This window comes from Balearica regulorum, chromosome 3 (assembly GCF_011004875.1).
Source record: "Balearica regulorum gibbericeps isolate bBalReg1 chromosome 3, bBalReg1.pri, whole genome shotgun sequence".
NCBI lineage: Eukaryota > Metazoa > Chordata > Aves > Gruiformes > Gruidae > Balearica > Balearica regulorum.
The window spans coordinates 80,778,027-80,897,749 of NC_046186.1; the positions used below are offsets into that span (position 1 = coordinate 80,778,027).

Below are 119,723 nucleotides of genomic sequence, written 5' to 3' on the forward strand. Positions count from 1 at the left end.
AGAATGGATATTGCACATAAGGATACACTCACACACACAGAGTCCACCTAATAACACCACAAGAGAGGAAATAATGAAAAAGGGTCAGATAAGCCATTATTATATAAAACAGTTAAGAGAAAAAATACACATCTGAGGATTTTAATAAACGTACTTTAAGATGGCAAAGCATCTTCTGACCAACATCACCATATAGGTGCCACTACTGCTGTGCCTTTTGCACTGCAAGTCTCAAGAAGAGAACGTACCAAATGACTCAATGCTGCCATGATTTTTACATTAAATTAACAACCGCTAGAATACCTGCTACAGATGTAGTTAGGGGTTCCTGACTTCTGTTCAAGAAATCCTAGAGAGAAATTTCTATTTATGCAGCACATATGCCAGATATCAGGCATACCCCAGCTGCTTCAGATTTGCTGTGAATGTACAGATCAACTTTGCAGCCGCCATGCAGGGGATGGCTGGCTGCTGCAGCCCAGGCAGGTGTTTTGGTCAGATCCACTGGCCTCATGCATTTCCCTTGCCTGGAATGCCACAAATTTCCCGACATACCCAGTTGATCTGCTCGTGCACCACCAGTCATCTGCTGGGGGCTACCTGATTTCTAGAAAAGCCAGAAAAAAAACCAGATTCTGCTTTTTCATCTAGGACATAAACTGCAGGAAGGAAAAGGGGGCATGGCGGTCAAAAAATGAATCTAGAAGCAAGCATACAGAAAGCAGAAGTAAAGGTACACTATAAATACAGTATAACCACTGTAGTCTGGGGACTGTTCCATGTGTTAAGGCAAGTTGCCCTTATATTTGAACACATACTTGATCAAATTATCATTTCATTCTTTGTTCTTTTGATATCTCTGTTTTGAAATGTTATTTTTTGCTTTGTCCACTGTCAGTTCCTTCCATTTCCATTTCCATTTCCATCCCTGTTTCTAAGTTGTAGTCATGTTAACATTTGTGTGCTCATTATAGTCCAGGCACAACTGAAAGTGGTAGTTGCAGTGATATATGCAAGGTGTGAATTTTATGGTACGCGGTATAAAAAATTCCAGGCAGACTATAATGAGGCTCAATGTATTAATCACCTTGGTATAACTCTTATGAGTTCAGATGGATTATACCAATAAAAGAAAAAATTTACTTTCTTAATATGAACAAAAAGACATGCAACATCGGTCAATGGGAGCTGAATGTAAGGGAGACATCTGTGGTTTTAAGGGACTGATCATTCATAGACAGCGTACCTATAGCTCTCTTTTATCAGTGCTCAGGCCCAGGACAGATGCTTACAAGATGTGCTATCAGTTCCTTTGTGGCACTGCATCCTGGTCTAAAATCTTGGAGAGCTGAAACTTTAATCTCAGCTCTGACATTAAGTTCCTTTTTGATCATTGGCAATGTGCTTAACCTTTACTTGATTCCATTCCTCCACATTTTACAAAATGACTCTGTATGGCTAGAAACTTAGAGTGATATTATTTTTTTTAAAAAACCCTAAATTATATTTAAGTTAAGTTTACCCAAAGGTTCAGAAAAACCTGTCTTTTATGAGAAGAGCTATATTTGATTGGAATTAATTTTGCCCCTTCCTACCAGGACGCTGTCAGGCTGCATCGTTCTCTTCTGAGAAGAATTCTTAATCCTCCTGCAGATGGGAAGTAACAATAAACACCATCTGCTGCAAATGAGGTTACTCTCTTAGCAACGAGTGAGATCGGGCTCCGTCTCAGCCTCCCATTTTCTGTGCTGAAGTATGCACTGGCACTTCAGCCGTAACAGAGCAAGTGATCAGAAACAAAGTGGAAATGAGAAATGAAGAATCTTTTTTCCTTCCCTCCTGGCAAGATCTTTCCCGTCTCTGCCAACCCCGCAATTTTATTTCCATACGCCAAGAGGCTGAGCTCTGCTACTCACCCCACCTTCCTCTGGCTCCCAGCTCCTCCCGGGGGAGCGGGAGCAGCATCGCCAAACGCTGGCAACCTCTCACAGCTACTAGGTGCTGGGAGCCAGCCCAAAAAGTAAATAGGATCAGCAGGGGAGGGCTACGTACCAGTTGAGAGGTGATTTAAAGCTGTCTGCCACTGGCAGAGCTCACGGGGAAGAAGTCCAGCGAGGCACTCGATTGCTACCTGGCCTCCGTCAGCAGGACCTGTCCCCGACCCGTGGCTGCCCCGCGGGTGCCGTTTGCCTCCCCAGCCAGCCATCAGCCTTCTCCCCTGCTCCACCCCGGGACTGCTCAATGATTACAGCATGTCAAGTTGTTTAGGACAGCAGGTGTCTGAGCAGATGCTTGTCATTAACTTGGCATGGCATCTGTCCACGCAAAGCGCTCTCTCCTGTGCTGCGACAAGGTGATTTTAAAAGGGAGTGGTCTGTTTTTTCCATCATTGTATATGGTGCCCGATCGGCACTCTGTGTTGGTAATGTCCACGAGGTCTCGACCAGGTTCAGGCAGCCCTTAATTCAGGTGCTGTGCAGATCACAGATTCGTATGTACTCTGAGAAGACAGAAATTCACAGTCTTCAGAAGTCATTGAAAGCATCTTTCTGATGCAGCTATATACGGAAATATTATCTTTGCCCTGAAATCACCAAAAATACACTTGTAGATAAAGGACTTGAATTTGACTCACTGCCAGGGGAAAGATCTCTCTACTCTTTATTCAAATATTTGTGAAAAAATTTGCACAATTTGACAGTTTCAAGAACTCCTCATAAAAATACTGTATGTGTCATTCCTTTTTTGTATTCGTCATGCTACGGTTTCCAGTTAACACGTCGGTAGATGAGTGTTGGCATGATTAGTCACTGGGAACCAACCTTTTTAAACTGCTCAGAAAATTTTACGGGCTGTGTATTGGATTTGTTAAATTAACATAGGTGACGCTCCATAAATTGTGAGACTTAGCTAATTGCAATGAGCCGTATGGAGTATTCAATGCTTCTAGACTATGTCGCGCTCTACTGAGTGTGTACACATGTGCTAATCAGCTGATGCTCCCGAGAAGGGTAGGATTTATAGGCACATGGGCTAAACCATCCACATATTCATGTGTTGGCCCTGCAGGTCAAGCACCGTATTGATGCTCTGAGGAAATATCCCAGCTTTCCAGACATACAATAGCTTGGTTGGAGCTAGTGAGAAATGGTGCCAGCTGCCCAGAAATCATAGATGAATGTGAAAGAGCCTCTCATCATGCCCAGGCAGAATTTTTAAATGGAAAGAGACCATATCTGAGACATACAGTAACCTGAACTACACATAAGATGCAGTCTGTGAGTCAGTCGTTGTCTAATGCTGTACCGTTAGAGCTAGGAAAGAAACAAGACTATGATTTGCAATCCTCAGTCTGTCCTTATGCCAAGTTTGTCAGATTCTCACTTAGACTACCGATTAATTTACACACGGCAATAAATGATCAGACCTGAACTCATATTTTCTGTTGATTCCACTATTTTCTGCTTGTCCTCTGCCATCTAAACTTAACAAATGGCTCCTGTCAGAATACTTGTGCAGCCAAGTGCCTTTATTAAAAAAAGGTCCCTTTGACCTCAGCTACAGTATAGAAAGATATTGTAATTGCAGATGAAATTTTCAATCAACTAGTTTTACCGTGCTTTTGGTTTAGATAGCATGTAACACTTCAAAGGGACCACATATTTGAAAGCCATGCTTGAGGCTTCTTAGGAATCAGATCCCTACAAGATGGATTACATTCAGCTTCTGAAAAGCAAGGCAGGCAAAATCATGAGTCATTTATTAAAAAAGTAGAATGTATCTCTGCTTTACCAGTGGTGTAATTATGTGCACTAGGTTAAGGAAGTTCTTTTATTAAAAAGAATTTTTAGCATGCACCCTCCTGAGATATAAGCAAAGAAATTAGCAATAGAAATTACGTGTTTGGTCATTAAGTCCATCCCTTCACAGCAGGATAATTGCTGTGCAATAAAGAACACAAATAGCTCAAATAAGCTTATATTTCTCATGGAGAAGACTGAAGGCAAGATATGACTTCTTTATACAGATTAAAAGGACTTGCCTTCATGAAGTGGTCAGCACTTCTTATAAAAAAAGAGAATCATTGTGCCAAGATGACAATACCCAGCCTGACCCAGTTTCTGAAAAACCCGTCTTTTTTGTCTTTTCTGCTGTCTTTGAGTATATGGTTCCTGTGAGATGTGGGAAAGATGTGCTATGGAGACTGATTAGAAACGGGAGTGCTCGATACCATTTGCTGTGAAGAACTTCTCCCATTCCTCCCTTGCTGATCAGAGTTACTGGCCATTCTCCACTTTCTGAGCAAATATGCATGGTCTTATTCTGTAAATCTTGCATGAGCGGCATTGGATACACGGTGTACTCTGCTGGGGTTCCCCACACCCACGTTGAATGTAAAGGTGGAGGGCAGGGTGCTGGGGTGCACACGCATGACCAGTGGCCCTATCTGCTAAACAGAGCCAGCTACCCCTGAGTCACCCCACCGTGGGGGAGCTGCCAGTGTGAGGGAGGCATTTATGTCAGCTGCTCGCAGGGCTCCCACACATGCTGCTTGCTGGTAATTTTTATTATAAGACTCACAATACATCGCTTGTTTCCTTGAGTTCCTATTTCAGTTTTATTTGCCGTAGCCAAATGGCAGAATGGACAGCAGCTGTTTTTCAGTAGTTGGATGAATTCTTGGGGGCACATACAGGGGACAGACATTCAATGACCAATTAGAGAAATTAGGAGCACTTATCAGCCTGAGATCAGAGTTTTGCACCTCCCAGATATGGGGTGCAGCCCAGAGTTGGGCTGGCTGGTGTTTTTGAGAGTGCTTTCTGGGTTGCTCTCTTTAAAAGGTTGTGGCACTGAGGAAACCCCAGAGGATACTGAGCACTACGTTGCATTTTAGCATACTTGCTTCTCAGCCACGGAGAGCAAGAGAGCAAAAACAGAGGAAGAAAGACAATGAGGGACCCAGAGTGGTCTGAACTTACCCAGTGAACCTATATACAGGGGCTGCTAAGATGCCCGAGCGCTGTGTGAAGCATTTGAAGTAAAGAACCCAGAGGAAATGAACCTGGAAGAGTTCCAGGACATCTGGGAATGCTGAAGAAAGTGAATTGAACTCAAGGGAAGGGTTAGCTCCTGTCTGAATCATGGGAGAGGCTTGTGGGGAAAACAATGAGGCTGTAATACTCTTAAGCCTTTCTGAAGGCCACCTCTGAGTTGTTGCCTTGCTGAGTCATCTGGTGCTCTGCAATGACTATTTCCTGTGCTGTTCACAGCTTGATTCCACTTGACCAGGTACCTCTAAGACCCATCTCCATTGCCTAATTGTGTTTGTATCCGTCTGAAGTTTCATAAGCTGGATTTCACATGGCTGTAGTAAGTGATTCCCAACTGGGTATGTTGTCGTCCACGACAACGACTTTGTTTGAAAAAGAGAGAAAAGAGCCTACAAGAATTTTCAAGGTTGAGGTACATTTTGAGTAGATATAAATAGACTGAGCTATCATCACACCTGCTTTTCTAACAGTCCCACAGATCACAGGCTTGAAGCGTCACACTCAGCAAGGACAGGATACAGAAGAAAGAAAGGACTACTGCTGGCAGTGTAAAAAATACAAGGTTTAAATTTATTTCTGGCTCACAGGCCCTAAACCATAGCTATTTTGTGCAAGTTGTGAGTTCAACCGTGAAAGCACTTTGGGTCACCTTGCTACCAATATAACTCACTGCTATTTTCTCTCATTGTCTCATAAAGTGTAGCAGGAGAGGTTTCAGATCCGCTTTACTGTTCCAGCTCTCTCCCATTCTGCAACATCCCTCTCCTACTATGTTTTCTCTAGTCCCCTCTGTAAATTAAAAATGTTTCCAATTCAGCTTTCGGGTTCTTTTTTTTTTTTTTTTTTTTTTTAAGATGATAGCAGTTGCTACAGAAAGTCTGATTGACAGCTCAGCTGGCCCAACATTCTGTCTTTGATGGTGTCTAAAAACAACAAGGATATTTATTGAATCCCTGAAAGATACTCTACTGAAATCTCTTCCTAGCTAATAGTCAAAAGGATTCAGATATCTCAAAGCAAATTAACAACCTGAGATGTCAAAAAAATCTCTTCTCATCCCAGTGATTGTAATATCCCCATTAATGAAACAAAAGAAATAGGCTTATAGTTAAATCCAGCTTCAGGCATAAATGCTCCCGTGACTGCCACGACCATGTGCTTATAAGGACCTTGCCATGTGCCACCCTGCCCAGTCCTACGTCCTACCAAGGCACCCCTCTGCAGCAGCCGCTGATGTGCAGGCTGTATTTCAGGATAATTGAAGGCCTTTTTCCCTTTGAAGGAAAGAGACAGCTTCACGTGCACTGTGGCACAAGATAGTAGCGATGCTGGAGCAACAGATGCGTTCTTGTGGGAGGCGGTGGGTTTGCAGCTCCCAGATCTCTTCAGCAGCGCCCTCCGTAAAGACTGAGCCGGCGTTAGGACCAGCACTGCCCTGTAAAAGCACTGGTGAGGCTTGGGAAGCAGCCTGCAGGATGGGGTGAGGCACTGGAGATCAGCAGAGAACGTGGGAGAGGTGGAAAGGATGAAGACAGCCATGGGATGGGCTCTCACCACGTGGGGGAAGGTGAATGTGCTTATTTTAGAACAACTTAGAGCCCTGAATCCAAGTTTGGCGAGTGGCCCGGTTTTATTTCAAGCCAGTCTTTGCAGCACACCAGAGAAGGAGGAGAATTTTCTTCACATCTGAGCTGACAGGACCAGCTGGAAGCAGAGTGGAAAAGGGAAGGGGGACTTTGAACTGGTCTTCAACTGGCCTGGTTGATGGCAATAATTTAATTTGGTCCTTCACCTCAGAGGCTCTGCAGAGATCAGTGTCTCATCAGCATCCCAATTTGTCTTTGTGACCCTAGGACAGAAATCTGTGCTTGTATTTTTTGCATGGACCTCTCAGATTTTTTTTATTTTTTTTTTTAAGAGAGAGCACAGGAAATTCCACGTGCTCTGACAACATTTGCTGTTTGTTATCCTCCATTTCATTGAGATTGTGGCTTGCAGCTTCTGCACACTGGGGAAGTCTGCGTAATAGTTTCAGTTCACTTGTTAACAGTAATTATTTTTTCCAGCCTCTCTTTTGATGTAAGCTGAATAGCTTGGCCTCTAAGAGATGTAATTAGTGATTCCTGCAGTTTGCTATGGAATGGGGCAATTGCATCATTAAATTCAAGATAAGCCTTAACTTGGTGTTTCAGGCACTCACATAGCGTGTTATGCAAGAAGGGAATAAAAGCTACACAACCCTGCCCTTAAGAACTTTGGCCCAGTTATTTCTGCCTTTCCACAGCTTTAACGCAAAGAGGGAAAACACAGATTTACCATTGCAGATGAAGGGATATCAGCTGCCCAGACAGCATCAGCTGGCTTGTCGGTTGCTTGTGTGACACGGGATGAAGCAGTGCAGCTCCCCCCAGCTCTCCTCATCCTTTTGGCTGTGCAGTTAACACAGTCTGCATATAACATGTGCAGCAGCAAAGATGAGAAGCAATACTAACTCAAGAGAAACAATAAAACCAGTCTCAACTTCTTTGGAAGGAATTCTATCTGGGGATGTCAGGTTAATCATTCAAGAGTGTTATCTTTTACGTTTTTCTCTCAGCTTGTTTATTGTCTTCTGTGGAAACCCAGTTACTGTAATAACAAGACTTGAAATTCTTTTAGCATTTACTATGAGTGGATCTGAAAACTCCTAATGTTATTTCAGCCTCATTTCACTCCCGTAAAGTAATCATGTTATTAATAGGAATACCTATTTGTTACCTCATAGGGAAACCAAGGCACAGAAATTGTAATGATATCTGTGTATAGCTGTGCATAGAATAAGTGGTAGAGTGAAGAACCGATCCCTAGCATCATGCAGCTTTACCAGTTGCCTGCCTTCCTGTTTTATTCCAGTAACAAAATAACTCAGAAAAAAATCCAATGACAGGAAAAAAAAATCGAATTTTCTTCAGTAATATTGAAATCTGCTGTTTGAAATATTACTTACTATTTTCATTTTATTTACCTCCCTTCTTGGCAGATAACTAGCATTGATTTTAAAGTAATGATTCCTGAAGTTTATGTATAATCTCCTTAAAAACATCCCTGCTTTGGGACTGTCCTTTCCTCAAAGTCATACGGCAACCCTGTGACAAGGCAGTGTTGTACCTGCACACAGAAATCCTAACGCTGCCATGATGATTCATAGGACACTGCCACACAGGTGTCAGGAGCACATTTTTAACAAATTGCTGTCCTGTTTTAGGATCAGAACTGCATGACACCCAAAAGAAGTGGCAACTACACCAAAATTCATCACTTTTATTTCTGTCTCCCCTGCCCTGAAAGCTAATGCATAGCTGGATGAGTATCTCCAATATTTCTTACCAAACCATCAGTTGTTCAAAGCACGCAAAACACATATAGTCATTCTTTGACTATTCACTGAAGTACAACAACATAGTTCCATCCTACAACCATACGACAGTTTTGCGAGGGCTAATGCCTTGTCCCTTTGACATTATCAGAAAGCAGAGAGGTGAACAGAAATGTTGTCTTCTTTCATTATGTTGCCTTTTCCTACTTATTTTTGTGTACTCTCTTGCCTCCATACGTATTCTGAGATTCCCTAGTTGTCTTCCCCCCCACTCTTATCTGTTTTCCATCAGTTTTCACTCCCTTTTCTCTCCACTCTTCCATTCCAACTCTTCACTTTAACATTCCCAGAAGAATATCCCAGGTATCCCAATGGATCCCATGAATACTGAGCCAGATTTAAAATCCATTTTTACCAAGGGAAATTTCTCCATTTCAGCTATAGACAAAAATAGCATAACAAGAACTGGAGTTTGGCATATCTGGTGTCTTCTTCCAAAGCACAGATCGCGCATTGGAATTTCACAACTCTGTCCCATATGTTGGTTTTTTTAACTTTGCAGAGATACAGTCCATTAGTAGGCCGTGTGCATGTTTCCCCATTTCTGAATTAGCCAGAGCTCTTTTCATTTTAACACCTATAAACGTGTCTTATCACAGCACTATTTCCTTGAAGATAATGTTCATTGCATTTTTGGCTTTCTTGGACAAACTATGTCGTGCCTAAAACCTGGAATCAACTTTTGAAGATGTCCTTTTACACTCAATTAATTTGTCTATCATATCTCATGTATCAGACATTTAATTCCTCATTCTTGCTGTGGCCAATAGGCAAGAGAAACATATCATTCCTCTAAAACTTGCTACCACAGGGATCAAGCCCAGCTTCTTAGGATGATTTATGTAATACACATGGCTGTACTCAGGTGGCTGATCCTCTATTTCTCTTCCCCACCACTGCCTGTCCCATAGATGGATGCACATTCTTGGGATCTGTGATGTGAGAAGGACTGTGCAGTGTCTCTCTTCCCAACTTTGATTCACATGATCCTTCTATTCCATCAAGGTTTGCCAAAGAGAAAAAAACACCAGCTGGAAATCTCTGATTAAGCTGGGAGCAAAGACTGTCCTAGTGACATATGCGAAGAGCAGCTCCCATTGCATTACCAGCAAGCTCAGCTACCAGTAAATGTTAATTAGTTCATTAGCGTCCCCATTAGTGCCTGGCAGCACATGATTAAGCTGCATAGAGCACAATGGGGAAGCCAGTCAACAAGCTAGGAGGAGCTCAAGTCACTGTGAAGCAGCGACAGAGCATTGGAGGGTACTGCTCTACGGTGTCAATACAAGTCATGATGACTTCTGCAGGAGTGAAAGGGAATGGCGTTCCCACCATATGTGAGGGAACATGAGGCAAGCGTTGCTTGCTTTGGAAAGGTTGATTGGGTTGCTCTCTTCTTTCTCCATCTCTTCTTTCACCACATCCCTCAAAAACACAGATCTGTCATTGTTTCCCAACATGAGGCAGTTCCATGGAGAGCACTGTCCGTCTGTGGATGATAAAGGCCATGGCCCACCTCTGGCCTTTCCCTCTCTCCTCTTCTTAAGCTAAGGCTTAGGGACTTGCAGCTCTAAGCAGAGCAGTGAGGCACAAATGCAGGTAGACGTTCAGCAGAGCTGGCCCACAGCAGAGTTGGCACAAGAAGACTACCACAGAAAATGGAAGTGTGACTGCCTTGTTGTTCTGGTGTTTTTTGGTCCTGTGGCTGCCGTAAGCTGTCATACTTCCCTAGGATCAGTATATCACCCAGCACAGGTTTCTGTGTTCTTCTAAAGGCTTCTGTAAAATAACTGAATAGGGACTTTTTGAAAGCACGGCTGAGGGGATTATTCATCTACTCATTGCTAATACAGCACTTTCTTACACCTGTATCTTTCATTGCATTAGCATAATTTTTTTACTACAAGAAGTCACTACCCAGTTCTACTACTTCCATTTTTTGTTGTCTTTTATGCGATAAACTGTGTTGCTGATGGAAAACCCACATCTCCTTATCTATGATACAGATTCTGTGCATTAGCTATATTATCATCTTACAGGCCACATCCTTGACCACCAGACTAGAAAATAGTCTGGACTTCATTCTTTTTCACAGAGAGGCAAAGGCGTATGATTGTTTGCCCTATAGTTCCTCTGTGTCCTAGTACCTGCGAGGCTCCTCTCCTTGCATGGGAGGTGGGTAGGAGTATCGCTTTTGCATGTGCAGGCAGTTCTGCCTTGAATGGAGGCTCCCTACCCAGGACTCGGCAGTGAAGATGTGCTGAGGTTGCAGATGAGACCGGCAACTGGCTGCACAGAGCCCGCTTGCACGGGCACTTACACCAGCCGCGTTCTGCCCTGCCCAGTTCATTAATCCCTCGCAAAGCCACCAGGAAAAAGAGGTTAAGAAATACCTGAACCCTCGTTCTGGTTGTCACCATTTCCCACTCCTCAAAGGCAGAGGACATCACCTTCCGGGTCAATGCACGCACAAGCCCAAATCTGAAGGGTGGCATGCCAAAATCCAGAGCTGCAGCTCTTTGGTGTCCCTTTAGGACAGCTGCTAAAACCACCTCCTCCACAATAGCTACGGATTATTTTGTAGGAGTTATTTTACAGTCATCTAGGGAAATAACTTCTCCGTTCATTGACTATTGCAATGACTTTGCAGTTTGTGAGAAGCTTGGGCTTTACTGATTTGAATGATTCATTACAGTATCCTCACTTGTTAATTTTTAATGAAGTGGCTTAAGAAAGTTCTAGTAGCTATGTTACAGAGATTTTTTTTCCAGTGTGGCTTAGGCACTATTTTTCCTGCAGTTTCCTTACTCTGATGAGGAGCATAAATCATCAGTTGTGTAGTATTGTACTGGGGATACATCCTTCAAAAATGTGAGAAAGAAGCCAATTACTGTGGAAATTATTTTGGATAGCCACAGAAAGCTGCCCTCCTATGCCAAGCTTAGCTGTCTTGACAAGTCATTAATATTATGTTGGCAGACCCCCTCTTTTTCCTTTTAACCTGTATTTTTTTCAACTCAGAGTCTCCATTGATTTTACAGAAGACTAATACCAGATTAATACAACCAGTATAAAATCAGGGCACAAAGTTACGCAGCGGAAGCATAAAAAGGAGAAGAAACATGAAAGAGCGTATTGTGGAAGGGACTGAGTTCCTATCGCTGCCTGTAAGTAAGGCTGCCTGACACTTCCCAGATAAGACTGCTTTCTGTTGACTGCAATTATATAACTCTTTAGCTGTTTAGGATGAAACTTGCCTTGCTGGGTGTCTGCCACAGATAGATTTCTTCTTCTTCTTCTTCTTTTTTTTTTTTTTTGATGCCAACTAAATACTCAATGACAGAAGAGAAACCCTGGGGAAGCTTTCCCTGATGGTCACCATCTGGAACAGTAAATTCCAGAGTGGCATCCTATGAACTAGGACTGTCCAGAACAGCCTCCTTAATGGGTTATGATATATGTGGCTATCGGCATAAGCACATAGAAAAGCTGTCTGCTTCTTTAACCTACATAGCAATGCTCTGGCCTTGAAAACCTTAGTCTCATTCGGTCACCTACCCATTTTAAGTGACCACTCTTTCTATGATGGGATGTGACACTTTCTCAGTTTTGCAAGGCAGTGCCGTACATCAGATCTGTTTTTCTGAAACTGAGGAGAGCAAAGGTGAGCAGCTTTGCTCTATATGTATTTTCACCCTTGCAAGAGACAGCTGTAGTCAATGGCTGGAGCTGCAAATACAGTAGCGTATCTTTGGTTGAGGAGGCACGCTAGCTTTATAAGGTGATTGTTCCTTTGTGCTTCTGCAACAATTGGAAGTAAAAAAAATCAGGTTTGACCTTGTATGATGTAGAAAACATTTCCTTTTTGAGTTCTGATATCCTGGTCAAAGTTACATTTTTAATATGACATACATTGGCAAAACTTTGCTTGTATACATACCATTGCCAGTTCTACAAAATCAGCCTCGTAAAGCTGAAAAATCAGCCAGTCATAGCTGGATTCAGAATGCGGGTCTATAAATACACCCTGAGCTGAAATTTCTGTTACTGGTAGGAGTGGTAAGAGCTGCCAGATTTTGAATACTTTTGTAGCTCTTACTTTCAAGTCTTGATTTGATACTGAACTTTGGGAAATAAAATCTTTGAAATAGATGGCTTAAAAACATTCATCTGCTACTTTGACTATCTGATTTTACAAGTCACCTAATTTTGCATTTTCTTAGATTTTTTTTGTATTATTGGGCACTTAGAAACCTCATAAATTTCCAAGCTTCTGGCAGCATTGCTTCCAGAAAAAGTTGTGGCTTCTTAACTCTTTGAGTGGATGGAAGTGAATTGAATATTGTTTTCATAAGGAGGTAGTTGATGAAATTTCCAGACTTTGCAGTACTTCAGAGAGATTGTTCATCATGGTTCAGTAGTAAAGGGGAAGATTAACTTTTCCATCTGACATGACATGCCCCACCATTCAAAGTCTCATTTCACAACCTTTCACTGCACCCTGTGAAAGCACACTCTACCAGAAAGCTTTGGAAGGTAGAGCCAATGCCTTCACACAGACAGTTCCTCTTGTTAGATGAAAGATGTGCATGCCTGATGCTGTGACTAACACTTCCCACCTTATGTCCTGAAATGCAGCATCCTGTTTGGATCGTTTCTTCCTTCCTTTTTCTTCCCCCCATAGTTACGTAAACAGCTTTTGGCCTGTCCCTTAGGTTTTGGCTTGTCGCATTCAGAGCAAGCCCATGGCAACGAATACATGTAGCTCATATTTCCTTCTGTCGCTGTCTGCTTTCTACACGTGGTACAAAGCCTGGCCTATTAACAAAATCATCATTGTGTGTGCTCTATTTTTCCTCCAAATAAGTTGTTATTGTTCCTCATAATAGCTAATCTCAATCACATCCATCATGTGACTTGTTTATTTGATGTCCTTCAGTTTATTTATAGCTCATTTGAAATCATCAGTAGGTCCTCCCTCATGCAGCAGAGTTTTGGAAGCTGGTTCACAAAATTGCCCTGAGCAGGATGGCTCGCACAGGCGCTTACATTAACCCTGTGTCCAAAGATCTGGGCAGCACAAGATCTGAACAAGACTCTTCCTTGGTTAGAATTTTCTTTGGATGGTTCTCCATTGGAAATGCACTTTCTCCCCTTCCAAATACCACTGCCCTCTGTGTAATTTCTGGAGGCTGTATTGATTGCATATCAGAAGTACGTGAGCTGGAGATTGTGTTTACTTCTCTTCATTCAATGTATAAAGGCATTTTTGGTCCACAGTTTCTGTATAGCCTTTTCTCCTTAGTTGCAGGAGGATGCCCACGCGGAGTCAGAAGAAAGACTCCTCTAGCTCTGCATCGTGTCTCTGATACTGGCCAATAGCAGATGCTTAGAAAAAGAAAGTAAGAAAAAGGGCAAATATAAAACAATCTTTCTTCTATTTCTTGATGCCTCAGCTGTTGAGGCATCAACAGATGGAGGTTTTTGGACCAGGAGGTTTTCTTCACCTCGAAGACTTAACTGGAGCATATGTTAAATAACCCTTGGTAGACTTCTGTATTAATGAATATGTCTAGCAGGTTTTTTAACCCATTCATGCTTTAGTCTCCTCAATACCTGCGGCAAAGAGTTTTGTGGTTTAAGTACCTGCTGTGCAAAAAAGCACTTCTCTTTGTTTTATTTATATTTGCTGCCTGCTATTTTGTTTGGGTGCTCTTTCATTCTTTCATTAGGAGAAGCAGTGAAGATCTGTTGTCCTTTTCCAAACCATTATCATTTCACAAACCTTTATCATATTTTCCCTCAGTCATCTCTTTTTCAAGTTAAAAGGATCTAAGCTATTTCCATAGCTTTGAAGAGACTTATTTTCTTTGTCCATATCTTTTCTGAAAAAATAAAAATAAAAAAATTCTCTGAAAAAATGTGGGCACACAGTGTATTTAGCTAAATAATGGTGGTTTCTATTTTTGATTCCCATTTTTTTCCCTAATGTCAATAGCTAATTTAAACCCCATTCACTTTTATGTGTACTTAGAAGTGTTTTTCCTGTCTGTGATACTATGATCTTAACCTTATGTTTCATCTGCCATTTTATCTTGCAGCTATTCAGCATTGTGAAATCCCTCAGCCACTTTTTGCAGTGAGCTTTAGAACTGATTTTACTAAATCATTTTTTATCATCACAAAAAGTTTGTCAGCTAGGCATTCACCTCCTTTTCCTGTCACCTGTAACTGTTGCACAAGTCCCAGCACGTAACCTTTGGGATTCTTGGTGGTAATTTCCCTTCATTATGAAAAGTGCCCGTTTGTTCCTATCCTCTTTCCCCTATGTCGTAAGCAGTTTTTAATGACAAGAGCTCCTTCTTTCTCTTGTCATGATAACTATATTCCTTTAAAAGCTTTCTGTGAGAGCTTACTGAAAGCTTAGAAAGGAGCCATGGAGCAGGGGTGACCTCCGGAGAGGTGGAGATTCAGATTACAGCAGCAAAGCATCTGGGTCAGCCGGAGGGAGCTAGAGCTGCTGAAGGTCATGGCAAAACAGCTGGGGAAAATATTGAGAGCTAAAATTAAGTCTGGCTGAGAGAAAACAGGTTGAAGAGGCTAAATGATCAGCCCATATCAGGTCTCGCTCAGAAAGTTAATTCAGATTAAGCCATACTATGTGAATGCAAAGAATTACATTAAAATCATGTCACAGAGAAAGGATTAGGTGACTTGAGGGAGAGGCTGTATGTCTCATTCCTATTTGATTGTCAGTTTAAATCCAGATCAGGGCTGTGTTGCTCAAGACTTATTAGCATTTTGTGGCCCATCTGAGTACAGTATGAATCTCTTATTTGCAAGCGCTAGTCATTCAAATAGGGACAACACAGAATTTCCTCTGGATGTGTGCTCCATCCCTGGGCCAACTCTCACGACCAAGCCTGTTAGTGTGTACGGATGGCACTTTATCCTAAAAATGCCATATTAGAAACTGTTCCTCTTCGCGTGGCAACTAATTTTGAGGGGGAATTGCTCTTCGAAGAGATAGTGGAGGTGGGTATCTTAGTTTGTCCCACAGTAAATATTGAGGAGTCAGAACCCAAAGCTGGTTTTCTCATCAGTCTGTTAGTGATGAAGGGTGCCAGCAGAGGAGCCACAGAGTGACTGGGCAGGAGGAAAAACCTCATTCCTAGCCCACCAGCAAATCCGTTTCTGATGGGCTTGTACTGACCGAAGGCACACCATTTTTGGTTGGTAAGATATTTCACCCAGCCTGCTCTGTTTTCTCTTTATGCCACTGCTTACCTCTGACCCAGCTGATTTATAAATGTCATATGATTTTCAGAGAGAGGTTGAATTTTGGTTTTGGAAAATATTTGGAGGAGTTCCCTCTTCATTCCCCAGCCTTGGCTTTTTGGATGTGCTGCATGCCCAACCCATCTTTGTAAGGGTACATGGAGCCTGCTGCCACCAAATTGTCCTTCTCAGTAATAAAATTATGGTATTTAATTGAATGTATTGTTATTCTTCAGACTTCTATTCACTCAAACTGCTCCTTCTGCAGTGTTAATATATATTTTAAAAAGGCAAGGAAACAAAAATATCACATGATCAATTTGAAGCAAAGTAATGGCTGACAGGGAACTTGAGTTTATTAAAAAATATGTTTTAGTTGACTGAGACAGGGCTCTAATCACATATCAGAAAATTTCTTCCATGTGTGTCGTTATGTGACCAACAGAATTACAGGGAAAAGAGCTAGCGTTTCTTCGTAGAGTCTTCTCATGTTTCATCACAGAAATGCACCTGGTTCATCACCGAAGGCATGTTTCTGCTGCATGAAAAGACAGAGTTCATTATGATACGTTGCTGTGCTGTATAAGTGGTCACTTTTGTTATTGCCATACACAGAGCCAAAACCTCTTTCAGTCTGGATGACTTTAATTTAAATTTCAGATAACAAAGAAAAAAGAAAATTTCCATGTCAGAGATAGTACAGTGTGTGTGTGTGTGTGTGTGTCTTCCTTTCAGACTATTGTGAACTCCCAGAGGGTTATTAACTTGAAAAGTTAGACACACAGAGCCATGAATCTCAGCAGTTGTCTTTGCTGCCTGTGTCTAAATTAACATTTCAATTCAGAAAAGTAGTGAGGTCTTTAGGAGAATTCTGTGATTGTCTCCACATACCACCTGTTGGTTTGGTTCACCAAGTGGCATCTGTGCACAGGAACTGGATTTGCTTCAGATAAAACTAAACTGGAAGCTCTGTTCCAGCTGTGCACCAAATGCCCTCCCATCCTTCCTGGGAAACCTAAGGGTGTGGAACAGTTAGTGGTCCTTGGGACAGCTTTGAACCACAGACACAATAGGATCATCGGGTCCAAGAGTCCATTGAGTGAAGGGAGTTCAAAGCAAACCCTCTGACTCAGGTATAGCGTAGACAGAGGAGCCTCATCTGATCTGCTCCAGTCACCCCAAACTAGATGCTCATGCCGACAGCTGCTGGGTACCCCAGTCCACAATCAGCAGTACTGCAGAACGGACAAAACCAGACATCTTCCAAGGATAAATTACCTTTATCTAACTAAGACTTGGTGGCATGGACAGGAGGAGCAGCCTGTAGATGCCTCAGTGTCACAGAGCGCTGCTGTGCTTGCTGACTGGAGATCAAATAAATCATCCTCAAAGTTCAGGGAACAAGTTGTCCTCTGGTGCCATATAACGGCTTCCCATGTGGAGTCAGGTTGGTTGAAAATTGAAATTCCAGTGAAAAAAAAAAAATTCAATAATAAGACATGCTTTCAGCTGAAGGCAAAACTCAATTCAAGGCAAAACTTTTGTCTAGAACATCTTTGTCCCACACTTTCCAGTCTAGTAAAAAGACCTTCAAAATCCTCCTTGCCATCTTCTCTGCCTTTACCCCAACATGTTTGCTGATCAGTTTTCATTGAGAACTCGACTCCAAGATGGCTGAAGTTGAAGACGTCCATTCTGGAAATACCCTTTCACTCCCGCCCATTGCCCATTCACTGACACTTTCCAGGCAAAAAGAAAAAAAGCTTTGTGTTTGCGTGGGTGTGAGTTAGTGGAGTAGGTGGAAGGTGAGAGACACAAACTGACAGTGGAAAAAAGGATGTTTGAAACGGGGGGTAACCAAGGGACTATTTAAAGGAAAAAAATAAAAGTAAGTTTAAGTGTTTGAAAAAAAGGACAGAGAAAGGCAAAAATGCTAGAAATAAGGGAGAAAAGGAGGAAAGAAAAATCAATGTTCAGACAGAAGGAAAGAATAAAACTCTAGGGGAAAAATAATAAAAGGGATGAAAGCCTAGAACGGTATTAAAAAACCCTCAGTGTTCTCATGATGAGAAAGCAATTTGGTTTTATGCCATGCGTTAGTGCATGTAGTTGGCTGTGGTGCCAATTAGTTTCTGAGGGCTTACAACTTGTCCTCATTTTTCACCACACTTTTCCTCTCATGTCAGCTGCAGTTTCATTTCACGAGCATGGCTGTAAGTCTCTTTTCTCTTACTGGAGCTCCAGGAACCATGACCTGCCGTGCCACCGGCATCTCACCCGGCATGCATGGAAATCCGCAGGGGCCGTCGAAAGCAGGACAGTGGGTGGGTGCCTTTAGACAGAGCTTCTTCAGCACCCACGCATGTTCCTCAGCATAAAGACCAAACTGGTCAGGGTCCAGCTTCATCTTTGCAACTTCTGACAGATTCTCAAATGGCATTACTGCAATCCAGGGCTTCAGAAATTATTTGTTTGGGGGACTGTTTGTTCTTGCTGTCTAGCCCTTTAAGGTAAAAATGTGCTATTTTTCAGAGGAGTTGATGTGCTTTCTGTGGCGTTTTAAAATTCTGGGGAAGGCATCATTTTTCAGTGGAAGTTATGGGCATTTTAAGATTAATTTAAACTGAACCCCATTTAGACACTTCTGTATTCTCTTGTTCCTGGAAGTCACCCGGAGCAGAGGTCTTCCTAAGGCCACAAGATGTTGTGCAGAAGGACAACAGGAGCAGCAGTTCTGAAATAATTTTTTGGCATAAGGAATAAAAATTAAGTTATAACCAAAGAGAGGAGAAACCTCTCACATTTCCAGCTGCACAGAGCATAACAGCCCATTTCCAGAGCTCCCTGAAAGAAGTGGTGAGCTTCACTTTTACTCTGCATGTGCCACAGTGCTGTCTCTCAGCCTTCCTTTTAATCTGAAAGCAAGGTACCCTGTGACTAATTTGTTTAGCATCAAACAACTCCTTAATTCCTCATACACTGTAAAACATGAAAATTTGTGGTGGGACAACAGCGCAAAAACTATCCTTAAAAAAAATAATAATTGGATAAAAGTGTAGTAGTTTCCTTGTGCATGAATACTCCAACAAGAGACTTTCTGGAGAGCGTTTTCATTAACGATAATAATAATGATTGCAAAATAAAGATTTATAAAGATAAAGATAATAATAATGAATGCAAAAATGAAGAAATACATTTTGCATTTATATGTAGGAATAATTTCTCTAGAAATTTGCTTTCAAAAGTGATATACTTCCAGTCCAGGGATATGCACTTACCTTGTTACATATATATCTAATTAAATCTAGGCAACAATGCTCCAATTCGAGATATCTTATAATTTCAATAAACTGTAAAAGAATAAAATCCATCTGACGACAGCATGAAGATCTTTCAGTGGCAGGCTTTATTAATCTTTATTCCTGCTGATGAGCACTTAGTCACATGAGGAATCCTACTTAAATGAATGAGAGAATAGTGTGGAACTTCTGCACCTCCATAGATAATTATGCATAACTTTGGAAAGAAATTTTATCAATGCTATCTTTGTCCGTTCTCTACCTGAAAGGGATGGCTGACCAAGATATTTATAAGTCACATATCCAGATTTGTAAACAATGTCTGAAATGAAGATTTTTAAAGTCACCTTCTATTGGTTTTGATCCAATTTTGATGTGTGTATGGTAAACATGTCTGTTAATTTAGCCCTTGTGTTGACTCCAGCTACTAACATAGAATGCATTAAACTTATCAATAATGAAATGTTTTCCCTTACATTAGTGGGAAACTGCCATGTAGTATCAGATTTGCATGATATAATCCTGAGTCTACATTTTCCCTGTGACTTTGAGACACTCAGAGTTCTCTTAATCACTCAAATGGTCAATATATGTTATAGTTTCTGTGTTCTTTCATTTACATTATTATTATTACTACTACTACTACTACTGCTGCTACTACTACTACAACAACATACTGTGCTTCCTTCTTCAATGTGTTCCCCCATTGAGAAGGGATGTAGCAGGTGTAACAGAAAGTTTCTAAGTCCACATCCATACAATTATTTACATTTCTGTTCACTCCCTGTTACCATTGGTTTTTTTAGATTCAGGGAAGGCAAATGATTAATCATTACATTGATTGCTAAAAACAACACCACCACCAAAAACCTTTGATTATTTTTACCATGTAGTAAATTCTTATATTTTGATAGTTTTCCAGTGTAAGTCCAATTCTGCTCAAAACTAACTGTCAATTTCTTTTCAGATTGTAACCATGTAGATATTACGCTGGGGTTTTTTTCAGTTCTGGAGAAGTTTAGATACCTGCCTTTTCCTTCAATGATTTGCCTCTGGCATTTCAGGTACTTATCTCAGCGAATTATTGACTTAAGCTAAGTCAGCCACAACAAACACATGCAAAACTACACATCCACATAGCAATGTCTGCCTGGCATCATATACGAATGACAAATGCTCTTTTGCCTATTTATGCCAATCACCTAAACTCTTCTCACCAATTTGAAGACTATCATCATTTTTCCTTTCATCAGTTAACTCTAACAGTCTCTCCACTGCTGCAATAATTTCAATGAGCACACTTGCCCATCAGTGCTGAGACTCACTTTGAGTGGGCGCTTGTGCTCAGGTGGAGCACAACATATAGATACTACGTATAGGGCTACAGCCTGATATATCCTCAAGTCTCAAAGAGAATTTTTCTGGTCACAGTTCTCTTACGTGAGTCAGAGTCTACAAGGGCCTTGAGCACATAGATTGAAAGCCCCTCCTCTAACTTAATTCTCTACCTTTCCAGCCTACGATTGTAGACAGGCATCAGTAGCATCTGCAGAGGGTGTCATGACTCCATATGATGCAAAAGAAAGTAGTTGGGAAGGACATTTGAAAGTCAGTAAACTATCTTTAAAGAGAGGATTTAAATTTTGTGTCATACAGACTCATCAGCACCTACAAAGGACCTCCAAATGAATATTAGATATTAATTTAAAAAACTAGTTAAAAATTTGCCCAAAATATCTGTTCCTTAACCATGCTTACATGGTTTCTTTTGAAACATCCCTGGCAAGCAAAAGGAAACGGGCTGATGAAAATAATGATTTTGCCTTCTCATTTGACTAGCCCATTTCCTGCGTTCAGGCCTGGGGACTGTTCACCATCTGAATTTTGTTGCTTGAAGCCATCTTGATTTTGTGTTCAAAAAACATTTGCAGATGGAGTGAAGAAGCACTTTTCCTGCAGCGAACGCTCTTCTTGCTGTGCTATTTTCTTGTTTTCTTCACAGTGATTTTTCCTTTTTTTGGGGACAAATAGCATTTAGTGCTGAGCATTACCATAATGTTTTCTAAAAGCACTTTCCATGATTGAAGAGACCACTGCTGGATTCCTCACAGGCCCACTTGGTAGCCTTGCAACAAGCTAAAAAAAAAAATAGAAGTAGGGTAACGAGAGAAATCTGCAAACTGACATAATTCCCCACGTTAATAAATATTTCAAGTCATCCCACTAATGCTGCGATTTTCTAAGAATACCCAGAACCTTTCATTAATGACCTCTGCTAATGCCTTTTACTGGCTAGAGTCATTCCTCTCAGTCACACTAATAGCAACATGACAGACAGGCCAGTAATGGCATCCCAGGGGCCACAGCCACCGCAGCCCAGCCGGGGCCTTGCACCGGGGAAGGCGGGCTGGAGGAAGCCATGCCGTTCCCCTTGTGATGGCCAGGGGGTTGCCGTCAGCCGGGGACGCCTCTGGCGGGGTCGGTTGGCGGAGGAGTGGTGCCCATTGGAGAACGGGGATGATCCTCATAAGGGGAACGGTAGGGCAGCCCACGAGCTGCTCTGCATTATGCGGGGGGCTGAGCTTGCCCGTGGCTGCTTCAGCAACGGGGAAACAGTGGAAGAAGGTTGTAAAAGTCACTTTGTCCCCACCTTAGTTGCTGCACTCGGGAATATTGCCCAAAATTTTTACTGTAGTACTTTAATATTCTTCTGCAGCAACATCTCCTAAGAGTACAAGGAGCAAACATTGTATGCATAGCAAAGGTAAAAAAAGCATCCAGATTTTGGTAATTATCACTCATTTATAATATCAGTCTCTATATACAAATAACTGAATTCTGAACTCTTCCCATGGAATGTTTCTCATGCATTTTCCTGCTATGTGTTGAAAATATAAGTGTGTTCCTACCCCCACGGAGGCCACTGAGCAATGGAAACTGACTCCAGGGAGGAAAACGCTGCTGCTCTGTTGGATGCTCTGGGACACATTCATGCGGAGCAGAGCATGAGGAAAAGGCTGAGACCTACAGCAGCACCCTGAATAGGTCCGTGCCTGTCACCGAGGCAGGCAGAGGGCCCTTTGGGAGGGCCTTTTACTCTTTGGGAGCTCACTCTGCCACGGGCACAGAACTTGCTGCCGCACCCAGCCTTCTCTGTGCGCGCGGGAGCACAACTCGCCAACGTTTCTGTCTGAAGTGCCTTGCCCAATTTTCACGAGCAAGCTTGCCAGGGGAGACTTTGAGGTCACCACTGACATCGGGACTAACAGCTCCACCAACGAACACACATATTGTCAGCCATGCCCCAAACTACCGTTCCCCCAGGAGGGGCTGTGGGTTAGATTGTGAGCTGCATTGCCCGTGCACGGCCATTGCAGGAGGGTGCTATGCTTGACCTGATCCCAAGCATAAGTCATATTAGGTCAGCAGACTGATGGGGAGTGAATCCTCCAAATCCTTGCTTGCAGCCGAAATGCGTAACCTGCCTCTGTATGTAGGAGACAAACGTGACACTGCTCCGAACATTTTCCAGCACTATCATCTCTGTCATGCAGGAAATTATTGACAAATAGCTTCAAGTTATGCAATACAAATGCACCTGGTGTGCACCTTGTGCTGTAATGCCTTTCATCCACTAACCATATCGGTATCTTTTCAGACAGATGCCCAACTGTTGTTGCCGGGATGTTTTTTCAAAGAGGCTTCTGGTGTGAACATCTTTTAATGGTTCTCCAAATGAAAAAACACAGATCTGTAGCTCAATGTGATCAGTTTCTTTTCCCATCTTGCCGTCCTCAGAATACCTTAGAAGCAAAGAATTTAAAAATCCTAGTAAACTGAATTTTTCCTCCATGTTCTCCTTAAACATGCAGAGTTAAGAGTGAAGCTGAAGGGGCAAAGTTTAGTCAAAAGTAATGCAATACGACGGGTGCTTTTGACAGAGACGTCAGACATGCCTAGCATCAAACTGAGGTGAAGGCAGCTTTGCTCCCTTGCATCTCGAAGGGAGGAAAAGATTTCTAATCCTAAACTGACTTAAGGACTTGGGGTTTTGCTTACTCTATACTGAACGACTTTGGTGCTTTAGCATACACTCTAGGTATAGAGAGGGCAGTGACCCGTTACAGCAAACGATAAGGAACGTTAAGGGTGAACAACCAGAAATGCAGAGCTCACTGTCTTTACTAGCGTGTGATTCAAAAGAGTGGGCCACATCCGCACCTGTAAAATTAATGTCACTGTAACCCAAGGACAACACTGGTTTGTTTGCTTACAGGATATGGCCATCACTCTTTCCCACACATTCCTGAGCAATGCACTAGAGAGTATCACAGACTACCGCTTCCATTGCGGCTTTGACTTAATACTTTATCATACGGAACATGCGTACGTCTCAGGCAGATCAAGAAAAAAGCCAGTACGGGAAAAGTTCTGGTTAGTGAGTTTTAAATGTTTCACTTTCAGATATATAATCTGACCAAAAAAACTACCTGTAAAATCCTCTGAAGTGCTACATGGAAGTAATTTTCTTCTTGATTTTGAAATAAAAAATATTAATGAATTGTTTTTCTGTAAATCCTGCCCCTGATGAAGATGATGAAGGCAGTAGCCTTAATCTGGAGGGTTTTTATAAAACATTGACCTATAGCGTTGCCTCCACTGGGTGAACTCGAAATGTTTACTAAATGTTCATAAACTAACCTCACCACTTACTCAAGGAACAGAAAAATCATGCTGCTTTTCCCATTTACAGGCAAGGATGGGATCCTGGATGAGCTGGAGTCAGTGGAAGGACCGGCTCTGGTTGTGATTCCTGACTGTGATTCCTCCCTCCCCTCCCCTCCCCTCTGCTCCCCTCCCCAGGCCAAGTTCCTTACCATTCATCTTCCTCCATGCTGCTGTGAGCCGTGGGGCATTTTGCGTCAAGACAGGGGATCGCCTTCACGTCTAGCGTTTCACAGAGCCGCATGCATAACCAGTCCAAATTTGGATCGACCTAAAAATGTAAACAAATAGCTCTTCACAAATAGCAATGTTTCCACTGAAAACTACTGGTATTTTTTGAAAAGTTGATCTAATTCCCCTCCAAGTAGAGTTAGTGTTTTAGCTCTTAAAAGAGATATTTGGACTCAACCAAGTACAAAAAAAAGCAAGTTCTTTTCTATCGACTGCGGAGTAATTCATGCATCCAATTTCTAAATTGATTTATTTTCAATTACATATAGCTGAAGGACTCAGATGGCCAAAGAAATTATGTTTAAGCTTAAAAACAAAAAGTCAAATTGGGCTGAGACTGAGAAATCAGATTTCAAATCTCTTTGTTGATCAAAATTGTGATGCCTAAATTAAATAAGACAAATATCTTTCTAACATATAACAGACCTCTTTAGAGAATTTTTTAACAGTCAAAATTTATGCAAGGGACTATGTGGAAGTAAACTCTCCTGAAGAATTCTCAGGCCAAATTTGGTGAAGGACAGTACAACCCTTTTGCACCAGAGAGGTGCAATCCATACAATGGATGATGCCTGTGATGCATTTGGCCCTGCAAATGAAGCTTTGGACCATCAAGGTAGTTTTCAGCAAGTAAGTTTCCTATGGAATAATGCTGATTCATCCAAGTGGAAACTGTTTGCAGGAAAGTAAGAGTTCTGGCATTTTTTTTACCATCGAAAATTTTCAAAAGTGATTTTAAAAAGTTTAAGCATAACTGATTTTCTAATTTTAGCCTATTTTCATTGTGTTTAGAGAGCTTCCCTATGTTGAAACAAAATCTGTGGTTTAAGATATTTGTAAAAATTGAGTAGAAATATTTCAAAGTGTTTGAAATAAAAATTGACACAAATTAAGTTTCTTTATTTACTAAAAAACCCCCCACAAATCCCAGGATTTGACCTCTTGGCCTATAGAAAAATGAAATTTTTTGTTTCTTTTGGTTTTCCTAAGAAAAGTCTGGGAGAATCTATCTACATCTAGTACATAAGTTAGGCAGAAACAGCGGTTTCAAAACACTGACTAATATATTCATATATCCTTTTTTTTTTTTCCCTAAAAGATGCTGATTAAGTTGTGAAAGAAACTGATGTCTTAAAGTTCAGCACCATAAGGAAATTACAGATGGTGAATCAAGCCCATGAGAGACTCTCTACCAGAAGGGAATGGGCCTGTAGCTTATAAAAACATAATAAAGGTCTAAAAATTCCAGTGTGAATTCTATAGGCTGTTCTCAAGCCTTCAGCAAAAATTAGCACCATGGAAATTTCTGCAGTTGAAAGCTTTGACAGCAGTCTCAAGTTCCACTATCAAATATATGCATCTGTGGCCATGCTGTATAGTACCTCCAAAAGACCTCTCACTGACTAAACATAACCCATTAATAACAAGTTAGTTTTTTTATGACGACCCGCATCCTCATCTTTGCAATCAGAGGATCAGTTTGTGTCATTCAGCCGTCGTCTGTTCCAAGGCGGCATCAGGTCACTTCCACCCCCTCGCACGCATTGGCACATTAAACCCTTGAGAACTAGTTCTCATAGTTTGGCTTTATCTATCAACAGGCATCTGTCTTCTGGAGGGAAAAGGTGGCCTGAAGTGTGTTTTTCTGTCCTTGTTTATTGATTTAGTATCTCTAAAGCTAGTCCTGAGAAGACTAGCTTTAAAACACAGGCACATATATGACAGGCTTATGTTCCTGCTATGACCCACAAGGCTGTATTCATTTCTGCTCGGCTTAAAAGTTAATTTTAGTCACAACTGAGCAACTCCACCAGCATTGCAAGGGTAAGGAAGGCGTAACCAAGATGAAATTAATCTCCATTTGTAATTGCCCTTCTCACCCTGACACCTCACGCTACTATATTTTGTGTTACAAGTGTATTTGTGTATTTGTATTCTCAGCATCTTTAACAAACAATGCCTGCATTCAGCTGTTTGCCTTGTTAGAACCAGAAAGATGGCCAACAGACACAACACGAGACCATCCCTGCAGGTGAAACGGACCCGTCTCTTCCTGAAGGACCTCAGTCCAGCCCCACTCTGCTGTTAAACATACCGATCTGTGAGCTGCTGCCTGGGTTTCAATACGATCGGATATGATCCTTCCACGGTGGCCTTGTGCCAAGGCTGGATTTGGTTTCCTGAGAGTACAGGTATTTCCCCACCTCCCTGGACTGTCCTCAGCAAGACGGATGATCAGTGCTTGCGCGCTGACAACGCCGTGACAAAATGGCCTCTCGACTCCCTCACTTTCCTTTCTATAATTTGTTACTGTCCTTGTCTGTTTAGCAATGCATTTTATAGTGGAAGCTGATTCATCTGAGTTTAATAACGCAGCCAAGCTGCTTTCTGGCATTATCCCAGCATAATCACTATAATTCCTTCTGTTTCCAATATAGGTCAAGTTATGCCTGATGCAATAAAATATCATCTTTAAGTAAGCATCATTCATCTTAGGGTGCATTAGTCTGTTTCAGTTTGGCAATTGGTCTCTATCATTTTTGTTTGCTTTTTCAGATTTTCCTTGCTCTTTAATTCTCTAATCACACGACAGATTATTAAAAAGCTGAATCCCTGTTAAATAAGGTGACCATATACAGAAATTTCTTTGCAGTTCAATTTTCATTCTTTCAGGCTTCAGCATTCATGCTGTCTCGGGGTTGAGAAAAGAAGTGAGGAGTTCTGATTTTCAATTATAGGCATAGCAAAGAAGAGGAAAGAAGGGGTCTAGCTGTAGTCAAATCTGAAATTGAATAGAAGTGGAAGTCATTTTAAAAATAACTGGACTAGCTGGGAAGGTTATTTGGGTTCAGGGAGTGGAAATCTGATATTTTCTTGTGTGGTGTATGATAACTTTTGGAATGTGGAAAACATCACCGATGTCAAAGAGGAAGAGAGACAGCTGTAGGTGGATGAGGTTATACTTCTCTTTATTATGAGGTATGTCTGAGCCCAGACTTCAAAATGACAGACATGCAAGTCAAAGACATTGGTAATCAACAAATCAAAAAGAAATACTAACAGCTTTTGGTATTATAAGTGGCTTCAGCCTAAAAGGGGCCTCTCTGCCACAGGCAGAGGCTCCTCAGCAGATGAGGGTTCTAAATGTAAAGACTTACATTCAGAGGAAGCAGTTTTTCAGAAAGTTCCCAACATCCGTGGAGAGGATGCATGAGAAAAATTGGCCAGAACTTCCATTTCTTTTGGCAGGTAAGACAGAGTTGCAAAAAGAGGTTATATTTTATATCAAAATGAAATTTAATTAAAATAGTAAAAACTTGAATTCAGCATTTAAATGAATTTAAATAAATATTTTATTCTGATTCTACTGAAACAAATTATGTTGAAACATTATAAAATATAAATACATTTAGTACATGTACTGATAAATATAACATTCTATGTAGCATAGTGTTAATATTTTAATATGTGAACGAAAACAATGCAATCTGAATGAAATTATCAAGACAAGACAAAACCAAGCTATTTATGACTGTTCCCTCTTGAACATGTGAAAGAAATTGGCATATTTCTGTGAAATTTTTAGGTGGGAAATCACATTTTTAGGGGAAATGGGTATATAGATTTTTATTTTTTTTTCAACTAGCTGTGTTTCCAGCAGGCATTTTAAAATAATACTTTGCTCACTGTCTGAATGTCTGAACAAATGAATACCAAAAGTAATTGTGAGTAATTATTATATATTATTTATTCTTACTTGTATGCCTGGTGCTCTTGCAGCTCCATAGACCCGGCAGAAAGAGTGGTGCCTTCCCAAGAGAGCAGCTGGAAGATTTTGATCTACGACAACCTTCCTACTCCTTCCAATAAAATAAACATAGAACAGAGGTCTCCCCCCTTCTTACATTCTGCAGAGAAACAACGGTGCATCCCACCCACTTTAAACGTCTCAAACCAAGTTACCATTAAGAGGTGTGTGAAAAAAGAAGAAAGATGAACACGTCGTGCACTTTGCAGCTAAACCTTTATGCTCTTGAGAAGGCTGGATGTGCTGCAGCTGCGGGACCAAGGTGATCTGAGTGGCACCAAACCCACCACAAACACAGATGGAGAACTTAGATTAGGTGGTCTTTTATATATGTATATGCATATATATAGGACATTGCTATTTATGCTTGGGGAAGCAGACTGATAGTGGTTGGAATAATATTCTCAGCAGGCCAGTCACTCCATAATTATCTCTTGTACCTGCCCCTCATCCTGGGCACCATCTCTGGTTAGGTGGACCCCCAATGAGGAGGGAGTGTGCGTGCATGGTTTGTTCAGAGCCGTGAGCAGTGTGCTCCACAAGACATCGGCACCATGGCTCAGCATGCTTTTCACTGTAATAATACTTGCTGGGAAGGGAGCGATCCCCACTGTGCCCAGTGGCACGTTAGCTGGTGCTGCAGGACCATGGTCTTGGCTGAGCCAAGGAGGTGCTGCATAAAACTGGATGGTGTTGGTGAACATCATGTACCTGAGATGGCTAAATGGAGTACTGGATCCTGCCTGGTAGTGGCTGGATCTGCAGCCCAACTCTCAGGTAGCTTGCTGAGCTGCTGCTCTTATTCCATGGTAGCCAAAATACGGCTGCATGGCTAGCTGTAGCTTCACTTTGAGTGGCACAGCAAGGCAAGGTGAGAGTGCCCGTGACCAGACCAGCAAGCAGAGGGAAAGCAGAAATGAACGGTGGGGTGGTAAAAGGAATGCCCGATCCTGTGGCCGTACGCTGCGCTGCTGGTGTAATTGTGCCCACCGAGAGCAGGGTGGCTGCTCAGTACAGAGCCGTTTTAGCCAAGCGCTAATCACTGGCTCGTTGGCTCTCAGCATCTTTTCTTCAGATCAGCAGAAGGGACAGGGCTCATCTGGGAGAGCTGGGGGTCTCCAGGGCACTGCTGCGCCCCAAAGCCGTGTGCTCAGCTGAGGGAGGGTAGCACAGTTTGTCAGGGCTGCTTTCGGGGAGCAGTGAAGCCTTACAGCCATGCACACCAAAGTGTACAACAGAGGAGTGTGCGCTACCCTGGCTGGGAGGAAGCAAACAGGGGCTGGCACCTCATGTCCCCTTCCCTCTGTCCCCTTCCTCCTCCCTTTGCAAGCCAAGGCTGGTTATTGACATCTTACATGAGAGGAGCAGAGTCCTTCTCCTGTGCCCTAGCAATATCTAGGGCACTAGAAAGAGCTGCCAAGCATGATCGCTCTCCTGAGCTGCCACTTCTTCTTGCCCGTGTATCTCTGAAAAATAACTCAGCCTGTCAGCACAGCCAGCAAGCCTGAGGAACCAAGCTTTGCCTCCCTTCCCACGCTCCTCAGGCAGCTCCTGCCCGCTTGCTCTGCACTTCCACCAACAGCTAAGGAGGAAGGGCATGGGGTGGCAGTGAGAGGGACAAGAAGGAGTGGGGGCCACACTAAGGAAGTCATGTGAAGAAATGTTTCTGAGCATTAATGATCTGACCCAGGTCCTGCAGGAGTCTCCTCGTGGTATTCTGAACTTATTTACAGGTATTTCTGGCAGTTAGAAGGGGAAAGAAAGGGTAGATTGTGATTGTAGGGCTTTAAACTCTTACAATTATTTACAAAGAGCAAGGAGAATACACTTTCTCTTTAGGACAGAATGTGTAAAATCTCTGGGAGCGGTTCCGGTTCGGACTGCACACAGTGTACTAAATGCAGACTGTCTCAGCTGAGCTGCCTGTTTGAATCTTGCTCTAAGACAGTTCTGGCCATTTTTCAGGTAAGACTTAGCAGGTTAAGAAAGGGCTCTCTGTTTCTAGAGTGGATCACCTCTTCCTTTTTGGGTAGGGCAAGGAGACTAAGGTAGGACAAGTCCCACATTACGCAGCTGTCTGCGCTTGATCCTGTCCCTCTGAGTGCGTGGACACCTGGACAAAGAGCCTGTAGCTTTTCCTTCAAGTTGCAAACCTTGCCCTTTTGGCTTTGCTGTCGGGCAGCAGGCTGCCAGCATCCCTGGGCTGGTGCAGAATACGGAGGCTGCCTCGGAGCCTTTGGCACCTGTTCTCCAGGACTCACACCAGATGATAAACCTTAGGTAGCATTTGTAATTCCAGGGATTTATTGGTTAGTAATTATAATCCCAGGACAGACTGCTTCTCTAATTCTGTCCACGTTGCCCAGATCATAATTCTTGCCATGCTTTGATGCTCTTTTTGATCCTTCTGTTCGGCCAAATAAGCCTAATAAGAGTACTGGTTCAGAGACTAGAACCATTTGTGATCATTTCTACCCCATCACCTGGAATCACTGCTCAAGTTTCTCCAGACTTCATCCCGTACCCTAAAATCTAAAAAGACTGTCCACAGTATATTGATCATTGCAACAAAATGGATGAGAAAAAAAAAATAATGAATTCTGTTAGACTGTCACAGATGATTCACCCTGGTTTAATTCCATTTACTTCAGTGGACTAACATCGGTGATCATTTGGCCCATACCTTTTGGATCTGTGAAATAAATAGCTATTAAATTCCACACATTAAGTCAGAGCTGTCAGTGTGCCAAATAAATTTAATACAACTCTTGTCTGATCTGACATTTTTTCCTGTGTTGGTCTAGAAGAGACTTTTGCCACACTAAAGAGCAATTCAAGATGATGTGATTTCTTACACTGATTAAGTCTTTGACATGACTTCTTGAGAGATCTACTCTTTTGGAGTTAATAACTGTTTTACGTAAGTGTGCTGTGATTTCCAAGTGCATCCATGTGGGGAAAAAGGGCAAATTCCTCTCTATCAGGGACAGCAATTAGGGTTGTGAGTTCCTGAACCAGCAGCCACTAGCTTTTAGTTACCTTAGAGGATGACTGAAATCAGAATATAAGAAGAGGTTGCTGTGCAAGAGGTGATTTAAAAGGCAGTCAAGGCATGATTCAAATAACAAGTGAAGTGGAAACAGAGCTGTCTTGAGGAAAAGAAAGCCTTGAACTTTAGACTTTCCCTAGTGTTTTACGTTATGCACTCCAATTCATGAAGGCCCAAGAGACTTCGTAATTTCTCCAGGGTCTCTGCTCGTGTAGTGGAGCTTCTGTAAGTGGCAACAGCTTCTTGTTCTGGACATAGAGTCTGACCCCAGGCACTGGAGAAGATGGAAGCAGATTTTCTCTGCTGTTTCACTGCCATTCATAATAGTGTGCATGCTCCAAGGTATCAAAAAGTTTGTCTATGACATCTGTTAAACATGGAGGCTAGCCTGGTTTCCAGATCAGATTCATCCAGCATAGACATATATATATATATATATAGGCTTGAAGATGCCCCCTCTGCCAGGGTGACAGGGCATGCTGGACGGGAAGCAGAAACACCGAGGCTTGCTGGATGCTTTAGCCTGTACCCAACATCTCTTTTGGGTGGACCGCGTGGACTGCCTCATCACTGGCAGAGCTGAGCACACACCAGCCCGGTCCACCCATCCTGAGTGGAGCTCTGCTGAAGCCTGAGGAGAAGCTCCCAGCCATGGCCAGCCATGTGGACTGCCACAGTGGTGCAGTGCTAGTGTTTCTTCATTCTTAGGGACAACAAGATGCACCATGTTGTCTTTGTTGTTCGCACCGGAGGGAAAGAAGGAAAATGGCCAGCAAGGCACAATAGGTTTTCCTCTTCTAAGACGTTCTGTCTCTGGTGCCTGGGGGACACCAGCAGAGGACTAAAAGGGCCATTCATTATCTCTGTGCGAGACCTCTAGTGAAGTAGTGAGACAAGTCAGATACTCTCCAGACCCTGGGGAGACCTGCTGTAATTCTGCATCATTTCCAGATAACAGCGTGGTGTTTGCTTGTGTTTGGAAGAAGCTGCCTCTTTCCTTTCTGTTTATATAAAGAGACAGAATAAACCAGTTTCCAAAGATGCTATGACTACTTGGATTTCTTCAGTGCTGGCTTCTTTCCCCCATTTAAGTCTGCTTTTAATATGCTTTTTACGTCTGCTAATGAATACGTTCATCACTATTCCCAAATATTGTTTTTGTAATTTACTGCTTTGACCATTCTGGAAATTGCCATGTTATGCTAAACAACTCTTTTAAAGCAAAGCTGGCTGGAAAAAAAGACTTTTTTTTCCACAAGACTGTCCATTTTTCTTCAGGCTTTCCAGATTTATTTTTTTTCCTTAGACTTCAAAGTAGCCAAGAGTAACTAACTGAAGCCAAATCAATTAGTCAGTTAAAAATAATAAATGAGGAAAAATCAGATTTATAACTAAACAGGGAGAAACTGTCTGGTCTCCATCCTGTTCCTAGTCTAGGAACAATTTTTACTAGAGTAATCGGGAGAAAAACAGGTTAATTTAACCATCTAGACATTCATAGGGTCAACAGAGAAGTATAAAAATCACTTTGACTGATGGTCATCTCCTTGCAAGGGACTGAAATGATTAAACTATTCAGATAGTATAAAGCCAACATATGTGCGCAGTAGTCCCCTAGGTGCAATAAAGAGCAATAATGCTTGGAGCACATGAATTTTCACATGAAATATTCTAAGACAGAACTGCTGGAAGCCTCTTAAGGCAATAATGGCTGTAAATTCATATGTAATTCATTAACAGAGCCAATATATTACATGTAAAGAACCTTGCTGTCACTAAACACGTGGAAAATTTTAACCAAAATAATTCTTTTAATTGATTCATTTCATCTTTTTACAATTTAAAAAATAACAGAAAGGAAACTTGGGATGAGTCTTCTAGATTGGCATTTATCGTTAGTGGTACTGTGTGCTTAGTACAGGCAGCAGTGCAATAATCGAAATGAGGGTTTATCCTCCCAGCTGCTGACATTCACCCCTTGCCTCCCCTGCCTTCCTAGACTGCACCTGAGCCCCTCTGAGAAGTGGCCCTTGGTGCAGTTCCGTGCTGAATAGCTACATCATTTCTTCGTCTCATCTTTCCATCTCCTCCCGTCTCCACTGAAATGCCATCATTTTCACAATTGTAGCATTGTTGCTTATTTTCTGTCTTCATCAGGAATTACACTAAATGCTGTTATTCCTCATTGATAATGTCTACTCCATCAAAATGTGAGAAGCGAGGTTGTATGGTCCGCATCTTGGTCGTCTCTTACCTCTCACGCTACGACTTGCTTCTCTGTAGCTTCCTCTCATCCAGCTACCTGTTCTTTCTGAAGATGGGCTGAAGAAAAGAAAACTCTGTATCATTTATCTTCACATGAATTTATGCATCCTTGTTTCCTTTTCCACATTTTTGTCTCTATTTTTACATTAGATTAAAGCACCTCAGTTCTGAAGTTCTGCATCTCATTATGTTCCAATCAGCCACTATTATTCATGAAAGAGAAATTGGACTTTTTTCTGGATAATTCCTGAAAACATCAGTTGAATATTCAGCATCCATGAAAAAGGAAAATAGAAGGCTACAAACTAGTGAGAAAGGAGTAGAAAATAAAAAAGAAAACATCAATAGGTCATTGCCAAAGTCTGCAATGCACTCACACCTTGAAAACTTCATGCAGTTTTGACTAATCAATCTTTAAAAGGATATGGTAAAACTAGAAAAGGTACAAAAGAATAAAAAATAGTATAAAATTGAAATGTAAATAATATATATATAAAATCATGAACACCACAGAGAAAATTAATGGGAGATAATTATTGACTGTTTCTCACAATGCAAGAACTGAGGGAAATCAAATGAAATGATCAGGTGGCAGGTTAAAAACAAAGGAAATACTTTACAAGCTGTTCTTAAATTGTAGAATTCATTGCCTCAGCATGCTGCGAAGCATGTAGACAAAGCTGAAAGTACAAGTCTGCTCAAAAAGCAATTAGAAGAATTATTGGAAATAAAGCCTACCAAGGCTGTCAGACAGAGAGATGTAGTTACATCCGTCTCTGAAAGTTCCTAAGCAGATGAGAGCTCAAGGCTGGGGGGCTAACAGTGGTAGTGTGACAGCACTGTCCCGTTGTTAGGCTTTTCCTCTAAGCTTCTGCTACTAGCCCTTGACAGAGAGAGTATCTAGGCGAGAGAGACCTTTGATCTGCCCCAGCATTACCATTCTTATTTTCTTTCCTTCTCTCTTGCTGGGATCCTTTGTCTTTTGGTCTTCCCCTCCAGCTGGTGACCTTTCCTACTGTGAACATCCCATGTCCTCCACCTCTTTCACAGGAATTCTTGGGTATTTATTGAGTCATCCTGAAAATACATCATGATTAACCTTATACCTTTAGTGTGTATGTCATAACCTGAACTGAAACATCAAATGATTTTGGAAGGAGTCATCCTTTTTTAACATTTGCAGATTGCTGAGAATGCCTTCAGGGACAAAGAAATGTCACTGTATCTTCCAGCTTCATAATATCATGCCCACATCTCACAGACTTTTCTGTGGTAGCAGAGATCAATAGGAGAACAGAAATAGGAGAAAGAAAGAAAGAAAGAAAGAAGAGATGGATGGGTGTACTCTGCAGTCAGCATTGATCAAGGGAGTGAGTTTTTTTCTGAGTTAATGCAGAAAAAGTAACGACAGTGCTGGAGACATCTGAAATCCTGCCCAGCATGGAAAGTAAACTCCATGCTCATGCCAGAGAGGAATGCTTCTGATGGAGGGCCACAAGCGTGGCCCATCTCCTGTCTTGTGACAGAATGTTCACGTGGCATCTGGGCACGGCATCTGGCACTCTCTGTCAAGCAACCTGACACCTACCCATCATCCAGTGACAGCACTGATCTCTTAATTAATGTGACGGGCATACATCCAGTCACTTGGAGCTGGCTGTCACTGCTGGAACAACTCATCCAGTCAACAGTCGGCTCTCCGCTGTGTCTGAAGAGCCTTTCTGAAAGAACATGGCAGAGCCTTTGTGAAGGAAAATGCGGAGAGATAAGGTGGACCTTGTCAGTGGCTCACTGTTGTGGTTTAACCCCAGCCAACAACTAAGACCCATGCAGCCACTCGCTCGCTCCCCTCCCTCAGTGGGATGGTGGAGAGAATCAGAAGGGTAAAAGTGAGAAAACTTGTGGGCTGAGATAAAGACAGTTTAATAGGTAAAGCAAAAGCCACACACACAAGCAAAGCAAGACAAGGAATTCATTCACCACTTCCCATGGGCAGGCAGGTGTTCAGCCATCTCCAGGAAAGCAGGGCTCCATCATGCATAACGGTGACTTGGGGAGACAAATGCCATTACTCTCTATATCCCCCCCTTCCTTCTTCTTCCCCCAGCTTTATGTGCTGAGCATGATGTCATATGGTGTGGGATATCCCTTTGGTCAGTTGGGGTCAGCTCTCCCAGCTGTGTCCCCTCCCAACTCCTTGTGCAGCCCCAGCCTGCTCGCTGGTGGGGTGAGGTGAGAAGCAGAAAAGGCCTTGGGTCTGTGTAAGCACTGCTCAGCAGTAACTAAACCATCCCTGTGTTATCAGCACTGTTTTCAGCACAAATCTAAAATATAGCCCCATACCAGCTACTGTGAAGAAAATTATCCCAGCCAAAACCAGCACGCTCGCAGGATCCGGGCTGTGAGCCCAGTGAGCCGGCATTTCTGTGCTGCTCCCCATGCTGTGCATGAGGCAGAGGGGAAAAACTGCAGACACAAGCACTGACGAATAAGGAGCTTCCTCAACATGATCAGCATACAGCTTATGGCCAGATAAGGCTAACAGGGCTGAATATTGTTGAATCAGATAGTCACAGCCCCAGATTATCTGGTCTAACCTATTGACTGATCTCGCTTGGTACCTGCTGCAAACACATCCTCATCAACAAGCAACCATTCATTGACATGGCAAATGATGAATAAAGGATGTTTATGTGATGAAGGAATAGCCAGGCTTTCCTTAAAACATGAGTGCATTTTCCGCAATTATATAGATTCAGGTATATGCCCTTATTCCTGAAGAAGTGCAGACGTACGGTCAGCAGTAGCATTTACTTATTTTCTCACAGTGGAATCAATGTCTCTTTACTTGAACCACAAAACAAAAGATGCCCAGTACTGAACAGATCTGTTTAACAAGCTTTGCAAGATAAATCTTGCAGAATATCTACTTGAAAAGACATTTCCAAGACAGTTAAATGCTAAGGTTTTTCTTTTAGCTTTCAGTCTACTTTTGTGTATTTCAAGATCAAGGAGATTTATGGGATTTGAGCTCAGTGAACTAGCAGAAAGGGGACAGCGTTACGGCCAACAGCTGATGATTTGACCTCTGCTCATCTTTGGAGAGTGTCTGCTTGGAAAAAAGGAACTGAAATGAAACAAAGCTGACTTAGAAGTATAAAACCAGCTACATTCATCATACAGTACATTTAAGGCTGTGAAATGACTGAATATTCAAAAATAACCCTAGTAAGTGTCCTTGGAAAATAATTGTATCAAAGTATTAATCTTCACTAAATAAATTGGTTTGACTTGTACTGCAGCTGCCTGCAGCAAATGTCTATTTTACTAAGAAGTTCAAGGCTCCAGAGAAATGTAATTTACATATCAATCTTTAAGTACTCGTGAGACTAATTGTCTTTGGGAAGGGGATATAGTTTTGGCAATATGTTCCTGAGGTACCACCTTGCTAGGAGGTGTTGATGCTGTTGAAGATATTCAGGATGCAAAAGGGGTTGAGAAGTTTCCCTGAAGAAGACAGAAGTCAGAGGAGACACCTAGTAGCAGTAACTGAGGATAGGAATAAACCATGAACTAGATTTTGCCTTCTCTCTGAAAGGTAATGACATAGGTTATGTAGGAAAACATAGGAAAATAGAGCCCCAGGAAGGGCAGGTGCAAATTTACCGAGGGATGGAGAAAGGAGAGAAGCTACAAGGACTATAGCCATATCACTAGGTTATGCAGTCCTTACCTGTGGGAAGGGTAAGCTATTACACAGTATAGCTTGTGAAGGAAGGCTGTGTCTACAGAGCAGCATGATTTCCCCTCTTTAAAGGGGAAGGAATCATAGTCAGGTGAGAATGTTCCCTCTGTAATTGTAGCAATCCACTAATAAGGATGACCACAGTGAAAATCAAGCCACGCAACCTTTTTTCAAGAGTAATGACTATAAATCCAAAAAACCACAAGATATTTTTGTGTCAGGTAAGTCAGTTAAATGTAGTGTACTGATTCCTCATTGCTCCCCAAATAGATACCAGAAATTTGTCATTTCTTTGCTATATTTTGAACATGGAGGGGAAGAGAATTTGGAAAAACCAGTGAGCCACTGTGGGAAAAAGACTCCTAAACCCACAAATTCAACCAGGGGAACCTTACAAGGAAGATGAAGTCCACAAACCTATGCTCAGTTAAATCAGTGACAAAAACTCCTACTGGTCCTGATGAGTTGGGTGGGCTAACTGAGATTCAGGGCTGTGTGTAAGGGAAATGCAGGGAACCAGTGTGTCCTCAGCCTACAGACTGCGAAGGAGGCTCTCATCGGTGATGGCAGGCTTCCCAGAGGAACAAGCAATTGTTGTATACAGTTGGGAAGGTGAAGAAAGATGCAGATGTTATTTAAATCGAGAGAGTAATGCCCTATTTCCATATGTTATTTGTGTAATCTCCTCTGGGGGCTAATCTTACACATAAAGAGCTTTGAAAAGGCAGGTGACCCAAGTGAGGAAAAGTAAGTAAGTGGACACTGCAAGTGAACAAATGAGTGGTCTGATAGCAAGCAGCTAGAATATTTTGCATAATATCCATTTTAAGCTTCAAAAACTAAACTGTCATTCAGAAGTGTTTCTCTTCTTTCTCCTGTTTTTCTAGACTTTCTGTGTTACAGAGCAATTTTGAAGGACTAATAGTTAAGTATCCGACAAATATCAATGTTACTCCAGAATTTAGTGAAGACCCAATGCCTTTACCCACTGTGCTTTCTCATTTACTTCATGAAATTAAGCAAATCAGGACATGACACATGAAGCACTGTCAGATTTATAGTGGTAGCTGAATTGCAATGATGATTCTGCTGCTTTCCGCATACATAGCATTGCCAAAAACCCCAATCTCAGGAAAGCAGTGCTCACCTAGCAGGATTTTTTTTTTTTTTAAAGAATGTGAAAAAAGATGTGTTTTCTTTGCCCCTTTTTTGTGAAAGCAGACAACCGAGAAGGTTGATAACCTGATGTCAGAGAAGGTGTCTTTTCAAATCCAGGCCAATGTGCTGGTGCCTGATCTTTGTATAGTTCCGGCAGCTGGTCGGTGCTCTGACTGAAACACAGTTGTGATACTCCAGACAAACTACAACTCAAGTGCCTGACCAGTGACAGAATGATTACAAAGACTGAAGTGATCCCTACAAGCAGTCCCTGCTGATTTAAGAAGAGCAATTCCCAAGCAAAGCCACTAAGAAATGTTCCAAGGTCTGAGGACTGGACTGCTTGGCTGTCCCAATAAGTGGCAAGTAGCTCCATACAGGACAATGTGCTGCAATAAACTGAGGCACAAGAAGAAACTGTGGCTTTAGAACTCGTATGTTGGATTTAATCTGTAGGTTGGTACTGTGAGGAAGAAGACAATGCAATAGTTGGGGTGTTGCCGACAGCTCTCCGCAATGGTGACTCATTCAGTGATCCACCGTGTAGCAATGATACGGCATACATGAAGAGCCATGTTCTGGCTTGTGAGTTAGCTGCAGAATGTTTTCACATGTTTTCTTAAGACAGTGGGAACAGGCTTTTTAAAGAAAATTTTCAGCTTCTCTTGAAATGTAATCAACCCAACACACAACAAGGTCACCAAACTGTGAAAAAGTGAGGGAGTTTGTTAGGGCATGCCCATCTGAATGAAAGTAACAGCCATTAACCGAATTGTCTAAGCTACACAAAAGAGAAAAAAAAACAACCCAAAGGGAGAACATAAATCTGACATAAAAGCTGATTTTGTTTGGGTTTTTTTTTTTAATTTTTGTAAAATTATTTTCAGCATCACATAGAGGGAACTTCTAAAACTGCATTTCAGTTATTAGTTTTCTCCATCTTGCAGTACCAAGAAGTTTGATTTTTGTCTTGACAATGCTCTCCGGAAATGTTCCTCTTTCAAATCCTGACTGCATATGTGGAGAAAAACTGGCATGCAGATAAACCATTTCTGACAGAGGATCACAAACATTTTTTTTCCAGATGTATTTTAAATATCTTATTTCTAACAACATTACAAGCTATTTAGAGACTACAGCTTCTGGAACTGGAAGCTTCCAGTAGTGCATCTCAGAATAGAAATTCAGAGCGTGCCATTTGATGGGCCAAATCCTCAGAGCTGGGAAGTGTTTGTACGTGTCATTCACTGCTGCAGATGTTCAATTACCCTCAAGAGCAAAGCCCACTTATTTTGTGATGGTTGAACTTTCAGCCTTCGCTTGGAAAAAGAAATTATCTCCTATGGGGTAACAGATGTCAAACAGAAGGCTTTTTTGAGATTAACAATTATTTTTGTTAATGAAAATACTGTCTCTCACTTTCTTCTTCTCTGTTCCCTCGCACATTTTCAGTATTGCTCCCTTTTATGATCAGATTTTGACTTCTGAAAGACTTCTTTTGCAGGAGCTAATTGGGAACTGGTCTCTCTCATGGCTATATGAGTAGGTAAATTCTCCAAATTTAATGGTGACTAACAGCCATCTGCCATACTCTATGACTAACATTTTTCTGGTTTTTGTGGGAAGATGTGATTCCATTTCAGATCCTTAAGCAATTCAAATCACCCTATACAGAAGATATTTTGCCTTTTCAGCCTCTCTTTTTTTTTTTTTTTTTTTCTCCTCTGGAGAGAAGTTGAGTCCCCGAATAAATGTGATCAAGGGGGCTGCTTTTGACCAAAACATAAATTAATCTGTTTGGTGTTTGATGAAATGTGATAGAGTGTCAGTCTAAATTTGCTTTGCTAACATGTACTGCTTTGCAAGGACTACGCATTTCAATAGGATTGTAATTGTCTGACAAGTTACTAGCACAAAAAAAAACCCTCAAACAGGTAATCTCTTATGAAAAGGTTTAGCATAGGTTGCTGATGGATTGGAACCTGTTTAGATTACACTAATCAATGCATCTTGGCAACTGCCAGATGGGATACTGCATTTCCTGGTGGCTTCAAATGGCGTTTTAGAGAAAGCTGCTGAAAACCGGGATGCATTTCAGCATAGAAAAGGAAAGTGGTGGTAGGTGGCAAGGATAAACAACTTGAGGAACTGGTTTTGGGCATCGTGGCTCTTTTACCCACTTATGGGCTATGTTTTCTGTCTCCAAGAAGAGGTATTCAAAATGTTAGTGTATATTCGGGGACACTTTTCAATAGCATCTTATACTTATTTTATTATATTATTATTCTAAAGTTCAATGGTTTATTAGTAATATTGATGAGGTAGTATCGTAGTGCAACCCCAGACAGCAGCTAAGCGCCACACAGCCACTCGCACACTCCCCCGCATGGCGCGATGATGGAGAGAATCAGAAGGGTAAAAGTGAGAAAACTTGTGGGCCGAGATAAAGACAGTTTAACAGGTAAAGCAAAAGCCACACACACAAGCAAAGCAAGACAAGGAATTCATTCACCACTTCCCATGGGCAGGCAGGGGTTCAGCCATCTCCAGGAAAGCAGGGCTCCGTCACATGTAACAGTTACTTGGGAGACAAACACCATCACTCTGAATGTCCTCCCTCTTCCTTCCTCTTCCCCCAGCCCCTTATATGCTGAGCATGATGTCATATGGCGTGGGATATCCCTTTGGTCAGCTGGGGTCAGCTGTCCCGCCTGTGTCCCCTCCCAACTCCTTGTGCACCCCCAGCCTGCTCGCTGGTGGGGTGGGGTGAGAGGCAGAAAAGGCCTTGGCTCTGTGTAAGCACTGCTCAGCAGTAACGAAAATATCTCTATATTATCAACACTGTTTTCAAATCCAAAACACAGCCTCATACTAGCTACTACATAGTAAATTAACTCTATCCCAGCCAAAACCAGCACAGGTAGTTATTAACTAATCATTAATTATCAAATATTTATTATCAATGATTAATGTTTTTAATATTTAATGATATTACCACTCTACTTCTGTGTTGGAAAGATAAATTTACAAGCCAATACACAAAAAGAATGAGCAAATTCTGCAGCCGAAGAACACTCCAGTTTGAGCTGCAATGGGAAGAATTAGACGCTGGCATAGCCTGTAGGGCAAACAGACCGAATACGGCTGTACCCATTCAGTCAGCCAGGCAGGCAGGCACCTGACTTGGCAGCTGAAGCATCCTTCTAGGAAGGTCTAAAGAAGGTGAAGCTGGAAATCTGCAGGCCAGTGGTGATAAAGTGAGAACGGCCATGGCAAAGCAAATGGTACACAAGACAGCAAACAAGGAGCCAGCCTGGATGGGATCCTGTTCTCTAGTCACCTCCTCCATGTGTTGCCACAGCATGGCTTTCTCTGAAAAAGCCCTTATGTTTTTACTGAGCTAATGAACGAATAGGATAAGACCTGAAATTATCATTTACAGCAAACAGGGTTGTAGGTGGTAGAAATGCAGGTATGTTTTAATGTGTTATTCGCATAGTAAGGAGTGAACGTGTTATCACAGAGCTGACTGTGAGTTGTAGGTCCTGAAGTTTCTGTCACTAGCTGTGGGTGTCACACCCTACAAACTTAATGATCACATAGTGTGTTTTAATAGAATTAACTAGCTAAACAAAGCGCCTCCAGATGCTACCCCACTCCCAGTCCCAGGGGCTTTCTAGGTTCCACTCCCATGTTAATCAAAAGCTGAACATGATTTACAGTGTAGGGGACACAGGTTGCTGTAGAGCATTGGCTTAAAGACTGCAGCCTTTAAAAGCGCTCCCGTGAGGCTCTGCCTTATTGCATCAGGTCTTACTGTGAAGTGTGTGCATGGGGTCAGCCCTTCGAAAAGTGCATTTCAAAACTGTGTGGATTTCAATGGAAAAAAAGTGCAGCATTAGAGCACCCTGATTTTTAAGAGACGGCAGAGTTCTGTGCTTCTGGCCTACTGGATATAGCTTCTCCATGAACACACCAGAAAGCAAGATGGCTTTTGCAGACCATTGCAGCATACTCTATGCTGCACCCTCCATAAATTATTGATGAAACAACTAATCTTCCATGCATGCATGAGCAACACACCTCATCTTTCCCTTTGGAGCTTAGGTGAGAGTTGTTCATAATACAGCTTCTGCTAAAAATGTACCGTGCATGCACAGAACGTGGTTTTCAAAGGCTCCTGTGCCAAACAAATCAAAAGTGTTCACCACTGAAACACTCAAATTTCTCTGTTAAATTTTAAATTTCAGCCTGCACCTGTTTCAGTGTTAGACGTGTCAAAAATCACCTCTCCCTTTTATATTCTGAGAAAAATATGTTTGTTCCCTTTCTCTCACTTGAAAACAGCAACTTGCTTTTTTCCTTGAGCTTTGAGCTAACATCATAATTGGGGAATGTAAAATATCAATACAAGAAATACAAGGTTCAAACACCACTAAGAAGTTGAAAACCAGAAAGCAAAAAGGACACATCTAGACAAGCGTTGTTATTGTTGTCAAAATCCCATATGCTGTAAATACGTGATGAGTTTAAAAGAAAAACCTCACCTATTATCAATGTTACTTCCAACAGGGGAATTGTAGGGAGGAGGAGAAAGAGCTCCACAACTCCCTACGTGGAATAAGTACATTATGCAGGGTGGTGCAGCAGCAAATCAAGCCCTGCAGAGCTGCTTTTCCCTGAGCCATGCAGCCAGACACATAACAGAAGCCTTTATTGCAGAGCGTGGAGAGCGATGTAACGTGACTGGTTGTGGTTGTATAGATTTCTTCCCTGCGAAGTAGGGACATCACACGGTGGTGTGCTGAGAAACAGCCTGATCCGCAATCTCTCCCAGGGATGGGACACCTCCTCCCTGCCTCTTCGCAGGGGCTTGGGAGGAAACTGTACGCTGGCTCCAAGTCATCGCTGTTTTCAGTCTTGATGAAGCCTTTTTCCCAAGTTTTCCTGTTCACCCGGGGCAGTGCAATAATGGAAGAGGGAACTGAAGCCTACTGACCTCATGCTGGATGAACAAATCGACTCTGACTCGACAGACTCCTTTTAGGAGGGCATTAAGATGGAAGACAGTTTGACTGGGCTACGCTTGCAGAACAGGGGATTAGAAAAGCATAATTTTGTAACCTGATTAAATATTATTCCATCTCAATGTATTTGTGCTGTGAAAGGACGAGGCACACACCAGGACTTAGGTCTACAAACTCTGTGAAATCAACAGGAAGTGAAGAAGCTTACGTAGGAGATAGAAATGTCAACATTCTGTTGGATCTGGGCCAGGGTTTGGCAGTGTAAAGTGCTGTGAAAAAATGGCAAAGACCCTTCCCCAAAGAGCTTGATGTCTAAATATGAAGAGTAAGTTACTGAGAAGGGAGAAATTCAGGACTTCCCACTACAGGCACAAGGCCTTACTTTTCTTATCCTATTAAGTTTTAAACCCCATCACATTGCATATTGGTTTAACGGACCTGCTCAAACTAGCCCGCAATCCTTTTCTTGTAGCATGTGTGTCTTCAGCGAGAGATTACCACTTCCTGAAACACGTGGAATAGCAGTACAAGAAGAACTCTGACACCTTTCTAGCTATCTTTAAACACTGTAAAGGGAAGTGGTTAGAGGAGGAGAGTTAGAAGCCTATGATTTGCCATCTTTCAATGGTTCAGTTTCTCAGCAAGAGCTCTTCGGACAGCCCACAGTCAATTTACGGGAGCTACAGAACCACCAAAGAAGGCAAATGTGAAACTGAAGTCATCTTCCTCAGCAAGCCAACCAAGAAACTAAATCATGGCCCAATCCCACTCCCAGCAGAGACCACACTGATCAAGGCAATGGGATTATGGTACCTTTGGCTGCAGTGGAAGCAGGACAAGGTTTGAAACTGTGCAAAGTGAGTACAAAGGACCTTCTAGTGCTGACATTGCTCAGTGCACTCTGCTATGCATCGTGTCATCCAGCATGCATCTTCCTCAAAATATTTTATCACTTGGTTGAAAGATAATTTAAGGAATCGGCCACTGACAGCTGCAAGGGAAGACTTCAGTGACCTCTTGCGCAGGATGAGAGGCTCAGGCCTCTCTTAACCTTAAAGGTTGGCAGGGTCAGAAGGAGCGTGCAGAAGGCACCATTTTGCTATTGTGATAAAAACAGAAAACTTCAAGGAAAAAAGCCCCCAAACATTTTCTCTGTAGGCAAATTAAAAGTGGATCCACAGGTTGCCATGGATGCCAAAGTCCGTTTACTCTAGTAGTGTTTTCTAGCAGCTAAACACAAGTTTAAGTGATCAAGGAGAAAACACAGCTATGTTTATACTGTTGCATTAGGTTTATATAATTACTTCTTTCAACTGAAAACCACCACCGGTGACCTTTTCCTCAACTGTTCATAAAAACTCAGTGGGCTTCCAAAAATGAGACCATTTTTGGAACCACCTGTCCTATCTCTGCCTCTCCACAATCATTTGGGATCACATGACTACTAGCATGTCACACATGGCAATTTTCACAGTCCAGAACCCTCATTTCAGGTTATGGTAATCCAACTAGCAGTTTGTGTGGCTGGTCTGAGAGGAACACATGCACAGCTATGTCTTAGACCATTAGGCAAGCCAAAACCTGAGGCACACAGCCCAGTGTGGGAGTCTCTATAGTCCAGAAAAGTGACCTTATCTTCCCATACATGAGAGACTAAAGCAGTCTCTCTGCTTGTGGGGCAGGCAGAAGAGCTACTTGTCTTTGTACAGACTAGGCTGACAGAGGGGAAAGTTCTGCCAGCAAAAGGCTCATGAGTGCGCATGGCAGGAGACGCCATTTTTAAAACATGATGTTGGGTTGGTAACTGCAAGGGTCGGTCCTGCCTCTCTCTGTTGATGGAGTGGTCTCCTCCCAGAGCTTTTGTGTCCAGCATTCCCTTCAAAAAAAGGAAAGCTGAAGTTCTGACATCTGGCATGCCATTAGGTAGGAAGGTCCTGGCAGCATGCCTCAGCCAGCTGCAATGGGAGCCAGCTTTTGGACTGTGAAAGAGTTGGGAGAAATTGTCTTTGCTGCAAGCAGCAGCTAGAGAAGTCTGGGTGGGTTTCTTCAGTCTCTGGACTGTTTCCATTAGTATTTTTACTGGGATCCCATTCTGATTAACCTTCTTTTTCTGTCTCAGACTTCAGAGCAGTCCTTCCCACTGTTGTGTTTTATGGAAAATTAGCAAGTTTAAAGACATTTCAGCGTCCATGGACACTCTCATGGAACCCGGATGCTGAGGTCAATTCTACATCATCTGGATGGAGAGATCGATCCATCCCACATCAAAAGTTTATTACAATGGCTCTAGTACAAAGAACCTGTCAACATCTTTAAAGTATTATTTTCAGTCTTAAAACCTCTTGTGTGAGAAGGTTGACACAGGGTACCACTATTCTTTCTTTCATGAGGACTGCATATTTGTGAAGAGTAATCTGTGGTTTTCTACATGCCAACCCAGCAAACTGGATTCACAAGGTTCGAGCTGGTCACTCATCACTACCATCAAGAAAAATTCTGCAAGTCCAGTTATGCCTTCTCATCAGGGTATTCTGAAGACACAGGGTGGCATGGATGCGACTAAAAGCATAGTTTGGCCTACAGAGCTATGATTTCCGGTGAGCAGGGAGATGAAACAAACCCCGTGTGATATCCAAGTTACAGGCTAAGCTGGCAGAGCTTGCAGTAAAAAAAAAAAAAAAAAAAAAAAAAAAAAAATCCATTTGTATATATAAACTTAGTGATTTTTTAATATAATCAATAAGACACTTATGAGATTTTTCAAAGTAGAAATATGGCTTAAATCTCACCCCTCAAATTACCCTGGGCTTTTCTGTTTGCTTAAGGATGCAGAGGAGATGGATTCTTTTCTCTGTTTGGCTGTATGCACTATGTAGAACTTTAAAGTTTTAATGAAGTCATTGCAATTTAAAAATATCTGAATAGAACATAAGATTTGTATTTTAAATACCTACACAGTCCAGCTTTTTTCACATTCCATGTTGTGCTAGAGTCTTTGAGAATCATCAGAAGGGCATTAATCTTGATTTTTTACAGATAGAACCATTCAGTGTTATAAAATTTGTAAAATCTGTAGCACTAACAGATCCTCAGATCAACCTACATTCAAAGTTTGCATCAAAAAATATGCCCCCCACCTGCATATAATGAATCCATAGAATCCAATTACTGTTTATTCTGAAAGCACTTCTGTGAAAGGATAGGCTTGATACCTGCTATCACTGTCAGCGAGAAGGAAGGCAGGGACTGTCTTCTTAATGAGTGTTTGTACAGTAACCAGCACAGTGGGATGCCAATAGTAATAATAAGAAACCTTGATCAGAGATTTCAAACATTCCTTGTAACATCAGAAAGACCGTTCTGACTGCTGCACAACCAGGGGCTTCAGCTGTGGTATGAAATCCTTAGATTACTCCAGAGATACTTCTGAATCATGTTTAACCAACACAGTCAGGGCACAGGTATTTGCACTTCCCTCGTTTTTCTTGTGCGACCATATTGCTTTTAAATCAGAGGCGATTTTGGAGGAACGGTTACTTCACACCGTACTCGCCTGAGAAACCAACCCCCACACCGCAGGCGCTCAGCCCCACGACCTGCTGCATGCTCAGTGCTGGATCCAGCAACGGGCAGGAGCACGCGCATCACCCCAGGCCCATGCAAAGCCTCCCCGGAGCCCGAGCTGGGTGGCAGGCCCAGCAGCCGGCGAGCACCTGGCCGGTGGGGCCCAGGTGCCCCGCAAGCCTCTGTTCCAGCACCTTCCCTGCTTTGCTTCAAGCGCTGGAGCTCTGTGCCCTCTTCTGGGGCAGCGACATCAGGGCCCCTGCCTGCCAGAAAGCCACAACGAGTTGGTGTGGCCCTGGCCATGTCGCCGAGGCCCCGACCCACCCGGGTCTTACCTCAGCACCTTTCGCCTCCCTGGGGAGGCCCCGGCTACGTGGGGCCCCGCAACCAGCCCCCGCCGCCGGCCCCCTGCCCGCGGGAGCCCTTCACCCCCCTCCCCGCACACCGGGCGCTACTGACGGGCCTGCAGGCAGCGAGCCCAGAGCTCCTGCCTCTGCCCTGCCCGCTCCAGCACCGCGGGCGGGCGGACAGCTCCGGCCGGGGCCCCGGGGCCGACCACAGGGAACCCCCTTCCGGCGGCGGCGCGCAGCGGCGGCCCCGCTACAGCCGGCGCTGTGGTTTTAAATGGGCGGAGCGGCGGCGGGCGGCGGGGCGGGCGGTGGGCGGCCCACGCTGGCCCGCGGCGCCCATATAACCCCACCTCCCGGGCGCGGACTGCTGCGGTAATTGGCTGGATGTGGTACTTGGAGATGTTGAGCTGGCTCCTTCCCCCCATGTCCCTGCACACACACAGGGGCGGGTGGTGCGGGCGGGAGCGGGAGGCAGGGCTCAGCCCCGGCGGTGGCGGGGCTTCCCCCACACCCTGCCTGCCCGCCACCGTGCCCGAGCCGCTCCTGCTGCTGGGCTGCTGCCTGCGGCCGCAGGACCCGGCCGAGCCGGGCCGAGGGGAGCGCGGGCGGCTGCTGGCAGCGGCCGAGATGATGGCGGAGGGCGGCGGCGGGCCGGCGCGGAGGAAGGCGCTGTCGCTGCTGGAAGCGGCCCGCTCCCGCTACGAGAGCCTGCAGATCTCCGACGACGTCTTCGGGGAGTCGGGCCAGGATAGCAGCGGGAACCCCTTCTACAGCACCTCGGCTGACTCCCGCTCCGCCGCCTCTTCCCAGGACGAGGAGGACGACGAGGAGGACGAGGGGCGCCCGGAGGGGCCGGGCCCGCGGGGCAGGGCGGCCCGGCGCCGCGCCCCCAGAGCGGCGGCCACCCCGGCGGAGCGGCGGCGGCAGCGGCAGGTCGGCGGCGGCAGTAGTAGCGCCGTCCCGGGCGGCCCCGGCCCTATGGAGGAGGAAGAGGAGGAGGAAGCGGAGAAGGGGGGCTGGACTCGGTCGCTGCGAGACGTCCCACCCCCTCACTTCAAGGATGGCAGCGGTACGGCGGAGGGCGGGCTGCCGGGGCAGCGGGCGGCGGGGCCGGGCGTCTCCGGGCGGCCCCTTGGGAGCGGGGGTGCCCGCGGGATGTGCCCGGAGCGCGGCGCCGAGGCCTGGGTCGCGGCGCAGCCGTGCCCGGCAGCGCCGGGGTGGGAAGCCCTTGCGGGCCCGGCTGTCGGCCTGGGCTGGTGCCCGGCCCCTAGCCTCCAGGGCGGCGGGGGCGGCAGGTCCCTCCTGCCCGGTGCCCTCCCGGGAACGGCCCTGTCGTCAGGCCGCTGGTGCCCAGGGCCGGCCGCGCTGGTGCGGGGAGAGCCTGGCCGAGGCGGCGGGCGAGGGGAGGGGAGGCCGCGTGTGCTTAGTCACAGGCATCCCCTCCCCGCGCTGTAGCGGTGCCCCTGCGCCAGCAGCGCCGGGGTTCCCCGCGGGAAGCGGGCGGGCTCTGGCCGGAGCAGGGCGTGCTGTGCAGGCCCCCTGTGTGGCTGCGCTGTGGTGTGGCAGGTGGCTCCTCGTCCCTGCTTACAGGTGGGGAAAGCCGCGGGTCTGGGCGCTGCAGGTGACCTGCCCTGCGCTGTGCAGAAGGGCTCTGGGAATGGGGCTGGGATTCCCTCTGGCTGCAAGGCTTTCTGTGCAGCCGTCCCTAACCTTAACCTTTCTTGCATGGCTTTCGGTCAGAGCAAAATGAGTGGCGAAATGACATGACGTGACGTACAGCAGTAATGCACAGTACAGAGATCTCTGTGGATCTGGCTTGTGTAGCAAGTTGCACCACTGCTTTGCCTGGGGAGCCATTATAACATACCTGTCCGCAGGCCTCAGTGACCAAGTTGACTGTGTAGCAACGAGGCTTTGTAAAAAAAAAAAAAGTGAATGGTTATGAAGAGCTGGGATGTGAAATAAAACGTTTGCATCTTGGAACAGGTTGCGATGATTGCTGTCATCCTCAACCAAGCTGATAGTTTGCCTATCTTAATGTTGCTTGTCTTCACTGTTGTTTGGGGGTTTTTTTTGTAGTGTTTAATTCCTTCATTTTGCTATTAAAAGGTAAATGCAGAAGAACACTGCTACAGTTGGTGTAGTGTGCTGAAATTTGTGCAATGGGATAGGCAGAAACCTGTCTGAGGAAACAGCTTGGAAATGGGAGTAAGGTGGAGCTAGCACTGGAGCCCAGGGAAAGTTCCGTCATACTTCTGACGTACTTCTGACATATCTGCAAACAGAAGTTGTGTCTACCTCTAGAAATAGCTAGACCCTGTAAAATATTTAAATATCACGCTGATGTGCCTCTTTAAAGAACTCTGTAAGTTTTATTGGTGATTCTTATTCACAAGCATATCTAAAATCAGGTTCTGGACCATAGGCTTCATGGTATGATGCTATTTCAGCATCAATTATCACTTAATTTCTCTACCTTTTCTGGCTTATTTCTTCATATCATCACTTCATAGTAATATCCATTTTAACATAGGCAGAACTGCGATTAGCATTTTAATGCTGGTTTGGAAAATAATTAAGTTGATGACCTATTAACTCATGCAATCAGATTTCCTTTGAAATAGAGGAGTCTGATTTATGGTTGTCAGAAATAGATGCAGACGTCTCTTGAGGAAGGTGTGTGGGTTTTGCTGTGAATATTTTCTCCTAGTAATAGATGGAGAAGAGATTGCTGCTGCCCTTTCATTCTGTCGATCATGATGATGATAGATGCTGCTTGCTGTTCATAGCATGGTGATTTGGTTTGGCAGAAGTTCGGTTAGTGTCATGATTTGATACGTGTGAAATGTGTCCCCTCTGTGGTATTTTTATTTTGACTACTCAAATTCCAAGGTATGGAGACTACAGCATTGTATATAACTAAGCTCTTAGAATTCTAGTTTGTAGATGGACTGGTTTTAGGCCATGCATATATCATAATTGGAGTCACACTAAACATACTTGTACTGGCACCATTGTCACTTCATTGGACACTGTTCTGACTCTAGAGTTCAGATCCATACCCGTTGAGGAAAAGGTGAAGACAGCTGTCCCTTGCAGTGACAGCACATCTTTCAGTCGCTAATGGAGTACAAGCAAGAAACACAGGGTCAGACACAGAGCACTAACAAAACTGTATTCTCAGTTCAGATGTGTTGGATGTAAGAGTTCTTTCTTTCTAGGCTCTGAGCTTAAAAGAAAGAGGCTTTCATGAGGCTGAGAAAACTTAGATTAGCACCAAAACTTCCAAGTGCAGCATTCTGGTTGAGATCTCAGAAAAAGAATCCCAGTGGCATTACCTGACATCATCTGATGCCAGAAGACAAATATCCCTGTGGACTGAAGTCTCAAGACACTTCAGCTACATCAGTGCTGGAAATAAATCCTTGAATCAGACTAGGATCAAACCTAGTGTCAAAAAAAAACCATGAATAGCTTTAGATGACTGTCTTTGTGCAAATCCAAAATAGCTGTTAACTTTTAACACAGAGGTTAGAACAGATGGTTTGCTGGCGCTTTGTGTTATTTCTGGTTAAGCTACTCTGTGAAATCATTCTCTTTAGTTGCTGAGAAAAATCCCAACCACATTGTGATGCCCTGATTTTTAAACTGATACCTAGTGGCACTGTGTAGTTCTGATTAAAATAGGTTGAGGAAACAAGAGAGCTCAAGTGCCTGTCACAAATAGCAAAGCAGTGAGTTCTGAGGTACTGGGATATGGGAATGGATAGGTGGTCTTGGGCGCAGTTGCCGAAATACCTTCCCTTCACAAAGAGTGCCTGGCTACGGCAGGCCCTTGGGTAGGTCAACATGTGTGTTTAAAAGGATGATGGCATCTGTGATCAAATGTTGGATCCAGGCACGTTTTGGCATCTCCTTTCTTGTTCTCCCCAAAACTTGCTGTGAAGGGGAAGCAGAATTGATTTGTTGGGAAGTAAACCTACAAATAGATAGGCTTCTAGGAACGGAGCTGACCTCTGCCCAAACTATACTTTAATTCTGGAAGGGGGGATAGCTGGGGCTCCTCTGGCCTCCCTTCCTCTGAGGGCAGGACAGAGCTAGTTGTGGAAGTGCAGAAAGAGTAAGAGAACAAATTGCTGCTAGGATAGGGAAAGTATAATTGAAATGGAGAGAAAGCAAGCAACTATTATTACTTTAATGACAAGCTAGTAAGTGCCAGTAACTCAATGCAAACCCTTGATTTCTGGTTGCTCCTGCCTCAGATTTAATTGGTGTGCTCTTCCTTCTTCCAAGAGTGGAGTAGTTCTGGGTGTTGCCTTCCCTTGTTAGCTCAGTAATCTGGCCAGGAAATGTTCCGTAACAGAGGCCAGTATTGGTTCTGGTCTGTCTTTGTGGAGGGTCTTAGAAGGTGCAAATATCCTGGTATTGCTGCAGCTTGATGTTCCTGAATTGGGGTAGCTAGTGTTCTCTTAAGTCCAAAGCTTCCTGTTCATATAGTTCAGCAACCAGGAAATTGGACATCAGATCTAAAAGTGCTTCCTATTGTTAGGGATAATGTTTTAGGATGGCAGCAATAGCATGGAAGTCTGTGCAAAAGTTAATGCTGAACTCCTCAAAGTTACAGCCATTCTGTGCTACTGTTTTCCTTATTTTCTATGCCCTCCAAACCCTGTTCTTAAGCCTAGACTCAAGGACAAAATGTTAAGTATGTTCTTTGCTGAAAGAGCATAGCAGCTCCTCTTCAAGTTGCATTTGAAAAGTGTAACTAGCTTTGCATGGATTTCCAGAGTGTTTCTCTGAAACACTAATGTGCTGTAAGTTACCATCTTTGAAGAACATGCTCCAGTAGAACAGCATCCTCTCAGGGAGAAGTTGCAGAGACCATGTCCAGCAATTAGGCTCTCCTTGTCACTTTGAAGAGGTTTAAATGCATATTTAAAGAAGTTTTTAGTTTGTTGGTTTTTTTTAAATGAGATTGTTCTTTTCCAGAAAGACTAGGTTATGGGAAAGAGTCATTTATTCCATCATGGCTGCCACATAAGAGATGATCTGCACAAGGGAAGGTATGTTATCTGAGAGATGAAATGAGCCTGTGTGCAGGATGGTAGCATGTTCCAGCTAAAGTCAAGGAAGCAAGGCACAGCTTTGAATTCCAGGTTGTGACTACCCTCACAGTACAAAAGGTTTTTCTTATGTTTAATCACAAGTGCCTGTTTGCATATCAGCTGGTAAGACTTCATTTTTGATCAGATTTTTTCAGTAGTGTTGTTATTTTGTGAATGTTAAATAAGGAAAATTAATTTAGTTCCTTCAAGTTAATCTCCAGTGAATCATACAATACTATATATATTGGTATAGCCTAGAGTTGTTCATTTGACCTGTGTTCTAAATAGTTTTAGCAGAGCTGAACCATTCAGTAAAGTTAAATAACCAAAGGAGAGGAAAGTGATATAAGTAAGGGAAGAAAGGCTTTTAGCCTGTAATGGCTGTAATCGTAACTGGACAGAGGGTTGTGGAAAGTCTTTGCAGGATGAAGGTGGAGGTCCAATGCACATACTCTTCCCAAGAGTGTGGAAAGGCAGATTGGAAGGCAGCATTCCAGCAGCAGGGAAGCTGGAGGAAGAGCTTTTAGGTCAGGTAGGGCCATATACATGCCACAACCTAACAGTGGTGGTGAGCTTTGTTCAAGTCCTGAATTGAATCTGAAGGCTTTAGTCTTATTAGATTGAGGTCAATACTTAAAGATTCCAGATGTGGAAGAAAAGCTATGAAAGCTACTTAGTTGCTTATGGCAGATTCTGCTTCAGAAATATCTGGGACAGATTCTCTGACTGTAAGTGGATAAAGTGCTGCTGGTGTGACTTGTTCTTGCTTACTTAAGCCATCAGAGAAATTAGCTGCTTCTGGCTTGCATAACCACAGAAAATACTGGAAAAAAATCTGCGTTTCTATATAATCTGTTCTTGCATTCTAAGTAGAAATTACTTACGTCTTCCTAGAAGTGTTGTGATGCTGTCATTATGCTCAATACATGAAAGATGTGCACTACTACTTTGCAGGTCCTTTATAGGATGGCTTAAAGGTTTCAAGTTTTGTTAAATAAGTGAATTATGCAAAGGCTTAATATCTTGTATGTCTTAGGAAATGTAAATCTAAACCAGGTGGGTTTACTGGGTTTAGAGCATGTTTTCCTGCTTCCATCATCACTGAGGTGATGCAAGTGCATGACACGACAGCCTTATTGATTGTAAAATGTAGTGCAACTTAGCTGTCTGTATTTCCTTCCTTCTTTTGGCCATATCTCTGCTATTGAACATGCATTTGGGGAATAACCTGGTGTTGATAAACTTCATGGAAAAAACTATTCTTCTCTGCTTTTACACAGAGAACCAGTTTTGGTCAGTACTTGAGACATGAAAGTCTATAAGCACTGCAGATCAAGGTCTTCTCCATAGACACCATCTAGCCTTTTACAGAGAAAAAGCATATTTACTCTTAGATCTGTCACTGCATCAAATGAGTCTTTTCCCCTTGCAGCTATTGATGGGGTCATTTAAAAGAAGCAGATTAGTTCCTACAGCTACTCATGTCCTTTTGTCAACATCACAGAAACCGTACAGCAAACAATTTTCTTTTCTGCATACCTTTAAGTCAATCAGGAGAGGAAAACAGCTTCTCTGCTGAGTCTAATGAGGATGCTAATGGTGGAGTTGACTTGCTAAGTCTGTACAGACTGCTAGGTCACAGGAAGCTGTCCTGGATGCCATAGACTTAAAAGAAGCTGGACATTTCTTCTAGGTGTGCTTGCTCATGTAGGTGTTTTCCTTCCCATGCTCAAGCTTCAGATATGTTGGAGCAGATGGATTTAGCGGTTTGGAAATCCAAGGTTCTTCCCAAAGGGAAGGTAATCATGAATACAGCTACACATCTTATCTAAAGATCAGTGGAATATAATCCCTAAAATACCTCATCCTTCCAAATACTGCCAAAAATTGGGCATGTTATTAGAGAACAGAACAGATGGACTCAAAAGGAATGCATGGCTAAGACAAATGTATGGGACTACTAGCGTTTGACATCTCATTTCCTTGTGGCAAGACATCCTTTCTAGGAGCTTATCCAAGCTCCCACTTCGTATTCCTTAAAGAACAGGATGTTAATCAGTCACTGGCTCTATCTGAAAATGAACGGACGCATAACTGAGTGGGTCTCCTAAAAACAAAGCTGGAGCTTCTTGATTGAGGGACTGCAGGGAAATAGGCCTGGAAGGCTCCTTTGCTTATTTTGGCTCTGTATAAATTACTCCTGGATTATCTCCTGATTTTCTGTGAAGACAAATGGTATTAATGGTACGTGATAGAAAACATGCTTTCAATTCTGCTTTCTTGGATAGCATGAGGGATTCACATGACCAATATTGACAAACTATATTCGCCATTAAAAAGGACAAAGAATAAACCCAAGCAACTTCTATTCAGCAAGCAATGCAAAGCTGTAGCTTGCAGTTGAAAACTGGGCAAACCGAAGTGTAGTCAGTGAGGCACACTGTAAGGATGTGAAAAAACATGTCAGAGATACACAGCAGACATAGAAGCAAATAATATCACATATGTCTGTATGAATGGGGGGGAATTAGCTGTGAGTTGGACTGAAAGATTACTGGACTGAGATAAAAAATACAGTGAGCCCATCAGTGGGCACAAATCGAAGTGTTAGTTCTACTGAAGAAAAAGCAGAAAAATACTTAAAGCTGCTGCTGTTATAACTGTGATTCATTTCTGATTACATATGGCAGAGAGGTGGGTGTATATGAAAGATTAAATTGGAGCAAAAAAATAGACTATCTTTCTTTTTTAAGTTACTTAGAAAATCACTGTTGTGGAAACTCTGACTATCCAGTGTGTATAGTCATCTCTGCTTTTTTTTGAAAGGTAGGTGCTGGCTAACTTCCTGCTCACTTGTAGGTCTGCAGTCTGGGGTCAACGTGTAGCTGTGGGCGTGTGGCTGTTCCCATTGATGTCATGGTGCTGTCTGCTGCTGGATGCACCTTGCTGATACAGGGCTTGGGCAGCGGTAATCTTGTCAGTTTATGCCCTGAAAAACTACTTTGAATATGTTGTATATATTGAAACTCATGCATGTATGCACTTATGCTTATGGCATTAGGATTACTTATTCTGCCCCAGTGCAGGGAAAACAGTTCAACTGGACTGCAAAGGAAGAGGTGGCCAGCCTTCCCCAAAGGGCAGGGTGGTGGTTTGTAAACCTTCACTTGCTGCAGTAGCCTGGTGAAAATGAACTACCTTTGGTTTGGGGCAAGAAATTCCTGAGATGATATTGAAAAATGTAAGATGCTCTTACATCTGTCACTCTGGATATGTTGCATTATGGATATAAATACATGTATGGAGATAAATTCTTATTTAGTCTTTCAAAGGGCTTCTAGTTTGCTGGACTGTATTCCTGAACAGGATTGCTACATGACAAGACCTCTTTAAAATGAAGACTTTCCCCCCATCTCTTGGGCATCATAATTAATCCTTACTTATAAACTTGTCCTATTATGTAGTTATTGGTTGGTTAGAGATGAAGTAAAATACGACATCTGAAGGTTTATACTTGTGAGATCTGCATTAATTCCCTCTTGTCGTTGGCTTTGAGATTAAAAGAAATGAAGCAGTAAAACTTGGAGTGCATTTGAGTGATATGTAGCTACTTTCATGGTGCTAACATTGCTGCAAATAGTTCCAGTCCTCTCTTTTAAGGGTAAGGAAAGGAGGCGGCTTTAAGTGTTTAAGCCCCAGACCCCATGGGGCACAATGACAGGGAGTTGCTGCAGAGGTTTGACAAGCTGTTTTAGACCATCTCTGATGTCAGTTTAAGTGTGAGTCATTACCCAGTAGTACAGAAGCAGATGAAGAAAGGTCTTTTTTGAGAGGGTTGTTCCTTATTTATCAAGTACAACCCCGTCAAGTGGAAAGAGCAGGATGTCGTTTACTCTAAAACCCATCACTCTTTTCCCAATGAGGGACATTTGTGATAGTCTCCTTACTCTGTCCCTATGGCTCTGGCTGTTGGTAGCCAGCCCTCCTGCGGTCATGGAGAGCCTGGCTGCTGCCACAGAGCAACTGGGAGAGAGCACTGTCGTCTCGTTACCTTTCTGTTTCATAGGTGCCTTGCAAGTTCCTTCTGGTTCAAATTACCTCTGGTGTTTATTTCTCGTGTATGAAACAAGGTACCAGCTTGCGGTGGTTTTGGTGCCTGGAGTGGCTGTACATGCGTAGGAGCTATCTGAGCTTTCCGAGGCTCACTGCGTTCCTTGTCAGACTTATCTCCTTGTTTTCTATACTGAATCAGAGGCACCTTCTTGAGTTGCAACAAACCTTGCAGAGATTAAAATATAGGCGGGGGGGGGGGGGCGGGAAGAAGGAGGCAGATGCAGAAACATCTGACTGAATAAATACCATCTAGTCCCTGTCGGGTGTTCTCACTAAAATTGTCATTACTGCAAATGTCTGTTTCTGTCTCCATTTGAATTTGATAAGGTCTGGCCCAGCATCTCCAAAAATGTGTTGCATAAAGATCTGGCAAAAGCTTAAATGTTCTGACTGAAGAATTTTGGTGGGTTTTTTTTTTAATTTAATGAGAATTTGAAACCACCTTCCTGAATGGAGGAGGACTTACTGAATTTGTTTATTAAACGTTTAGATAACATGAAGTTGGGAGGGACTTCATGTACTCTGGAGGACAGGCTGAGAATTTGCAAGGTTTTTGACAGCCTGAAATAGCCCAGAGTGGGGAAAAGGGGATGGTGCAAGAGAAATGCTTTGTGTGAAGGCAGCAGTGACTAACAGCAGAAGTGGAAAATGAATGGGAAGGGGAAGAACTGTTTAGATGGAAAAAGAACTGGAGGTTGAAGCTGAACACCAGACAAATGTGACTCAATGTCATGTTGTTGTGAAAAGGCAAACATCCTCCCCAGATATTTAAACAAGACTTGCGATGAGACTGGCTTGCCATTTAGGAGAGGTAAGTATGGGTCACCGATCCAGGTGAGAAGCAAATAGTCAAACGTGAATGGAACAGACTGGGAAGCAGAAAATCTATGAACTGGACGACCTTTCAGTATTCTGTTTTTAAGCTAAGTGGCAATATGGATAAGTAAGGGCTATTATAGGAAAGGGAATTATCTGCTCTGAAAACAGAACATAAGGGATAACAGGTATAAATTGAATTGATGGATAATTAAATCAGACATGATAGAAACTCTCAAAAAGGCAGTGCAGTGCTGCAGCAGACATGAGGTATGTCACTGGAAACCTAAGAACCAGTGGCACTAACCTGTTGTAATGGACTGACAGCCAGTATGTGTGCTGAACAGGGATAGAGGCCTGGACTAAAGGACTTCCTGAGGTCCCTTCCAGCACTCTTCTCCTCTGTTTTGGATTGGTTAAGTTAAATGCAAACACTAGGGAAGCTGTTTAGTGGCAAGCTGCATGTTGGAGTGCTATGCAGAAGACTTGCTATTGCATCTCCTGCGTCAGCTTTGGGAGCAGGGAGAAAGCTATATAGCTTGTGAGAGGGAGCTGTGTGCTTGCAGAAGGCCTCCTGATCCGTCAAGGTGAAACTCCCTCTCTCTCTTTGCCTTGGTAAGGCACCTGACAGTTAATTTGGGTATTGTTCTCACCCACACTTCTATGGTAGTGAGTTGTGTGTCCATACATTTTCTAGCTCTAATCAAATGATTAATCATGAGACTCCTTCTTTGTGTTAAAAACACTAATCTTATGCCAGGAATGCCTGATGCAACACCACACAAATACTTGTGAGACTAGCAATGCTACACTTTGGAGGCACTTAGTGACTTCATCATCCAGTGGTGCCTGGGTTTGTACTTGCCTTAGTCCATGACTGAGGTATGAAGAGCCTCCTTGCAGCTGAATCCCAACACAAACATCTATGGACTATGAGGATGATACATGGAGGAAGATGAGCACAGATCTGGAATAAGCCCAGCTAAGTCATAGTCCAGATGCCTGCAATAACTGATGACCATGTAACAGATGTCTTGGGAAGAAAGGACAACAGAATGTCTACTCCATGTTTCTCCAGTTCATGGACTGGGTATCAGAAGGTTGTTTCTTTTACTTCTTTGTGAGCATTACAAAATTGTTTCATTTTGCAAAAAGTACTAGTGGCACTTAGGTCTTCTCTTTTCCTGGTATTTACCTGAAGTATATTTAAGAGTTTTGCTTTTTTCTTTTCTAGGCTAAAAATGAAAGTAACAGGTCAGCCAAGCATTGCCTGTTAGTGTCTTGATCATGCACTCAGTTCTAGTTCCATGTTGTAGTAAAAAATGAAACAATCTCTTTCCCAAAGTCACCTGCTTTGATCCGGAGAACTCCTCTCTCAGTCAGGGATCTGGGTAAAGAGGAGACATCAATACTGTTACTCATCCCTGTTGCTGCCAATTAAGAAGTACCTATCTAGAAACAGAACAGATAAATTCAACTATCCTGTAAGTAATATCTTAGAAGCTTACCCATTAAAAATGATTCTAAGGTGATCTGTCTGTGATACAAGTGCTCTGCATTTGTCTTGAAGTCCTTGATTAGTCTTTCCTCCAAAAATCTGTTCAGTCTTTGAGGAGTGTTGACATCAGAGTGACAAGTTTAAAATTGTCAAGTCTCTTATTTCTCTTTGAAAGTCTTTTGTTTTCTCAGCTTAAGGTGTTACCTTAAACTTGGATTCGCTTAAATTCTTGTTATGGGGCTCCTAGTATTTGAGGTTTAGAAACAAAAACATATACTAAACTGCAAGATTGGAATTTGTGTCTTTGTCTCTGCCACAGGTGTTGCAGCTTCTGGTCTCCTGTCCTCAGACTGATGAAACTTATTCTCTTATGAACCTCATTAGTCACTTTGAAAACAAAGGCAAAACCCTTGCCCTGACAGCTGAAGCGTGCCTAGGTTATCATGAATGTCTGTGTCCTGAAAATTGCACTGGCCTCACTTCCCCCTTCTTCCCCTTTGTCCCCATTTTATTTGGTTAGAGAGCATTTTTGATCTTTCTGTACAAGGCATAGCTGTTTCTGGTTAAGAGGGGTGGGAGTATAGCCAGAAGTACCTAATCCTACAATCCCACTAGACTGAGGTAAATACAAACCCTGCTGAGCTCTGTTAAGTGCAGATTATAGTGCAAGCACCTACTTGCTTTCTGGGACAGACAACGGTTGTAAAATATTCAGCTGTGGGTCTTTTTGAATCGGTACTGTCAAAGTGGGCACTGAATATGAAATTGTTCTAGAAATGTGAAACAGACTTGACACTGTTAATGCTGGTGTTGAGACTGTACCAGTTTTTAAGTCTCTTCTTTTTGGCTGTTGGCTATCACTCCCTGAATCAATGAAAAGAAACTAAGTGAGCATTAGTTTCTTTCTAAAAGCAGCCATTTGCATTGTATGCTGAAGCAGAAACATTTGATAGCATTTTATGGGCAGATAGTGCAGTTGAGTGAGTGGAATGTTAAAATACAAACCGAGCCTTTTCTTCAGGTCTTTTGCTGAAAGGTTGACTCAGAAGGGGTCTGAGTATTGACCTGGAGCGGCTTGACATCGAGCAGTGTGCTACCAATTGTTCTAATGTCAGCTTTCTTCCTAAGATAAAAGGGAGATGGAGTTCTTTCTTTTTAAGCTGAAATGGGCAGCTAAAGGGAGAATGCTTCAGCACAATACTTTAATCGGAAAAGGAGCAAGTATAACAAAAGCTGTTCAAAACTTTACTTTGAAGCTTTCCATTTCTACCGAATCTTTTTAATCTGTACTATAACCTTTTCCTAACCTGCTCTTCTCTGCCACAGCATTTAGTTTCTCTAATTGTATTTTGCTTCCTAGAATTCTTTGCTGTCATAAAAACGAACATTTCTCTTATGTCTTAATATAGATCCTACTGATACTTCACATAATGACTGAGAACATGATGTTAAAACTTTCTTTTTTTTTATTCTTCTGGGCTCTGCTGGACACCATGTCTCCACTGTTCCTGTTAAAATTGCAGGTAGTCTAGGGGAGGGATTCATTGTTCAAATTTTGCTGCTTAGTAAGCCAGACTTTTTGCAATTTTGCTCTGCCCCATGTGCCCAGGTCCACTCCTGTGGGCAGAGAAGGTAAAGGTCTTCCAGGTATTGAGTTCTCACCTACCTTATGCAAAAATAGCTGATGGGGGTTGCTAGCCTTTTGAATTGCCCTTGCTGAAAGATGGCTTGCTTGAGTTCAATCCTTATTAGACAGCACATCTTTAGTGAGAAGACCCTGTAGGCTCTAACAGGATCTCCTGCGATGAAAAAGCTAGTTGATGTCAAGAGATAAAGCCATGTGAAACCAGACTCTGCCTGTTCTTGTGTTCATAGAGTCACATCAAGATGACAGCTGGTACTTCTAACATACCAAAGTGATGGCCAGGTGCCCCTAACCACGCTGCTCACCCACACATGCTACAGCTGATGTTCCAGATCTGAGTGCGTAGGAGATGTGATATGTGAACAACTGTCACACCCACCTCAACATCAAACTTAGCAGTAAAAAGCTGGAAGGAATGCAGTGTGCAGCTCAACAAAATTTGAGTTTCGGATCTAACAGGAGTGGTGCTTATCCACGGGTTTGGTTATCCCATGATTAATCAACCTTCTGTTTGGATGAAGGTTACACTTTGGGGGGGGGGTCAGCTGCCCCTGCATAGAGTTTGGAGTGAGCGTTTTTTTGGGACTGAGGTGTGAATGTATCTGTGTTCCTGCTGCCTAGTAGAGGAGACCAGTGGAAGCTTAGAGGCTAATGCACAGAGGAATGGGTCCAATTCTTTGCAGCAAGCATTTAAAGAATATTCTCCCTTCTCCTCCCTCAGCTCTATTGGTGGGAGTCAGAATTGGGTCTACTATGTCTTCCCTTGCTTGCGTAGTGTATGCTGGAGCCCCTTATTCCCCAGACATTGGTTCCAGAGGCAGGAGGATGTGGCCAAAACCAAGTGATAATTTCTATAAAGAAAACAAAATATTATGTTTGTTTAAGCAGTTTTGGTGTGGTTATTGCTTTTCTTTTCCTCTTTGAGACTAGCTAAACTCACTGTTCTGGATACTGGTGGAGCTTGAATGCTTCCTAAAGAAAGAAGACACACAGATACATTTTTAAATTTTGCTTTCTGTGACCATTGGTGTAGAGAGCCATTGTAAGTTGCCTTGTCTGTAATTTATAAGGGGGAGGAGAAAGTAAGCAAGCTTTTAAACTCAAGTAAAAAAAGTTAGGTCTTCCAAGCAGAGTCTTTAAGTGCTGCTTTTGTTGTGTCTTTAAGGACTCTCTACTATACTTCTCACTACTTATTCTTTTATAGTTCTTGGTTTTGTACAGACTGCATCACCTGACATTATAGTACTTCTACCGCTCACTTGTTTGGAGCAACCCTGGGCTATAAGAAATCTGTAATCTCACTTCAAAAACAGGCACTTCAGTGTAGTGCTGCACTGGTGCCAAAGAATAATTTGATCACTGTAGCTTAAGGTTGAGTATCTGCCTCAAATATCCTCTGCTGTACTGGAGCCTGAGACCTCCTTAAGAGATCAGTGTTGTCAATTGACTCCCAAACTGTAGCCTTAAACTTCTTATGAGGTCCCTTTTGATGTTTGTTGAGAAGTACAACCTGTTTGCTTCGACTATACAAGGCACTTAAGTGCTGTTACATGCCTAAAACTCAATGGCAAGTTGTGTGACTGGATTGCTCCTGAAACATAGCTTTTAATTACTTTTGCAAGTATATAAAAAGTTTATAACTTTGGTATCAGATCTAAGTGGTAGAAACTAACATTAAGACCCATGATCAAAAGGAAAAACCCATGTTCCCTGAAGAACACAGCAGTTGCAATTTGCTTGCCAAGGTTTGAGAAGAAAGACTAGAGTCTATTGAGTGATAGTCGTAAGGCTCTGAATGGAGGACAACACAGCTAGAGGAGAGACTACGCAGAATTTTTATGATAAAAAAGACATTTCCCTCCTTTCCTACCACTATGCATATTACAGCCTCAGTCTTGCTTATAGGATTAATAATTTGCACAGCTGACTGCACAATGAGTGTGCGCTCTGGAAACTTATTTCCACTGGAGAAAAACACAAGACTGTTAAACATCCTTTTGAGTCATGAGTGACACAAATTAAAAAACCTCAAAGGTGAGTGTCAAGGAATGTTAATGTAGTACACTGTCCTTTGAATCCAGAGAAGCATATAAGCACATGCTTAAATAAATGTATATGTGGTACTACTTTTAATGATATGGTACAGTAACATGCTAATGGCAGACTGACATGAAAACTGTTATACCAATGCAGAAGTACCTGTGGCTGGTACTGCCACTCCCCTGTTCTTACATGAAGAACAGTTTTCTAGCGAGGGCAAAGGGAAATTGCTCCTTTTCAAAGCAAACTGATTATACTGGTATAAAACCCACAGGTAGATCAGCTGAAGCTTATAGGATTCAAGCACATACCCAGCCCTCTGTCTGCTAAAGTGAGAGTGAACCGTGTCTGCTAGGCAGCTTTAGTCCTGAATGCTATTGCTGAAGAACTCTAGGGCAATGTTCTCCAAATATTTTTGATCATGCACCCCTATCAGTAGAAGTTTTTTGAGCAGGTACCCCCAATCTATGTATATTTATAAATTATATACATGTACTACTTACTGTACTAATAGATTATGTACATTATAAAACATACACAAAAATAGAACTTTTAAAAGGAGGAGATAAAGATTAAATAAACACTATGTAAAAATTTTATTTATTAACAGTATAAAAAACCACTTTCTTCCAGCACCCCAATAGATTGTCGTCTTCACTCCCTGTGGTGGGTGACACCATGTTGGAGACCTCTGCACTAGGGACTATGAAAGGCTCTTAATATGAAGCTCATATGTGGGCAAGCAGACAGTGCCCAGCAAGCAGAACTGTGGTCATTTGTGTCCAGGCCCAGAGAGAGAATTTCTGTAAAGTGGCTTGCCTCTCTCTGCCAGGCATGTTACCAGACCCAGATCTAGTATTTAGCGGTGATGAAAAGCGGTATGTTCACCTGCTTCCTCTGTCTTCTCTCTCCCTTCTCCCTCCCCCCCCCCCCCCCAAATAAACAACATTCTAGCTTGCCTAGTGGGCTTGAGGTTTTGATGACAGTAGGTTATAAAAACCCCAGACCCAGGTTTGCTAATAAGCTGAAGGCTTTTTTTTCCCCCGCTAAAACATTGGTGGGGGTTATAGCACTTAGGACCTAGTTAATCTGGCCCTAAGGGAGGAATGTAATCAATTCTTGATGTGGAAGGGAAAATGCTGCCTATTCAGGGCCATTCATTGTTAGTGAGGAGGAAAGGAGCCGCATCAGAGATGATGGAAGAAACTGATGGGATTGAATGAGTTGCAGCAGGTCTCTTACTTTTCTTAATTTTATTTGATAAGGCGGTCAACATAAATAAAGACTGAATGGAGAGAAATGTTGCTTAAATGAGAAACCTTTGTGAAGGTAGCAACAAGCAGCTGAGGAAGTGGAAGAGTGATATAAAGGAGCAAATCTGTCTGTCATATAACACCAGCTTTAGCAGTTAAGTCTGGAAGGCTTAGGAAGCAGGAGGCTCCCTGTGGAGATGCATACTGTTCTTCTGTATTTGCCTTGTTATTCCTACACACAGAGCCGAGAGAGGAGGGAACGACTTAGCAATCAAAGCTTACGGTTTTCAGATACTCCTTTTCCTGGGGGATTCCATATTCAAAGAGTATATAAAACCAAATCAGAAAATGGAAGAAGGTTTGGAAGCAGGTGAGAATGTTTCTAATGCTGATGTTGCAATGCTGTTGTCTTGGCAAGAGCACCAGCAAAGGCTGGTCTCTCTAGGAGAGCGAGTTGACCTGGGGTTTCTGATAAATGAACACCTAGGCAGCATCTCAGTGAGGCCATGAAGGAAGGTCTCAGCTTTCTAGAAAACGCAGTGGTAAAGAGGTAGAGATGCTTTGACGTCAGTCACAATGAAGGGAAGAAGACCTTTGCTGTGTGAGAGCAATGACTTGCTTAAGTAACCCTCAATTGTTTGCATCTTTTTTTAAGTGGAGGATGTGAGGCATATAGAGGATTGAGTTTTCCTTGTAGAAAATGTTGTGGTGCTAGATAAACACTGATGTGGCACTAAAGAGGAGTCTTTACACAGATGTCAGAGATTTCCTTGCCAGCAAGGACTGGCCAAGGGAAGAAAGGGACTTGCAACAGCAGCTCTGTGAGTTGTTTCACATCTGCCATGGAATTAAATTTATTTTGATGGGCTGGATGGATAGACTATACAGAAGAGAATGTTTCTGCCTTTCTGCCTTTGCTTGCTTGCAGAAATATGTATGTAACCCTTTTAGATTTGGAATCCTTAGATTCACGCTTTAGATTTTGAATGCTTCTTTTACTACGTTGGGAACAATTGAAGAGGGTATAGATGTGGCTTGCTCCTACCTACGGTTTGTAGGGTAAGAGGCAGGGAATGCAACTTCAACACACTCATGTAACATTACGGTGTCCTCAAAATGAAAGAGATAAGTCTCCAGCGGCAGACCTCCTTCACCAGCAGTTATGGCATTTGATCTGTGCTTACCTGCTAATTAGGTATTCCTGTCCAGAAAGGGTTTAATGGAAAAATTATGTAGGACAGTATGACTGTAGACATCAGTCCTATGTTAATTTATGTGGGGCAGTGCTTGGGAGAAAGGGAGAGAAGTAGAACAGGAACCAGAGAGGGTTGGGCTGTCTATTTTTTTTTCTATTTTTTTTGAGCAGCCACAGGCTGGCCAGGTACAGGTGCATATCTTCATTCTGTGACTTAGTGAACAACATACAGTTGGACACAGACCTAACCAGCGGTGATCCAGCTGACCACCTGTTATATCTGACAGCTAATCCTTGTCTTAAAACCTGTATCCTTAGAAACAGCAGTTGTGGACTTGAAGAATTCATTCTAACATAAGCGTCATCTCATCACTCAAGCAAAGTGCCAGGAGAACAGGAAACTTTGAGGCATGGCAGTGTCTCAAAAATGGAGGAGGAAGGGTGGGGAAAGCAGCAGGGAAGTGGAGCCTGTGGAACGTCATGGTCAGACAACAGCAAGCAGCTGGGGAAGGCTGGGAATGTGCAGAATGGAGCAAAGGAAAACAGGACATAGGTCCCAGTGTGAACCTGAGACATGGATAAGCCCGAAGCACAGATGATATGATTACCCTAAGATAGCAGAGCATTATCAGTCACAGAGTAAAGCATTCAGGGAGGCTGACTCCCAGTTCCTGACCTCAGAAAACATTTATTTGCTCTGGCTTGGTGGGCAGGTGGTTTGGAAGGGAAGCACCACTTTTGTCTTTGAGCAGCAGTCAAAATTCACAGCACTTATTTAAATGGGAACTTTTCCAGTTACTTGTCACTGACTAAATATGCTCCTTCATTGTATCATGAAATCATAAACCAGCCTGATATGAAAATAGCAGCTTACAGCTTTTCCCTTTAAGAAAATCAATCTATAAGTAGATAACAGCATGCAGGACAGGACATTGGGCCAGGGTTTACAGAGCAAAAAACATACACTCAGAAACTTCCTTGTTACCATGTTAGTAAAATGATGCCTTAAGCATGCCATTGACTCTGCCTATGGCTCCTCATCAGTCTCAGGCTTTTGTTGCAGACTGAGATTTTTCCGAATTGTGGAGGATTTAGCTCTGGTATAGTAATCCAAAGATCTGTTCTGAATCCTAGTTTGAAGACTGTGCGCTTCTTCTGTAACAGGAAGAATATAGCTAGGAAATGTGAAGCTCCAGTGACTGATGTCTTGAGTTATAAATGTCCTACTCTGTGGTTACAGAATGGGAAGCTATTAGTTCTGTTGTGATAATGCCTAGAAGCCTCTGTAGGCCTTAATGTGTGCTTGGCACTTTGCAGACAGAAGGACATGTTTTGCAGTGGTTGTTCCCATGTTACTAATTTAAATTTACCTTGCAGGTGCATACTGTATAATTATACCTGCAGACTCAAGGAACTGATGTCTGGGCCTGGTTTTTATGCTGCAGAAAGATTTATTGCTCTGTCCTCCACCCCACTACTTAATATGACCCCATATTGAGTCATCACTGATTATTTATTTATTGTTTTATGTGAGCATATGATGAAGTTTGAAAATATCTGCTGTTACTAGGTCCAATATGAGAGATACAAGCTACTTCCTCTTCTTACAAGCTGTGGCATGTTGTTACAGTGATTAAATCCTACAGGGTCTTTCAGATTTTATTGATTCCTATGTTGGCAGCCCCCAGAAGAATGAAGATGTTCTCCAAGCGTAGTTGTGATCTGGTCTGATGGATGGCTACCAGTAAGCAATGTCTGTCTGGTGACCTCAAATCTTTTCCCTGCCTGATCAGGGTGCAGCCATACTAAGACTGTATTTAGGAGACAGACTTTGGCTCCAAAGTAACAAAGCATCTCTCCTGAAAAGCTGTGGGGGAAAACACTTGATGGTGGTCTTTGCAGATTCCGTTGTTCCTGGTTCCTGCCTGCTTGTGCTGTGGCAGCTGTGCAGTGTGGTGCGGGCCGTGGGGGAAGCCAGCTTGCCAGGCGCTGAGCAGTTAGGCTGGCTGCACACAGTAGCTGGGCAGAGGTTGCAGAAGCAGTGCTGTGTTGCTGAGGGACTGCTATTTCTAGATCCCGCTCTGACTTCATTGTTCAGCTCAGAGCTGTGCTTCTGGCTCACTCTCTGCAGATACAACTCCCTGACAGCCTTCCCTGGGGGTACAGGGGTTTGTAAACACACCTGCGTCACCCTGGAGTTAACACTGGCAGTACAAGTAGTAAATCCACCTTTTTGCAAACGATTGCACTTCAACTTTTTTTACACTTTGAAGAAATGCTCTGGTTTCTTAAAACTGGAAAGTTGTGGAGTTTTAAGAGTTATTAGGAAGCTTAAGCAGTTGGAGTGCTGTGGAGTGCGTCATATATCCTGCATGTGGTAAGAGGATTAGGGATGTTAATGTGCATGGTATATAGAAGTAATTTATTGAACTTTCCAGCTGCTTGGCTGTTCTGAGTACAGATGTTCATACAGCCTGTGGCACTGATCATGTCTAAGGGCAGGCAGGACAAGGATGGAAAAAGGCAGTCTAACAAGAGGGGCAGGAGTAAGAGAGCAAAAAGAAAACGGCACACAAAGTGATACTGTGCAGGCATAAAGGAGCCCTCGCCCTAGCAAGGGTTGCAAATACATGACCTCCACTTGCATCTTCTTAGCTGTCCTAAATAATATTTAGACTTCCTTCTGTCCCTAAGCCTAATGCACCAGCAAGGATCATGTGGTTTGAAACTGCTTGTCCCAGGGTTTTTGAGGGTGTTGGGGAGGAATATGGAGAATATAAAGTGGGAAAATTACAAGTTTAAAAGCAGTTGTGTAAATGCAGATGTGTTATGATCTTCTCTGATAGAAGTGGTGCAGCCCTCAAATGAGGATGTCAGTGACTGAAGTGTTGATTTATTTAATTATTATGATCTCTAAAGTGATGAGAGTTCTTTTGTCTCCCAGTCTGGGGTGAGCACAGCAGAGAAGCCTTGTCTTCCTGGGCAGTTTGTGAGGCTTACCTAGAAATGCATGGACATGCTTTACCACAGAGACCGGTAAAATCCAAGGGAGGCTAGAACAGCCCAAAGGAAGCAAGTTTGGAAAAATAGTCTGAATATCATCCACATAGAGCTCCTGGCACCAACCTCCTTGGGCAGATTCTGTTTTCTGATCTCTCTTAGCTGGGCTGCAGCAAGAGTGCCCTGCTGATCACCCTCTCCCAAGTGGGTGCAACAGTAGGTGCTTGGTTCTGTGCATAGGAAAGAGCATGGTATGTTTTGGGGACTATGTGCTTACCCTAACAACTATTCTCTGTCTTCTCCAGGAAGCAGCTGTAGCTGCCAGGAAGCAATTGCAGAGACCAGTAGTGTAGCTGTGACTACACTACAATTGCAGAGACCAGTAGTTAGCTCATGTGGGTTGGAGATGAATCATTAGGAGATTCTGTACTGAAATGAATGTTCTTGCATGAAGAGGTTGTCTCATGCTTTACTGAACTGTCTGGATTTCCAGCTCATATATTCTTTCTCTTTTTTTTGTTAATAATAAATTTTTGAACAAAGCAGAAAAACATTTCCTCATGAGACTTGGTCAAAAACAAGAGGTTCATTTTTCAGTGGAGTGTGTGTTGTATGTAAATGCAGGAGTTGATGTGAAAGCTTTCAGCATCTCATTAGTTGGGTCACTTGCTTATTGACTTTTATTTACAAAAGATAAATTAAATGTCCTGGTGATTTGCCTGGAAAACATACTAGGCTATTTTCCCTTCTTCAAACACAAATGCCTCCCTTTGAAGGCAGGGTCCTAACATCAAATATTGCTAATGCTTATACAGGTGGATTTTTATTTTAAATTGCTGGAAAGGAGCAAGTTGCATGTGGGTAATGGTATTTGTGAGCAATGTGCACTAGAACAGACCAGGAGCCCAGAAGAGAAAGATGTGAAGGTAGATTGCATCTGCAACAGTTGCTGGTGTGGGTACCCCACCATGGGACCATTCCAAAGTAACCTTCTGGGATCTAGCTGTTGGTAATGCAAGTTGTGCTGACATAAAACTATCCACGCTGCTTTGTAGACTTACTTCATAAATGTGCATAGCAGTGCCTACAGCCAGATGTGTAACTGCTCTGTGATCTACCCAAAGCTGTATTACAGATGATGTATGAAGTTGGCATATTGATGGTTTTCTCTAACCTGCTAGATATGCTCAGTGTCAGCTAGACTGCCAGGAGCAGACAATGTGCTCTGATGGTTGAGTGCAGTAAAATGTTAATATAAAACTGCAATGACAAAAGGAAGTGCAGTAGACTATTGCCATGGAAGCTGCTGCAGCAGGAATTCCCCTGACAGGGGACAAACACATTCAGTCCCACAGCCAAATGAATAATGTGCAAAGGATTGTGCCAGCTGACACTATATGGCACTGTTTCAGCATTGACTCTGCCACTTTTAAGGTGTTTGGCTTTTTTAGATTATTTTAACCAGAAGACCTTGTACCAGTGTTTGGGAAGTTTCATTGGATGTTGATAATGCTGATTAGTAGGTTGTAAGATCTCACCACAGAAATGAAGTGAGTGTATAATTAAAGGTGTCAACATTACCTGCAGTGGGCTTTTTATTCTTTCTACTTTGCTTGTCGCACCTTGAAGATTTTGTAGCTTTACAACGTGGTGGTAAACACAAAGAAGTGCTCTCTTAATTAAATGTTTTTTGACATTTAAATCTACAACAAGCTATACTTCCATGGAAGACTGCCACAACATCTCTCTCTCTCTCTCTCTCTCATTCTCAGACTAGTGCTGTTGGTGACACAGCATACATCTAGTCCATGGGAAGGGCATAAGACCTGCCTGCTTGGTCCCCTGAAGATGCCCAGAAATTTAACTATTTTCAGACAGTGTCTTATCACATGTGGTAACCTGTTGAGTGACAGCCAAAATCCTTTACCCTTGGCATCCCAGTGTTGTTCTTGGTGCCCCATGTTTCTGGAGGAAGATGACCTAGTAAAAACTTACCCCAAAGCATGTGCTGCTGAGAGGGCCCTTACAGTCTTAGAAGAGAACCATCTTTGGAAGGACTATGTCCAGTTTCTTCTTTTTCATGTAAGAAAGCTAATATAGTGCCTGTTTGGGAGGTGTTGGTTTTTCTTATTGCATCCTTGTAGGTTGGCTCTGAGCTCCCAGTAACTCCACAGTATGGGTCATGTTTTGATCATTTGTATAGAATTCTTGTGCTAGGCAATCCTAAAGGAAAGTAAGATTAATTTACCAAAATAGCAAATGCAAACATCTACTTGCTCTAAAATATTAGTCTGAACCATACCTAGTATAAATTAGGATGACTCCTTTGACTTGACAAAGTAGACTTGTCACTGAAGCTTTGGTTGCTTTCTTTAATGAAGATGAACGAAATACATGCAGCATAATATCCTACGTTAAAGACCTGGATGCTTGTTGCCCAGTTCCTACAGGAGAGCACAGTGTCTGAAATAAACTGGAATAAAATGCAGAAAAGAACTGTTACATGCACTTACTTCAAGCTGTCTTGACAGGCTTGTCATAATGCTGTCAAACTGGCTATGGTTTGAGAATGGTCTGATGTACGCTTCTTCCAGTCCATTTAGAATACAGCTGATATGAAACCTGATTTTCTGGCAAGCCAGATAATAAGCTCCAGTGCTTCCAAAGCTTACGTGAGAGAACTTAGTGTGAAACCAAAATTTTGAAAAATCTCACTTGGGAAATATTCAAACATTGGTTTTGTTGATATTTTTTCAGCTCTCTGTATTGGTTTCTACTCATTGAGAAAGATGAAAATTTGTTTAAACTGTCTGTCATATTTCATCAATTGACACTTTCTATGAAAACATCATGATTTTTTTGATGAATGTGTATTTTCTGACAGAAAATTTCTGTCAGCATTTTTTTATGTCTTCTAAAGAAGACTCAAAAATCATGTATACTTTTGGAAAGGTAACTTCTCAGGAATATAAACCAGTCTCTAATTGCTTAGACTTAGGAAGAAGGAATTATTTGGCTTTTCAAACCCTGGTCTTTGAAAGCTGTGCCATATGTCAGAGGAGAAAATACTTCCCAATTGCCAAAAAGTAACAGGTTTTGGATGGATTTTTCTTAGGTATGTATCTGTATATAATATACCTAACTGTGCTATCCTCATGTGTGACTATAAATTGTTAGATTTTTGCTCAAAGAGGACAATAAAATGACTTCTAAATTCTTAAACTGATGCTTCTGCCACTCCTGCGCCTGATTCAGGAGTATTGGAGTCTGTGCAGTTGCTAATGAAGTTAAATTAATTTCACTGTCAACCCTGGATTAGCTCTGTACAAAGCTTGTTTCCAACTATGCAATTTGGATTGGCATACATATGATAATACCTGGGCCTGTCAAGGTAACGGGATATTTTATCATGAACCTTGGTTGCACTTTGAGAGCACTAAGTCTTTCGTACAGCAGAGCAAAAGGAGAGTTTTCTTCCACTGCGTTTTCTTACACATCTGATTTATCTTGCCCAAAATGACAATGCTTTTGACCTCCTGAAGATTTGTATGTTATGTTGTAAGTGCTGATAGATTACAGTAGGTGTTGAAACCTTCCATCTTTTATTCTGAGTCTGTGAACTCTTGAGCTACTAAACAACAGGCTGATAATCAGAACAGGAAAAATGGAAAAGGATAAATTGACCTATAAAAATGTGCTCAAATTACTTATTCCTGCAAACCAGTTAAGTAAGGAAAAAACCGTTAATTCACTTGGAGTTCTTTTTTTTTTTTTTTTTTCTTCTTCTCCTAATGTGCTGCTCAGTAAGGAAGGCTAGAAACACTGGTGGGATCAGAGCAGTAGGAGGAATGTGACTGATGGGGACCCATCTGAGAGAGAAGACCAGAGATGTAGGAGGACGCGCAGGGGCTGCCTGAGGGGTGGTCTCACAGAAGTTTCATGTGAACTTTTTCTTAAAACTTTCTGGTTTTTTCTGCAGTGTGTATGTTTGCTGAGAAGTTGAGCATGCAGCCTGCTCTCTCGCTAGGCATCGGACCCAGCAAGGCTGGTGCAGTTTGCCCTGAGCAGAGTTGAGCCAAAATGGGCTCTGCAATGCACACAGTCTGAGGGCGAGGTGCCAGCCACTGCTCCACAAATGTATCTCAGTACGGAAACACAAATGGCTTTCCCTGCTTAGCTTCTTCATTTATTTTGAGTCTATTATTACAGTTTAAATAGCTATGGCTCTGGGGGAGACATTCCTTCTGAGTGCAAAAGAGAAAATGCAATGAACTTGGCCAAAATAGGTTCTAGTAGCAGTGGTGACTTGCAAGGTAGTTGCTGCTGATTGCACAGGTAAGTTTTTTGCTGGTAGACAGGGTGAGAAGGAAGAAGGAGAGTTTGTGTGTGCACATTGTATTAAAACAAAGGAAGTTTATGTTATTTTCCATGTTCTACAAAGTCACTTAAGCAAGCCCAAAGTGCTAGTGCTGGTGTGCGTGCTGCTCAGCCAGAGGTTATTCAGTAGACCCCTACCCTGGGTGCGCACACACCGCTGGGTCTACCTGCATGTTTGGAAACTCCAAGAGTGCTATTGTGCTCTGACTCTATAACTTGCATTGGAAATCCTGATTGGTTTTTAAAGAAAAAAAAAAAAAGCCCTACGTAAACACATGTATTCTTCATGCACACACGTTAGGGTGAAGGAGGGAGGAAAAATCTGAATTTTACAGGCATAATTGTATATTTGTTCTGGGGATGGAAGACTAGGCAAAGCCACTATTTTATTTGACTGAGTAAAGCTTTGAAAGGTAAACGGTGCATGTATCAAACACTGAATCTTTTGATATTGGTATTTTCTGGGTAAATGCCATTTCAGTCAATGTAAAAATCCTTAAAAAGTGCAAATTCACTATTTAGGTTTCTTTTGCAGTTGGCTCTATACGTGGGATATATTTGTGTACTTAGATAGAAAGTCATATTTAAATAGTTTATTTTAGACTAGTCATTAACTGTGCAAAACCCAATTCATGTTAAAAATTCAGTTATCTTCCTACAGAAATTCAATGTCACTCTTGTTTTATTGCATACCAGTAAATTATGAATCAACTGTGCTCACTTTGGCAATAAAGGCTGGTTTTCAAGACAATGAGATTATGCAGGGGCTTTCAGAATTATCTTTAGTCAACAATTAGGTTGATGTTTGAGTCAGAAAGTGATTCAGCTCACTTTTTTAGAGCTGTGTGGGTTCTGCATGGCAAATGGGATACAGGTCTTGCATATTTATTTCAAGAAGGAGAGCAGATAGGAGGTTCTGTGCAGCTGGAGCAGGACTGCTGGCTATCCAGTATACCTGGGAGTCTTCCATAATTACTTTTCAAGGTAAACAAGTAAAAGTATACGTACAAAAGTACCTTTTTGTACTTCTGACTGCTCTTGACTTCCTAAAGATGGAGTCTGGCACATACCTATTGTCCCTATCTACCTGTCTCAAGATCAACGTATTTCACTTCATAAGACTTGATGCTTTACGGATGCATTTAGGTTGTTGTAGGCAAGATTTAAAATGTTACCCCCACTCCTAGCTTCTGCTTCTAAAGGCAAGAATTTAAAAACTACCTCTGTGCTCTACCTGGAAGGTTGTCTGGGCACTGGAGTTGAATTCAGTAGCTGCTTGAGGCTTCCTGTATAACTATGTGTTGTTATCAGAAAGCCGTATCTACTGTAGAATGTCAAAACTTGATTAAGTTGCAGGGAAGAAAGAAGTGATATACTATAAGTCATTCATACAGAATCATTTGTAGAGCATTTTATGTCAGCTCTAACAGTCTAGCAGGTGCTAGCAGAATATAAATCTCCTGATCAAAAGAAGAGAACTCTTTGTTAAGAGGCTTTGTTATTGCAATAGCAGTTAAGGTTAAGTAGGTATAGCTATTCTAGCCCCACAGTTTTCACTTGATAATTAAGACATTTTATCATTTAAGCTGAAATTTTCTGCTCTGTCTTTACCAGAACATGGTTTGTGTGGGGCTCTTTACTCTGGTCTTGCTATATAGAGGAATGTGCTTTCAACTGAACTGTTTCAGTTCCAGTTTCTCAATCTCACAAATTAAAATTGGAAAGTAATCTTTAAATATATGTTTCTTTCCCCACTGGGCTTGGGGGGGAAAAAAAAAATCCACTTTTGTTTGCTTTCTTGGCATTCTTTGCAATCTGGAGGTTCACTGTTTCGATGTCTTGGTGCTATTCTGCTGTCCTTCTAATAGCTTGAGTTCACCAGAGTGCACCCGAACATTAAGGCTTAAGAGCAAGTCCAATCACAGTGTTTGTATAGTTCCTCGTAGTACTGTTTCATGCAAAATTTCTGCAAGCTATGGTTGTTGGTGCAACCAAAGATGTGAGCTGAGATACAGGGGTAATGGAGAATGTGACCTGACCAACATGTTAGTGGATCTTCGCAGAGCCAGATCACAGAATAGCAAATCTCATGCTCTGATTCAGCTGGGAGAGCTGATGCTGAGATCCCAGCAGCCACGTAGTGTGAGGAAGACTCACTCTTGTTAGGTAGAACTTCAAATGACCAGCTGTGTGCCTCCTGCTTTTCATCAGGAAGAGTGTTGTTCAGACAGTCCCAAGGCCAAAGGGAGGTTGTTAAAACTAAGATGCAGTATTTATTGGATCCAGCTCCTAGTTTAGGGTTGCGAACATGACACCATCTTTTGCACAGGGATGTAGAACTGCTCTTAAGTGCTGCCCCATCCACTGGGTTTGTCCGTGCTGCCCCTCTCGGGTATATTGATTTTCACTGGTTCTCTAGGAGAAGTGAGAATATCTCTGGCTCCATTGCCTTTCCCTGGTGACTAAAACACTGCCACAGGGTGGGAGCATGAAAAACTCTCTTTTAAAATGGAGCTTAATTAGCTTATGGAAGAGAATAGGAGAGAGAGGGCTGTAAGGACTGGTGTCTGCGTCCCTGGTATTGCAGGCTTGATATTCCTAATTCGGCTTAATGTAATCTGGTGTCTGACCAGATAACCTTGTTACACTGATACAGTGCTGCCAACCCTTACAGCCTCCTTTTATTTTCTCCCCCCCGCCCCCCCCCTCCATGGAAGAGTTGAATGTGGCAGAGAAGGTACAAGATCAGTGAAAAGCTAGAGTAATGACAGCATGGGACTGCAAGGCTTATTACATTATGGGAAGAAGAGGACCAGCGTGTGCATTGTAATGCTAAAAATATTCCCTGTGACGTGGGACAGCGACACAAGCCACGTGGTGTCTTTCACTTGTTCTGGTTAATGTGCTCTCTTGGGGATGTCAGAGTGCAGGCTAAGGCTCCAACGTGGTGGCAGAGACACAGAACTCAAAAGCCCATAGGCACGATCTGCACAGCTCTGTGTGTGGAACAGAAGCAGATTTGAAAGGCACAGGATTAATAACAAGGAACTGGGCAGGAATAGGAGGTGCAAAAGAAAAGGTGGGATCAGGTTCTAGTGCCCAGGAATCGTGTCAGCTGTGATGGAGGCAGCATGCCCTCTCTGGAGGGCTCAGACACCTTCTTTCTGGGTGTTTTGAGAAAAGCATGGCTTTGACATGCATATGGACAAATAAAAGACTGTGCAGAAAAAGGCCAAAACAGCTGCTGAGGGTAAAAGGTACAGATAGTGTATAAGTGGAAAAATTAAATGCATGCTGCCTCAGACCTGCACGCTACAAAGTAGTGAGCGTGCAGAGCGGAGGAAGAAACTACTCAGTATGTTATATTTGTATCGTATAGGAGGAAGACAGAGAATATAGGAGGGGAGGTTTCCTGATGAGATCTGTCAGACAGTGGGTGTGCTTTCAAAGGAATTAGCTGACATGCCATCGCTTTGGCCTTGTTTTCCTGCTTTAAGGAAGTTAATCCTGCTTTAAATTGCTGGTGTTGGACGTGCCTTGTGATGATCAGAGGGAGTTTATCTTCCCTTTTGGCTTTTGTCCTAGGTCCAACACGAAAAATGCCTCTGACTGCCAGTGCCATGGACTTTTTTCAACTTTTTGTCCCTGACAACGTACTAAAGAATATGGTGGTCCAAACCAACATGTATGCCAAGAAATACCAGGAGAGGTTTGGTAGTGACGATGCCTGGATTGACGTCACCTTGACAGAAATGAAGGCCTTCTTAGGCTACATGATATCAACCAGCATCCACCACTGTGAGTCTGTTCTCAGCATCTGGAGCAGCGGCTTCTACAGCAACAAGAGCATTGCACTTATCATGACACAATCACGGTTTGAGAAGATCCTGAAATACTTCCACATTGTGGCCTTCCGCTCGAGCCAGACAACGCATGGCCTCTACAAAATCCAGCCTTTTCTGGACTCTCTGCAGAACGGCTTTGACTCTGCTTTCAGACCTTCGCAAGCCCAGGTAAGAGTTAACCTTTGGCAGATACAATCTAACCTACATGCTCTAGGTTGTCTCGCTATGACTGAAAGCGCAGAGCACAGCTGCCTGAAGAAAGAGCTGGGGCTTCACAGTGTGAAGCCATGCTGCAGTGCCTCCATGAAACGTGAGAGGAAGCAGCACTGTCCTATGCAAGTGCTCAGCAACGTCTGATTTACAGCTCTGCAGCGCGGGTAGCTGACATGTTTCAATAGGAATGACGCTCTCTGAGCTGGGGTTGCTTGCTTTAGTGATCTGAACAAGCCTGGAGACTTCTCAGTGAGGTTGGCACCGCTAGGTTTGGCTGTCCTGAGAGTAGGAGGTTGTGGGCTGCTCCTTTGAGGGGGAGTGGAAAGGGCAGAGCTGGTGCAGCTGGGCCGGAGGGAAAACCTGTACCTGCTCCTGCGACAGGCACAGGGTTTGGATGCAGGAGCGGAGTTTGCTAGGGATGACCAGCCCTGACCTTAGCAGTTGGTGCTTGTCATATGGTCCAGCAGCACAGCTACCTCCTCATGACTGGGCAAAGGGAAAATAAGCGGCAGGGGGGTAGGGGGGTGCAGGCGCACGCCTTTACTCACTGTGGTTGTCAGCTGCCCTCAGCAGCACTGCCTGTGCCTTTTGCCAGCCCTGTTTTTTAATGATGGGTGATGCTCCTATGGAAAAACTTATTGATAAGTGGATTTGCAACCAAAGTGCCACTGAACTGAAAATATTTCTAGACTACCAGGAATAAAAGTAAACAGGACTTTGGCATTCATTCCAGAATGAAATCTGGAATTTTAATTTCTAGATACAATTAGGGGTACAGCAGAATGCCATTCTGTAGGGACACTGCTTTGTAGACTGGGCAGACAATTTAAGGAACTAAATATTAGAAACTTGTGTAGCTGATGGTTGTCTGACTACAGCTGTACAGTTGAACAATTTATTTTTTTTAAGTGCAAAGAAATATTTTCATAATATTCATCATATGCTATTTAAACTTTGTTCTGGTATAAATTATCTCCTTTTGGAGCTGTTGGTACTAGTCATGTTTAGAAGTCTGGAAATTAAAAGGAATAAGCATGAAATATGTTATTGCTTGAAATAACTTTTCAATCAACTCTCCGTTTACAGAATATAAAGACTTCACCTAGACATTTAGAAAGGGTGTTGTGACCATCGTTCTCTTTTTCTTCCTGTTTCCCCTCTGAAGCATCACACTTTTACCCACTGCACAAAATTAATGAACACATAGATGCATCACATCCATCGAAGTGTGCCTAGAATAAATTGAGAGTGATTACAGGTGTTTTTTTCAATTTATAGACAATAAAAATCATACCTGTATAATTCAGGACAACACAGCTGTATTAAAAGCTGTTACGGTAGAGAAAGGAGGAGTGGTCTCGCTAAGCCATGCCAGCAAGTTGCATTTCCATCAAGATAAAACAGGCAGCGAGAGACACGGCATTGTTGGGCCTGAGCTCTCATTAAGATATGAAATCTAATCCTTATGGCCACTGACTTCAATGGGTGGAAGATAAAGGCTTCAGAAATGTGATCACTGTGTCTAATGTAAATGCTTATAATGGTGTGCTGTGGGACATGCTGTGAGTGCAAATCCATTAAAGGATAAAACTTGATTTGCATGTATATCCCTTCTCCCTTCCCTGCTCCTGAGCAAGGTTTGAGAACTGAATTGACAAAATTGTAGCATCCTGTTTGCAGTGGCAAAACATCTAAATCTCCACAAGCAAATATGTGCTTGTGCTGAGCTTGGTAAGGAGATGCTACTTTACAAAAAAAATAGGGGAGAAGAAGTGGTGACAGCCCAATTCTCTTCCTTCCCCCTCTACTTCTCTGCTGCCTTGCCAGTGTTTACGTCAGTAACTTCTATACAGCATGTTTCAGTGGTATTGAGCAGAACAAAGAGCACTAAAATACAACTTCAAAAATAAATTTGTGAGAGAGGAAAAGGTTTTGAATCTGTTGCTAAAAATACTCTAGTGTAGTGCCGGTAGCCTAGTGGGGGATGTTCCAGGCCTCCTCCCGAAAGGAGCCTTGTGCCTAACATCCTCCTGGGTGCCATCAGGGCTGCAGGCTTCCTGTCTCAAGAGACGTGGACCCCATCTGCTCAAAAGAGCAGGAAAGACCTCTCCCTGGAAATTGTTTAGAGGGCAGATTAGCAGACTGCAGTAAACATCAAACCCAGAATGTCAGGCCCAGTGAGAAATAATAGAAATAATTAAAAATAATAACCCAGTTGCACAGAAACAAAGGGAAAAGAAAAGGGGAAAGACCCATTCAGATGGGCTTTTGGATGTGCTGCCTCTGAAAGTGTTTTGGGAAGGGGGCCCAGGTTTCTGTAATCAGTGATACCTGGAATCCCAAGTTCAAAATGGCTTTGTTGCTTAAGGTACACCTGTATCTTAAACATGAGTCTTGTGGAATCTGTGTGGTTTGTGCCTGAGCAGTGATCTATGCTCAAGCTTTAAGCTAACGTCTTGTAAGTGGCATCGAGCAGAGGAATGACTTGGGCTCCTTGCTGTTGAATGCAGCAGGGCTGTTTGGGCTTGTAAGGTAGACTTGTTACTGGCTTTCTTCCTCTGGCGGTGTGGATTTGGAGGACACAGGTAGGGAAGATGCCATGTTTAACTCACCCCTATGGACAGAGCAGACAGTCTGCACCCAGCAGGCAGTGCCTTCACAGTTATTTCTTCTATAGATTTGATTTTTTCTTTTTGGAGAGCTAGAAAAGATTAAGTGGAATTTCTGTGAGAAAATATTTAGGGTTTTTTTTTCTCATGTGTAGACCCCAAAAATATGCATGCAAAAATGACACCACAGTTTCTATGAAAGGAAACAGAGGGAGAGAACTATGCCAATATACCAAACCAAAGAAAACAATCCAGTGAATTATAATTATTTTGCTAAATATACTGAGCAAACAAAAGGAAATAATTACTCTCCAGCTTATGAAGGTATGGAAAGCCCAGAACATTATAATTGTGTATCAGCAGTGCTAGCTTCAATTTCCAAAGTGGGAAAAAAAAGGAGTGTTCTGACCTAGATTGGATAGGAACGACAGGAATATTCTCTGCATCCTATGCCTCCCCAACATCTTCTGTATAAGTAACTGCTGCCTCTACCTGAGCAACAAGAGGTGGAGTTTTGGGTCTGTTCCTGGACTCAGTGTTGTCTCTTTGCTGCTTAGTTTTGTAGCTGTGCTGCTGTCTGCAAGTGCAAGCCTGAAGACAGGGAGGACGCCCTGTCTGAGCTCAGGAGGTATACTGCAACAAATTCAAGGGCACTCACCTGCCAAGGGTATACACTGAATTCCAGAAACCAGAGGAGCTCAGGAAAATAACATCACTGCTCAAATATCCTTCTGTTCCTGCTGAGTATTTATACGCTTGTCAGCGGGATGCGACTAGACAGGATTGTTGTCTCCGGCTGCTCCTGACTGGCGTGGGATAGGTCAGGAGCACAACTCTGGGCACTCTCCTCTTCCCTCTCCCTCCAAAGTACCTTCTCTTTGACATCTTGGAACCAAACCATTCTGCATCTGCCCAGTGAAACCACTTAAGCCAGTGTTCCCAGCTGACCTTACCTCAGGCAGGAGTGAACTCCCTGACAAAGAGAGAGACGTAACTTCAACCTCTGCAAAGGCATGGTGCTAAAGTTTGGCCAGTTACTAGGGAGCTTGTCTGTGTTTTGCTCTTGGTGGTATCATAGGGCATAGCTAAGCAGTTTCAACGTGGTTCTTCCAAACCAGCTCACAGCATTAGGCAACAGCTTCTCTGAAAACAGGGGGGCAAAACCGGGCTCATCAGCTCGTAGCTTTTTTGTGTCCTCATGATTAAATGTTGATTTGGTATTGGGCATTTTCCAAATACCCAAATCATAAGATCTTGCTCAAATCACACCTCTGTATCTGTTTCCCTGTTTTCAAAATTATTCTTTGTGAGTGAGGGTGCTGGTCCCAAACCAGCACTGTTCTGTGTTAGGGCTTCTGTGAGTGTAACACAAAGATGTAAGTAGGCAGAGGGCATCAGCCAAGTAGAAGACATGGAGCAAGAGAAAGACAGAGGAGCAATAAGAATATTGAATAGCAAGGTAAATTTCTGATGTCCTGTAGCTCTTAGCTGGTTCAGCCTCTGATTTTTAGGGAGAGTTTGACAGCAGAAAATGAACCTTTATTGCTATTTTTAAATTTAATGGAGTGCTGTAAGAACTGATTTTTTTTTTCTTTGAAGAGAGTCGATTGAAGACTGAACAAATGGTCGGAGGAGCATGAAATCACGGCTCCATCAGAGGTGGGAGTTAACCTTTGAATGACAGCAAAGAGCATCAGTAAAATGTGGATAGGCCAAACAGGACTTTGAAAGTGAAGAGACAGAAATTGTCTGATATATTGGAGAAGGACAGCTATCAGAGAAAAACAAAGATAAGTGATGTGGCCAGTATGATGGACTAGGAGAATGGCTTTCCAGCAGGGAAAGGGCAGGATTGCCTTGTGTTGAGGCCAAAAGGAAAACTGTAGCAGGATGGCTATGGGCTTGGATGAAAACTTTACTGGGTGGGTGGGTTGTTACTCTAAAATAAGTAACATTTTAGAGCTGTTACTCAGAAAGCATGGAAAATGCAGACACTGCCTGGCTCAGAAGACCTTGCAGGGAGCTGTAGGTAAAAACTGACATTCAGGTTCACTGGCCAGTGAGATCTGCAGCAGGAGGAGAGGGATGTCTGCAATGACCAAAAAAGGAGACAGTAAGGGGTTATCTTAAGGGAAGGGAGATGTGGCATAATAAAAGCAGAACTGACAGCTAGATGTGCGAGGAGAGATGTCAGGTGCTAGCAGAGAATTTAGTTTAGTCAGGAGGAGCTTTGGAGCAAAGAAGCAGAAGCACAAGCTGCTAATGCGGAAGCAATGGCTAAATCTGTACATACAGGTGCAGTTACCTAGGGGACTGTGTTTGCAACTGGATGGTACCCCCCAAAAGCCAGAGACAAGGCAAGCTGAGGCAGTTTCTGCAGGGGATCGGGTGAAGAGACAGCCTGTGTTGGGGATGGCCGTGGAACTAAGAGAAGATGAGCTATCTCAAGGACATGTTGGTTTATTATCTAAGGCAATGGAATCCAGGAAGTCCAAGTACAGAAGAGTTGGTGACTCTGGGCTTTGCCTACAAGCCTATTTGGGCTGTTGTAAGAGCAGGTTGGGTGGAACTGTGAAGTGGAACAAGCTTTGGAGATTATCTAAAATGGAGAAGGCAGATAGACACTCCTGACAGTGGCTAGCTGCTTTGTTCAGTGAATGAAAGATGTTGTGAGATGGAGCAATTGCTGGAGAGGCAAGACTCCAAGACAGGACTCCACCCCTTGGAGTGCGTATACCTATTGAGGGGAAAACAAAGAGTGAAAGCTTAGCAAGAAGATCTAGCAGGGATGAAGATGTCTATAAAGATGATGAAAAAAACCCCAGTGGGATAGCTGGGGGGGGGAGCAAAGCAACTAGGTGAGGAGCTTCTTAGACCTGAACAAAGCTGGGGATTTAAGAGAAGAAAACGGGGATGATTTCTGTGAAGAAATCCACAAGATAGACAGCTTGCATCAAAGGAAGTCAGAATAAGAAGAGAGGAGGGCTTGGAGAGTGAGTCAAAGATGGTGAAGAGGAGGCCAGGAATACATGTAGGAGTCAATTAAGCCTGAAAGTAGATTTTTATCTAGGAAGATGAGAAGCAGAAAAGACTATGTCATGGGGACAGTAAGCTCGCTCTTGGAAAAGCAGGTATTGCAGTGACAGCAAGAATGGTGAATGGGGAGGGAGCAAATACCACTTTGCATGGGGATTTGGCAAAGATGGATTTGAGATTACAGGAGGAGCAAGGAGACTGAGAATAGAGGAGGGTGAACAAACTAAAAGGAGTGACCACTGCCAGTGGCAACAAACTTTGGAAAAAAAAAACCGTGTAAGTCCAAGAAACAACAAATTGCCCCCTTTGAAATTGAGATGGGAATCAGCTGTTCCAGCAGCAGGCACAGCCCATAGGGTGCCTTGCTTGCAAAGTCCTTTACAGCTGTTGAAGCAGTGGTTGCACATGGAGGGGTGACAACGCTTGTCTCGCCACCCTCTCTGGAGGAAGCAAGAAGAGCAAGCTCCAGGGTTTTCATTTCAGTTTCCCTGCCTGTCCACATTCCCTCTTTACAGCAACAGCAAATCTTGCCCTACCTTGTTTCCATTTTCATTCCCTCTTCCCAGCAGTTAAGTAGGCACTTTGGTGGAGCGTTGGAGGTCTTATGGGGAAATGGAATGACTTAAATATTAGGGATAGGGGAAAGGAGGGGAAGCTCTGGGTCCTAAGGGAAGGCAGGGCTGAGTGTGGGCAGGGAGAAGAGAAGGATGGGGAGAGGTTTTCAAAATTCAGATTTGCTTTCTAAATTTAAGGCTGATAGGCCTTCTCTAAGGCAGAAGGGCTGCAAAGGGTAAGCAGGATGCAGGAGAGCTGGTGCTGTGGTGCAGAGGAGGAAGCTGAGCTAATGCCAGAGGGTAAAAAAATTTCCTCAAGTGATGCTATACAGTCTTTTCTTTCTCCTGCTCCCCATCCTACAGTGAGGGAGATTGTGACAGTTGAAGCACACCACTCAGTGGGATCTGGCAGATAAGAGAGCCTTTCCAGAAGCTGAGGAATCCTTAACGGTGTACCCATCCCCATCCCAAGGGATGTAGTCCTCCCCTCTGCATGGAAGAGGCAGAAAGGCAAGAAAAGAATGAGGGCATGGTTAGTATTTGCAAAATGCTGTCAGAATTCCCTGAGGTGGAAGTGTGAAATTCCCCAGCTGGTGATCGGAAAGGAAGAGCAGTGTTTCATGTGGACCTCGAGAGAGGAAGAGGATTTGGCTCCAGTGGGGAAATGAGGCAGCTGCAGCTTTAAGAATAAATAGCTTTGTGTGCAGCTCTCCTTGCTTGCATCTGCATTTTGGTGTATAATTTGAACATTTCACAAGAGTGCTTTCAGATGGTCCTGTGAATGTTTTATGAGCCGTTAAGAAGTGGAGTGCTTATAAATGAAAGTGTGCAGCCGCCCCTGCGTGGGGAGGGCACGGGTGCCTATTTTGGGCTGACAGGGTGGTGTTCAACAAACATCTTGTATTCAGGAGGCCAGCAGCTGTTCATCACTGGTGCTTAACTGCTTACCCACCACATCTCTTTTGCGAGCATTGCTCCTAGGTTTAATGCAGCTTTGTTCACATTTCCACCACAGGCTGTGTGCAGTTGTGCACAAAGTAGCGCACATGCAGATGTGGAAAGGGTCGGTCTCAGGGTAAGAGCCTCTGCATTGTGGATACCTGTATCTCAGCCTGTCTTCTGGGATGATGGTCACTGGAAAAGACGATCGTAACCCATCTTTTTTACACGTGGCTTTAAAAGGGTATGAATTTTGGCCTGCTGGGACTGCTTTCCCCTCGTGTACTAGGAGGGGAGCCTGCAGTGACTTGCTGTGATTTAGATGTAGGTGTCTGAATTTGGTCAGCATTCATCAGCTGAGGCCTTTCAACAGTTTCCAAGCAATTATGCTCTCACAAGTGACTTGCTAGACAACTCACCATGCAGTCAGGGATGTGTATGTTATGTACAGCTACCTGTGAGCTGCAAGGAGGTAGTAGTGCTTTTCCATAGATAGGTTCCATAGTGTAAAACCTAATTAATGGAGAGAAGTATATCAAAACAGCTATAAGAAACAGGGAACCACTCATATCCACTGGCTGCAAAATGCAGAAATTTCTTCACTTCCACAGATTTTCATTACTTGCTCCAGTCTGCCTTGTCTTTTTCTATTCCTGCCTCTGGTCCTTTATGTTTTGTCTCCTTTTGTCAAATTTTTCATCTCCTAAGGCAAGAGAGACTTCCCTGAAGCTGCTGCCACCAGGAAGAAAATGTTTTCTATCTCTTTATCACCTCCCTAAGTGGCAGCAGCAAAGATCTTTTTCTTTCTTAACTTCTCTCCCCCTTTGCTGTGTGTTTTCCTTTGCTGTAACCAGGGAGTGTACCTTACAACATATTGTAGGGGACAATTAGGTTTAAGACATCTGCCAAACAAGATGAAGCTGATGATGAAGCTTGGAGAAGAATGCTGCTAACAATCCCCACCCCCCCCACCCCTCGTCTCATTTTGGAGGGGTGTTGAACCGTAGCTGATAGTGAGAAGTGAGAGCCATGCCTGGCAATGTTAGCAAACCACGTGTAGAGCAGCCGTCCACGATGGAGCATGCCCAGCCAGGCTTTGGGTTTTGTTGGATGGTAGTATTGAACAAAAGTGGGTTTGCCTCTTTGTATGAGGTGGTGCGCGCAAGCACAGTGCAGGGATTGTATTTCCTTGGAAAAATTTAAAGTACAATTTTTTCAGCAATCATGTACTCTTCTGTTTCTCCCCCTCGTCCCCTCTTTTCTTGCCAACTGCAGGTACTACATGAGCCCCTGATTGACGAGGATCCTGTTTTCATTGCCACATGCACAGAGAGGGAGCTGCGTAAGAGAAAAAAGAGGAAATTCAGTCTCTGGGTTCGGCAGTGCTCATCTACTGGTTTCATCTGCCAGGTGGGTTTTACCTCTTCTGATATCTTGATTCAGTTTCAGCAGTCTCTTAAATGTGTTGCAGGACCAAAGGTAACAGTCGCTTCTCTTCATTGCCTTGCCGGGGGTTAAAATCTGAATGCAGCAGGCCTCTGACTCCCGCAGATAGTAGATGCAACGGATGGTGCCGACAAGCTCCTGATGCTCTTGTTTGCTTTATGATTTAACTGCGGGTGTCTGTGTCTAATACTGTCCATCTGGCTGCCAGTCCTGAGCTAATTCAATTGAAATGGAATTTAAAGTTCTGCCTGTTTGTACATCCTAAGTTTATCTACCTGTCTAGGTACTGTGACTTCTGTCATTTTTAATGACTCAGCTTCTCCAAGTATAATGCTGCATCTGTGATAGCCAGTGGTGTCCAATAGACTAAATCAATATAGTATCAAGATGTCCATTTTTCTGTGAGAAACATATTATCAGGGTTTCCTATTACATCTCTTTTCACACCTCTACTTCTCTACCAAAGAAATAAAATCTGATGTGACTTCAAGGTGGGATATGAGCTTGAGTGGGAGATCTATTAAAGGGTTTGGTTTTAGTGTTGAAAAACATTGGGGACAACTTTTCAAATTCTCAGATTCCCCAATTGTGAGAGCTCTTGAAAACTCCGGCCATTTATTTTGATACTTAGAGGCGAGGTGGCAGATATTTTCTGACATTTCTTTTTCCTAAGAGCTTCTGTGAAAATGTGGTGTCCTGCATGTTCCAGAGCAGCAGTTCCGAGGCGCAGGTAGGACGTGCACGCTGCTTGCTCAGGCTGAATGCACGTCAAAGCTGCAGGGCCTGTGGATTTGCTGCAGTTGAACATTTGTTCACAGTAAAATTTGATCCATGAATCACTGCGACTGAGTAGCTATGCAAGAAAAGAGGCTTGCTGGGAACAGGGGTTTGCATTTTTAGCAATGCTCTTCACTCTAAGAAGAAAGTTAGGAACATGCATCTTCCATCCAGGTTTTAAAGTAGTTGTTTGGTCCGATACAAAATAGATTCACCTTGTGAAGCATCCTTGGAAGCTTCTGCTCTTGAGGCTTTTAGAAAGTCATTTGCTACACAGAGGCAGTGTCCTTAATCTCCAAGGTGAACTTCACCAGTCCCACACGCAGCTTATTACTGAAGCGTGATGGGTACAGTGAGCACAAAGTTTGCTGATCTCTCTTGCCATGCTTCCCCCAGCTAACTGCCACCAGACTAATAAGGCTTCTGATATGTCAGAGGTTTCAGATTCTGAGCTGTAATTATGTTGCACCTCCCATTCTGTCCATTGAGAGAATAAATTAATGGAATGTCAAATTAAACAGAATAGATGCTCAGCACCATCCTAATCCTCCTGCTCCCTTAATGAATTAGATACTCATGCTTCACTTGCATCCGGATGACGTCCAGGATCATCTTACCAGCTGCCTTCTATTTTCATTCCATGACTTGGCTGTAATTATCATCATGCTAAAATGATTGGTTGAGAGGAACCTTAGGGAAGAGTGAAAAGGAATATACAGGAACATGACTGTTTATGCTAAAATGGAAAAACCTAGTCTGGGGAGGATGGGGTTCTTCAACTATGGTATGCTTGAAATGCTGTGTTTCACACTTACAAGGGATCTTGCAGAATCCAAAGCACAGGTGGTTGTTTGGTTTATTTACTGTAATAAAACAGAGTAGGTTTTTTTTCTGTGATTTAATTGATCTAAGCAAGAAGAAAATCCAATGTTTTCCCCCTTTATATGCACACCTTCCCCTCCATCTCTTGTGAAGCTGCCATCATGAAGGAAAAGACTTGTTGCCTGATAGTTAAGGACTGATTGGTCTATCACCTGTCTGCTGTCAGAAAAACCTTACAGCCCCCACTTGGAAATAAGTAGAAATTCTGTAATACTGTCTGGATGAATTCCCTCCCTCGTTTCCACATGATGACATTGAGGTCATTTTATTCAGGATAAAATATGACTGTAAACACTTAATAAATCAGGCTAATTAAGTTTCAAAAGTCTGAATAATATTTATCTATAAAAAGGTGAGGCAGCCCAGGCAGAAAAGGGAAGAGTGCTACATATGACTGACTCTGAGGAATGGAAGGAACCTCGTGAGGTTTGTGATGCTCCTGGCCAAAAAAACCTCGAAACCTGAATGATGAGCCTGATGTTAAAAAAATCTCAATTTGAGGACATCCCAGTTTTCCCAGTGATCTGCTTCTCCTACGAAGAAATTAGTTGGTTTGTTTTCCTGATGTAAAATTGGTATCAGTGTTTTGAAGCCACATGCTGAGCTACTCTGTGAACAACTCCTGGTTGGCAGCTCACAGGCCTGTTGTTGATGTCAGGAGTTTTAGCTGCTTGACTTGCCAAATTCCTCTGTCCACTTGTTCTCATGAACATAACTCTGAATCACTCTTTTGGGTGTGCAAGTAAATATTTCTGTTTGATGGCTCATCGTTTGATTTATTAAGCAAACAGTGTTTGGTTAAAAATCCAGCCTGATAAGCCATTTGTGGAATGGAAGTGGCATAAAACACAAATATTGTTTGTGGATATAAGAAGGTGCATAGGCTTATATGCATAATATAAATAATGTCTATATATTAGACTACTTCTGTCTTCTGTAATACAGATCACCTGACTCCACCCTGATAGTTAAGTCTCTGTTTTAAGATGGATGCACAATTTCAGATCGTACCTCTGCTTCAAAATTTCTCAAGCAAAGCATCTCGTTGCAGTGAATAGTTTTGTTGCTGAGTATCTTTTCACGGTCAGCTGGCCAAGTGGGAACATGCAGGAAGGACACGTCATTCAAACCAAGTAAATCTACGCCTAGAGCAGCTGAGAACATAAACAAAACCTTTCAGAGGGTTAGAAGGACTCTAGGAGAGCTGACTTTGGCAAAGTAGGCAGAAAAACTGCCCTGATACTGTTGCCTTTTTCACCCATCCTTGATGCTGGACATCAAGGTGGTGGCAGCAGCTGCTGCTGCAGGAGAGGCTTTGGGCCTTCTCGTTTCTTTCTTTCTAATTCAATGAGAACAGCAAACTCAGCTTGCAGGGCCTCAGGTGTCTCTCTCCGCTCCATCTTCTCTTTGCTTTCCTCATTTCCCTCCAATATATTTCCCTATGTGTGTGTTACCACTAAGACAATTTTCAAACCAATATTTTAATGTCTTGATTGCAGTTTAAATGATCACAGTAGCTTAGAAGTATTTCTTTCTTAGAGTATTTGCTGAGTAAGTAATCCTATTTAAATCAGAACTCTAGTTGTGTCAGTTTTTATTTCTCTCTCTTTCTCTCAAAAAGTCTGGAGCACTTGCTTGTAAAAGATGTTCATAAATATGATTGGTAGGACTGTTTTTCATTTTAGATGTGGCAATAGAGCTCATAAAAAAACCTGCTGAGAGTTCCCAAATATCTGTTCGGGGCTAGTTATTTTGTCCTGGTAGGACACATCGTGCTCTCTCTTTCCTTTTCTTGTGTGGCACAAGAAAGTTTTCTTGTCATTTTGCAGAAGGAGAAGGAAGCACAGGACTCCAGAGGGAGTCGGGTAGGATGAGGTATTCCCATAGTGCCTCGTCCTGGACCACAGGCCCACGGCACAAACATAACCCTAAAGACAGTCCCTGACCCACAGAGTCATCAATCAACAAAATGGAAGGCAGTATGTAGATCGTAGAGAGCACTGCAAAGGGACTGTCAGGCAATATTAATCACTATGATAGGTGGTAATGGAATTAGCTCATCAAACTAATTATTGCTGTAAAAAGCTGGGATATTGTGGTGAAGAAGAGATGACTTTATGGATGTGTGTATATCCTTTCCTATCCTTGGGATGAAATTTGTCTTCTGAGGCTATTCTGGACATTCTTCCCTTCCCACACCCCCTCTCTGCCCCAAACCATATAGGCTCTGCACTTTTATTCACTGGCAGAAAGTTCTTGCAATAATGAATTTCATTTTCACTAATATGTCTGTGAAACATGATGCTCACTTTTATGAAGTCCTTCGGATCCTTGTGCTAGGACTGAATCTGAGTTTCCACCTTCCGCTGCTTATTGTGAAGAAGTGGTAAGTCAGAACAGATTAAGGAAAAAGACTGTGTCTCTGCAGCTTGAGTCTTCCCAGGTTACTGAACAATCACCGACTTGCACTATAGCGATATTTAACGAGTGCAACCTGGATCAGGGTGGCCCCTGCACGAGAGGGTAGGAAATGGCTCTCTCCCTGAAGAGCAGCAGTCTCAGTGAAGGGAGATGTCTGAGGTTGCTCCACAGATCAGTGGCAGAGCTCTTAGTTGCAGCAAAAACACCCAAATGATGTTTACATCGTGCTTTTACAGTGAAAGCTATAGTTCGTTCTTGATTTCAGTCAGCTCAAATATTTTATAACCCTGTTGGTTTTACAGAGTCAGAGCTTACTTCCAGAATTTAGGGAAACTGAGATGGTGCCCCAAAGAATTCATAATTTCACAACACATCACGTAAGTGCATTCAGTCACTGGGAAAGAGGGGTAAAGAAGCCTGGAGTGAATTAGGTTTTCAAGGTCAGAGTTGCAGGAGAGTTAGCCATCTGTGTGTTTAATAAAGCTGCTCAGAAATGTTGGTGTTTCAGCCTGTTTAAGTTCTGTTTAGAGATTAGTCTGAGCCCTTGGGTTTCTTTAAACAGTGCCCGGATGATTTCTCTGTTGCTGGAACAGTTGCATCTGGAATGCACAGATGTAACGGCTGCTTTGAGGAGGTTCTCAAGGTCAGGCTTTGGCTGGGAGGGGATCCCAGGAAATGTGATCGCCTTCATTTGTCAGTCACTGATGACTGGAAAATCCTATCTGCTTTCTTGTTCTGGCTCCCACCAAGCTCTGGCTTTTTAATGCATGTGGTTCTGTATTGTCAGCATCTGAGAATCTCAGATCTCAATTAAAAGTCAATTATCTTCTTGCTCACGGGTATTAAGTGGGAAGGTAGTTTTGCAGAAGTGTGATGGGCCAGCCCCATTCATTTCTGTGGGACTTACAATCTTACTGTGTTTCTAGATGAATAGGAAAAGCAAACAGCTAAATGCGACCTAATGCGAAGGTCTCTCCCAGAGTTTACATACAGTCCTACTGTCAATTTTCAGGTGGGAATGAAGGCTACTAGTTCCTGTCTGTGATGCTTGGAGTTTCTGATGATAAAACTACCTGCGTAGTTGTCTCCTTTCTGCAGCTATTCTCCCTCAGTGCAGCTCTGCCTGAGGAAGGAGGCTAAAAGCACCAGAGCCTCCTCTCTTCCTCACGTAATAGTCTTGCCATAGGAATGCCCCTCACGGATCCCGTCCCTTTCTGCTGGGTGCTATAGGCAGAACAAAAAGGCAATCCTTGCCCTAGCAAGTTTAGTGTCTAAATGCAAGATGGAGGGATAAGCTTCCCACAGTGAGTCACTTTAGTTTGGGCGCGTTGTGGCTGGCAAACTCTGCAAGCGGGATGCATACGGCAGGGTTTACTGGCTAATGCACACAGCAGAGAGCTGGGACCGACACACTGGCAGGGACCAGGACGCTGCCTGCTCCTGGTGAGCCTGCACAGGCCAGGCGGTCATCAGCCTTGTTGCTCCCTGGGTCCTTGATGTTACTGAATTGTCATCTTCCGTATTTTTTCTTAAGATTTTATAGCTTTTAGTGTCAGTATTTTCCCACTTAAGCACCTAAATGTTGTCTCCTTGACAGTTACAGAACTTCTGATAGTTTTTACTTTTATCTTGCATTACTTGTATCTTCTCACTTACATATCCTCACGTATACACCTTCCCATAGCTCAACAGTAATTTTCTCAGAAAAACTGAGCCATGGCTGTGTGGCACCAGAGCGAGACCTCAGTCACGGACCTGAGCTGGGCTGCCAGTTGCCCAGAGGGAGCCTGACGAAGCAGGGCTAAGAAGGTAACAGCACCAATGCATAGATTAGCAATTGCATTGTGGGGGTTGCGTCCTTTCTAAGACAGGTATTAGTACAGCCTGGGGGATACAGGGATTGAGAGTAGTCCTATGGAGAAGGGCTTGGGGGTACTGGTGGATGAAAAGCTGGACATGACCCAGCAATGTGCACTTGCAGCCCAGAAAGTCAAGCATGTCCTGGGCTGCATCAAAAGAGGTGTGGCCAGCAGGTCGAGGGAGGTGATTCTCCCCCTCTACTCCGCTCTTGTGAGACCCCACTTGGAGTACTGCGTCCAGCTCTGGAGCACTTGGCTCAGGAAGGACATGGACCTGTTGGAGCAAGTCCAGAGGAGGGCCACAAAAACAATCTGAGGGATGGAACACCTCTCCTGTGAGGACAGGCTGAGAGAGTTGAGGTTGTTCGGCTTGGAGAAAAGGAGACTCTGGGAAGACCTTATAGCAGCCTTCCAGTGCTTAAAGGGGTCTTACAAGAAAGACGGGGACAAACTTTTTAGTAGGGTGTGTAGCAATAGAACAAGGGGTAATGGTTTTAAACTAAAAGAGGGTAGATTTAGACTAGATAGGAAGAAATTTTTTATCATGGGGGTGGTGGAACACTAGAACAGGTTGTCCAGAGAAGTGGTAGATGACCCATCCCTGGAAATACTCAAAGTCAGGCTGGATGAGGCTCTGAGCAACCTGATGTAGTTGAAGGTGTCCTGCTCATTGTAGGGGGGTTGGACTAGATGACCTTTAGAGGTCCCTTCCAACCCAAACCATTCTATGATTCTATTCTATGAAAGGTATTGAAGAGCAAAAGGAAAGAGTTTTGCAGAGGTTAGCAGTGATTTCCAACAAGGCAGGAGAAGGGCAGTATGGAAGGAAGCAAACATGGCCTTGTTTGGTGTCAGTGGTTGGATGCCTGGCTTCACAGGGCAAATGCGGGCAGGAATCAGTACACTGGAAAGGTATAGGAAGAACTTGATGGGGGGGCTAAACAGCAAAGGCCTGTCTCCATTTTCCAGCCCCACTTCCATTTGATGCTGCAAAGAAGAGGGAAGTGTCAGAAGGCTGACATGGTTGAAGCAAGGGGTTAAGCAAGTGATCTCTGGGGCAAAGCACTGTGTGGATGTCAAGCTGCATTTAAGCAAGGCCAAAGGAAAGAAGGATGTAACTGAGAGGAGATCTGGGCAGTTCTTAGGTATTTGAAAGAATAGGAAATGCTTTATCATAGAGGTGTTACAGATAATGAATCTGCCTGACATAGATGTGACTGGCCTGGGAGAAGCTGCAGAGAGAAATCTGTGTTTGGTGATCTGCAGATTGTTGGTCCACCATACAGGTAAGATGTAGTGTTCTCACTACCTCACATAAAGAAATCACATGACAGAGGGATATCATGGGAAGGAAAACAAAGAGCTTTATTTTAAGCCATATTGGGCTTGCATTGTCAACTCAACTAGCATCTTTCTGCAAGTCTTATGAGGATCTTGTTAGAAAATTTGAAGAACATGTGCAGGCAAAACAGAGATTTGCCAGTCTTCAGCACAAAAATGTTAGCTGGATCTGTGTGTTAATGCAAAAATAGGAGGCAGAGGGAGAAGGGAGTGGGACCGCAGAAGGAATTTTGTAGGGAACTCCAAGCTAGCTGGGAACAGAATGGGAAAGCTGTGTGCCCCTTGCATGCATTTTCAAAGTAGCCTTTAGAGGAGTAAGAAGAGAATGAAGAGAGGCTCAAACAAATGAAAAGATCCAGTCTTGGTAAGAGCACCATCAGTGGTGCCAACAGCTGCTGAGGAAGAGCTAGACCTAAGAGCTGGCTGGGAAGAGGGCATTAAAGAAGAGGGGAATATGGGCTGCAGAAGGTTTGGGGTGGGACTGGGGGGGGAGGGTCTCCCAACAGCGATGGCAATGGCAAAAGTCAGAGATGAGGTTTAGAATGAGAGCGGAAGAGAGAGTGAGGCAGGACGTGGAGAGTAGTGCTAGGAATGAGCAGTTGAGTATTTGGCTGTGAAGTCTATAGAAAAATGAAGTTATTTTTTGATAACTATTTAGGATCCGAAAAGTATGACAGTACCATTCTTTGTTTTCTTGCTTTTGTAACTATGTCATCTAAAAACTTGGCTTCTGTTTTGTGTTTTTTTAGTGTCTGCCCTTTGTGAGATATTTTGCACAATGTAGCCTTCAAAATCTTCCTCTTGTTTATTAATACCCCCACCCTTTTTTTTTTCTTCCAAATGTCATCTATTTCATTTGAGAATTGTACCCTGGGGTGCTTCAATTATGTATGAATGTGGAGTGTTTGGGATTTGCTATTCACAAGTGCTTTCAATTTGCCATCTGAGCTTTGAATATGAGCAGAATCACCAATATTTTCGTTTCTAGGGCATTCTTAAATGTGCAGTCAAGATGCAGCTTTTGTTCCGAAGCGCTCGGTTTTTTAACCAATTTCTAGCAAGACCTTACGAGCCTTCCACATGAATTTTCCATAGAGTAAATTGCTAGTACAGAGCAAGGAAATTCCTGTTGGCTCGTAGCACAGATGTCTACTCTGTGATCTTCCTGCCTCTGGTAGCACACTCTCTAGCAGTCTGTCTCTGTAGCTGAACATATTTGGTTTGAGTTTCTGAATAACAGGTGATTGACTTGCCTCTCATCTGTCAACACGTGAAATCTCCTACTCAGAAATGTGATGTCTTTTCTGATTGCCTCTGTGTAGGCGAACGGTCTTTCCAAACCAGTATGCGCTGTTTTTCTTGTTTTGGAAGAGCTCAGCACAGTCTTCACCCATACCCTGTCGCTCGGGCATTCAGGTATATTGATCGATACCTACTTTTGCATTTGTGGTGGGAGGAGGCAGAAGCAGTTGTAGGTGGAAGGAAAGATGAGACAGAGACTGTGAAGTTCTTGTCTTACTGTCAGGCTTTTAAAGGGAAGAGACTGTTAGGATGCTGCATGGAGACTGAAGGCAGAAAAGAGGAGGGTCGGAGGGATGAGTTAAACGGTGTGAGAAGAGAGAGCTGGTATTGTGCGCACGGGATTAAAACATGTCAGATTGAAAGTATCTGGTGCAGTAGGGCTGCAGCAGATAGCAAGATGGCAGAATTGAACATGTAGCTGTTCTGATAAGAAACAAATAATTGAGGGATGGCTAGAGAAAGCTCCATTTCTGTCCCAGAACTGCAGGATAAAGAGCTTCAGCCTGTAGTTGCCTCCTAAAACAGATGATGTCACATCTATAGAAGTTATCCCATTTGGTGCTGTAGATCAAATGGAAAAAGATACACAGTAAAAGTGCTCTCTGCAGATATTCAAGAGTCTTTGACTGTCACCTGCAGAAGCAGGGGATGTTGCTGCCAACGTCTCCATCTGTTGTCCAGCAGCAGTTGTCAAGCCTGTACTTCTGATGACGTTTTGCTGTTGGACCACATGGAAAGGGCACAAAGCTCTAACGCTGTCACAGGCCAAACCAGAAGCTCTGGTGAATGGTTTAACAAACATTTTTGGGGAGCAGCTTCTGACCATGCCTGTGAAATTCTTGCAGCCAATTTCTGGCAATTCTTAGCTTTTTCTGCAGACTGCTAACTGTTAAATGCCACTGTTAATGCATTGCAGAATGGGGAGGAACGCTGTAGGCTTCAGTAAGCAGGATCTTAATTATTTGAGTGAGGTGGAATGAAATAAGCTGGGTGAGAGGACAAGGAGAGGGAAAATAAAGGCCATATGGGATCCTAGGCACTTGCAAGGATATCTGAAGCTATGCCTTTGCCAGTTGTCTGTACTCAGCCGCTGTTGCACAGCAGCCTTTATGTCTTCCAACATTACGCTGCTGTCACCCATCTTCCCAATAGAGCTGAGCATGATAAAGCTTTGAATGATGCTTCTCCAAAACAAGAAAAATTGTGCCAAGAAAAAAGGCTGTGCTTAGGCAAGGAAATGCCCAAGGAGAAGAAAGGGGGATGTATTTAACATTGGAGGAGGAGGGAGGATTCAGCAGTGGATATGGATGTTTGAGTAAAGGGCACTGGGGAGATGAACAGAGTGTGTGGGGGTGGGGTGTGAGAATCACAAGGTGGCCATTACAAGGACCCTCAAGACAGAGGGGAGCACAGAGGGAGGGTGCCAGGTGCACAGGGAACTCTACTAACAAAACCTATGGAATATGTAGCATCCTAGTAGGAAAACAGTAGACAGTTGATGGTGGGCATGTACTTTAAAGTAGCTGCTTGCAGACCCAAACCAGCCCATGGTGAGGGACCAACTGGCTCACCAGCAAACTGTCTCATCCCTTGGGGGATACTCTATGGGGAAAATGAAGTGAGCATGGAGCAGGAGAGATTCTTGGTTGGCAGAGGTCTGCTGCAATAGGGAAGGTGTAGGATGCTTTCCTAGACTTAGAGATTCCTGCCTTGTTTTCAGCTCAACTGCTAATCCAAGGTCAAAACTAACCTGTCTGCATCTTTTGTCTCCAAATTGTAGATTTGAAGGGCTTGATGTGTGGTCTCTGTGCTGACATACTAGTAACCTAATCTTAATTTTGATGCCAATAATAATGAAATACCTTTGCTACAAATTTGGAACAATCTGCCCTTTGTATGCGTTCCACTGTTAAGCTGCTCTCTTGAGCCCTGATTAATAACCTAAATGACTTACTGTAATTAGATAATCCCCAGCCTTAGCACTGGGGAAAGCACAAATTTGACAGCTTTCAAAAGTGAGTGAAGCGTGGTCAGGGAGTCTACAAACATTCCTGCCTTTGTCCTCATCTGGAAACTGTTTATATCAAAAACAAGACTAATTTTTTTTAAAAAAGATAAATAATGTATATTTAAGACTTCCTTTTAATATGTGCCGTACTTCTTTTTGGAGTTAGCATGTATTCGTCCTTGCACCAGTTTTCTTCTTTGGCACATCAATTACTTCAAAATACAAATTATGTTTCCTTTCTCAGAGATTTCATATATAACACACTCCTCTGCGGTCTGTTCCACGATGCATGAATTGCTAAGGAATATTACATTAATATATCTAGAATACCAGTGCTGGGAGATACACCATCTAAAATAAGGAGAAGCTGTTTAATTGAATTTTGTTCCCCTCTAAGATCATTGAGATATAAACTACTGGCAGCACTACTGCAAACATGCAAGCATTTTTATTCTCTGAGCATCGTAATGAACTTTCCTTTATGAAGGAGTGTGTTGGTAAGAGAAACAGATACATCTGTAGGAAACCAATGCTGCATATTCTGGATGGTTGAGATCTCAAACAAGTTTAACAAAAGCTCGTTGTGGATACATCGCTCCAACAAACAAAGCAAAATTCCTTTTCCCTGCCCCTGAATACTGAGAAAGTTTCAGCTTTTTCTCTGTTGGGTAAAATTTTCTGGAATTCCTAAAAGATTTGAGTAGTTCGGAGCCAAAGTCACGAAGGCAGGCCTGGGCAAATTTTTCAGAAAATTTGTATTTTTATTCTTAAATCTTTGCAAGTTCCATGGTGTTACAGTATTTTTTGAGTGACTGAGCACAGTGTCTGCTGCTTCTCATTTCTCTTTCCAGCAGGTTATTTCTGCCGACTTTTAGAACAAGATGAAGGTCAGATGCCTAGTTGATTTTAATAGGTGTTCAACCTTGGTGAAAGTTATGCTTATAAAATACTGTCAGTGAAATAAAATCGAAGACTTGTGTACAAAGGAAGGGTTATGTGCTTTCTGCCTCTGCATGACAGTGCAGAAGACCCCCTCTTCTAGAGGGATCACTTGTGGGAATGAAGGCATAGCTTTACTTCAGTCCTCTTTCAGTTGGTGGGTATACTAGCTGGACTGTTTGGTTAATTATAATCACATTGCTAAAGGATAAATGTTCCTGCACTCTAACACTAATATTTATGTCCACCTACAGATGATGGTGACAACTCTCTTGAAATACGTTGTGATGTGGACTGCACTGTAGCAGGATATAGGCTAAAGCTACTGCAGCCTGCTACAAATGAGCCAGGCCTTTCCCTATTAACAGGCGCATATTGCGCAGTACCCTCCTTCCTGGTTCAATCTGTTTTGGTGGGTTGTCTCCAAATCATGATCTAAGTAAAGGAGCTAAGAATTAGCGCCTGTGCCTGAAGAGTTTGATGAGGATGTTCTGGCTGGTTGGGTATGTGTATTGGTCCTCTCATGTATGGGGGTGCACATGCACTTGTGTCGCAGTCTGATGGTTGCTGCCAACAGAAATAAATCTGAACATTAGTGTAGTCGAGCTAATGGACCATTTCCTTCTGGTCATCTTGTAGTGGCTTTTCTTGAAACTGAAGTTCTCATGCACTCCTTTTGCTGGCAGCATTAAAGCCTATGCAGATTCAGTACAACACGTGATCTCAGTTACGAGTTGAGTTTTTTCCTGCCAAGCAGTCTTCAGACTGCACAGGCAAAGGATGCTGTATTTATCGGTAGCTGTGCCAGCTAACCTGAGGTGGTTTTAAAGCAACAGCCCCTTGAAAGGAACTTTAGATATTATCAGTGTGTATTTGCTGCCTTGATTCTCAGCTTGTCTCCAGTTGAGTTGAGCAGGTATTTAGCAATTACATTTGCTCCCTCTGGATTCCTTATAACCTTCTGACTTTTCTCTCCATTTCTTGTTTAAGATTTATGTCCATCTCAAAGAAGGCAGTGGTGCTGATGGGCTGGATGCTTTGAAGAACAAACCACAGCTCCACAGTATGGTGGCCAAAAGCCTTTGTCAGAATGCCTCTGGGAAGAACTACATCATCTTCACTGGCCCAAGCATTACCAGCCTGAATCTCTTTGAAGAATTTGAGAAGCAAGGTGTGTATTGGGTGACTCACTGGGTTTTAATTATGACAGACCTAATGGCCCTCCTCCCACTGAATTAAAAAAAACTCCCAAAAGGCTTCACTGAGGTTTCAATTCTTTGTATGGATAAGTTGATCATCTCTAAGAGAAGATCTCATTCATTAAAAGGTACTATGCAGAGGACTTTCTAAGTTGCCCTTTACATCTTCCTCTATATATCTTTTTAAAGTTCAAAACAAGGATGTAAAAACATTTTTAATAACGATATTTAAAGCCCTTGCTTTTGTTCTTTGCCTTAGGAGACTAGACCTCACATTTCTGTCTGGCCTGGGGGACTTTTCAAGAGATTTCCTAGCTGCCTGTGATTTTTCTGTTCCGATTGTGAAAGACTAGGAATGGGATGAGTCCTTAAAGGTGTGCCTTAGAAGTCCTTGCTGGTTTAATATCTGTTAAAGATGTGACTTCTTTAGATGACATTTTATGCCATTGCAAAAACCCTAGCATAGTTCACTTTTTTGCTGGTATAAACATGCCTCGGTAGGACAGTTTTTAGTTCTGAAAGCATAATAAACTCTACATTGGCAAAAGCACGCTTGCCAACAGAATGTCCATCAATACGGCAGTGTGGCTCTCCCAGCCAGTTTCTTGCTAGTGCAGACAATAATCCCAGGACATCCTCTCTGTCAAACGCCCCCTCACCTTGGGTGTGGAAAAGCCACGTGTTACTTTGCTTTGCTTTGTAAATGCTCAGGACTTGTGACTGCCCTTAAGTTACAGGCTCCTGCACTCTTGACAGTCATTTATAAGTCATCTCAATGTAACTCTTGGCTTGTTCTTCAGTCAGCATGGCCTTTCAGAGTGGGTATGGTACATCCAATAGATCCTTCACGGCAATCAGACTGGAGGCTGCCGTTATGAATCATGTAGAAGGAGGCAGCTACAGGGCCATTTCCCTTTTCAACACACCACTGATGATAGGGTTTTGCTTTTGGCATGTTTTCCACTGCAGAAAATTAAACCCACCTGGGGCATTATATTAATGAAATGTGGCCCAAAGCAGGGGGGAAGACTGGGCATTGAGACAATATCTTGATTCTCATTTAAAATGAGAACACCAACGAGCTGCACCAGTGCTGTAGTTGAGCACTTCAGGTTGCGCTGGCGCTGAGGACTGTCTCCGTTGAGCTCCATGCAGGACCTAGCTCCTATATTATTTTAGGTAAGCTGGAAGCTCACAGAGTACAGTGGAATACTGCCATATTCTCACAAAAGAGTCATGGTTTCCCAAATGCTGCAAACAGCCAAATGGGAAAGAAGTCAAGCATATTTTTAGTGCACTGGAGTTTTTCCTCTGAGCAGAGCCTGTTCTTTAGTAAATGACTGTTTTCACGGCTGATTATAAGCATTGCGTTTTAAGACTACCAAAGCAATGATGCATAACGTGGGCTCAGAAAAATGTAGAGGATAACCCACGTACTCCTAGTACCTGAGATGTGTCAGACTGACAGACAAAAACTTGACTGCTGAGTTGCACCCTTTATGCTCAGCTAGGGAAGGATAAAGACAATATGGCATGACCTAGTCGATCCATAACCCTGGTGAAAAAGATGCATGGCTACTAAACCAGCTGAGTGTTTATTACTTACAGATAATTCGCATTGTTCAGAGGTGAATTATTCATAGGCTTTACACTGAACAGATCATTCAAATTAACAGTTTCTAGCAGGTAGCAAATTCAGTAATGTCTTTTCAAAGCGTGTAATTTTGACTGATCAAATATGCTAATGCTATACTGAGATTTCAGTTTGGTTCATGATTTGTTGTATAGCTTCATGAGACATTCTATGATATTTGGCAGCTGCTTCCAAAATTAAATTTCAGATCTGGTACACACTATCACCTTCCTAGGGGGAAGCTATGGGGTGGGTGGGGGGCAGACACTAAGACAGCAGATTTATTTGCTTTGCAACATAGTGTGGCACTCCTATGTAAAGAAGATCATGGGGAGAATGTGAAAGTGTTTCTATTTAATAAGGCCATGGGATTGTCTGCATTTGTCAAGAGTTACTAGGGGCTAGCTCAGAGGTTTTGCAGGGGCATGTTGAACTGGAAGGACTGAGGCACTGGGAGAGGTGAGCTGCTAGATATGTCAAGCAGTGAAGTCAGTAAGAACCCTGGAGGAGATGGTGTTTACTGACTCTACTGCAAAGCAGCTAATGTATTGCCAGCACCTGCTGGGATCCCGCTGCATTGGCAGTACGTTTGGGGAGAGGCAGGCAGCGAAGCCTGGACTCAGCAGAGATCTCTCTCCTAATGTATCATACAGTCACCCTCAGCAATGACCTTAATGGGTTTTTTTTGGTATGTGGCTTAGCCAACTAAATCTGAACAGGACCACACCAGGACCAAGAAGTGTCATTAGAGCCTGTTGAAGAGCATCTATGCTCGGGTGCTCATGATAGTTCAAGACACATTCTTAAACTGATGAATTTACTTTTCTTGTTCAAGAAAATTTAATTTCTGGGCTACAGCAGGATCAGTGGTAGAAAGATTCCATTGAGAAATGAAAACAAAAAGAAATCGGTATTGATCTTAATTGCTTTATCTCATTTGGGGTTTTTTTTTGTGACTATCAACAGAGAAATAGGGGGAGATTTAAATAAGCTAATGCTTAGAAACCATAAACTTTTTGGGAACCTAAACTGACATTTAAAGGAACTCAAGGGGATTCTGGAAAATCTAGAAAGAGGCACCCACTAAAAATGTATCAGTTCCTCTCAAAATTCTTGATGAAAAAGACCTGGGGTCTTGGTAGCCAGCAAGTTGAACACGAGTCAGCAGCATGCCCTGGCAGCAAAGATGGTCAGTGCTATCCTGGGCTGTGTTAACAGGAGTGGAGCTTGTAGATCGAGGGAGGTGATTATTGCCTCCTACTCAGCATAGTTTTGGACAACATGCCCCCCAGTACAGGAAAGGCATTGATAAACTGGAGTAAGTTCAGCAGAAGGCCACCAACCTGACTGGGGGCTGTTATGGGGAGGGGACTGCGCTTGTTCAGCCTGAGAAGAGAAGGCTTCAGGGAGACCCAACAGCAGCCTTACGCTACCCTAAGGAGGTTGTTGAGAGAATGGAGCTGGCTTTTCACAGTGGTGCATTGTGGAAGGATGAAAAACAAGAAACACAAGCTGAAATAAAAGGAGTTCAGACTAGATGTAAGGTTTTTCCTGAGGGCAGTGGAGCAGGATGCCCAGACAGGTTGTGCAGTTTCTGTCCTTGGAGGTTTTCGAGATCAGACAAGATAAAGCCCTGAGCAGCGCTGTCTGACCTCAGAACTGACCCTGCTCTGAGCAGGGGATGGGACTAGAGACCTCCCAAGTTGCCTTCCAACCTGAATTGTCTTTTAATCCACAGGATCCTGTTATCCTATGAAGACTTCTGTGGAACATTAACTATCGTTTGCTTTTCCTAACCCTAACCCACACATGCATTACTGCAGAAAACACAGTGTTCTTTATTGAAAGCCTGCTATGTAGCACCTTCACTGTACTGCAGTAGAGAATATATGCCTAGTAATATAAAGGGATGTCGGTCAACCTAATCCTAAGATCTATGAAGATACCAAGAGCTGAGAAAACTCCAGAAAATAAGACAGGGCACGTTGATCTTACTCAAAATCAAAAACCTGAATAAACCTCTTTTTTATTTTTTAGGGGACATACAAAGCATTTCTTTCTCTGGCCTCTGAACAGGACTGGAAACCTGCACTGATATGCCCCAAATTCTTTGTTCTGTGAGCAGAGGGCTGTCACTGTTATTTGCTGTGACTTTCACTCATAATGTACATCTCTTCCCCCACCCTGGCCCTAAGCGTTAGTTGTCCATTACAGAGGACAGCACCTCCTAAAGCCCTGTGTCCCATGCTTCCCTTAAACACACGATCCCCAAAAGTCCCTTTTGTGTTTTCTGAACCAGCAGGAACAGCCAGCTCTGTCCTGCAGAGTGGCTGGGGTTGGCAAAGCTGCAGGAGTTGCCAGCCTGAGCGACCATGGCACCCCCACAAGCTCTGCAGGTTCCTGCAACTCCAGCACATGGACTAAAGCAAGCTCTCGTCTCCTTCCCACAGCAGGCTCCCCAGTTGCCCGAGCTCTGACTTGACCCAGCGTTGCATACGAGATAAATGATTGCAGAATGTGTATTTTTGCCTGAACTAGCTCAAGCCTGGCTATCTTTGCAAATGGTACTAATGATGATGCGGTGAAACAGGCTTCAGCACAAGCTCTCCGGGTCTGGACACCCTGGGAATGACTCTTGGGTGACTACATCACATTTCCTCATCTTTGCTCAGCTAGCTTAGGTGTATGCATTTGTATTGCAGTTACAGTTTAAGAAGACCAGAGGACAACCTGTCTCCACTGAGTCCTGTGTATGTGACAAACACCTGTAGTGATTCTGATTTAATTACACACAAAAACTTCATTGAACCAGATGGGCGTAATTTTTATTGCTCCTATTGCTATGGTAACTGGATGGTTTTAAAAAACTCTACAGATTAAGGGTGTAATCCATGGTGAGAGACGCTAGTAAATCTGCCAAAGTGCTGCACTTTTCTAGGGTATACAGCAGGAAGGTTACACAGTGTGTTCCTGAGGGAGGAAGTGGTTCCCATTATTCTGTATGAGGAGGGAAACATCTGCTGGAAGCTTTCTGCAGGCTTATTGCCTGAGCTAAAGGGAAGGCTACAATTAATTATTATGAGATCTCAGAGATGGCTGTTGCTATTTTGAAGCTCTAGCACAATAATGTAGTTATCAGCTTGGTTTTATACGATTGCAGTCTCCTGGAGAGAGTATCACCCTTCAGTGAGTCATAACCTTTAGGCAGCTAAGGAAAATCTTCTCAGGCTTGCTTGTTATCAGAGCAGGAAGATCTTAATTTTGGCTAGAAGAAAGCGTTGTAAAAGTTTGATATGTTAATGCCAAAGTTTGCAGGCATGTGACCTACGTTGTTTGTGTACCTCTTACCAAGAAAAGAAATTAAAAGGGAAAAAAAAAGCCTTCCGCTGCAGGTGCAGTTCCTCCTATATTGATTGTAAATCTGTTGCCATGAGGTTTTTCCCGTTGTCTTTTGTGGAAGGAACTTACAGATTTCCAGGGACTGATTCATTCATTAGAAATAACTGATGGGAGTGCAGATTTTCTCCTTCAGAATGAAGTTGCCCCATTGCTGTGTTGGTTGACCATCTTCTGGCATAAGTGTCTTAAATTTCTGATGGAAGATCCTTAGCTCCTTGTAGACCTTCCCACAGCAACTGGACCAATACATGAGTATTAGCAATTATTATATTAGTATTCCTGTAGTATGTGTGAGATGTTGAGAGGATGCTCAGCATGCCAGGCACTATATGAGCCAAGGCCAAAGGCTGCACCTGCACTTCAGGAGCTTAGGTCATTCCAGAAAGACGGAGGCAGAAGAGCCACATAAATGGAAACCCAAGAACAGAGGTAACACGCTCAGGGGAAGCCAGACACTGTAGTCTGACTTAGCTTTTCCCCTGTGAGGATATCCAGTTATCCAACGTGCAAAATTCAGCACAATGAAAAATTTGATCAAGCAGACTTAGCTGACAGATGAGCTTTAAACTACCTCAAGCCTCTGCTGCCATACGAAAGATGTGCACAGATGTCACCTGCTTCCATGCCTATCTTTTTTTTTCCCACTCAGGTGGGTTAACACAAAACCTAAGGGAACAGAGGAAATTTCCATCCAAGATTTCCTTGAGTTCAATTAATTTGATCAAGAAGATCTGCTTCTCTTGGATTAACAGATACAGGCCATTATTATTTCACAACCTAATGACAAATTCAAGCATTGTCATTATTAATGTTGTTTCCAAGTCTTGTTTGTGCTCACCTGGCTGCATTGAGATGTGTTTTGTGGTGTTAGATTTTATTCATTGCCTCTTTCACATATGAAAAGGCCAAGAAGACAAGCAGAAATTGTGGCCTGTGGAGCCTCTGATGTCTGTGCAGAACAAGATCAGTGCTCGCTCAACTAGGGCACTGTTTGGTCTATCTCCTTTCCCTAAAATCTGTTTTCATTGAACTTTTATTTCCATCTTCATCCTGGTGGCACATGCATTTTGTAAAAGCCAGTGGTTTCAGTGGTTCTTAATTGCTTAAGCAGCATTTGCTTAACAAACCGGACAATGCAGGTGCAAGTAGTGAGCTGAAAATCAAGAAATGGGCAGCACAGTGAAGCAGCAGATTAAACCAGAGTTTGTCAGCTCTGTATATTATGATTAAAAGCATCATGGGAGTCATGTAGGAGAATTTATTTCAGTTAACATCTAAGATGCTATAGCTTTCCCTACCTCCCTGCTTCCTCCACGATTTATTCTCTTAGTTAAACATCAAAGACTCTCTTGGATCATAAATTCTGATTTGTTCCATAATGCATATCACCATTGGGGTTTTTTTCAGTCCCATTTTAAACGTGTTGTGAAGGCTATTGCACAGATTATAGATGTTATCGTTGGGAAGATACCCTGAATTCTTCTTGTCATTTCATCATGACTCTGCAGGACATATCAATCCATTTCATCAAGAGAGCAGGCTTTCTGCACTTGTCTCAGTTTCTAGAGACATTCATGTAGGACACAAATCTTTGGTATTATAGGGGGCGGCTGGCTGGCTAACCTGTCTGTTGGACTAGAAAGTTGCAGGACAAGCTCTTTCTCTAGGCAGGTCATTCAGACTTGCTCCGTTGCTCTTGCTTTCTGGGTCCGTGCAATGGCTTGCTCATAGCGAATGTTTTTGTTCACGCGCAGAGATTTACTGCTGTGGGTTGCTGAGCGCCAGGAAGAGTGACTGCACAGGCCTACCTCCATCCATGCTGAACAACCCTGAAACTCCCCAGTCCAGAGGACAGTACAGAATAAGAATGAAGGGAAACATGTCCTTGATCTGCTGGTACAATAAAGGGCACTTCCGTTTTCTGACCAACGCCTATTCACCGGTTCAACAAGGTAAGCAATATTCCTACTGTGCATCTCGAAAGTGCGCATGCTTTATGTGACAAGGCAAAATGAGTCACTGAGTTTGATAATAAGTCTGAACAAAGAGCTTGATCATAATATCCTAGATGAACAGTAGCAGTAGTGATTACTTCCCTTTTGTGTCTTCCTACAGCTATTCTTTTTTCCTATACAAAGGTTAAAAGCCTACTGCTAACGCAGCCTCCTTTGCCTGAGCTGGTGGAGGCAGTATCCTTTTAGGTGTAAAGATTATATCTTTGCTGATGGTCAGAGAAGGGAAGATGGTTGTTGTATACCACTATACTAGCCCCATTTGCAAAGCATCTTGTAGGATTGCTGCTACAGGAAAATTAATAAACATCATGATCTACTTAGAACTCTGAGCAGATCCTACAATTAATTTATCTTATCCAGTAAAAACCTAGTCACAAACAAATGTCTTTTTGCCAGAAGTAAATATGATTAAGGCTTCCTGTTGTATGTTAAATTGATTTTAGCAGTTGATGAAAAGAAACCAAAACAAATAACTTGGATAGCTCAAATGATTGCAAAGAGCTTCTTGATACCGAAATCTTTTCCTTTTTGACAGCATACAGATGGTTTTAAGAAGGTTTGGAAACTTCTGTAAGATGCAATATGATTAGCTGACTCTTTGAAATTCATCTTTCAGTGAAAATATTGTTTCAGTTTTATTTAAACATTTCTAGAAAAATACTTTGTAAACGTCAATGTTAACTGCACCATTAGAAGAGGGAGCAAAAGCAGACTCTGCACTGGCGGCATCCTTTTACAAGCAGCACATGGAGGTGTGAGCTGTTGTGCTTGTGATTGACTTTGGGTCTCTTTTGGTATAGAAGGGATTGCAGATTGCGTGTGTGAGGTAGTTTAACAGCCGCTGATTAGGACCTGAGTGTGTGATGGGCAAGACCAGCCCAACACCTTGCTCACCAAATGCTAGCTGGGACAGTCGACATAGTTCATGGTGAATCAGAGCAGAAAACAGAGACTGGCTTTTTAAAGAGTGGTGCTGGGGGAAAGAGAGTCTCTAGTGGAGAGCTGGGAACAGATGGAGACTCAGTAGGAAGGCAGGAGACCAGATTGCCTGCCTCTAATTTGGCATCTCTGAAGTCAGTGCAGCAAAGCTAGCTTAAACCAACTTGAAGCTGGACCACCAAAGTCTCCTCTAAGGCAAGTAAATATAGAGGAGGAAGAGGAGGAATCTATGCTCCTTGGGGCAAGCCTGTAGCACAGACCTGCTGAGCACGTGTGTTAGACGGGAGGGGAGGTAGGGCCAAAGGGGGATAGAGCCCACGCAGGGTAGTTGGACGGAGACTGGCACCAGTGGGATTGCCTGACAATGCATGGTGTGTGTTTGCACTTGGTTGAGCATAAATGTTGAGGGGGGTGGAGGAGGCCATGAAGAGAAAACCTTAAAAAAAAGAAGGCAAGACATGGTCAAAACAAAACTTAGGATGAGAAAAGAGATGGATGTAGCTAATAATGAGCTATTTATTGCAACTTAAAGGAAAGTCAAGAAAGTAAATCTTGCCTGTACTCAGAGTGCAAATCCCACCCAAGCCAGAGGCACCAGGAGGGCAGTACACTTGTCAGAGCTGATCTATGAATACTATTCTTAGATACAGCAGGTTATTTATTATGGATGTTTTGAACCAACGTGTCATAATACATCATCTCAGATGCTAAAGGATGAGTCTTATTCCTTTAGTCTTGCAAAAATGTCCTGCTTACTCTGCTAGCAAGTATGAAGTTTCTGCCTAGAACAAAATTCAGTGGGGTTTTTCATTTCCCTTAAGCTTTAACTTGATTTTAATTTTTCCTTGTGCCTGTATTACCATAGAACTGAGAAGCCGAAAGAGATTGGGACCCCTAGAGAGTAAAAAGTTACCCTTATTCTAAAGCAGGTGATGTATGTGCTGGCCCAAGCCTCCCCAACTATGGGACAAGGCTGCATTTTTGTTTTTCCACTCTAGATCTGGTGCCCACTTTCCCATCTCCATTACTACACTCTAGAAATAACTACAATCTTTTCCATTTTTCATGTCAAGCAGGACAGACCAGGCAGCAACCTCACTTGCTGCGCAGCAGGATGACCAGAATGACATCTTTAGCAAAAACTTGTTGAACCCAGGATCTTTTTAAGAAGTGTCTTCTTTCTAAGAGCTTTCACAGCTGCTCTTCACCAACCAGCTCTACTTAAAAGCTAAACAGACAATAGCTAAGGATAGAAAACAAAGCTTGGGCACCACATATGCAAGGGCTAAAGAGCTGCAAATGGCATGTTGGCATCTCACAAGTGACTTGTGAGAACATGGGGGATTTTGTGGAGGCATTGCAATTGTATGAATCAGTTGTGTAAGTCCTTGTGTGGTTCTTAGCCCAGGAGAAGCTGGAGCGAGGAATGTCTGGTAACTAGTTTCCTGAAAATATCAGCTTGTGAGATTGGCCCAGAACTGGAAAGTCTGGGGAAAGAAGCATAATGTTAAAAAGTGTGTTTCAGGATACGAAGCTTAGGGTTTTAACTGTAAATTTCCACATGTCCTTTGTGAGACTGCATTCAGGGGGTTGTGTCCAAGGATGGTGAGAGCGGGGATGGGGCCGGAGGACTCTGATGGGAAGACCTTGAGCATTAGACCTTGTACCATGCTGACTGTCTGCAATTCTGATAAAGAACTGTAACAAATCTAATTCCTGATAAAAAGCCATATAGCACTTGGAATGTGCAGTGTCCCCTCTGTTACATTATGTTATGCAATTTCAGTGTTTGCCAAGGTGGGTGCAAGTGCTGGTATTGCTGAGCCTCCATTTTTAAAAAGCATGATTCTAGCTCTTAGAATCACAGATTGGCTCAGAATAAATGTTTTGAGGAAGCAAACATTTGCACACCTTTGTCTTTCTGCTGCTTTCATTTGGGGTGGTATTTCCCAAGCTTTGATGAGCATACAGCTTAAAAACTTAAAAAAACCCTGAACAACCAAAAAAAACCCAAAAGCTGCTGCCTGTCCACAATGGCAGCATGGAGGCTGGCAGCCAGCACCCCTTCCAGCACGCAGGCAAAGGCAAGCCGGGGCTGCGGCACAGACGGTGTGTTCCCTGGAGTGCTGCCAGGGCCGGGAACGCAGCGATGCTGGGGGAGCACCAGGAGGGGAAATAGCTCATCGGATGTGCCGGTGAGTCAGCTGGCTTGGGACCGCTTGCCACAGAGACCTGCAGCTAGGAACGACCCAGCTCTGGCAGTTGTCTTCCCGGGAGAGGTGGCCTATGGCTATGAAACAAACCTAGAAAGGCTGTAAAAATAATGCTATTTATACTCTCAAAACAGAGGAATGTTATGTGGAATATAATAGAAAGTGAGAGGGAGTATATGGTACCCACATAGTTGCCACGGCAATGTATTTTTTTAGGGATTGTGACTACAAAGCAAATTGCAAAGGAAATATAAATCCTTCAAAGGAAGACAGGGGGAAGAAAGAGAAGAGAGGAGAGCAAGAGGAGAAAGAAGGGGATTTTTTTTTGTAAAATGCTGGCACCAGGAATGTAGTTACCCTTTCCTGACTTGCCCAGGTGGGATGGCAAGTGATTTTTGTGGCACTGATGCAGCAGGCTGGTGGTATATCAGCCCTTTTTGCCTCATGCTGGGCAGATGTTTGTAGGACTTATTAAAATGATCAAAAAACCACTATAATAAGTATGTGAATGTAATGAAGGATTTATTTGTTTGATTGGGGTTTTTCCCCTCCCCTTGGGCTACCCTGATACCCAGCTTGGGGAGACAGAGGTGAAAGGAGAGTATATTGAACAATTTAGAGGTGATATAATTTTGGACTCTTGAAAAATCGGACTTTAAAGACCCCAAATAAATTGCAGCATGGCTCAGCTGTAACATGACATTTAGTATGTGTCATAAGTCGTGCTTCAAAATAGAGCCTGCCTGCTAGGACAGCACAGGGGGCTTGACAGAGATAATGGATGGAATGAGACTTCCAGCTGAAGGAATGAAGTGGTGAAGTCTGTAATCAAAACGTGAGGAGCATTTTAGGGATGATTGTAAAAGAGTTGGCAGAAGGAAGGCAATGAGAGTTGGAAGGCTTGAGAAATGAGAAAGCCCAGAATTGTACCTGTACTGAAACAATGCTGATAAAGGATGCAACCAAGCCTGTGCTTCTCTAGACCTGGAGAAAAATAATGTCGTGCCTGGGCGACAGTAGAGATCCTCACTAGAGAGTGTAGCATAGACATGGAGCAAGAGGTGGTCCATACCCTGGAGAGCTGACCATCAAACTCTGCAGGAACATAAAGTCAAAAGTTAGGGAACAGACTCCAATACTGTAAGTTTGTCTTACTCATCCTTCCTTCCTACAAGGAGCTTCCCCCAGATAGGTAAAACACAGAGGACAGGAGTGATAAAGCAGAGAAGAGCTAGGGGAGTTTCTTGGGAGAGCGTTGGACTCCTAAGTATTGCTGCAGTGTAGGAGAATGCCAGGTCAAAAATGCACCATGTGAGGGAATGGGGCCCGTTCTTGGAGTAACCTGCTCGAGGCACTGCATTTTTGTCCATGCCGAGAGTGGCTGGTAGGGAGCTGCAGGGAACTTGTCGCCTTACCACAGATTTCTGCAGTAAGCAGGATAATCATCCCCCATGATGAGCTGAATTATCAGGACAGGAACCATCACTTTCAGGCAGAGAAACATGTGCTTAGCTCCACTGAGCAACCTAAGTGTACAGCTGAGCTCTGGCTCCCCACAGCAGCGAATCTGGCTGCTTCTCATTTCAGAGGTACTGTGGCTGTAGCACCTTCAACTCACCCACCAGCATCACCTCTGACTTGACTGGGTTTAGCCAGTTGGCTCCTTCTTACTGTATTTTTTTTTCTTTGTCAATTAGCACCAGGTGGAGTGAAGGTACTGTTGCTCTTGGCCTCCATGGGTGGAGATAAGCAAAGGGTTTTGATTTCAGAGAACTTATTTGAGACCTTCAGAAGAACTCAAAGCATAAAATAGCAAGTCACAGCTCTAGAGGTGACCACAACTCACTGTGAATCAACAGAGAGACTGATACTGTCTGTAGGGGGCTACTGTGGGACTACAGCAATGTGTGGTTTTTTCTGAACATATGGTAAAAGTGTTTGTGTCTAACGCCTTTTCATTTCCAACTGAAAAATGATCCCTCTTCTTCCCCTTCCACTTGCTCAATGTACTACCAATCCAAAAAAAAAAAAAAATCAAATTAGCATCTCTGTTACAGATAACCTCACAGTTTTAGGGCAGAAGCTGTCAATAAGGCTTATTTTATAATAAACTGTATCTTTTAATTGCTAGACCTATGATGTGCATTTAAAACTTCTATGTTTCTAATTGATGCAGGAGTTATAATTAAGAGAAAAAGCGGAGAAATTCCATGCCCGTTGGCGGTTGAAGCCTTTGCTGCTCACCTTAGCTATATCTGCAAATATGATGACAAATACAGCAAGTAAGTAAGAATATGTGCATGCATATATGTATGTGTGTGTGTGTATTTCTTTCGCTCCTCCGCTGCTGCGGTGTTTGAGTTCTCCATGTTGACCTGCAGCTGAGGGCCCGATCCTGTTTGCACAGAATTAATCTCTGACAAACTCCCTGTTTCAGTCAAAGATCAGAAGCTGGCTCTCCCCAAGGGCAAGAGCTGCATTACTAGTGCTGTTTTGGCTTTATCTACCCATCTAGGAGTCAAAAGATATATTTGACTTATGTTCTTAACATCTTACAAATGACACCTAAGAAGTATTGGGAAGATGAGCCAGCAGGCTGCTGTTTTTGACCACATCATATTGAAGACTAAATAGAGAATTCAACAAGGGTCTACCTGCCCCACACCTCTCTCAGGCTCAGCTTTCTACCCCTATCAGCAGATGGTGTTTAAGTGATTATCTGTCCTGGTGATATTTGTGTCACCAAGAGCCAGTTCAGTTGGGGATCTAGATGATCTGGAAGAGCAGAATGTAGATCTTTCGGCTCCTGAATTCCAGTTGGGCTCCTTCAGTGTTAGCAGGGAGAAACAGAAATGAGTAAGAACAGCAGCATTGAAGCTTGGCTGTGGGAATAGCAATGAGGTGCAGATGATTTCAAGAACTAAAAATTGAGGAGAGAGAAAAAGCAGCAGGGATTTTCTAGGCGAGTTCTGGGCAAGGCAGCAAGAATTCAGTGGAAGAGATGAAAGAGGAGGAGGTGGTTGCTGGAGACCGATGTTGGGATCTGATCTGAGGAAATCAATACGAAAAAGAGGTGAGGTAATAGATTTAAATGGTTACTAAAAAAAAAGAAAGTAGGAAAATGGGAAATCTTATGACTGAAGAGCGAATATTCTGGCAGTCCTAGAATTAGTCAGAACCTAAATATAAGGATGTCAATCCTTTCTAGTTCTGCCTTATGGAGAAGTGCTCCATATACCAGCACTGCACGCTCCGACTCTACCCCCACATCCTCCCACCTACTGTTGACAGCAGCAGAAATCATTCTTTGCTCTCAATAGAGATAAACAAGAGGAGAAGCATCAGCAGTCTTCCCTAAACTGTAACATGTGCCTGAGGCTTTTTTTTAGTTACAAATCGAAGGGATTCAGACCCATAGCTCCCATCACGTGGATGTTTGTCACCGGTAAGCTCGAGGAGTCTGTATGGGTACTCTTACTTATATGGAGTGGTACAGAGGTGAGAGTGTTGCTGAGGTTTTGCTTCTGAGAGCATGGAAGTCTGTTCTTTTAGACACTATTAGAAATTTCCAAAATTGTGCAAATTAACTATAAATGACTGTCAAATACGTTGTACAAAATTTCTTAAGATGATACTTGCACTAGGTATTAAGTCCTGGGACTGCTTCCCCTTTGGGACTGCAGAATCTTTATCTGGGGTTATTTCTTGTATCCCAGCTGCAAGTGTTTGGCTGAACAGTGCTTTTCCCTCCCCTTTTCTCTTGGTTCTTTAGGTATTTCATTTCTCACAAACCAAACAAGACCTGGCAACAAGTATTCTGGTTTGCCATCAGCATCGCTATAAACAATGCCTACATCCTCTACAAAATGTCAGAGGCCTACCACGTGACAAGGTATAGCCGCGCACAGTTTGGTGAAAGACTTGTAAAGGAGCTTCTGGGCTTGGAAGACACCTCACCCTCCCATTGATGTGTTGTTAATGGTGGCGTAGGCAGGGGGTGGAAGGTAAGCGGAAGAAGATACCACACCTGGAATGGCAAAGCAAGGAACTCGTGACACCACCAGTGCTGTCCTTATCCAAAAATGCCAAGTGATGCCACTAGAGAGGCGGAAACTTTGTTCCTAGTAGCAGCTGGAGGCAAACATGTCCTGCAGAAAGTGCCGCTGGAAAAGCTGACACAAAATTACATATGTGAATGCCCTGTAGGAATCCGTACACCAGAAACAGACTTAAATTAGTCGTCAGCTCCATACTATTTGTTGAACAGGGTCATCTTGTAAAGTTCCTCTTGGGCTAAGAGCTTGTCCTAAGCTGACACAGCTCAGCAGTCCTAGGTGGGCATTACAGAAAACTCTATACCTTACTTGGAGTTATTCAATTCTGGGACGAGCAACGTTAGCCTGCACCGTGAGCTGTGGTTGAGAGCGCCTGCCGTCCTGCAAGGCATCACTGCTGTCCTCCCAGTGTGCTCAACAAAGCAGTTCAGGTACACAAACACTGAAGCAAGCGTATTGACAAACAAAACCTTCACAGGCAGACAGCCAGGAACTGAGGACCAGTTAAGACTTTTTCTTTCTGTCTTTTTTTTTTTTCCCCTCTTTGTTTTTATTAATGTAATGTAAGGCAATTTGATCCCAGTTAGAACACAGCAAAATTAGGAGAAACCAAATACATTAGTGAATTTAAAATGGAAATACATTACATTGATTTTCTTTTTTAACCAGGATGAAACATTTTATACACAAACAATACTCTAAGTATTAACAGTGAGTAAACCAGTAAGTAATACTGCCTCACATCTTAACTGCCACGGTCAGTGTACAGGTGAGAAATCAGAGTATAACAATTATATTTTTTCTTAATTTCAATTGTATCTTAAATGTTGCTTAAAAATCTAATGTAATAGACTGTTAAGTTTTTAGGAACAACAATTTCTTTCTTTTTCTTTTGTAACTGTCAAGACTTTTTTTGGTCCATTTTAGAACTCCATTTGGCACACAGTTGGCAGGAAAAAAATAAGTGACTAATAGCAGTGTGTTTCCCATTATCGCTGCGGGGTGTTCTGTAGAAATTCTTCTTGTTACAATTCAGGGCTTGTCACAGTAGTTGTAATTAGGCAGATTACATGTTTAGCAAAATAACATAGCATTGTGTTTTACAAAAGAAAGAAGTCCAGTTGCAACCAGACCTTAAACCTCACTAAAACAGAGCAAGCCCAAAGAATTCTCCTGTTCTGAGTAATGTGATAGAGGACAAGCATCGTCATAAGCTGGTGCCCATGGCTAAAACACCACATTTTGGTGCTGGTGGAACCTAAAGGCCGCTGAAGCTTTGGAAAACATTGCCGAGAGAGGGAGGTATGATTGAAACAGGGGAGGATTGATACTGAGGTGAAATACTACCCTGCCCTCTACACAACATTGTTGATTTCACTCAACAACTCAATCAGCAAAAACCCTCTGTATTCTAAAGGTTAGCAGTGATGGACACAAACATAATTGCATTAACTTACAGGGCAGAAGCTATGTAGCTTAGAGGACCAGCTCGTTTTAGGTCCCCAAGCCTGAAAAGTTTTACTGAAGAATTACTCAAGAGGAATGGAGCAATTGATTGATCAGTGTAAACCTCACCAGGTTATATGTATCTATCTGGCAAGAGACGATAGAGGGTAACCAACATGAATTTGAGAACTCCCAGATTTCATCATTATGTGATGTGCAAATGCATAGCATGTAAATCATAACAGAGGAAGAATCCAGCCTGGGCTAGTAAATTACTGACTAGCCCAAAGAGCATCCTTGCACTGACGTCCTTCTATTTCCACCAAAGTCTTATTGTTTTGGAGTAGACTTAGAGGCAGGTCTCACCTGGTTGCAGGGAGAGTAAGGAGATGGCCAACTCCATGGTGGTTCTGCTTGCAATACAGCCTGGAGACTGTCCCGCACGTCCTGCTCTGCCTGCCGGCTGCATGATGTGCAGCAGTGGGTTTCCTAAGCATCCCTCTTCACTTCTCAGTCCACAAGGTCTCCACCCAGGAAACATGGGAGAAAAGACAAAACCTTGTGCATTGAGGCCTCCTAGCCTCGAAAGGAAGGAGAGCATTTGTACCACTCTAGTCCTTGGCAATGCCGAGGAGCCCAAGGATGAGTTCAAAACGTCTTGGCCCTGCCGAGAACTGAGACCCCCTCTCTTCAGACTCCGTGTGTGGTAGCTGGCTCTTGTCAGTCTTGTAAGTATTCAAAGGGGGAGAGGAGCTAGCGTGAGGCATGAAAAACAAATGTTCAGCAATATAAGGCCACGGTTTCTTTTTTTTTTTTTTTTTTTTTTTTTTTGCGGGGGAGTTCCACAGAGGTACCTAAAAGCAAGTGGTGTTCTTATCGCTCCCTGCTTCAGACAATGCCAGCCTATATTGCAACAGAAAGAGTAGCTACAAGGTCATTATGTCGTGTAAATTTACGCGGTAGTCGAAATTGGGGCAGTAAGGAAAGGTCTGGCTGGAACTTTTCTGATGGGACAGCTTGAAAGAACAGTAGCTGCTGGGAGCCCAGCTTCCTTACACTCCCCTGCAATGCCGGAGCATTGGCAAGGTGCACGTGCCCCCAGCAGAGGTGGGCAGGTTTGCAGGACCTCCTTGGAGCCACGTGGCACTTCTGAGGAGTAAGCACAGCACTCTCCAGCTATGGCGTAGCCCCCGAGATAGATGTGGAGCCCTTGGCCAATTGCTACGTTGCTACATATGCTTAAAGGCTTGGATCCAGGCCATGCCTTTTCTTTTTTCAGGAGACAGTAGGTCCAAGGCCTTGGAATGTTTAATTTTCCACTAACTTATGCTGTTAATTATGTGGATTACTTGAGCTAAAATCATGAGGTCCTGCTTTTTGCCTCAGGGACTGGGTCCTGAGTAGTTTTCCCTAGAATTGGTGTTGACGGGGGATTACACAGTGGCTGACTATTACAGGGAAGATGCTTTAGTCTCCTTTGTAAAGGAGAAAACTGAAAACAAAATTGTAGCTTTGCAATGAATTTAATTTTCTTAGCCTTAACCATCCCTCATCGTTTTGAACTGGTGCCCTAAACATGCACAAACATTCCATAAGTAAGCAAGAATATTTATATATATTTATATGTACAAAATGTCTGAATTTTGGCTCTCAAAGCCAACAAGCAAAAGTCACCAAAGCATAGTCTGTATCCACAAATGACTATTCCACCTCATCTTCTCCATGTATTGACTGGGAGTGGATAGGGCTGGGGAAAGTTAAGATTTTCCTCCTTGTTGAAAAGCATCTTGCACTTTCTCTATGTTACTACAAACAGGGCAAAGTAATTAAGGAAGAAATTGAATCATTTTTAAAAGGCAAAAGTTTGTTAACTGCAGCTCAGCTTCTGTAGCATTTGCTTTACTGCAAACTGGCTTACTCAGATTTGGTTCCTCACCTGCTTGTAACATTAAAGCTTCTCCCTAGTTAAAGGGGGGAAAAAAGGGGGGGGGTAGTCTCAAAGTAGTGCAAGGATGCTAGTTATAGTGTGTGTGTGTGTTAATGGTGCGATGGCTTGTGAAATGATAGCAAGGTTGGGTTGGTTTTTTTTGTAGCCTTGAGACAATCTGGGTAAGAGATCTTAAAGCTCAGCAGTAGCTGAAATGTCAACCAGGTCACAGAGGAACGTCTCTAAATTTTTCCGGGGAGGGGGGAGGGGGAAAGGTAGTTTGAAGCTGGAGTAGACGAGGGAGCAGCAAGGCTCATTTCTCTGCTGCTGAATTGAATTTTCATTCACACATACTTCTGACAACTGGAAATTACTTATTTATGGTATGCAAACTTTGTTTCAAAGAACCGAGACCATCAGTAAGACATACTGACCACCTTCTATGCACAGTACTTCTTTCAAGGTCTGTCACGCCACGATACATTCTTGGAAAGCATTTCTTTTCCCAGTGTGTAATATAACACTCACTAGAGCTTAGAAGCCACTGTGAAATGGTTTCCGCTGCTGTTGTCTCCGTTGAAAAATGCTTCAAGGGCTTGCAGAAACGCTGCCACTTTGTACTTCAGCCCATTTGTGCACTTGACACTAGGGCACAATTTAAAGAAATCTCATCTCTGTTTTCCATTTCTATTCTCTAGCCTCAACCCTTCTACATTTACAAGGTAGTCCGAGAATCCAAATTTATAGAAGTCTCAGTGTCCCTGATGGGTACAACTTTGTTTTCTTCAGACAATTCCTAGAGAAAAATGAATTTAGCGGTTTCCAGACTGACATTAAGGACAGCAACTCAGAACAGCATTCCCATTCTTTATTTCCAGCTACACTTCCGTGACTTTTTTTTTTCTTTTTTGGCTGAAGACTTTTTTTTTCCTTCTAACATTTATTTAGTAGTCTTTCTTGAGGTGGTGAGTAGCGAAAGAAGCCTCTGATATCTCGGTCATACATGTCTTAGTCTCGCAGTCCTGGAGCTGATTTTAGTGATGAGTGGGGGATTATGCTGTATTGATAATTCGGCCCATCTGTGCTACTTTCCATGCAAGGACTGCAACCTCAGCACTCATGAGACATCATTAGCTCCTCAAATAGGAGCTTCCCCTTCCCTAATCAGGCACCAAGGTACAGCACAGGTAAGGGAGTGATGAAATTGTAGAGTGGAATTCACGCCTCTGCTGCTTAAGTCCATGTTCTGCATTTTCAGTGACTTCGTTCTTGTTCAAATGCACTTTTCCAGACTAGATATAAAAGCATGCTGAACATCGTTCCAACCTGAAGTAAGGGCACTGGGACTTCGTCAGCACAGGTTCCTTATTCTGTATAGGCTGGTATGAGTCAAAAACCGAGTTGCACTGAAGGTAAGAGAAAATGGGATAAAACACAGCAGCCCAGCCTGCCTAGAGGAGCTTAGAGGAGATAAATGGAGAATCTGAAGCTCTGCTATAGTCCAGTAATCAATGTGAAATTCAGACAAATAATTACTAAGACTGACTTGAAAAACATCACTGAGGCTTAGATGGAATATGAAGTCTTCCATCCATCTCTGTTGTAGAGTTTGTTGCTAGGACTGATGTAAGATTAGTTGTTTCTAAAACAAGAGCTCATCTCAGTGTGGTTGAGCAAAAGACTGTTAGCAACATTTCACAAAGGCAAGGAAAACATGGATATATTTGGCCTGACGTTAACTAGGATATTTTGCACAGACAGATTACATCATCATCTGCTTAAATACAATAAGGTGTCATCAACCTATCATCATCAGTGCTACTTGATGTATATTCCTTCTTGGGACAGTTCTTCCCAAACCTACCTTTGTTTCCAGAAGCATTAGGAACTGGAACAGCCTCCATATCATCATCTCAATCTTGAGGAACAGTTGAGACTATCTGTGCTTTGTACAAAAAGGGTCTCTTCCTCTTCTTTTGAGACAGGGCTTCGAGTCTTCAGAAATCTAGCCTTGGAGAAGTTTCCTGCCCTATGCTTTCCTTTGCTTCCCTCATTCCATGGATTTAGAGCGCATCCAAATCGTCCCACAGGTTCTTGGTCAGGCTGGAAGAGGTGACAACAGAGAGTTGACCTTTCAGTTTATTTTTGTAGTATTACTTTGCTGATCCTTTCTGCTATTTTGCAAGTCTCAGATGAAACAGGGTATTGCTTCTGAAGCCTATACTAATTGCAATCACTGTGAAGGTGTTGCCTGCTTTGCCCCATTAGTGCTGCCCGTCAGGTTTGTATGGACCCAAAACAGGTATCAGCATCACCACGCCCACTGCTCCCGTTGGAACGGCTGTAACATTCCTCAGCTCTGGATCGCTGTCAAAGAGGGGCCTTTGACATGGGCTCAGAGTTTTTTGGTGTTTTGGCTTTTCTTCTTAAACCCCTTCTACTCCAATGGGTCTGGTGACCAGCTGTTAGGTATCACAAAAAAGGCCTTAAGTGGTAAATCCCTTTTGTATCACTCTTCTGAAGTAATAATTGCTTGCATTAGATGTCAAGGTGGTCCACACGATGTGTAGTGCAAAAATCTTACCCATGAAAACGTCACGCTGCAAAAGTGCTCATTTGATGTAAGTGCAACAATCCTTGAATGCGTGGGGGACCTGGATGAAGAACCTAGTGGGAAAGGACAGTAACGCCATCCTTTCGGGCCACAATGTGCAGGACCTGATTGGATAAACAAACTGGGGAGAGGTGAGGGCAATTTGGGACCCGAGCTCCTTGAATAAACAGGCTTCATAGTCAAGCCAGTCTCATCGGTTTTACTAGGGACGGGAAGATGCCAGGCCCGTAGAGTTTGCTCCCAGCCCTGGCACCTCTGTTTCTAGAATAAAGAGCCTGGCAAATGCTTTCACTCATCAAGTATTTACAGCGTGCTCTGGACTTCAAACTGAGAATTTTGTCCTATTTTCACTAGTTGTTACCAAAAAAACCCCTCAAAAACCTAGAAACCAGAAAGCAAAGCCCAGTACACTAGGTTCATCTGTCCAAAACCCCAATCCACTTGGTGTCAAAGTGACTTTGTGGTCTTGTTCTCCAATTAATCTGTGTCAAGGTGTATGCAAAACGTGACTGCTGAACAATCCGTACCTCTCTATGAACTGGAGTTACTCATTTGATGGAAAACAAATTGCAGGTCTCTTGGACTTATTTTGCAACCTGGATTTTTCTTCTAGATGTAGGGTAAATCTTTGCCTGGCATTTCAGTACTGAAATTAAAAATAACTTGACCGTGTGGTCTGGGGTGAGATTAAAGGTAGCAAAACTCAGGCTTATGCCCGAGATTAATCTGATCCCGTATAGGTGAGGCTAATCAGCACATTCTGATACAAGGAGGAGTTTAAGGGGAAGAGCAGGTCTGAGCAGCAGAGGGAAGTTCAGAGGTTGGGCATGCAGAGGGAGAGGAGCCAGGTGATCCCCTCTACCCCTCAGCTTTCTGGCATGTGTACCCCCCTCCCCTGCTGCCTTTGCATTAAAAGGAAAAGGCTGGTGTTTAACACAGCCGGTCTGTGCAGCTGCTTTGGCAACGTCAACCCTGCTTTGGCTACACCCCTGGCCTCACTCCATGCCTTTCCTTCTACTAAACTTGTTCAGTAGTCGCCAACCCCGGAGTCAAAGCTCTGCTGCGCCTCAGCACAGCGTGGAAGTGACAGGCTGAGGAAAGGCCACAGTAGAAACAGGAACAGTGGGGATTCTGGAAAAGGAATCTCCCCCTCTACATTTCCTTTTCATTTAATTTTCAACGTGCGCAACTTTTACATTCCATCAAATGCAGTGACGGTACCAAACGCAAGCCAGGCCTTAGCTGGCCGAGCGCTTTCAAGATGACTCCATTGGGCTGTGCTCACAACATCAGCGACTGCAGTTCTGTTGCAAAGTTCCATGTTCTTTATAATTCTAAAGATTTCTGTTGAAAGTGTAAATTCCAGAGGTAAAGCATACACTGCAATTGCTTTTTATTTTTCCTTTTTTTTAAAAAAAAAAAAAAATATAACAACTTCTCGGAGCAATTTTGTAACAGCCAAGTCTTTCAGGAAATGCAGGTGTGTGACCTCTTCCAGGTGAGAGACACACAACTGTGTTTCTGCATGGGACAGGGAACTACTTTTGTGACACTGGTTTTGTTCTACACAAAGGCACGCTTGCAATAAATTTTTACAAGTTTTGTACACCATGAGCTAAACTCTGAGTTCCAAAAATGTGAAGTGTGGCAACAATAACAAAATGGATTTATAGTATCACTCTGATATCTTGTCATGTGATTTTATTTCTTCAACAAAGTTTGTTTACAGTCAACAACTTTGAAATACAGTCAGATATATTACCGGTTGCTTTTCTGTCTCGTTCTTTTCTGGAATAGGTGGGGAAGATGTTTGGTGGTCCTCTGGGGCTGTCGGGTGAAAGGACGTGCAGAAGATACTGCTAGATAAATGACAGGTTCTCACTCTATGACCATTAGAGGCAAAAGTCCGACATCTTTATCCAGCTGTTGAGCACAAAGGCGTTTTCTTTATAAAGAACTGAGATTAAAAAGCCTTTCAACATGGTCTGCGTACAGGCACAGGAAGGGGAACTGCTGCCCCCACACCCTCGCCCACCAACGACGCTGCCCAGCCACCACGGGGCGGGGAGGGGGGGACACAAGGGCATGGGTGGCTGTCCCAG

General features: G+C 43.1%; 1 protein-coding gene across 1 annotated transcript; it reads left to right on the forward strand.

Moving 5' to 3' along the window:
• The first annotated feature begins 47,371 nt into the window (after positions 1-47,371).
• PGBD5 (piggyBac transposable element derived 5) lies at positions 47,372-119,388 on the forward strand. Its single transcript, XM_075748666.1, has 7 exons — positions 47,372-48,037; positions 75,596-76,023; positions 84,482-84,616; positions 97,172-97,352; positions 104,167-104,364; positions 109,756-109,861; positions 111,352-119,388. The coding sequence occupies exons 1-7, from the start codon at positions 47,392-47,394 to the stop codon at positions 111,545-111,547; spliced, it is 1,890 nt and encodes a 629-aa protein (XP_075604781.1). The 5' UTR covers positions 47,372-47,391; the 3' UTR covers positions 111,548-119,388.
• Positions 119,389-119,723: the final 335 nt, after the last annotated feature.

Coding starts and splice junctions, on each gene's coding strand:
- PGBD5 (XM_075748666.1), top strand. CDS start 47,392: ATGTCCCTGCACACACACAGGGGCGGGTGGTGCGGGCGGGAGCGGGAG. Junction 48,038..75,595: donor TCACTTCAAGGATGGCAGCG/GTACGGCGGAGG, acceptor CTTTTGTCCTAG/GTCCAACACGAAAAATGCCT. Junction 76,024..84,481: donor TCAGACCTTCGCAAGCCCAG/GTAAGAGTTAAC, acceptor TGCCAACTGCAG/GTACTACATGAGCCCCTGAT.